Source organism: Onychostoma macrolepis, chromosome 06 (assembly GCF_012432095.1).
Source record: "Onychostoma macrolepis isolate SWU-2019 chromosome 06, ASM1243209v1, whole genome shotgun sequence".
Lineage (NCBI taxonomy): Eukaryota > Metazoa > Chordata > Actinopteri > Cypriniformes > Cyprinidae > Onychostoma > Onychostoma macrolepis.
Genome location: NC_081160.1, coordinates 9829303 through 9973481, shown reverse-complemented (window position 1 = coordinate 9973481; position 144179 = coordinate 9829303). Strand labels below are relative to the sequence as shown.

Below are 144179 nucleotides of genomic sequence, written 5' to 3'. Positions count from 1 at the left end.
TGCTACACATGCTGCTACTGCAAAGCAAGTATCTCTTGCGACAGCCAAGACAAAGACAGACACGCAGTTGGGGGTAATATCCATGCGAGTCTAAAATTTAGTGGTCTAATGTTACTACATTAACACGTAAATTTAATGGCAAGGATGATTATGAAGATATAATTATATGTAACGTGTAATTAGATGTAATCACTAATTCTCAAATAAGAATGTGTTTGTTATTAGAAACCCAAACTATTAACTGACAGATTTACTGACAGCTTGTACCCTAACAACTTGTAATTTTTAGCTTGCACGACTAAAGACATGTAAGGAAAATGAATCATAAGGTGACTTAACGTCCCAAAAAAGTATGTCTTAACCCATTTTGTGGCTGTGTTGTTAGTAGATTGCCCGCACCTGATTATCTTCAACCCTATGCTAATTTGCACTGCTCTTGGTTGTGTCGATCATTATGGATTTGGTCTGGTTTCTTAATTCATGTTGTCAGTAGATCACCTGCAGAACTTTCCACTTCCATCTGTGCTTTTATGGGATTGCACTCTTACTCTAATTTGTTTAGTAAATCTGGCCACAGATTCAAATTCAAGAATGATCCCTTAAAACACTTTTTATTAAACTCCTTACATCACAGAGATGTTGTTTATTCTGAAAGAGCCCATGCAATTAATTCACAACCTGGTACATAAATGCCATGAGACCAGGTAGTTAATTCACAGCTTTGAGAGAAAGCGTACATCAGCAAGCTTGCTTTTTAACAAAACACAAAGAAAACAAAAGAGCATGAGAGTTCAGTTTAGTTTTAGCCTTTTTAAAAAAATATTTTTATAATCTTGTTTAGAGCTAATGTGTAACAGCTGCTTTAGAAAACCCACCACTTACATCTGACACATTTTTCTCCAATAAAAAAACATATTTTTCTGAGCCTAGATTTTTCAGGTAATTTAAGGATTTTATTCCTTTATATACCTTAACAAATCCCTTCATATGAACTTTTAAAATAGGCAGTTAAGCAATAACTCAGTGTGTGGTTGGGTACAAACGGCACATATGAATTTTTTTAGGAAAAGTGGAAAAGTGTGAGGGCATAAATATGTTGGCTAATTCAATTGCTTGGGGGATGCAGCTGGGTGCCGCCCCAGAATGCTACACTCAGTTGGACTGAGGAAACACACGGTCCCTCCTGGTGCTTCAAACCAGCAGATAAGCCAAAAGTTCTCGAAGCTCCCGTGCACTCTGCCCTCTGCAACTTCTGGGAACATGATTTCCCAAAAGAAATATTCAGAACACTCTGCTCATGCTTTGTGATGTGCAAGTGGGGAAATGATTTGTTGGTACGCAGATATTGTGTGATGCGCTTGAAGAGTTACTCTCTAAGTGCTTTTCCAGCAGCCCTTTCCAGGAGATTTTCAGAAAGAGGAAGCCATAACTTTCCATGACAGTTCACCGTTTACACACTATGTAAACCACGTTTAAAAAATTACACATTAAAACTGTTATAAGCAGTCTGTTGTTGGGGGAAATTTCTCCACAAGAAAGTTCTGTCTTCCCTTATAATACGAAAAGGAGTCAATATAACTGAACATCAATAAATACTGAAATACAGTGCCACATAGATTAAACCATTCTTATAAAACACTAAAGGTAACAGTAGCCCCTATAATGGCACATAATGGAGGACAGAGGTGTGAGGTGATGGCATGGGGGATGGAAATTGTGTGGCTGCTTGCTGAGTCTAAGAGATGTTATACAACATAGTGATCCATACAGCTGATCCCCCGCTTCCACAGCCACCAGTGTTGCTCCTGCCCCCACGCTAACACTGTCGGGGCCGTCCAACTGCAGGGAGTAGGATGAGCTTTAATTGAGCTTGGCGTCATCTTGAACCTCTTATTTTTCTGCAAAACACTGCCAAGCTGCATCCAGCTTGGAGAAGATATTTACGGTTTCTCACTCTCATTTTGACAGGGTGACTTTGACAAGTCTCATTGTGATCATCTGATAGGAATCTACATTGACAATTATAATGGGGTCACTTTGCTAAATTCATACATTCCATGAGAGAGATGTGGCTGATGATGAATTTTTAGCACAGCTGTAATGGACATGTGCATCATATGGTGTTATTTAGCCTGAAGTGAAAGTAGCTCTCCCATATGTGCAATGTCTCCTGAGGGCTGAGGCAAATATTGGTTTGGTAATAAATATTAGTGTGAATTTTAATCATTTACAAGCTTCTGTGATTCCAGTGTGTCCATCCAATACTTGCATGAAATGCATCAAAAAGCCGAACTGCAAAAGCACACTTTTGTGAGAGTAAGTGTTGCTTAATATTAATAGACTTTCTGTATGACTTTCTCCATTCAGACGAATCCAATCAGAGTTGTCCTGGCTCTTCCAAGCTTCATAATGGCAGTGCTATTTTTCAGTAGTCCAATAGAAGTCAAATAAAGTGCATCAATCCATCATAAAAAGTGTCCCACACAGCTCTGGAGGGTGAATAAAGCCCCCTGAAGCGAATTTATGCATTTTTGTAAGAAAAATATTCTAATATATAACTAATATTTAGCTTTAACTAATATAGAGTTCACAACAGAACTCCGTTCCGGGCGGATGACGTACTGTACTGTACATATTGCTTTTGCATGTTGTAATGCTGTTATATACCTAGCACACAGCATAGATCTTGATAGAAATCTGAGGAATTGCCGGTTAACAAATGTGCCATTTATGAACTAGTCATTTGGAATTACAGAACCCATTTTTGGGGGGGACTGCAGTACAGGATGTTCAGTTCACAATGTTTTTTTTGTTTGTTTGTTTTTTGTTCATTTTCACTATTCCCATTCATTTTCAAGGACATAAACATGCTGCACCTTTTTCATAAAAATAGTTTTATGTGAAAAATGCATTTTACATTTGCCAGATCGAGTTCATTAACAAAAAAAAGTTAATGAATTAAAATGTCTGTTGAATAACTGTTGAAGACATGTTTTAGGACAAATTGATTAGTTCATTCAGTAGCTTGTACCAGTGGCAAGGTCAGAAAGTTCTGAGTGGGTGGATTTTTGTACTTGGTGAAACTCGGTGGACTTCTATTGATTGTCTATTGATTGTTGTACCTTGTCAAGCTACAAGATCATAATTTAAAGTATTTAAATTACGGTCAAGCTGCTATTTTGAAAAAAGTAGTTAGCTACACTGCTGTTAGGATATGAGCCAGACCGACACAGAGATTAGAGAACACAGACATGTATTTATTGAACAGAGTGACAATGTTTCCTTTACCAGGGATATTCAGTGATCCAGGAAGATGACGGAGAGAAGCACACACAACTACAGTTTTTTTCAACTGCTTACACACATTTTTGTTTACTTGTCACACAATTTCTGAAACCTGACACTCAAACACCAGAACCACCCACCAAATCTGCAAAACCATAAACTAATTCCCAGCCTTTGACTCAAATTTTGTTTTCAATTTCATAAAACACTTTCTGCAAAACACAACACACAATTCTCTATGTAACACATAGAGAACTCCTTTTTCAAACACAACCAATCAAAGTGCCACACTAACTCCTCACGTGTGCAAACACTCATTGCTTTACTTAACACCAACCAATCATGGCTTTAGAATAGACCTATGAATACACATATACACAACTCCACATGGTTGACGCATTTATTTTCTTTCATAATGTGTAATACTGTATTCACAGCCACAAATGCTTACGGCAAAAGTTTGGTTTCAATCTTGCTTTCATGTTTACTGTGATTACTTTCAATCTTGTACAGAAATGTAGGAGCTCATGAAAGAATAGATTTAGGTTTTGAAAAACTGTGTGTACTTGATATATCCAAAAATATAATATTATGGCAAAGGTGTTTGCAACGTAAGACAAAAATTTGCTTTTGAGTTGGGTTTGTGATATTTTGAATGCAGTGCTTCATTTTGCAAGAAATGTGAGGCATTTTGCAATTTGTTTGTGCAATTCTTGGATTTGTGCTTTAGGATAAAATTATTTAACACTATAATCATCACAAAAACTATCTGTGCTATTACGCATATTCCATTTAAGATTACGACAACAAAAACCTCTTGATATTAATGATGTTTATTGATTTGCTGCACAGAATAATTGTAAATGGGTTGTGGGCTTTTGTAGAAATGGTTACAGCCCTTGAAGAATTCATGGGCTGTACCACTCACAGCCAGAAGCTCTGAGGTACTTTAGGGAGACATTTGTTGTTTTATATATCTAAGGTTTTATACCATCAGATCAAAGAATCAGCATTAGGATAATGGCAACATCAAGACAAAGTAGATGATGGGTTTTCAATATATTCCAGTCGCTCTCTGTAAAGTCTGCACTACAGATATTAGCAAATTTAGAAAAACTATTTTTTTCAGGGTCATAGTAAAGCAGCTTTCAAAAGAAGCTATTTGAAAGCAAACTTGTCACAGTCTATTATATATTTTAATGTGCAATTTTCTTTTGTCCAAAAATGAAAGAAGTTGCACATTACTGACATCTCAAACATGCTGTTATTGAAAAAACAAACAAAAAAAAAACACATAGTGTATTCTTATTTAAAGGCATGATGTGTCAAAAAAAAAAGAAGAAGAAAAAGAAAATTATAGTGTGTCATTTTATACTCACTGATGTAGCCTTCAGTCAGCATGTGTATAGTTACAATAAATCATTTTCTGTTTTCCTGATATAAAAGATTGACCTGACTCCTAAGACATGACGCAAATACATGTTCTGAATCAGTTAGTTACTTTGATCAAACAACAACTAAGTGCTGTATTTCAAACGGATTACAAAACAGTATGCTAGCAAATAAAGTTTCTGTCTCAGTTTGAGATTTCAAAAGTTAAACTGAATACAAGCACACCATAGCATCCAGTTTATTTCATCTCTAACCTATCTAGTTATATTAATTTCTCTAATGTCAACAGATGAAATCAACCATAAGCAAACACCACCATTTCACTGTAGAAACAACAACCAGAAGCTGCCAAAATGGAGCCAATTTCTCAATAACACTTCATATTTGCATTCTGAGGATTCAGCACTCTTTTTAGTGTCCATCATAGTCTGGATAATTGTAATAAATAAACAGCCACCCTGTTGTACACCTGAATTGTACATCTTAGTAGTGGTTCACTTAAATATTTGCAAATCTATGGCACCAACCATTAATCAAACCTGACAACCACTCAAACAATTCAAATGCATATTAATAATGTATGCACCCTGTAGGCACATGATTGCACATGTAATTATATGATGCATTCTATACACTAGATAACAATCCATTGCAATAAAGATTTCCTGCATCTGTTATTTGTGATTTTGTAGTTATGCCTAATGGTTCCAATACAATAACCATTATTACCTGCTCATGAATTTTAATGTATGAATGATAATAAATGGTCACACTGTGAACAACTATCCCACACAGCTTGCATCTGAGTAATCTGTTTGTAAATATATTTTAGACATATAGCTTTCTTCATCACCAAAGCTCTCAACATAGTGACAATTTCAATCCTTTTAGTCCTCAAATAATACCACTAATCTGTATTCCCCAGTGAAGACTGTCTAGTTGAGTGTATCTAGGTTTTCCTAAAATGAGAGTCAGGATAGCTCTGAATCTAGATGAAAGGGGAACTTGTGTTGCATTTCTGGCCTGGTTGGGAAAATGAGAAACTCTGTTTTTGTTAGATAGAGTTGGACATGGTGGTTAGAGGTCTGGACTCTATCTTTTTTCATCCTCTGAGGTTCTTTTGATCCTTTTACTCATTGCTCTTGCCAAAGAGTGAGAAAATAAACCCCATCACCATCGATTTTTTGTTCATCAAAATAATAAGCCCTTGTCAAAATAGCATTCTTAGTGTCAGTAAGAAAGCTACTTTACACAAATATTTCACGTGCCACGTGGGTACATAAACAGTAATGACTATAGACTGAGGTAAGAAAAAGGAGGGAAACAAAAGGCAAAGAAATGGGGAGCAAACGATAAGTGCACCAATCAATGGCAGTTATTTCAGATGTTCGTATGGTGCATATAACATCACAATGTGTGCAGCAATTCACATACTCAGACCCATCCATTGTAAATGTACAATGCAAACCAAAAATGCACATCATTTTGTGTCTACACATTCTGTAATGTAATTCTGTAAAGCACAAATACATGTCACACAAATGTGGGCCAGCTTGTTTATTTGTATTATAATTTACTTTGTATTTGTAAAGAAAGGCCTTTTTCTAATCAGATAAACATGTGAATTGCATATATGCTATCTGCTGATCATAACAGTCCCCTGAATGTGAAACTAAAGCAGTTTTTGTAATGTACTCTGAACATGAATGTCTGCTAAGTGGCTTATATGTCAATATAAATGTGCTTTGAAAAATATACAGAAATTTGCCTTTATATTTGAGGATAATTTGAGGATAATCACATCTTATATCATAATATAAAAAAATGTTTCAATATATATATATATATATATATGTGTGTGTGTGTGTGTGTGTGTAATCCATAGGAAAAAAGGCTCAGATAGCCTATATGTTTTGTTGTTTTAAAGCAGTTCTTTCATTTTTTTTTTTTTTTTTTCTCATTATCATAATGACCTTCTGACATTTCCAACATTGTCAATACGAAACACAGTGATAAATTTCAGATAACTGCTTACTCCATCAACATACTCTTATGGGAAAACCTTTAGAATAAATTGGAATGCCAGCCAACATCATTGCCTGATATTATGGATGCTCTTGTCTCTGAATGGGAGCAAATCCCCAAAGCTATGCTCCAACATCTAGTAGAAATACATCCCAGAAAAGTTGAAACACCAGTATCAGTATTACTTACCCTTTTAATGCTTGTTGATTTGCAACTAAAACCTTCAACAAGTTCATACATTATGGGTGCAGTCTTTTCTAAACTACACAGAAAATACTAATAATAATACTTATTATTATTTTCATGTCAGATTCATTCAATTGATTCTACAGTTGTAACTATGCTTTGACAGAAAACAATAAAAGAAAGAAAAATACTTTTCTCAATTCATGGAGATATATATTTGTTTGTTTGCTTTTAGTAAACAAAATAATTTTATTAAGGACATGGGAAGCACTTGATTCACACTGTCACTGACATTATCAGAGCATGAGATGTGAAAGTCGGAAGGAGTTTACAACATGTTCACCTGCGACAAGCTCCCTGAGGGACATGCCAGTGTGTTTCTATCAACTATTACCTTTCCATGAATCTCTCCCGTCTAAAGGCCAGAAATGATGGCATGCTGGCATGTCTAGCGTCAGTGGGGGATCTAGAACAAGGCTTGTGCATTACCGAGAGGAGCTGCTATTCTTCACACTAGAATTTGGGGGAAGTTTGATGTCAGTGTTTCCTGGGGTACTGCATTCACAAAATAAAAATGTCAGTTGAACTTGATTAAACTTTTTTGAATTTGATTAAACCATGAATTTGCATTTAAAAAGTCTCAGACTAATTTAAATTAATTTAGTTTTGCCTACTAGATGCAATGAAACATCACACAACCTCTAATATCAGAAGCACTGACTTTGCTTATTTTATTAAATCAATAATTCAACACAGTGTTAAAATGTTTCATCTTAAATCAGTATCTTTTATTGCCATTATTATTTATGTCTTGAAATGTTGTGTAATAATTGCTATGACTGCACCGTATCCCTTAAATGTCCATCTAGTTTGAACTTGCCACTTGCTAGCAACTTCTTCACAGAAGCTTTGTGTTCAAATATTTCAACTCAGACCAATGCTTCGTGTCTAATTATTTACTTTTGTTGCAAGCAGCCATGTAATAATAAGCGGGATAATGTACATCCAGCCAGTTGTTATCGGCTGCTGATAAACCTGTCAGGCTTTATTCTGCGATAACTGACTGGATGTATATTATCTCTTACATAATGTATAGTATAATGCATTTCTTTGCCAATGTCATGCAGAACTTTGCCGGGCTCCAGAGACACCTCTCAGCCTGGGTGTCAGACATTCCTCTGATCTCAGCATGTGGGAAGAGGCAAGGAGTGCTCTAAAATTGAACCAGACCACAGGATCTCTCACTTTGCTCTATAGGATGTGCAGAGAATAACTTTAGGGTGATTCAGTTCAGTCAGCTGCAGGAGATCAAAAGCTGTAGGAAGATAACATGATGTAAAAGAAAAAAAAAGACAATCTTATCACAGGGTGGTAAACATATTTACATATGGTTCATATGTGAAATTTCTTTAAATTGTACAAGTTTAATTGGAGTTTTTTTTTTTCTCTCTTTTTTCATTTCTTCAGAAACCACCAAATCAACCAACTGCCTATAGTTTACCAATTTTTCTGCTTAGGCCTACCTCTTTTTTCCTTTGCTTGCAAATATTGTTAAAGATTCCAACATTACAATTTGCAGTTTTTTGCACCAATATTTTTTGTCCAATGTTTGTAAAAACAATCCGATTCAAACTCGGTTGCATCAAAAGCTAAATCTGTCTAAATCATAACTCTTCACATCATTTATCTTGTTATTAGATGGATTTCTTTTTATTTAGTTTGGCTCAACCAGACAATGTGGGTGGAGTTAGTTTAAAATAGACAAGACTGGCTATTTGCCTTTAGTGTGAACAGACAGTCTAAATGATTTCTGTTTTTAAAACCACTCTTAAGCAACATGGAAAAAATGTTAACTGAAGTCAACTTGATGGAAGACACACCTCAATTGGTACTATTAATACAATCTGCTCAGGTTCATTAATGCCTACACTTTGAGTAGATCAAGCATTCTGTAGATGTGAGTTGACAGTAATTGATTCCAGCACTATGCAGAGAACAGCTAGCAATGCCTTTGGGCTGTTATCAATTCTCTGCAATCATCATTTCTCTGTTGAATGTTAGAATAGCCTACGTTATGCTAAAGACCTTAATTCCACCACTTTAATAATGACCACACTAAATTATTGTGCACATTATCACTTTTAAGATCATGAAACAGGAGATATGTCAAAGGCCAAGACTACAGACGAGGCTTCTTCCTGCTCATCAGACTAATGGGTGCTGTCAGAAGAATTAAAGGGTGAATTTCTCAGCCACAAAACCATGATGCCATGGTATAGTGCATTTTTACATGCAAAACACATTAGATGCATTTTGTAGCATAAAATCTTGACACCTCAAAGAGAAATCGATAAAGCCGTGCTTAAAGTCAGAGTCAACTGTTTGTGGAGGGATGGAGTGAGGACTCAAATGTGGTAAAGAGAAGGATAAATAGAGAATGAAAGATAATACCAAATGAAATGAAGACATACAATAAAGATGAATGTTAAACATGGTCAAAAGTAAAGTACAGAACAGAGTACATCTGGATATAATGATAGTGCCTGAGCAGTATTATTGTTTGAAATATCATCAAGAATAGCATTAGAATAGGTTTCCACAGGTGTGTTTGATCTTCAAATGCACTGGTATTTGTAGCAGTGTTATATAACAAATCTCTCAGCTCTAAAGACAGAAGCCTACAGTATTAGTTTAGAGAGCTGGATATAAATGAAGGATTGTGAAGCAATAACATCAAGATGACAACTAAACCAGGGCTCTGATCCACTGTAGTCTTGTACTTCAATGCTGAAGTTTACACACACTGACATCTGCACGCTCACACATACACTTTCAAGCATAAAATGATCTACCACACAAACACAGTTTCCTGTGCATATGTTCTTCTGAAGCACACATGATAAAGGACTGAAATACCTAATTACTAGGATAATTAGTGTAATAACCGATGTGACGGATAACAGATGGTTTTTTACATAAAAAGTGAGAACATTCAGCTGTATGATACAAATTTATTTTGTCTGCTGTTTTTCAATGGTCGTATCAGCTCTTTGCTGATTGCATAATAAGGATAATAAGTGTGGAACGTCAATACAGTCACCGTCTGCAACATGGAAAATGTAAATAAAACATTCTCTCGTTTAAAACATCTGTAATATATTTCCACTGTTTAATCTTCTCTATTGTGATAAGTGGTAAAAAAAAAAAAGAGAGAAAAAAGCCCTGATTCAGACTTGTTTCATTGTCTATTCCCTGACAGAATATGGGCCTTGATTTTTACCCTTAAGTAACATACCAACCAGACTTCAACAAATCCGAACAAAAGTAACTTTCAAAGCCCCCTAAGCTTGTCGTCTGGCCTACAAAATTAATATGGTCTGTTCTTGGTTATTCTTCTTGATCATAAAACATTAGAGGTCTTTATATTATATTTTGATCAGCGTGCCAGGTGAGTTTACATATGAATTGTGAAGAATTAAAGAAATGTAGATAATGTAAACCTACTGGATGTTTGGAACATCATATGACAAAAGTGTCATATTTTGGTTAGTTTACACTACAGTTTGTGTATTATTTTTTAAAAATAGTTTTTTACACATGCAAGAGTCTCTTATATTCACCAAAGCTGCACTTTTGATCAAAAATGCAATTTAAAATAAATATTTTCTATTTTTTTTTTTAATTGTAAAATGTAATTTATTCCTGTGATGGCAAAGTAGAATTTTCAGCATCATTACTCCAGTCTTCAGTGTCACATGATCCTTCAGAAATATTTCTAATATGCTGATTTGGTGCTCAAGAAACATTTATTATTATTATAAAAATATATAAAAGTGTAAAATCAGCTTTATTGCTTAATATTATTCTGGCAAACATGATACATTTTTCAAGTGTTCTTCGAAAAATAAATCTTTCGTAACATTATTAATGTTCTTACTCTTATTTTTGATCAATTTAATGCATTCTTACGGACTGAAAGTAAGTTCAGATAACACTGACCCCAAACTTTTGAACAAAAGTGTATGTCTTAGTGGTTTGTTTGTTATAGTAGCTACATACTACATACTGTTATAATACGGTTGGGTATTATTCAGTGACACTGTCTGCAGGTTACACAGATAAGCTAGCAGGTGGCCAAAAGTAACTGTCATTGTATTGTAAGTGAGTCACTGAATCATTTACTCAACCAATTTGTTGACACTGACCATTCAGGATGGAAACCTGATTACTGTGTGTTGCTCAATTGTTTATTCTGCTTTGACATTGTTTGAAAACTGTCAGAGTAAAAACAAAGAACGGGGTAATATTGTGTGTAAAATATCAACTATATGATCGTATAAAGCATGACCATGAATATTTGTAACACTACACTTTAAAAAAAAATCCGTAAAATTTACGGTAAAAAACCAGCAGCTGTGGTTGCCGGAATTCTACCGTAAAAAATATGGTAACAACATTTTAGGATTTATGGGTAACTTAAATTATAACTTAAATTTACAGCTAAATACCGTAATTTCATTAACTGATATAATGTTAATATACCAACCTATTGAAGTACTGAAATCTGTTTTGTACCTTTGAAATACACTGATAACCACCAAAATGCAGGTGGTGATGAGAAAGTCACATGATGAACCAAAGCCCATCACAAGCAGCTTTTAAATAATAACATATATAGAAGGTGCACAGTGTCATTCACACAAACACTAAACACCATCATGGTGGGACTCATTAAACTGAAATATGCAATAAACATTAATTTAACAACATTAGATGTAACATACAACCCTAATAAACATAACTGATAAGAAAAAAACAAAGAAGAAACATAGTTATTTCAAAGAAAAAACATCAAATTTAAACAAAATTTGAAACGCAACGCAAGGAATTCTGGGAATGTCAGTTTATGGTTTTTCCCTGTAAATTTTACAGGAACTTACCGTTAACCATTTAACAGGTTTTTACTGTAGCATTTTCAGTTTTTTTACCGTTAAAATCACGGTCATTTTTTACAGAGTACTCTGATATTGCAAATGGACAGTTTTTTGGATAGTTATATATTTGAGCAAGTTGAAATCCAATGCTTATTTAAAAGTGCAATGCAGCATTTTCACTCAAAACAACCCTCCTGTCATCACCACCTCAAAATAAATCTTGAGATAGTCTTCCCAAGTAATGTGTTTTGAGGCTGAATTTGAAGGAGCCTTTGAATTAGGACAGCCTTCATTGTGCCGCTGCATTCGGTCTTGGACTGCAACCTTCAAAGGATGCAGCCCCAAAATTGGGACATAACTATTGTCTAGTTCTGATTAACTGGATTCTGGAGAACAAAATGTTTTGCCTACTGTCCTCTATTCGTTAGTACTTTGCAAATGAGGTTTGTATTGCCCTCAGCCTCAGATGTTGTGGTCTTCGTATGAATTGAGTCATGAAATCACTACATCTGCTAATCTGAGCCCATTCATTGTGTGGTTAAATGAGTCATGTTTATCAATATTCATATCCTTTTTGTATATGCTTACACAAGTCTGTGCAAGTGTGTCAGAGTCACAATACGTTACATCCACTTCATGTTACAGCCACTTCAAACTACCATTATATTTACAATACATTCAGGATGTAATACAATCAATACAAACAGGAAAAAAAGCACTCTTATTTTTATTCAATGTGCATTCATTCCTCTCTCTATTTTGATTTGCTTCCCCTAAATAAATTGCATAATCATACTCGCATAGTAAAAAAATAAATGACACATCATCTACGGGAGATACTATAGGTCAGTGGTTTTCAAACCTGTCCTGGAGGACCCACTGCCCTGCACATTTTGTATGTCTCCCTAATCAGACACACCCAGTTTAGTTCTTGCAGTCTCTACTAATGAGCTGATGAGTGGAATCAGGTGTGTTAAGTAAGAGAGACATGTAAAATGTGCAGAGCAGGGGGCCCCCAGGACTGGAAGTGAGAACCACTGCCTTAGAGAAATAGAGTGATTTAAAAGTCAGGCAATTGTCTCCAGGTTTCACAGCATATGTTTGGCTCTAGGGGTTTTAATAGTAATCATAATTGACATTAGCCCCGTGTCTGTAGGAACTGGGGTCCTGTTGGCTCATAGGGGCATTCTCATCATGATGATGCTGCCGGCCCTGGTCATTTGATCTGGCCTGGTCCATCCAATAGGAGAGATCAGTCTCCAGTCTCTGGAAATACATAATGGTGAAATGAGACAACGGATTATGTCAGGAGTTCAGATTCAGTCTCAGGGGGAAAAATTGACAGGTTTTGATAAAAGAAATTGTAAATAAATAAATAACCAAAATGACAGTGTTAAAGAGAATTCATTTTTCATTCTTTCATTATTTACTCATCAAACCCAAATGAAGAAATTTAAGTAGGCCTACTGGTAATGACTGTACTATATACTATGTAATATAATGTATGTAATGTTACTGATCATTTATTTTACCATTCATTTGCAAAGACTATGGACTGAAGCTTCAAATAGAACACAAAAGCACCATAAAGGTACCATCAAAGTAGTCCACAAGACTTAATTCCAGGTCTTATGAATTAATATGATAGTTTTTGTGAGGAATAATTGTAATTATATTATATATATTTAAAAAAGTATGTTTAAAAAAACAAAAAAAACAGGAATGTTCAGTGCATAAAGTCGTTTTTCGCATGGATTTGCCTGTTCAGATCAATGTCTAAAAATGGCAGACATTCTGAGAGTAGGTAGAGTGCATAGAAAACTCCAGTTATCCCATTCTGTTATGGAGAAGAAGGAGTAAAAGTAATTACATGTTTTCAAACAAGAATTCGGGGGTGTTTACTAAAATTAAAACATCTTTGAGAGCACGGGGGCCCCTTGGTGTTTCAGGGGCCCTACGCAGCTTGCGTATTCTGCATATAGGGAGGATTGGCTCTGAGTAATTGCTATGGTGTTCATCAAACAACAACAAATACAAGAGTACAGAGAAACAGAGAAAAAGAGATTTAGGGTGTACTCACACTAGGCACGGTTTATCCCCCCTCCCCACTCCCCCACTGGCCTGCACTTGCACAAAACTTTCCGAGCTGGAGCACGCTTAGCCTATGTCATGTGCGAGATAACGGAGAAACCCACTTTCGCTTATATTCTGCCAAATAATTAATAATATTTAATTTATCATTCATGCCGAGCATTGATTTTCACTTTGTTTCAGAGAATTATTACGGAGGCAGCTGAAGTTAATGAAATGATTTGCAGCTTTACTCGCAAACTACATTTCCATCAATAAGGTGAGAACCAGAGCCATTATAAACATAAATATATTTGATTGAATTAAATTAATTGAAAAGTGTAATGTAGTAGTAGTAACAGAATTTGTTTGCGGTCGTAGTTTTCAAATCTTCTCCTCATTATAACTATATTATATAGGTTCAGATTCATTTGATTTTGCTGAAAACCAGTTGACCTCCAATGGTTATATCAAAATGTAATTCATTCATGCACTTAAAAATAAAAAGATGAGGAAGACTGCAGGATAACCCAGTCAGTGTGAGTGCAAATGCACTTTTTGGATGTGTTATGACGATTTCACATACAGTAATTGACAGAGCTGGGTAGTAACGAGTTACATTTACTTGAGTAAATTTTTTGGGTAACTAATACTTTTAGAGTAGCCTATATTTCAAAATGGGTATTTTTACTCTTACTCAAGTATATTTTTAGTGAAAAAAAACGGTACTTTTACAGGTAACCTGTGACATTTTGTTCAGGATTCTTTGATGAATAAAAAGCTAAAAATAACAGCATTGATAATAAATCAACATATTATGATTTCGGAAGGATTATGTGACACTGGCGACTGGCGTAAAGGCTGATAAAAATTATGATTTGCATCACTGAAATAAATTACATTAAAAAACATTACAAATCTTTTGAACGGCAGTGTGTGTACACACAAATTACCTAAATTTTATCTATAGATCTAAACATAAATAGACTAAACAGTATATGATCCAAAGTAACTAACTAACTACTTGAGTAGGTTTTTTTATCCGATACTTTTTTACTCTTACTCAAGTAACTATTCCGACTATTACTTTTACTTTTACTTGAGTAAATATTTCTATAAATACTTTTACTTTTACTTGAGTACAGTTAATTAATGCAAATTGTGTGATCACTGTTTTACTCACTGCTTCATCGTAGCCCATGTACATGAACTGCTGGATCCACTGCTGGACATCAGGACGGCTCCGGTCCCATACGTTTCTCTTAGGCCTGTGGAAAACTGACAGAAACTCTTTAGCCTTGGGCTGTGACACTGCGATTTGTACTTTAGGCCTGGCTTCCAGCTCCTTTGCTGTGGAAAGAGAACAGGAAAAAATTCAAGGCCATAGTCAGAGATTGTAGATGCTTCCTATGTAATTCAAAACTATTTTTACTATTTCATCAGACCAGAAGAGCAGGCCCCAGATCAATGTAAAAGAAAAACATGTTTTAAGCACAGAGGATGATAACAGCCTGAAGGGACAGAACCGCTGCCCAATTATCTCGCTCTGACGATGACACACAGAGACTGTGACCTGATCTATAGCCCAAAGCTTCCACACCTCCGTGATATAAATATCAGTGATGTATTTTGTTTATAATCATCCATGTTATTTTCCCTTGGAACATTTCAGCCATCAATCTCTGTCAGCTTTGGAGGTCAGAAGCTGATGAGGAATTCTGGACAAGTGTGAAGAATTTATGGAGGAAAAGATGGAGGGCATCAGGCTATAATTAAAAGATTGTAGTACAGTGACTAAACTATTGGCATGATGGTTTCTTAGGTGGAATATTGACCATACATCACTAAAATCTTTCATAACAATTATATTGAGGCTGACATCATCTCACCATCTCGTTTCATGAGGATCCTCTGTAGTCTACTCCCAGATGAACCACCTAAACATGCAAACAGATAAAGTTCTCTGTAATATCCATTTCATTTATGGAAATTATAGTTGATTGACGCTTACTGAATCTTTCCCAGATTTTCTTCATTATTATGTACATTATTCTGACAAAGAAACTTTGTGGGATGGTCCCAAATGCTCACACATACACACACACACACACATCCCACAAATATTGAGCATTAAAATTTTGAAATGTTGCATTTGAATGAACATAACTGAAACAATCTCAAATCAGAAACAAACCAAATTTGCTAAATTTGTAATGCAAGCGGTGCCATATCTACATCAAAGAAATTCAAAAATGTTGCCAGCTAAACAACTGCGTGTACAGTATTTACAGCATCTGTTTTTTCTTTTCTTTTTATTATTTAATTTGATTTTATTATTTATTCATTTTTTGAATAATTTTTTTTTTCCATTTTTGGTTTTTCACACATGCTTTAAACCTAATAATTGCAGCTTGTCGCTGTGTTAATGTTTCTGGACGTGTAGATTGGATTTCAAATTAGTAGATTAGATGACGTTGCAGTTCAAAAAGAATATTTTTTACATTTTGAAAATTTTCTATTTTAAAAGAAAACACATTTTCTAAATAAAACACTGTGAAACAATGAGATGTTGCAATAGCAAATTTGTTTTAAAATAAAATATGTTCTGTATAAAATGCAATGCAATTCAACCACAAGTTACCGTTACACATGCATTGAAAGTCTTTAAAGCTGAGTTAAAAGTCTCACATTTTACAGAGTTTCAGGCCTTTACGTTTTAGGTCACACTTCATAAAATCCTGTTTACATGGCTTGTAAGTTCCCCTCATTAACTAAAGAAGCCACTTTGAAAAGTGGTGTCTGAAAGCCCAAAAGTGGTAGAGAAATCTTTAATTGACATACCTGAGGGTGAGCAGAGAGACAGGATGCTTATGAGAAGGACGGCTTGAACACAGAGGCTGTGGAGTGACATGCTGTTGTTCTATCAGCTGTGGCTGCACTGAGTGCTGAGAAAGGATTTGGTCAGGGGTGAGATGAACGACGAGGCGCCATCCTGGACGATCAGGCAAACATTCCTACAGGTGACCTGTTAGCGCTTGTGGAGGAATGTGTACAGGAGGCCAACAGAAACCCCCCTACCCCTACAAATACCACAGTGTGTGTGATGTTTGATGTGTAAACCCAACTTTGTGATCATAAAGTTAGTCTATCAACACCTTCTTGCTGTAAGGATGATTATCATAATAAGCAGTAAACAGCATTATTTATTAATATCAGGAATATTCAGCAATCACTGGCTGGTTTATAAATTGGCATTGCCCAGTCACAGCAAACAGACCGTTGAATATTTAACTTATGCTGCAAATTTAGTAATCGTATTTTATGCTCACTTTTCTTTCCTGTTTTTCTAGAGGGTATAGTTGAAGGCAGAAGCAGCAAAACAACTTGAGAGGGAGACAGATGTTTTTCCAGATGTAATAAATATCTTTCTTTTTCTTTCTAACTCAATTTCCTGCCACAGCTTTGAAGTGCATGCATGCTGTAGGACATCAGCTAAGGCTTATGGCTATTTCACAGGGACCCAAACATACAGTAACTGTAAGCGATATGATTGTATATTTATGCATGTGAATCTACTATACAGAACTTTATTTAATTATTTTTTTTTTTCACAGTTTTCATGGCATCTCTTGCATACGAAACCAAAGTTCTCAGGTCACACAATGCACCAGATGTTAGTCATTTAATAAAGTTAGTGGAACTGAGCAGATTTCCATTCTTTATCAAATTATGAAGTCTAAGCGAGTTAATGAATTATATTTTTCTGATCTTCCTTGTTGTAAAATATATGAATGAGAGTTTAAAAAGTCCTTTACTTTGAAGCATCTTTTTTTTTTTTTTTTTTACAATTTAAAATAATGTTTATAAGCATTAATATCTGTATATACTACTACATGCATTTTTAACATTTCAATTCGTATGAATTGACATGATTTAATGAACAAAAGTAAATTTGCAAATTATCAATGTTTAAATTAACATTATCTTAATATGTGCTTTTAAATGCTGTAAAACATTTGCCTAATGCATTAAATAAATAGTTCACCAAAAATAGTTCCAAGATGTACATAAGTTTGCTTCTTCATCAGAAAGATTTGGAGAAATGCATCACTTGTTCACCAATGGATCTTCTGCAGTGAATGGGTGCCGTCAGAGTGAAAATCCAGACAGGTGATAAATACATCACAATAAAGCACAAGTAATCCACACGACTCCAGACCATCAATTAACATCTTGTGAAGTGAAAAGTTGCATGTTTATAAGAAACAAATCCATAATTAAGCCATGTTAACTTTACACATTCGCTTCTAGCCAAAATATCAGCTAATAATCTATAATAACGCTTCCTCCAGGGAAAAAGTCCACCACCTGTTGTTCCCTCACATCAAAATCCACAGATATATGGATGGATTTGTTTATTACAAACACACAGCTTTTCACTTCACAAGACGTTAACTGATAGATTGTTAATTGATAAATTTTCAGCCTTTTTTAAATATTGTAAATGGATTGAACCTTATTGTAAAATGTTACCAACAAAATAAAATAATATCCAAACAAACCAAATAAAGTTAAAATGAAATCACTGAAACATTTGTTTTTATGGTATGTGTTTATATTTCTTTGTATTTTCTAAAAGCTTACATATAGTATACTGGAGTGATTTTGTTACAGTCAAAACGTGTTCCTGCATGTACTGTACTTGTCCTGAGGGGGATGACCCTCATTCAGAGGTCATCTCTGTGCACCTGGACTGCATTCCCACTGATAACAGCACACCTGCGTGCTCAGTTGTGCTGCTCAACAATAGTTATGGCCTTCTACCATACCTGTGTGTAACATATTGTTATATTTGATTTATTTTGTAGCAAGTACAAATCCACAGTGTGCATTTATTTTAAAGAATAATCAGGAGCAAGTATTTTGTCTATAAAAGAGTTTGTGAGCAAGACACTTTTACTGGATTTTGGATCCCATTACATAAGGGGTTTTACGTAACTTTTAACCAAAAAAATAAAACGAACCTTTCTCAGGGTATCTTGCCCTGGTTCAAATCAAGTTACGCTAAATAATAAAGACTGTTTGTTTCCTTGTCATAATGAAAGGGGCAAATGGTCTCCACAACACAGACTCCAACTCAGATGACATTATTCTTCTGGAGCGGGAGGGTCGTAACCGAGGCGGCTGGCGGAAGGGAAGTGAGCCCAGAAGGTTCTGGCCAATTCCTCAATCTTGTCATAGCCAGCGTGAGAACGCAGCTCTTCAATCCAGCCGAAAAAGTCTGAAGATGTCAGCGCCCAGTTAGGCACACTCCGTTTTTCCCTCGATTCAGCTGTAAGCCAAGAAGAAAGGCAAAAAAGAGGTCGACACGAGAGATCTGAGAACAGATCCTTATACAGGACATCAATGTTCAGTTCTAAATCATACTGTTTAGTATTGGGTACAATGGGAAAAAATATCTTCCAAATTTCAAACAAACAAACAAAAAAATTAGAATAGTCACTTCTTTTTTTTTTTTTTTCTTGAAAGAAATAACTTTTAGATTTTTTTGTTTTGTTTAATATGATTAAATCCATAGACTTTCAGTAACTATGGAATAAATATTATATAACTATTCATTTTTAATATACTTTTCTCCCCCAACGATCATATTTTAGGACATTGTAGAACCCCATTGCACTTTACAGGATACATGTGAAATCATTAATAAAGAGAATTTAAAACTCACCTTGGTTTTCCACTGCCTCTGTAAGGAAAATAAATAGAAGGACATTTAATATATAATTAATTGAATAAATATACAAAATATATTTGTAAAACAGCATAGATGTAACTCTTTTAAGGCTAGAAATCAATAAATGCGAATGAGATGTAATTACTAAGTAATGTGTAAAGCTTGAATAGAATGTGGCACATCTGGTAGGAAAGTGGACTTTCTAAATTACTGCACTAATCATTTCATTCATGCACCGCTTCTGAAGAAAAAGCAGTTGAATATTTAAACTGAATATTTTTTAAACTGAATATTTAAACTAAATGATAGCTGCATAGAGGGTAGCAGTTCATGTACAGTATATATATATATATATATATATATATATATATATATATATACAGTTCTCAGAGTGATCCTTAAGGTCTTGATTTAATTCCAAGGATATCATATCATTCATAAGCTTCCATTCATCTGTTATCCTTGTAAGTTACAGATTCTGTATTCACAGCGGCTGACTGTTAAAAAATGTGCACATGCACACACACAGGTTTAAAAAAAAGCAGAGCTGTCTGTTTCTGTAAGCAGTCCTGTGTTTGAGAGGAACAGCCGAGCTATTGTCTGTTCTCAATGTTCTGCCAGTTTTCTTTCAGAAATTTCAGCATGTTTGACAAAGCCAGAATATTTCAGCTAAAACGTGCCTCAAATCTGGTAGCCTTTAGCTGTTTTTACATTATTTCTGCCATCTTTTCAATTCTTATCTAGTTCACAAGAGCTATCACAGAAAACTCTTGAACTGAATGTAACAGCTCTTGAGAGTGAAAACAAAATTTCAGTAACACTTTCTGTGAAGCCTGTTTATAATGCATTATAAGAGTATTTTAATGCATGCATAATGCCTTACAAAAACCTATATGTGACCCTGGACCACAAAACCAGTCTTAAGTCACTGAGGTATATTTGTAGCAAAAGCCAAAAATACATTTTATGGGTCAAAATTATAAATTGTTCTTTTATGCCAAAAATCATTAGGATATTTAGTAAAGATCATGTTCCATTAAGATATTTTGTAAATTTCTTACCGTAAATGTATAAAAAGCGTTGTAATATTCATTGCTAAGAACTTCATTTGGACAACTTTAAAGGCGATTTTCTCAATATTTAGATTTTTTTGCACCCTCAGATTCCAGATTTTCAAATAGTCGTATCTCGGCCATATATTGTCCGATTCTAACAAACCATACATCAGTGGAAAGCTTATTTATTCAGCTGATTTCAGATGATGTATAAATCTCAATTTCGAAAAAATTTACACTTAAGTCTGGTTTTGTGGTCGAGGGTCACATAATGTATCATCTCATGATAAATTGTAGCAACACTTACCAGTATCCCACCTCAACAGCAGCAAAAGTTTCAACACAAACAAAATAAGTACCTAACAATTCATTATTATTATTTTTACACAAATACATAGACACCATAGCTACTTATTATAAAGTGTGACTGAATTATTTTATTGTAATATCAAAACCACATTGCATTGTTTAGACGCAAAAGGGTTATCAGTAATCTTAAACTAGCTCAAACTGAAATTAATATTAGCCTTATAGAAAACACTCAAATATGAACAACCACTCCTGACCACTATAAAGATAGTAATATATTGTGCAGATCTTAAACAAGATGAAATTACGAGAAAACATCAAGATATGAGAATTACATTATAATGTCTTAAGAATACCCATAAAATACATTATAAATGCAGGCTTCATAGAAATTATTACCAAAATATGAGTAATGGTATTCACCAAGGTGAGCAATGGTGAAGATGTGAAGATGTATAAAAAAAAAAAAAAATTCCATACACTATTCGAAAGTTTGTGGTCCATAAGAATTAAGAAAATAAATATAGACTTTTATTCAGCAAGAATGCATTAAATTGATCAAAAATGACAGTAAAGACTTTTACATTGCTAGAAAAATTTCTATTTAAAATAAATGTTATTTTGAACTTTCTATTTATGAGCGAATCCTGAAAAATTAGCGTCATACTTTCCTCAAAAATATTAAGCAGTTTTAAAAATATAAACTATTTCAACACTGATAATAGTAAGAAATGTTTCTTGAACACCAAATCAGCCTATTAAAATGATTTCTGAAGGACCACGTGACACTGAAGACTGGAGTAATGATTTTAAATTGTAACATTTCACAGTATTGCTGTTTTTACTGTAATTTTGATCAAATAAATGCAGCCTTGGTGAACATAAGATAATAATATATACATAAAAAAACACACACTGACCCCAAACTTTGAAAGGTGATGTATATACATCCCAAAATTGTCAGCTTTTCTTACCTGAGAGACAGAGCAGTCCAAGCCAAACCAAACACAGGAAGAGTGAGAAACACAGACGAAACATGGTCACCCACTGAAAGTAATACAGCAACAGACTCAATATAAGGCTCTACAGTCATTTTTCTATCCATTGTCAAACTTCAAAGAGATTCAAACATAAAACATTTTGAAAAAAAGAAAAAAAAGAAAATGTATTAAAGTAACCATGGAAATGAATCTTGCATCATTTGTCGGCCTAAGATTACCTGCGGCAGATGTTCCTGGAGACTGTGGTGTGTCTTGGTGCCCAGTCCTTTAAGTAGAACACCAAGTCAGGGCTGGAACGGTGTTGTTTACCTTTCACATGGACCTTTCATATGTCATACCCTTCATTTCTTTGCTCGTTTACTCTATACCTTTTTGTTTGCAGGGGATTCTCACACTTCTCTCCACAGCTGAAAGAATCCCTTGTTAAAGTAGAGACCTTACTGTCCAAAAATTCACAGACTGAAGAGATCTCAGAGAAACCTTTCTCAGGGTTTCCACCTTTTTTAGAACATAATGTTGTCTGTATGTGTGTCAGTTTCAAAGATACATTTCATGTGGAAATTTATCCAAACTAACACATTGTAACACATTCCAGGACAGATGTATACAGCTGCAGTCAAAATTATTCAACCCCCTTGACCTGCAAGACGTTTTGCTGCAGAGAATCAAAATTTTATGAAAACAACTCAACAAAGGTATTAGTACACTAGAGAAAGTTTATTAATACACATTTGAGTAATTCTAAGAAAGTAAAGTTAATGAATAATTTAAAAAAAAGAAATTCAAAATTATTCAACTCCCAAAAGTCAAAATCGGTGCAGAATCTTTTAGTGTTTAAAACCTTGGTCCATTCCTCCATTCACTGATAATCTTTGGTTTTCACGTTGCCACTGCTTTCTTTAAATTCAACAAATTATTTTCATTGAGAATTAAATCTGGAGACTTAACAGGTCACTCAAGAACATTCTACGACTGATCCCTGAACCAAGCATAGGCAGATTTGGATGTATACTTTGGGATGACTGTCCTGCAGGAAAGTCCATTTTTCATTATCTTTAGTCTTTGCATCAAAGGCATCACATTTCTTGAGATTCCCGAGATCGCGGACCGCAAGGGCACTTTAACATTGGACCTCAATGGCGCAGGGGCTCGTTTTCTGGTACAACGCATTTTAAGCTAAGGAATAAGGCTACCAGCTATATGGATCTAGGAATGTTTAATGAATTATTTAATGAAATCTTCATGTAGCCTTAGATTTTCTAAAGTAATAAAGTTATTTCCACATTAAAGCTTCTCTATAGCTTTTGTGTTAACTTGTCATATTTGCTACTCAACTTCAGCACATGCAAGGAAGGGCTAATTGTATGTATGTGTAACAGCTCAAGCTAATTCTGTTTTCTAATAGAGTTTCTAAAGGTTTAATTGGGTTTTAAGATCATTTTGTTCCTCACCATACAAATAAATGACTGAAAAACCAGTAATGTTGAATAGAGGTTGAATAATTATGACATAGCTGTATTGTTAAAAAATCTTATAACTCAAAAATATTACATTTTATAACACAGTAAAGTGTTATAGATGCAGTTTTTATAAAGTCCTGGATCTTCAGCAAAGCTTGAATTTGTAAAGTACTGCAGTCTCTGGGGGGGTTGAATAATTTTGATTGCAACTGTACATATCTGTTGTAAATTAATTTCTATGTTGCACATAAAAAGTCTACTGAAAAGTTGATTTTAAATGTATGAAAAGTAATTATCTTAAAATAATATGTCCCTTTAGGTCACCAAAGCACTTACAGGAGAAAAAAAAAACCGCAGATATTTTGATCAAGAAATTTTTACTATACTGTAGCTGTGTGTGTATTTTGTAATATTCTCATTTTATTATTTTCTGTGAGGTTAGTAGTCAAACATTTGTCCACTGAAATTGTTTATGCATCTCCCTAAGAGTGAGAGAAACAGAGAAAGTACATGGCTGTGTGTGCTATGACTAACAGCCACTGCTTAAAAAAAAAAAAAAAAAAAGATAATAATAATAATAATAATAAAACGTTCCACATGCTTCAAAATATTTCTAAATTTGGCTATTTTTCAGGCAGGCAACACAATAAATGCAGGACATAGCAAATTATAATAACTAAATTATAATCTAATAATGCTTGTTAATATTATTAATGAAATGTCTGCTAGCCTTTTCATATTAGAGGTCCCTGGTTTGGCTGAGAGTGTGAGTGGGCGTCTCTGGGTTCCAAAATGTTGCCAACCTTTGATAAACCGTTAATAGCATATAGTTTAATACGGCAAAATACTTCAGCGCCCTCTAGTGAGCAGTACATGCAAACACAAATACTTTTTTGGAGGCTACACTCATATGCCACTAGTAGTAATAGTGCACTAGGGCACAATTGTACTGTGCACAAATAATTTTCAGTATATATAGACGTGTGTGTGTGTATATATGTCCTAACACATTTGGAAAAATGTACAGGATAAGAAACACTATTTCTTATCATTAAGTACCAAATCAGCACATTAGAATTATTTCTAAAGGATCATATGACACTGAAGACTGGATGACAGAATGGCTGCTGAAAATGTAGCTTTTAGAAGAATTATTTTAAATTGTGACAATATTTTACATTACTACATTTTTTTACTGTATTTTTTGATCAAATAAATGCAGCCTTAGTGAGCATAAAGAGATTTCAAAAACATTTAAAACAATTACTGACCCCAAACGTTTGAACTATAAATCACCAAGAGACAATAAGACAACCTTGCCAATCCTCTTGCAAAATGTTTAATTAAACAAAAGTATTTCAACTTTTTACACAGCTATCATAGATGTGGAGCGCACTACATTGTCCTTCTCCGCAGCTTTTTTTTTCTCACGTTAAATAAACATGGTTTTAAATAACAATGCTCAGTAACATTCAGCTGTACCATACTTTTATAAAAGCTCAGAAACTAAAAGCTGAATGGACTCATTTGTAAAGAGACCAAACCATTCTTTTCGAATGGTGCCCTTTAGAAAAGTAACTCTTAACAGTGTTTTGCTGTAATATGGAGGTCTATGCCAACACTTTAATGCTGATACAGATGTGTGAATCTGAATGAGGTGGATATAGTTCTTTTATGTATATATATATATATATATATATATATATTAGATGAGCAGTGCTTGAATGTGAAGGTGGCACATTTGGTTAAGCATCTACAAAACATTCATCTTATAAGACCCTCCTGTTGGCATTTCTCCGTTCATCCAGCAGGGGGAGACGAGTACCTGTCACCAACTCTCTCTTTGGCAACTCCTATGCAATTCCACTGCATCTGTATCTGTGCGCTTGCCCTGTGCCGACTGTCCAAGTCTAAGTCTGTATCAGATGAAGGCCGCATCTGTTGGCTTTCTTCTATCTGGATGTCGGCTAAGTGTGAACAGAAAATGAGCTGTCGGTCAAGGCCATGGGCAAGTGCTTCAATTATCACTAGGAAAAGGCAATATTCGTTTAGGTGAACCACTCCTGGTGAAAAGAAGAGCTAAAGCAACATGGAGACACAGGAACAGAAAGGAAACAACATCATAATGTTAAATCCTGCGATTTTCCTGTGGGTTGGTATTCAGTATGTCCCCTGTTTGCTGGTGAGAAATGAGCGGTAAGTAGGAGTTGCAGATCACTTGGCTCAGTGTGAGGTCAGATCTGGTCTGGTCCAGTTGGGTCTGGTTGTAAGGCTCATTCGTGTGTGGAAGGTCACTGGAGGGGTTTGATAAGGTAAAGCTTCTCTCCATGTTCACTAGTGAAAATAGGAGCTTTTTTGTAGTGCTCTAACAGTTCATCCATAGTATTGAAGCGGCGTTGTCCGATACAGTAAACTCCATTCGACAGCTGCACTTTGAAGTGTTTGTTCTTCCCGACTGCTTTCAGAGACACTGAGAAATCACTCGGCTGGAGAGAAGGAGAGAGAAAGAAACAGAATTTCGTTTAGTGAACTTCAGCCTACAGGTGGCGCCATAAGCCCTAGATTGCTGGCAGCTCCCCAGCATTGCACATTTTTGATGTCTTCCTTATTTAACAGCTGAATTAACTCATCAGCTGATTGACCTGAGCTGGGTGAATGCAATACAGAAAATATACTAAAATATACTAAATATGCAGTAACAGTTTTAAAACAACTGCTCTAGACTGAAAAGCACATTTATTTCAATGACATATGTCCACGATAAAGAAATGTACCTCTAAATTTATCAAGCTTTTAAAAATGTACTGCTTGTTTTATATGGTTTAAAAAAAAAAATCAATGGCTCTAAAATGTCATGTAAAAAGTAAGACATCAAGTATACATTAAATATACAGGAATGTACACATCACTATCATTTACTTGCAAATGTTTACGTTTTTTGGTCACACCACAAGACATTTTAAAACCTAAACTAACCAAAGTACCTTATATTTTAAGAAAAAGTTGTCCACAAAAAGGTGTAATGTTATCTAATGTCTAATAAATAATATATAATTAGAACAATTCAAATAAATGACTGAAAGCCAGGTGATTTTGTCTTTAAAACTCTATTAACTATGAAGCGACCTTTAATTTGGAACAAAAGAAACCAGGGGAATGATTTTATTGCAGTAGAGATGTCACACTGCTTACAAATGATTGGTCTAATTTCAGTGTGAGAGCTCCAACCCAGAGCATAAACTGTCCCTGAGCAGGTTTAGTCATTTCTGGCGATAAACACTGGTAAAAGCCGAGCCACTTTCATGCGCCTAAATCCCAGGGAAGGCAAACTAAACTATAACTTATAAACCTAATGTGTTTAGCTGGCCATTGGCTGTAGTCTTTTTGGCGTGTTCAAGCGCAATGTTTTGGCTCAGATGTAGGTGCTAGTTCATTGTTGTCAGCTTGTTGTCACAGCCTTTATATTTATATTTTTAGCTTATTTCATTTAACAAAAATGTTTTAATAGATTTAGATACCAATAATAGTCCTGCAAATGACACCAGGGACACAGCTCTGGACAGCACTCAAGTGACTATTCACAGCTATTGAAAGCAGTTATTTGGTCACTGCATCTCGATTAGATCCAGATAAATACTTGACTCACAGAGGACTCGCTGTCTCGCACAAGGAAGTCTCCCTCCACCCCCCTCTCGTTCAGCGCACACTCAGCCTGGTGCCGTGTCACGTTGCCATAGTACCAGTCTTTTCCAGCGAATTCACCCGTGTGGGAGGGTCCCGTGTGGCTGTTCTGCTGGGAATGGGAGCCCGAGGCTAATGGACCATCATTGAGCACAACCACATAGTTCTTTGGCACCAGACCCACCTGCCCACGGCAGTTCTTACACCTCCACCATTCTGGGTCATTCTCTGGCTTCTCCAGCACCTCCATCATCTCGCCCTTCTCAAAGTTCAGCTCCTCATCCGTGACAGAACTGAAGGGGTAGAGCGTCTGAACAGTGTGAAGGACTCTGGGGCCCTGACCGTTACTCAGGCCCGGCCTTGAGGAGAAGACAGCGGGAAGATCGGCTGACGTGTCCTCCAGCTCTTCCTCCTGGACGTAGTTGGAAGGGAACCAGCCCACCTGACCGTTATAGCTGCCCCTCCACCAGCCGTCACTGCATTTCTCCATCACCATCAGCTGGGTTCCCTTCACCAGGCTGAGCTCATCCTCCCGCTCAGCATTGTAGGTAAACTTCACCACCGCTGGAGTGTTCAGGTCATATATTCGTTCTGCTCCACCCCCGTTAGACGAGTACTCATCTGTGCTGGGTGTTGGAGAGGCTTCCCGTGTGCTCGTTTTGCGTTTCGTTTTTCCCAGGCCTGAGAAAAAGAAAGAGAGGTATTAGACATCAGACACAGTCATTATGTAAAACTCAAGCCTCTGAGCTCTGCTAATTAGAAGTTGAAGAGAAAGGGCAGGGATATTGATTAACGCCGTAAATTCATCAATACTAATCATTTCCTGCTGAAAGAAGACATGTGATATCATTACTGCGGCGCACCACATTTCCTCTTGTGTCCTCTATTTGTCCTTTCTATTTCTCCTCACATTTTTCAACCTCATCTATCACATCTCCTGTTGCTGCCAACCATCCATCTATCTATGTATGTATGTATGTATGTATGTATGTATGTATCTATCTATCTATCTATCTATCTATCTATCTATAATGTAATCTGTTACATTACACATTTTAGGTAATACAATCAGATTACTTTTGGATTACTTTTAGATTACTTTTGACTTAACTTGTTTATCACATTGATTTAAATAGGATTATCCTGTACCATAATGATGTAAAAAATGCAAAGAGTAAGAAAATGTGTTCCATACATTGTAATTTACAATATGAAGTGCATTAAACATTATATTACATCAAGGTTTCCCAAACTAGGGTTCGTAAAGGAACTGCAAGGGGGCTTGTGAGTTTAATGAAAAGCTAACAATTAATTAAATCATACAATTTTTTAATTTAAATAAATCATTTTAAAACAAAGTCCCTTTCAAGGAAAGTCTCTTCACTCGGCGGCCATATTTGCAATGCCTCCGGGCAGCTCATACAAGACCAAGTCCTATCTCAATGAATCCTGAAATCTCAAAAACTGCTTGCTGAATTCGCAATTAAATTACAAAAAATCTGAAATTAATTGCCCCATGAATGTTGTTTCTTAAAAAGCTTATTTTTCATGCTAGACCAGCCAATGCGCGTGCACAGTCATAATGCGCTTGCTATGCATCGGCTAGTCTTGCCTCAGGTTTCTATGGGAACCGGAGATTCTAACGGGCGCTACAGTGACACAATGATTTTTCCAATCAGCGATTGACTCTTTCATTTAGAAGGTGGGACTATTCAGTTTCTCCCATTCATAAGTATAGGAGTGAACAGTCTTTGTATTTCTATAGACATTCCCTGCGTCCCAATGTGCATACTATCCACCCTATCTGCCCTAAATAGTATTGAAAATAACTACTATCACATAGAATTTAGGATGGATAGTATGCACATTGGGACGCAGGCACTGTTTTAAAATAGCAATTAAAATAAAACACTTACTAAAAAAATTGCCATGTAACCGTTAATCAACATCAAAGAAACCGTGAACATGCAAATGTGATACTTAATTATTGAAATATTTATTTAAACATTTTAGGGGTACTTAAAGTATATTTGGCGAATAAAGTTTAGATGACAAAATGCTTTGGAATCCCTGCATTACATGTAAATAAGAAATAATGTGAAGTGAAAGTGACGTGACATGTGGCCAAGTATGGTAACCCATACTTGAAATTAGTGTTCTGCATTTATCCCATCCTAAGTGCACACACAGCAGTGAACACACACACCCGGAGAAGTGGGCAGCCATTTTTTTGCTGCAGCGCCTAGGGAGCAGTTGGGGCTTCTGTTCTTGCTCAAGGGCACCTCAGTCATGGTATTGAGGGTGGAGAGAGCACTGCACATTCACTCCACCCACCTACAATCCCTGCTGGTACCGAGACTCGAACCCGCGACCTTTGGGTTACGAGTCCGACTCTAACCATTAGGCCATGACTTCCCCACACGACTTGTATGCAATTTAATGAATTTGTATGCATTTTAAGAATATATGTATTTTAATGAATTTGAAAGACAAAAGCCTTCCAAAGACATAATATAAACCTGAAATGATTTTTGTAAATCCAGTGGTCAAATGCTGTATCGCACAATTTTAATAATATTTTAGTTAAGGTCAAAAATGACATTCAAAGATGGAAGAATCTTAAAGTATCTCTTCAAGGAAGAATCTCCACTGTTAAGATGAATTTGTTACCTCGATTTAATTTTTTTTTTCTCTATGCTACCACTTTCTCCCCCTCCAGGTTACTTTAAGGAGATCAACTCCATAATTTCTAAATTTATCTGGAATGATAAATGCCCCAGAATTAAGCTTACCACATTACAACATCCTAATAGCGCAGGAGGACTGGCTGTACCAAATTTTGAACTGTATTATTGGTCGTTCCAGCTTAAGGCTCTTCATAATTGGGTTGATCCTCAATCTACAGTTTCTTGGAGAGTGATTGAAGCTGACAAGGTTAAACCAAATAGACTCCAAGATATGTTATTTACTGGCACAGGAAAAAAAGGGGATAATTATAAATTTGGTCCGGTTGTGGCCAACTCTATTAAAATCTGGAAAACGGTGGAACGTCGGATAGGAGGAACCTTCAAATTTTGTAACAGTACACATTTATGGCTCAATTTTAATTTTGTATGCGGAAATCGTCCATTTGTCCAACCCTCTTGGTCCTCTTTGGGTGTAAACACATGCGGTGATATATATGATAACCAGGGCCTATGTTCATTTCAGACATTAAGAACCAAATTTTGTCTACCAGAATCCGCATATTTTGTCTTTCTTCAATTACGTTCTGCTCTCAAAGCGTATGGAGTTCCTTGGGCATCCCCCATCTCCTCTCATCCTATGCAAGATTGGATTGCACCATCTGTTGGTCGGCCGTCTGTTTCTTTAATATATAATAAGACTATTGATTGCATTACAAAACCTCTTTCTATTAAAACTATTTGGAATAGGGAATTATCTGACCTTAATTTGTCTGTCGACTGGGAGAGAGTGTGGTCTAATCTCAGTTTAACATCTAAAAATCTGGCTCATCGTCTTATTCACTTCAAAGTCATTCATAGAGCATACATAACTCCTTACAAAAGATTTAAAATGAAACTACAACCGAATCTCAACTGCCATATATGTAATACTACATCATCAGGTACTTTTCTTCATATGTTTTGGGAATGTCCTGTCGTCATCAGTCTATGGACACATGTAAACCTGGTTCTATCATTCTTACTGCAAATGGATTGGTCTGTTAATCCAAGTTTGTGTCTTCTTAATGATGATTCTGGTCTCTGTATAACTTCAATGCAAAAGAGAATGTTGTTTGCTGGTTTTACAGCTGCGAAGAAGACAATAATACAAAACTGGTTTACACCGCACATGTGTGGAAAAACATATTGGACCCGTAGCCTCCTGCAAATAGTGACTTGTGAATGTACAACAGCACGAATCAATGGGGCCAAGCCTTCTACCATTGATGCTTGGCAGTGCTTTCTCTTTGATATACGTGACTGTATAAAGGAGTGACTTTTGTGTTTTTCTTGTCCTTCCCTCTCTCCCTCCCTTTGACTGGACTTTGAGATATTGAGTATGTGTCTGTTGTTGTTGTTGTTTTTATTATTATTTTGTATTTTTTATTTTTATTTATTTTTTTTTTTTTTTTTGGATGTTATGTATGAAAAATAAAAAATGTTGTATCGCCACCTGACTAATGACTGTGCGAATGTCCACAAAACTGGACTTTCTGAATGTATATAATCGGTAGGCTATTTAGAAAGGAAAAATGGAAAATCAATGAATTATGAATAATTTATTGCTATTGTGTGAATATGTAATCATGTAATCCATAAAAAAGTAACTGTAGTCTGTATTACGAGTATTTTAAAATGTAACTTACTCTAATTACAAGTACTTAATTTTTGGAATCTGATTACGTAATCCAGATTACATGTAATCAGTTACTACCCAGCTCTGTATATGTATGCATGTATGTATATATATATATATATATATATATACACACACATACGCACATACTATAAGCCTGAATATATAAATGTGAATTGTGAATATACACTGGGTGCAGAATTATTAGGCAAGTTGATATTCTGGTCATATTTTTTTACCAAGAACATTTTACCAATTCCAAACCACATCAATCTTAGTAACTACTATCAATTTTGTATTTAATCATTTATAAGTGATATATAATTGCCCATGAAGGCTGAAAGTTAAAAACTCCTTATTTCAGGTGTGCAGAATTATTAGGCAGGTTTTCTTTTACAGATAAAATGAGCCAAAAAAGAGATTGAACTCAAGAATAAAAGTAAAACAATTATTAAATGCCCATGAGAAGGATGCAATACTAATGCAATAATAGAATTAGCAAAGTTAAGGCATGACCACTGGGCAGCAAAATGCTCATTGGGTCAGTACGGTCAGAAAAAACAGGTGGAGAAGAAAAGACACCTTAACTGCAAAAGAATTAGGAATTAATGTCAAGAATTAGGTGAGAAACCATCAGGAACCATAAAGCCAAAAAAAAACAGGAATTCTAACTATATATTCAGATTCACTTCTGTATATTCAGACTTATAGCTATATATTCAGATTCACTTCTATATATTCACAATTTACATTTATATATTCAAATTTATATCTATATATTCACAATTTACATTTATATATTCAGAATTATAACTATATATTCAGATTTATTTCTATATATTCAGACTTCCAGCTATATATTCAGATTTACATTTATATATTCGGAATTATAACTTCAGTATATATTCAGACTTATAAGTATTCAGACATAATATATTCAGACTTATAACTATACATTCACAATTTACATTTATATATTCAGATTTTTATATAATTATTTCCTGTTTGGCACCTCATACTATGTGTGTGTATATACACACACGCACACACATTTAAAAAGGCCCATTTCACACATCACACATCTTTTAATTAAAATTGTTCTCGAGAATCTAATTTAAATGAGAAGGTGAACATTTACATCTAAACAATGAATTATTTACACAGAAAGGAAGCAAAATCCCAAACAGTAGCTTTAAACTGCTTAAATCACCTGGATTCAGTCAGGCATGAATGTTTGTGTGCCTATCACTGCATGTAAAACTTGCACAATACATGTGTTTTTTTCAAACAATAGGTGAGTAGTCCAGTATTTTATGTTGCTGCATAAAAGCCTACATCAAAAAATTTTGAGTTGATAAATAAGTTTACAGTGCTTGCCCCAATGCTACACAGAATCAATTGCTTATCTGGGCATTTTGAATACTGCAACCTGTTCACACACATTAACACATACTTTAATCACACACAACTGTACCCAGCAGTTTCCTTCCTGCAGCAGAAGATCCACACACCTGACTGCACACACTCATCTCACCACTGCCTTTCTCACTCAGTAAACAACACACACACACACACAAACACACACACTCTCTCTCTCTCTCTCTCTCTACGTCCACCCCTAAGCCCCCCCAATCTCAATACACACCTGCAGAGCACACTAAATGACAATAACTTCCTCACTATACTAAAAAATAAAAAGAGAGTGCAGGTGTTCACGTATCTGCTCAACTGAGGAGAGAGAGTAGAGGTGGCCTAGTTTTAGGAGCGAAAAGCAGCATGATATACTATGTGTGCATTTTAAGTGTGTGTTGCGAGACAGGGATGCCGAGGATGATTGTGTACATTCACACATGGTGTTTCCATTCAAATGAGGAGGAAATGTGTCTGGTGTTGTGCATTTCTAATGACTAGAATGGTTTAATTTAATAGCTAAATTAAAAAATAATAATAATTTAAAAAAATAAAAACTGTTTTCCCCCCTCAAAATTTTTTCTAAAAATGCATTTTAATAATTAAAACCTGCCAGCTTTAAACTTAAAACTTTAGTACTTTACAGATCCACAAAAAATGACGATGTGCACTCTTCTTCCTGTTTTATACATAGATAAGTCTGCTTATCTATGTATAAATATAATAAACAAGAACTCACACAGACAGACATCATGTCAGTGGCACTGTGTGTGAAAATGGACATGTGACGTGAGAGCATGAGAACTGTCATTTGCAGGAGTCTAACGCTCAATGCATGAGAGTTATTAGCAGCCCTGTAAATAGGAAAGGGAATTAAATATTCAAAAGACATATGGGTCAATGACATGAGGCTCATGTCTGAATCTATTACTTGATACATTAAACGTATCCGGTATGTTTTTAATTTCTGAATTCAAATACATGTTGATATTTTTAGGGAGTATTCAAAGTTCTCATATGTTGACAATACTTTGCTACTCAAAGTTAAAGCATGAGCGTCTGTGTTATTAGTAATGACACTATATAAATCACACTATGTGAATTATCTCTCATCTCAACAATGCACATGAATGTAGAGTCGGTCTGGTCAACACTGTCACCAGACATGTCTGCTATCGCAGATAAGGGCCTCCATTATTGTGCATGCGCACAAACACAAAATAGTAAATACATTTGTTGTACCAGCAATATCTCCAAGTTTTTTATTTTTTCACTGTCAAAATTTCAAACGCGACTAACAGACATACTGGAACACCTGTACATATGTGCACAAAAACGTTTCTTTTTTTCTTTTCTCTAGTTTAAAAGTGTTTGTAGGGGTTTTAGAAAACTTGCTTAAGCTAACTCTGTTATTCAAATAATTGTTAAATAGCAGTGGACTTTATAACAGTGTAACTTTACCCAGCACTGCCCAAAATCCTAAAAGTCTAGGATTTCTAGATCTATATCCTTAAAAGTCTATATAGTCCAAATCCGCTTTCTAGGTTGCACTCATTGCAAAACGAACAGGTCTATAAAGAAAGAAAGAAAGAAAAAAAAAAATCTTGGTTCAGTGAACTGATGACTGTATCTATTCTGATTCTTGAATGAATTGTTTGGAGGTTTTAACCGACTTGACAGAAGCCGTTGATAATTACTGGGACTCAGATGCTCCATGTTTTACTGAGGTATTAATGCTGCAGTCGATTAATTAAAGAAACTGTGCGTCGAATAAACTTTTGTGTTGTCAAATCATGTGATAAGACTTTGCAGTTTTGGATGTTGCTGTCTTTGATATTTACTGTCGCTATGGTTACAGGTCACAGTCACAAATAGAATTCATACATTCTGCCACTTTTATGATGTCATGGACTTGAACAGCAGCAGTGTTGTAGTCACTTTAGATTGTGTGTTTGACTAGGACAAACAAGATACGTAAATTCATTAAGGTAAAACTATAAAAATACATTAATACAGCAAAAATGATTGACTCAATTCCATAAAAGGATTTTTCTGAAAAGATCATGTTCTTTGTTTCTTTCTTTTTGAGTCACTGCTATCAATGGTAAGAGTGGCAAGAAAGACAGCAATAAAATGGTAAAAAATGTAAATAAAAAAATATTTGAATACATTAAAAACCGTATTAGTGTTAAAGCATGAATCTTCTATGCAAAAAAAAAAAAAAAAAGTCACTATTTCTGAACATGTTCTTCATTTCATTCATTACATGGCTCTTTCTGCGTGTCATAGTTTGAGCCGTCATAATGGGAAATGTGGTGAAAAATGTCATATGTCAGCAATAAAAGTTAACCCAAATTCTCAATGTTTTATATGAATACATTAAAAAAATGTTATTAACTGATGTTAAATTTCCAGCATGAACTTTTAATTCTGTAAAATCACTATATTTCTGAGCATAATCTTCTCGGTTTCTCTCTTTGAATGACCCTTTCCAATGATATGCCATGGGTTGAGCCGTGACAACGATAAGACAGACGTTACTGCAATAAAAGGCAAGTCCAATCTTAATGTTTTGCATATGAAAAATAAATAAATAAATAACTTAACTATCAACCTTGTGTTTTGGAAAATTGCTGTATTCCTGAACATGTTCTTTTTTTCCTTTCTTTGCATTATTCTTTCTTTCAACACTGCCATGGTTTGATGTGCAACAATGGTAAATATGGTAAGAAAGATCACTGGACAACATGAAAAAACCTGTATTAAATTTTGTTAAACCATAATATATATATATTTTTTTTAAATTCTGGAACAATTACTCTTTCTGAACACGTTCTTCTGTTTCTTTCTTTGCATGAGATTTTCCAACTAAATGACTTGGTTTGAGCCGTCACAATGGCAAAAATGGTAAAAAATGTCATGTGACATCAAAAAAACTATTAACCCGTTTCTGAATGTTCTTCTGTTTCTTTTATTTGCATGACTCTTTCCAACTACGTCACGGTTTGATCTGCCATACCCATAAAATAAATCATCTGACAGCAATATGAGGCAAGTCCAGTCTGAATGTTTTGTATATGAATACATCAGAAAACTGTATTGTTTTAAGGTGCAATTCACTGCATTTCTGAACATTTTTTGCATGACTCTTTCCAACTACATGCCACGGTTTGAGCCATCACAATGTCAAACATGGTAATACATCAAAACACTATTTATTTGTGTTAAAGTGTAGCTTGTTTTTTTTTTCCGGAAAAATTACTGTATATCTGAATGTGGTATTCTCCGTTTCATTCTTTGCATAATTCCTTCCATCTGAGCCGTCACAATGGCAGACTTCGTAAAAAAATAAAAAATTCATATGACAGCAAATAAAAGTCAAATCTCAAAAGTTTCATATGAATACAAAAAAAAATAAAAATAACTATTATATTCTGGAAAATCATTATATTTCTGAGTATATTCTTGGTGTATTTCTTTGCAAGACTCTTTCCACCTACATGTGAGTCATCACAATGGCAAACATAAGAAAGATGTTACAGCAACAAAAGGCAAGTCCAATCTGATTGTTTTTTACATGAATACAAAAAAAAAAAGTTAACAACTATCAATCTTATATTCTGGAAAATTGCTGTATTTCTGAACATTTTATTTTATTTTCCTTACTTTGCATTACTCTTTCTATCTACATGCCATGGTTGGAGATGCCACAATAGTGAATATGGTAGGAAAGATCCCTGTAAAAAACCCTGTATTGACTTGTGTTGACACAGTAACAGCACTTCTATATTTTAATCTTTAGCGTACCTTAACTTTATCTTGCGCACTGCAACTTTTTACATGTTGCCGATACTTTGCTACTTAGAGATAAAGCATGAGTGTCTCAGTGATTAGTAATGACACTATATAAATCACACTACCCAGGAGAGGGCACTATGTGAATTATCTCTTATCTCGACAATGCACATGAAAGCAAGTAGAGTCAGTCTGGTCTTCCCTATTGCCAGACCATCTCTGCTATCTCTGATGAGGAATTCCATACTTACATTACACACAAAAAAACAATAGGCCTATCAAATCAATCGTTTGGCAAATGGTTCCTTTAGTAAATCAATTTATGTTGTACCAGCAATGAAAACCATAAAGTCACATTAAAATGGGAGCAAAATATCTTAATGTGACGCAAATCCAAGTGAAACGGACTATCAAAAAAGAAAAAAAAACGTAGGGTGGAGACTTGATTCTATCAATCAGTTGTTGACTGGATGGAGACAGATCAGCTGAATGTCAGCTTGCGATCATTTTGTAAGAAAAGGTGACTCATTTGATTGGAGACATCTGGCATACATCAGAGAAGTCTGTCATTTCACTGGAAGATCAAGTTATGACATAATTATTAAAATAGAAAGGTATTTTGCAAAATAGGGTACATTTTCATTTCTTGAAATAGTTTTTCATTGTTATTTCTTAAAAAAAAAAAAAAGGTCATGTGGTGTGGCGTAACCAACATGCAATATGCTACTAAAAAAAACCAAAAACAAGACATTATGTCATAGAGAGGATCCCTGCAGACCGTCATATCATAACTGTGTGACTAGATCAATGAGTCATTTAAATATTAGATCATTTCCCCCTTTTATAACAAGGCAAGATTAGTTCCGGCTTTCTTTATTAGCACCAATAACAAACAGGGAGTTTTTCAACTCAGGTATGATGATCCCAATGCTTCATTAAAATAGTGATGTTCTCTATTAGCATATTATGACATGAGAAAGTACGGGCCCAAAAAAACCCCCCAAAAAACAAAAAGTAAGTGGGAATCCTCTAAAGACAGCAGCTTTGAGGTTTTAAGGTCAAAGTTTTCCACAGAAACGGTTTCTCAGGACAGCAGGATGCGACTCTTAACAGCTGGATGGTGGGGTTGCACTAAAACCAGTGTGAACATCTGTGATTTATGCGAACCCATACTCTCAAATACATACTCTGTGTCAAGCTAAAAATTAGGAAAGGCGTTTCAGTTAAACGAAGCGTCATGTATCATCATGACACTACTGGTAACAAACATTACTCTGTTTAGGGTTGGTTGGGGAGACTGAGTCATTCTACTGGTGTTTACAGGCAAAACAATGATCAAGCCTTTCATTTATATGCCCGTCTGTGATTTCATTGGCTACTACACATTCAAACTTGAAAAAAACAGCATGTCTTGTTTTCTCAACTCAACATTATTTGGTAGGCTTTTCCAAAAAGGTGAATTATTCACAATTATGCCACACAAGAAAAAATTAACACTTGTCACACAAGATGGTTTTGATCAGCACAACTTTCTAGAATTTTTTACAAATATTAGTGCCAAGTGTTAAGGTACTGTGTCATGCATAATGTTATAATGTTTTGGGGGAAGAGAGGCAAGCCACCAATCACGCATGTCCAAACAGGAGTGTAGACAAGAACAAACCCCTCTTGCAACAGAAGAGAACATGGGTGGGAAAATTAACCTTCACCTCAGGCTGTTTTCACAATACTTGTAACTGTGATGTTATTTATGACAAGTGCACCATATTTCATCAAGAACGGGAAAGAAAACTGAGCTTTTTCAAACATACTAAAATTTAACCAAAACCAGATTTTGACCCCAAGGCCACACACTAGCCACTTTTCCACCGTCGGGCCAATGCGAGCCAGTGCTTTAAACGGGCCGGGCCGGGCGGGGCTAATAGCCTCAGACCTGTAGCACCGAGCCCAAAATCACGATGCGTTTCCACCGTCGGGCCAGAAGCTCCGCAGCGCTTCACTAAAACCCGCCCTTTACATGCCTCTCTGGAGCAATGTCACGCGACCCCATCATTTCATCAACAAAGAGAAATTATCAGAAAACTAATCAGAAATAAGTCACTGGAACTAGCGCGATCACAAAACGAACATGATAAAAGCGGCTGTTTGTTCGCATGTTTTGTTAGATTTAAATCCAAAAGCATCGATGTTTTACAATAGCCTATTAAGTGATACATTGATCATAATTAATTAATTTATCAGGACTGAAAATTAGTCACACAGAAATAAAGCAATGTGAACCACTATTTCACAAAAGAAAGAGGACAAATAGGCCTACCCTACTTATTCAGAGTCTGTTTCTGTTTATTTGTAGTCACAGTATACATCACGTTAAGTAAGAATGATAATTTCTATAATTTTCCATCAAAAATACGACCTGAGTAGCAGAGGGAGCTCCCGAACAAAAACCATTATATATTTTTATGACACACATGGAGCTAAAGTCTCGAGACGAGACTTATGACAGATAAACTATGTTACTAAATAAATACATGATTGTTATAGAGAATGAGAAGCTGACGTCTGATTTCTTCAAGCGGTCATATTTACCATGTTTAGTATAGTAATGTTAATGGCTAGCGTGCATAGTCTTTTGCATCGCTTATAAATATTTCTGCCTTGTATGGTGATCATAATCCACATCGGATCAAGTTATTTCAAACACTCGCTGTTGTCTGAAAGTGAGTTTTGAGCTAAAATTATTTTAAAAGTCTTTAATGCTGGTGTTATAGCTGTTAACTTTATGAAATGATCTGCAGCGCTGACGCTCTCAAGACGCGGAGAAACTCCGCCTTTGTACATAACCACTCCTCTAGCCTCAGTTGGCCCGCTTTGGCCCAAGGTTTTCGTCGGGCCAGAAAACCCCGGCTGTTGGCCCCAAGGAAGCACCGACGAGGCATGATCAAGCCCCGGAAGTGACAGTGGAAACGCGACTGGCACGCACTAGCACGCCCGATTTTGGGCTGACAGTGGAAACACGGCTATTGTCTCCAACAATGTAGGCTAATAAGAGTAGTCTCCTCTGGTTCACATGCTGTAATGTAAAGTTTTCAATATAACTTTTTTTAAAGAAATTAACGTTCTTCAGTGTTCCCTCTCTTTTTACTCAATGGATCTGACCTTTTCACTTGTTCATGATTTACTGGACAAGCATAAATATTTTTAGTCACAGTTCCTACTCCAAATTTTAGAGCTTCACAAAAAAAAATATAGATTTACTATAAAAATGTGCATGGCATTTATATATTTCCAGGTCTATCACACTCAAGCTCCCATAAAAAAATCCAGATTTTTCAAGACAGGGAGAAACCTGGTTCGTAAAAAGATTTAAAAAAAATAAATACATAATAATAATAATAATAATAAAATAATTATTCGAAATCGTTGAATCGTTTGAAATAATCATTCAAATATGGCACGTTGCTCCATGGTTTGACATCAATGAAATCAAATGTCATTGGTTGTATGTGTATTGTGACAATTCATCACTGATGTCAAATCTCCTGCAACACTTCTTGACATATCATATTTGAATATACATAAATACGACATATGAATAATGATTTCAGTGAACACCTTCACAGACAGTTTCTCTCTGTTCCTTGCATGAAACTATCATACAGCCTTAGAATACATTACATGAGTCAAATGGACTACATTTACTGTATTATTGTAGTGAAAGTGATGTTTTTTCTTTTTTCTTTTTTGGAAGCTGACATTAGCCGTCCCCTTTCACTATGCTGCACAATCATTCTTCAGATTTTCTTTATTCGTGCTACATTGGAGAAAGTAAGTCATACAGGTTGGTGGTGAATAGTGATGACAGAAGTCTTTCATTTCCAATCTCTACAGAACTTGCAAAGTTTTCTCATTCAGAGAACTGATAAGAAAAAAAAAGACTGAGGAAAAGAGCAAAAAATAGAGAGAGCGAGACAGATGAAGGCTGCCAGAGAAAGGGTAACCTTGTCACAATGGATGAGCAGAGGAGAGGTAACCTTGACAACTGCAAATTGGGTGCAGGGATGAAGGCAGGAGCTGTATGCATGAGCGGCATTGACTGAATGACCTCAAACACGAGCAGAGATGAGATTATGAGGCCAGCAGGTGAAAAACACCAATACACCAGCACATCCGTGTGTGTGTGTGTATTTTTATATGTGTGTGTGAGAGAGAATGAGCAATAGAGAAACGAGCACACACACCTCATTTATGTAGCCCATAAACACACCTGAGTCTCACTTCATAGATGGCAGATGAGCACATTTATCAAAGCACACTGAAAGAACAAAGAGCCTGTGAGAGAGCTGTCCTCACTCTGTCCACCCAGGATCGATAGGCCAATAGACTGGGGAAGAGGATGTGCTTTTAAAACATGACACCCGAGGCCAAGCATTGAGGCTGCCTGTATGGTCATGACAGCTTTTGACTCCCTTTCAGTGCCAAGTAAAAGAGACATTAGAGGAGGCAGAGTGCACAGTGTATTTTTGTTGAAGGGATAGAGACAGAATAAAAAAAAAAAAAAAAAAAAGTCATTATTTACTCATCTTCCTGCCAATTTAAACCCCTATGGTTTTATTTATTTAATTACTCAGGCACCACTATTTGAAAGAGACGCAACAAAAAGCAAAAAAAAAAAAAAAAAACTGATGAACGATAAAAACATTCACAGTCAATCAGAATCTATTTGCCTTTTAAAAAAAAAAACTTGTGCATTTAAAGCTGCAGATGACATAACTAATAATCCATTGGTGTGGATGCAAATACAGTTATCGCTATCGTTATCATTCTTTGAGAACAAGCAATAATCTGGGATTACGTATCTTGCTCAATATTGTATGAGGCTCGAACCCATAACCTTAATTACTAGCCCAGACCTTCAACCACTACACCACACCATCTCTACCATGCTACAGCTTCATGAACATCTCTAAACAATATAAAAAATATGAACTGTATACAATGAAGTCCTGAGTGGTATTTTCTTAAGATGGACAGGCTCTACTCCAAAAGTAATTTAAAACTTTTCATGTTCTCGTTCAGAGAAGGTCTGCAAATACCAAATAAACCAAAAGCCAACCAAGAGCCATCAAAACAGCTATTTAACAATGATCTTAGATGTACAAGAAACAGTAACACAGCCTGCAGAGGTTCTCACCCTCCTTCCTCCCATTTCCTGTCTTCGACTCTATGCAGGGATTCATGTGTCAGTAATTAAGCGTAGCATGAAACGTGCTCCATAAGGAAAGTGAAGGAGGGGAGAAAAGGATGTTCTAGAGAGGTTTAGGTCAAGGGGGCAGAGAGCTGAGGCCCATTTAGCCTTACAGGGAAGGTGTGGTGCAGATATGTTTGTGTGTGTGTGTGTGTGTGTGTGTGTGTGTGTGTGTGTGTGTCCGTTTGTGTGCAGACATCTTGTAAATAGCTGTCAGCAGGAAAGCAAAATGGAGTGGAGGATGCTCCTAATTGCTCTTTCTGTCTCAGAAAGCGATGATTTTGCACTCGACAAACATCTCTGCCTTTGTGAAGATGTCTTGATGGCTGCCAAATGCCTCACCTCTCTGAATTCTACCTGCGTATGCAAGCCATACGCTACTGATCAAAAGTTTGGAATCATTAAGATTTTTTTATGTTTTTAAAGGGGTGGTTGATTGCAATTTCACTTTTTTAATGTTAGTTAGTGTGTAATGTTGCTGTTTGAGCATAAACAATATCTGCAAAGTTGCAGCGCTGAAAGTTCAATGCAAACAGAGATATCATCTTTTAAAATTCTGGAAGTTTAATGCCTACAAAAACGGCTCGTAAGGGACTACAACAAACTACTTCCCGGGTCTGATACGTCACGGACCCAGATAAACCCCGCCTTAGGGAACATGTAAGGAAGGGGGCGAGGCCATGCTGTGCTGCTTTAGAGAAGAGGAAGAGAAAACTAGGGGTGCACGTAAAAATCTATTCATATATGAATCGCGATTCTGTCTTCTAGCGATTCTAATGGATTCACAAGTTTCAAAATCAATGTTCTAAAGTAGCAGTTCTTAATACTGTTCCTCGCGTCGCCCTGCTCTGCATCTCTCTCTCTCTCTCTCATTCAGATCGTCAGATCAGCTCCAACAAACTGTTCCAAGTATACATTTTCACATAGCAATGAGAAACGTTATACATGGACACGTGTGCGGTTGCCGTACTGTATTAAAGCTTTAATCAGAATAAAACCATATATTAAAAGCTAACATAGCATAATAACAGCGCATCTAAAAGTATGAGACAACAAACAAACAAACATACCATTAAGAGCCGTGCTTGCACAGGTTCTGCGCGATCCTCTTCACTAATATCCTCTGCGTCTCAATCGGGCTCAAATTGATAAGCAATATAGACGACGCCATTGTTTACAATACAACCGGAACACATGCCGCTGAGCTGAGGGGCGGGACATTTAGACGAACGCTCTGTGGTTTAGTGAATCACAACACACTGAGCCAGCTAACCAATTCAGAGCCCATCACGTATTTCTGAGGGAGGGGCTTCATAAAAACAGGAAATAATCGAGGCGTTTGTCAGAGAAGGGACAGAGCAGTGTAGAATAAAGGTAAATTATATGAAAAATAATGCGTTTTTTAAAAAGCGAAGCATGAACACATGTTAGACTGCACCCCATAAACACAATCAAGCCTAGAAAAAAAACAGTAAACCACCCCTTTAAAAGAAGTCTTTAAAATGCTGCATATACTGTAAAAAAAAAAAACTGAAAAATTACTACAATTTAAAATAATATATTTTAAAATGTCATTTATTCTTGTGTTGGCAAAGCTGAATTTTCAGCAGCCATTACTTCAGTCCTCAGTGTCATATGATCCTTAAAATCATTCTAATATGCTGATTTGGTGCTCAAGACAACATTTTGTATTATTTTCAATTTTTGAAAACAGGTTGGCTGATTAATATTTTTGTTGAATCCAAAAAAAGAACATATTTAGCACAAATGTATTAAACTGATGACAAGTGGCAGTGAATATATTTATTACGTTCGAAAGATTTCTATTTTAAATAAACTTTCTTAAATAATCCAAAAAAATAATAAGAAATGTTTCTTGAGCACCAAATTAAGCATCAAATTAAAATGATTACAGAAGGATCATATAACAATGAAGACAATGAACAGCAATAAATCATGTTTTAAATTATATTAAAATAGAAATCAGTTCTTTTAATTTGTAATATTTCTAATTATTACAGTTTTTACTGTATTTTAGATTTTAAAAACCTAATACGTAAAATATTAAAAAATCTTAATGATTCCAAACACCTGACCAGTAGTTTACATGAGCCTTAAAACAAATTAAATCAATAGTCTCTCCATTTCGATTTAATTTACCCATGAAATGTGCTTGCTTAAACCACCATGTAGTTGATAGGAAGATTAAACAGGACATAGAGAAAAAGACGCAACTGCCATTAGCACGGCTCATTTCCTACCATCTGTATATCAACTGCCTTTAGCTTGTTCATCCCAGGTGGTTAAACCTTAAGTGTGACCCAGAAGAATCTCCACCACAATAACAACAATAACCAACCATGCAACTATAAAAACAAAACCACTGTGTGGAACAAAGCAAAGGTATCACGAGTGAGGTTGACACCTCTTGGATATCAACATGATTCTGCAAATAACCACAGACTCATTAAACACAAAGGTCAAAAAGTCATAATTGTATGATTGGCACTGAAAATTCTGGGACACATTAGTCTCACTTCAGCCAGGAGAGCTGAGGCTGACTCCTCTGAACATACACTTTCACGAAAGACACGTCTTTCGGATGAGACGTTAAACCGAGGTCTTGACTCTCTGTGGTCATTAAAAATCCCATGACACTCATCGTAAAGAGTAGGGGTGTAACCCTGGTGTTCTGGCCAAATTCCCTCCACTGGCCCTTGTCTATCATGGCTTCCCAATAATCCCCATCCACTTGATTGGCTCTATCACTCTCTCTCCTCTCCACCTGTAGCTGGTGTGTGGTGAGCGCACTGGTGCCGTTGTCCTGTGGCTGCCGTCGCATCATCCAAGTGGATGCTGCACACTGGTGGTGGTTGAGAAGAGACCCCCCACATGATTGTAAAGCGCTTTGGGTGTATTGCAATACACATTAAAGCGCTATATAAATGCCTCATTCATTCATTTATACACACATTCAATATGCCCCAAGATACAGCTGATCGATCGGTTCACCTCTCTCCCCTGTGTGATTAACGGCTGGGAAACTAATTAGGTTTTACAACGAAAGCCTTTAAATTAGTGCTTCCTGCTTACACACTCTTGATGATGAAGGTTTTTTTTTTTTGCTTTTATGAAGGCTTTGAATTTCTCACATGAAAACAGGGAACAAGTCAGAAATATCAGAGGAACAGAACTATCCTGAATAGATAAAAATAGATCTTTTTTTTTAAAAAGCAGTTTGGAATTTTCTTTTTTTATTATTTCCGAGAAAAAAAAAAACTCAGTGCTTATTAGTATTTGAAAATGTCATGTGGTGGAACCAATATACAGAAACAAACAAAAAAGGAAATGATATCGTCATCCAAACCCCTGCACATGACTGGGTGTCAAGGTCAATAAAGCTCTTAAAATATTAACCTTTTCATGTCGACAGAAAGCATGGGAAATACACTACCATTTAAAAGTTTGTGGTCAGTATGATCTTTTAAAGTTTTTGGAAGAAGTGTTCACCAAAGCTGCATTTATTTGATCAAAAATACCATAAAAACACAATAGAGTAAAATATTTCAAATAAATGTTTTCTATAGATAATTTTAATATGCTGATTTGGTGCTAAGATATTTTTTATTTTAAACAATATTGATGGGTTCAATGTTGTCCTGCTTAACTTTTTTTTTGAACAGTTTATTTAAACTAGAAATCTTTTGCACGTTATAAATGTTTACTGTCACTTTTGATCAATTCGATGTATCCTTACAGAATAAAAATATTAATTTCATACTTGAATAGCAGTGCATATTTTGGAATATAATGATTAAGATGTGTACACACATTTACTTAAGCTATAATAAAAATTATATTATTACAAAATTTTACACATCCATAACCCTGACATTACTGGATAACTTTGGATTACACTTTATTAAAATAAATCTAAATATACAAGTCTCTTACCAAGTGTATCTTTGAGATTCTTCACCAGAGAGCCTTTCTTTAGACTGTTCTTGCGTTCGACGTAATTTGAAGGAACGTAGCCCATTCTGTTGGATGCATTTCGTACTCGCCACCACGTTTTTGAATCGTCCAGGAGCCACAAGCGCTCATTTTTCCTAATGTCAAGTTCCTGGTCTTGCTGTGCCGTATAGTCCCACTTGGCAATAACAATCGCCTCCTCTGACATCTTTCATGGAGTCCTTCTGCAATATAAATAAAAGAAGAATTTAGAATCCTCGTCTATCCCAAAACACAAAGTACAAACAAAAAGTGTGTACATGCCATAAAAACAGCAGACTGTCAGGAGTCAAGCTGAATAACTTTTTAAAAGGCTAAAAGGAGATCCTGGACTCCTGAAAAGAAAACCCATGTAGATAGCCTGCTGCTCTGCTCTGGACAGGCATCTCTAGACGCTGAGCAGCAACCGCAGGAGAAACAGAACGGATCAGGAGCCCAGCTAGCCTGGAGGTAAGGCTGGTTTCTGAACAAACAGCTCTAAATGTGGGAGTCTCTCTCTCTCTCTCTCTCTCTCACACACACACACAACACAAGGGCTAGATTTACACACAACACAAGGGCTAGATTTACACACACCCCACCAACAACCGCCTTGGCCCTCAAACAAGCCTCCCCTTTTCACCTCCCCATCTTAAACACAGTAAATTATTCAGCAGATACACTGAAGTAGAAAAAAAAGAGACATATTGAAAGAAAGGAAGAAAGTGAATAATTGTGTGTCAGAATAATAATGAATTAATCAATTAAACAAATCCATGTGAACTTACTGAGCAAACCACATAATAAGCAGGCTGAACAAAGAAAATAAAATAAAAAAATATCCCACAACATGGCTACATGTGAAAGAGAGAGAAAACAAGAGACAAGGAAATACAGCTTTAAAGCATTAGTTCACCCAAAAATCTAAATCATGTCATTTACTCACTCTTATGTAATTTCAAAGACTTTTGTTCTTCTTTGGAAAACAAATTCTCATTTTTGAGAACACATGATCAACATATTCAAGCTTCAAAAAGCACATAAAAAGACATCATAAAAGTTATCCATATGCGAATGAAGCTCAAGCATGCATATATAAGGTAAATGATTGACAAGTTTGAGAGTAAGTAAATGACAATTTTCCTTTTTAGGTGAATTATCCATTTAAAAAAAAAAATCAATTATATCAAAATTATATCGACATTTTTGTGGCCTAGTCTGTATTTGTGGCTGTTAGCCGCAAGGACTTAATTTATTGCACAATAGATTTCAAAAGTGTTACATAACCTAAATGTGTTACTTCTTTTGTAAATTTATCTTGATTTAAGGATTCTTTTATTGCAAAAAATGAATGTTCACATGGCAGTTTACATTAAACTATCTTCTGCTGTTAAGAGCATAAAAACACTTTTTCTGATCCTAGATTGATTCTTCGCACAGAATGAGAAAATTTTTTAATTATTTGTATTTTTCTATATGCTGCTGTATGCTAAAGCGTTTTTCAAACATTCGTATTCTTAAATCACCAGAGACTGCATTTTAATAACATATCATATATTCACTTAGACGGGCATTAATTGGAGCATTTGGACCAATTGTTATAGGAACAGTCATCACGTTTCAGCTCAAAATGTTTTTAAATGTCGTTTGTTGAAGCTGCATAAATGGAAGCACTGCATAATTACAGTTTCTAGGTTATTAATTTTGCAACGATCAGAATGCTATCTTCAATAAGCAAGCTCTTCTCTCTGCTGATTATTAAGTAGAAAATCATGCTACAAGAAGCAAATCATGCTAAGTCATGGTCCATGACTTCACTATAAGCCTACAAACTTCCTCTTTCAATGAAACACATAAACACAAGACAGAAATCTGTGCTTGTTTAGCTACTTCATGCGGTCTCTAAAGCAAGCGCTCATGAAACCTCCCTGTGTGTGTGTGAGTGTTAGTAAGAGTGTGAGGGAGTGTGTCAGTGAAGGAGGCTGTATTGGACTATGATGGTGCTGTGACAGTGCTGTTTCCTGCTCCAGGGACACTCAGTATGTTGCCGTCCAATCACTCTGACAGCTGCCACACACAAACGCAAATGCAGGCTGAGTGCAAGTCAGCAGGGGACAGCGAACACTTCATGATACTGTACACAAACACTAGCCACTTCATCGTTAAACAGCCCCCTGCACACTTTATCAGTGACAGCAGGCAACATTATTCATACTGCAAGCACAAATAGACGAAAAGCAAGTGTGTTTAAATGGTAAACATATCCGTATCGCCACAAATCACACGTCTTTTTAACTACTCTTAGATTCAGATACAAAATGACAGCTTACAAAAAGCAGCAAGCCTCAGGTATGGCTATAAACTGATACTTTAGAAGTTAAGGAGCAAACAAACACAGCGGTCCAGTCATCATCCAAAACTGCTGCCAGATCTCCACGTTCCACTCTCTCTTGTCCCCAGTGGAGTAGGGAAACTTGTCAACTCACAGATAAAGCTGTCACATGTGTCAACACTGGCTGAGACAATTACAGTGGCTGCCTAACAGCCAGCATTTTAAACAGCTAGGGCTAAACCCTCCTCTTTAATAAACATGCAGGTCTCCTCCTAGATCTTTCCATTCCTTGTGTGGTGTTGAAAGAAACACGCCGTGAGCGCAGAGGAAAACATTTTTTGTTCGCTCTGACACTCACCTCTCAAACTAGAGTCAGTCATAAAACATCCTTCCTAACACACAGGGTCTGGGTAAAGAGAAGACATTTAGTGCTTACAATGCAATATTATATCCCTGTTACTTAACCATGGTGCTAAGCTCATACAGCCACATTGTGTAAATTCATAATCCAGTTATGCAACATGATTATGGATCCAAAATCAAATTTTAAAAGCATTCATTTTGAGGTGTAGTGGTTAAAAATCAATCTCCATTACCACTAAATATAGCACTAATGACTGACTAGGAAGGGCAGGTCTAAGCACATGATTTCAAATTATATTATTACACAAGTACCATGACTATGACCATCAGTTAACACACATGCTTCAGACACAGTGAATCATGACTGAAACTATTGAATAATCCGTGTCAATATTAGGAAATGCATTTGTGGTTAGATGTATGCGTTGTCTTTTCTTTAAGTACTTAAAGAAATAAATTATTTTCATAAAATCAATTAGAGATGTTTTTTTATTAAATTAGAATTTAATGAAATTGGGGCAATTTGGATCCATGGGGGCAGTCGTGGCCTAATGGATAGAGAGTCGGACTTGTAACCCGAAGGTCACAGGTTCGAGTCTCAGGTCCGGCAGGGATTGTAGGTGGGGGGAGTGAATGTCCAGCGCTCTCTCCACCCTCAATACCATGACTGAGGTGAGACCCTTGAGCAAGGCACCAAACCCCCAACTGGTTAAATGTAGAGTACAAACTCCGAGTATGGGTCACCATGTCACGTCCTTTCCTTTCCATAATGAAATGGAATCAAGAAAATTAATGGTGAAAATAAATTTGGCATTTTTTAGGGCCTTAAAAATCTTTTAAGTTGCTGTTAAATTGTGTAAGTCTCATTATTTCAATTAATTATACATGCTTTTTGATTAATATTTAATTTAACCATTAAAACAGAATTCAGAAAAATAAAATATAATTAAATGTAGTGCATATATTTAGCAAAATGCTAGAGTTATTTTCTTTAACAAACTATGGAAATTAGCTGTGTCCCATTTCGGGGGCAGCATCCTTAGAAGGATGTGGACTTTTAAGGCTGAAGGCAACAAAGTTTGAATCATTGTTAACCTAACGTTTGTTAACAATGTTTGTACCAAAACTATTGTGGCTAAAATTATTAAACAGCAAATTATTGCTGTTCCAGTCACATATTTTTGGTTGCTGACATATCTGTGCACCACTGTTGCATCACGCTAGTATCTTCCTAATTTATCCAGTAGCAGATCAAGAGATGCTATGGGAGCTTTGGTTTCACTCCCGTTTTCAGCAGATGTCCCTTAAAGTGGCAGCTGGAAGATGAAATCAACTGAGCTGAATAACTCAAGAACACTTGAATTTCCTCTAACAAAAGGGAGTGCCAGTCCCAGAGCTTCAGAAATCAAAGAAGCTCTTCAACAAAGGACCTTGGGCATCTCATTCTCCTCTAAACACCTGTTCTCGTATCAATGGCTTTATAGTGCACAACTGCTGAACACACAATAAATCACTTCACCTTGAACTGCATGTGAAATATATAATGGAAAAACAAATTAAAAGATGGAAGTATTTACCTAAACCTACAGCTCAATCAAAAACATAAATCAAAACAACTTCTGTAAAAAATGAAATAATATAGGTTACTGCAATTAAAAAAAATCATTTAGAAGGATTTTTTTTTTTTTTTTACAGAAAATAAAAAATGCAGTCATTAAACCTGCAGCTCAACAAGGTTTTTGGAGATATGCTCACTTTCTACACATTCATCTTTCTGTCCAAGTTATGAGCGGTGAGGTACAAAGATGTGTGCACATACACATAAGGAGAGAGCGCGAGCGTGTCTCTCTCTCACACACACACACACGGTCTCTCTAGTCTGTATAATACTCAAACAGTGGCAAAGACAACTGAGCCAGCGGTTTGTTTCTTTTTTAAATGACGTGATTTTGAATAGATGTAAACAATGGCAGGAGGCTTAAAATTATAGACGTGATACCAGCTACATTTATTGTACTAAATCGCAGAAACGTAGTACTTTAGTCTGCTATTCCCTGCTCTGTGAGGTAACGTGAGGGAGGAAACTAGCTGAAGTTAGCTAGTTAATTAGGTATGTTATCTGCCTCGGTAGCAAGCCAAATAGTATTTATTTCAACACTAAAACAACCGGCGAATGGGTCTCTGTCTTGATTGAGGGTGAAAGAGGGAGAAATGAAGACGACACAGATATATCGTTTGTGTCCGACCTGGAAGTATTTATTTAGCGATCGGCGCCAAAACGGCATCTGTATGGAACATCATTGTGTACGGAACATGATTAGTCTACGTTACCCGATAAATTCCCATACGGCAGACTTCGCCTTTTTCGACGGGGGAAAAAGTTCCAGGGATTCACCTCAATCGGCCATCATCCTACACACAGGTATATATATATACGACCTGGAAGTATTTATTATAATAATAATTATTATTATTATTATTATAATAATAATAATTATTATTATTACACACATATATTATTTATATGTATATGTGTGTGTGTGTGTGTGTGTGTGTATATATATACATGTGTATGTGTATACACACACACACACACATATATACATATAAATAATATATGTGTGTAATAATAATAACCATATTCCTACACCTAAACCTAATCTTACCCATGAGTAATCCCTAAAATCAGAGGAACTGATAGATGAATTACACTGATGTACAGGCACCAAACACAGATTGTAATCCTAAACTTCACAAAAATTATAAACTGGTTCTTGAAATCTGATTGGTTAATCACCATGTTGTTCCAGGGTCAACAAAGATGTTGACCCAGGAACACGTTGCACTTGGCAATATCAGGTTGTGCATATATATATCTACACAGGTGCTGGTCATATAATTAGAATATCATCAAAAAGTTGATTTCACTAATTCCGTTCAAAAAGTGAAACTTGTATATTATATTCATTCATTACACACAGACTGGTATATTTCAAATGTTTATTTCTTTTCATTTTGATGATTATAACTGACAACTAAGAAAAGTCCCAAATTCAGTATCTCAGAAAATTTTAATATTACTTAAGACCAATACAAAGAAAGGATTTTTAGAAATCTTGGCCAGCTGAAAAGTATGAACATGAAAAGTATGAGCATGTACAGCACTCAATACTTAGTTGGGGCTCCTTTTGCCTGAATTACTGCAGCAATGTGGCGTGGCATGGAGTCGATCAGTCTGTGGCACTGCTCAGGTGTTATGAGAGCCCAGTGGACCAACACCAGCAGATGACATGGCACCCCAAACCATCACTGACTGTGGAAACTTTACACTGGACCTCAAGCAACGTGGATTGTGTGCCTCTCCTCTCTTCCTCCAGACTCTGGGACCCTGATTTCCAAAGGAAATGCTAAATTTACTTTCATCAGAGAACATAACTTTGGACCACTCAGCAGCAGTCCAGTCCTTTTTGTCTTTAGCCCAGGCGAGACGCTTCTGACGCTGTCTGTTGTTCAAGAGTGGCTTGACACAAGGAATGCGACAGCTGAAACCCATGTCTTGCATACGTCTGTGCGTAGTGGTTCTTGAAGCACTGACTCCAGCTGCAGTCCACTCTTTGTGAATCTCCCCCACATTTTTGAATGGGTTTTGTTTCATCATCCTCTCCAGCGTGCGGTAATCCCTATTGCTTGTACACTTTTTTCTACCACATCTTTTCCTTCCCTTCGCCTCTCTATTACTGTGCTTGGACGCAGAGCTCTGTGAACAGCCAGCCTCTTTTGCAATGACCTTTTGTGTCTTGCCCTCCTTGTGCAACGTGTCAATGGTCGTCTTTTGGACAACTGTCAAGTCAGCAGTCTTTCCCATGATTGTGTAGCCTACAGAACTAGACTGAGAGACCATTTAAAGGCCTTTGCAGGTGTTTTGAGTTAATTAGCTGATTAGAGTGTGGCACTAGGTGTCTTCAATATTGAACCTTTTCACAATATTCTAATTTTCTGAGATACTGAATTTGGGATTTTCCTTAGTTGCCAGTTATAATCATCAAAATTAAAAGAAATAAACATTTGAAATATATCAGTCTGTGTGTAATGAATGAATATAATATACAAGTTTCACTTTTTGAATGGAATTAGTGAAATAAATCAACTTTTTGATGATATTCTAATTATATGACCAGCACCTATATTATATATATATATATATATATATATATATATATATATATATATATAGCCACCCTTGCAATTCTGGCAGAAAATGCAACACTTCTCTCAGAAAATTGGTCCAATTGCAAATGTTTTGGTATTCGCGTGCTTATTGTTTTTGTTTGCACTGCAACAACACAAAAAAAAAAAAAAATGGAAGAAAAGTCAAACTTGATAACATTTCACACAGAACTCAAAAATCGACTGGACAAAATTATTGGCACCTTGTCAAAATTGTAAGAAATAATTGCTTTTCAAGCATGTGATGCTCCTGTAATTTGTATTTAGACACACCTGTGGCAAGTAACAGGTGTGGGCAATACACCCAGAACACACACTGCTCCGGGTGTGTGTTCACTCCTGTGTGTATGCACTTTGGATGGGTTAAGTGCAGAGCACAAATTGGCCACAATTAACGACACCCTTTTATTCAATACTTTTTGAAACCTCCATTTGCCAGTTTAACAGCTCAAAATTTTCTCCTATGCCTGATAAGGTTAGAGGACACCTGACAAGAAATCAGAGATCATTCCTTCATCCAGAATCACTCCAGACCCTTTAGATTCCCAGCTCCATGTTGGTGCTTCTTCTCTTCAGTTCACCCCACTCATTTTCTATAGGGTTCAGGTCAGAGGACTGGAATGGCCATAGCAGAAGCTTGGTTTTGTGCTCAGTGACCCATTTTTGTGTTGTTTTTGAGGTTTGTGTTTGGATTATTGTACGGTTGGAAGATCCAAACATGGCCCGTTATAAGATTTCTAACAGAGTCAGTCACTTATTGATTTTTTTATCTGTTGGTATTTGATAGAATCCATGATGCCATGTGTCTAAACAAGATGTCCAGGACCTCCAGCAGAAATATAGGTCCACAACATCAAAAATACAGCAGTACATTTCATTGTACACATGGGGTACTTTTTATCCCTGTGTTCACCAAACCCATCTTGAGTGTTTGCTGCTAAAAAGTTCATTTTTTAAGTTTCATCTGACCATAGAAGCCAGTCCCATTTAAAGTTCCAGTCGTGTCTGATAACTGAATATGCTGGAGTTTGTTTCTGGATGAGCGAGGAGAATTTTTCTTGAAACCCTCCCAAACAACATGTGGTGATGTAGGTGCTGTTTGACAAATTCTTTTTAAGGTTTTCTGACCCCGAGACTCAACTATTTTCTGCAATTCTCCAGCTGTGGTCCTTGGAGAGTCTTTAGCCACTCAAACTCTCCTTCTCACCGTGCATTAGGACGATATAGACACACGTCCTCTTCCAAGCAGTTTCGTAACATTTTATGTTGATTGGAAATTCTTAATTATTGCCCTGATGGTGGAAATGGGAATTTTCACTGCTCTAGCTCTTTTCTTAAAGCCACTTCACTAATTTGTGAAGCTCAATTATCTTTTGCTGCACATCAGAAATATATTATTTGGTTTTTCTCATTGTGATGGATGATTAAGGGAATTTGGGCTTTGTTTTCCCTCCTATTTATATTTCTGTGAAACAGGAAGCCATGGCTGGATAATTTCATGTTCATAATCACCCTGGAGTGCTCAAAATTGTGATGTGGTCTATTTAACACACACAGACAGGTGTGCTGTATTTGTGCGTGCTAAGGGCATGTACAGTATCGCACATGACATGTTGGTAGGTGACGAAAATAATTAGCATAAATGTTGCATTGTGGGTTGTGTAGGAGCTGAAGGATAGTGACTAGGCTAGTGCGAAAGAAATAAATAGGAAGAGAAGGGGGCCTGTTGCATATTTTTGGCAGTAGTGCCTAATTCTCACTGCAGCCAGTTAACTGTGTGTGTTTATGTGTGTTTGACCCCTTTATTCATGTGTGCATTTGTGTCTGTTAATGACTGTAACTTGTGTATCTGGATTTTTTTTTTCCAGGGCTCAGGCGGTCAAGTTGGACCATGTGACTGTGCACTCTTGTAACCCAGTTTCTGGGAAAACCTTGACCCTGAAGGGAAGAAGGGATCAAGAGAGAGGAAAACAGAGAAAGGAGGGGAAGAGTGAGGCCACATGGGCCAGCTGTGACACACAGGAAGTCAGAAAAGTAACCTTAAAGTTATAGTTCACCCAAGAATGAAAATGCGGTCACGCTTTACTCACCCTTATATTGTTGACAACCCGTATGACTTACTTTTTTTCCATGAAACATGAAAGATGATGTTCTAGATAAAGATGCTCAGGTTACTTACTCTTAATGAGAGTGAATGAGTACTTAGGGCTGTCAAGCTCTTAAAAAAAAGCTAGATAAAATATTATAAAAGTAGTTTATAAGACTTGTGCGATACATTTTAAAACCAGTACTTTTGTTTAAAAAAAAAAAAAAAATTTGAACTTTTAAAAAATAATAATTAAATGAAATGCTTCCCCTCTGCTGTACCTCTTAAAATCTCATTTTGGCATTTGTGAAGATTTTCAGCAAACAGTGACTTACATTTTGTATGGAATATAGTGCACATGTTGTATGGTGCGCTTTTACACTTTTTTAGTATTTTATTTTATTTGATCAAAATGTGTACTAAGAAATACATTTACAATTTAAAATAACTGTGTATAGAAACATTTTATGCAACATTTCTTATTTTTTTCCATCAAATTGCTGCTTAATATTTTTTTGGAAATGGAGATACTTTTTTCAGGGTTCTATGATAAACGTTCAAAATAACGGCATACATTTGAAATAGAAATCTTTTGTAGCATTAAAAACATCTAATGTTACATTAGATTAATGCCTCCTTGCCGAGTAAAAGTATCAATTTACTAAAAAAATTTTTTAAAAAGGCAACATTTTTCTTTCTTTTTTTTTACCTTACCCTTTGGTCATGGTGTTGGCTGTGCTGTATATAAAAGTGCAGCATGAACATTCTTTAAAACATCTACTTTCTTGTCCAATGGAATAAAATAATCATATAAAAAATAATGACGACAATCTTCATTGTTGGGTGAACCATCCTAGCAAAATGGGGTAGAGAAAGAGAGAGATCAGCCAGCATATTTGGCTCAGCACTTGACTCTACATCATGTAGAATGAATGGAAAAGAATGATAGCAAGAAACATTTTCCTTGCTCTCCAATTTTCACTGTCAACACTATCATTTCAGCTACCAAGTGCAGCCTGTTCACACAAACACAACAGATAAAAGAGAAATAAATAAATAAATACCACTGGCAAGATCCGTATCTTTGACAAAAACAAGTTGGAGGGCTCTGGTTTCCCCTGACACATTATCACAGCTGAGGGTGAAGATAGACGAGGCTTAATATCACATTTAAAGAACCAAAACGGTACATTTTGGAGTAAAAGTGTCCAATGAGCTGTAAACTTCATATTCTATTTCAAGCCTAATATGACAACTCCATCACAGTCTGAGGTTTCCACTCTGAGTCTATTTCTTGCCTTGGTTTGGGGTTTCATACGTCACAGCCACAGACCATCCGCACCACACTCGCTAACCATCTGATGCGCATGGCACAACAAACTGGAAATACTTTTTTGAAGCAGAAATTCTAAATCTGATTGCCTCGCGTGCACAGGATTTCACCAAAAAAAGCATGTTTACAAGTTCCAGGACTACAGCAATGAGCACTTCAGAGGTGCAACTAAATGTTGTATTTGAAAAAGTGAAGTTTCTTGGCTGTGAACTTTAAAAACATTTAAAAGCTCTGAGGGAATTTGTTGAATTTAAAATTGCTGTAAAATAAAGGGTATTTTCCAATCTGTTTCAGTCCGTTTTATTCTGTTTCAACAGAAACTGACATTTGTTTTAGTTGAGAAATCACTGGTCTCTATCTCACCCTGTCTTTTCCTTCTCATCTCTGTCTCACTGCATTTTCTCTCTCTGCTACTGTTCTCTTTCCAAATTCCCATGGATTTAATGCACAAGGGATGTAAAATCTGTTTCCCCAGTTTAATACTTGACTGCCAATCTGGTAGTTCAAACCACAGATCCCATAAGGTCCAGCTGCAGCGTCTTGGCGCCAGTGTCGTTCCCATCCTGATCTATCACGCAGGTGCAGACAACAGCCTCATGGCACTGTTGCGCTAACAGGTAACTAAAAAGCTAGCAAATTTGATTGACACCCCAATACCATCCAGAACGCTGAGAGGGGGAAGGAAGAGAGCACTTCAAATCTGTCACAATCTCAGCAACTGCACCAGAGGGAAAGAGCCGATGTGGAACCAAGACCATGCTGTACTTGTCATTCAGGTCACAAACAGCTGTCGAGAATCAATTTTCTGTTTGTCTGCAGCCTCTAATGCTTCGCTGCATTCATAGGATATGGGATATTGCTAATTAATATGAAGGCATTTCCACTGCTTGAAGCTTAGATGACACATAAGGAAACAAAATTGCCGATTATTTTTATTTATTCCAAATAAAGAAAAAGCTTTTTGAGAAAAATTGAAAAATTTAATTTTTAGGGCCCGATGGAGGGGGGAGGGGGTATTTCTTCCTGGATTCTGTGTGTTCCGTTTTAATTTTTCTGAATTCACAGATACAATGACAAAAACTTATCTCGGCACATTAAACTCCACAAACTATCCCGTTTGTTTTTGCATCAACGATGAGTTGAAAAACAGGTTTGTCATTCACTATAAAAAGCTCTGTTGGAAACACTACATACAAAAGTATAAAGCCTGGACTCAATTTACATGATAGTGGCACAATATTTATTTACTTTGTACTTGATTTGCATCTTTTGCTTCCAGTAAAACAGTAATTGTGATGTTATTATTTGTTAATCACACAGGAGGTCACTGGTATCTTGTTAGTGGAAGAACAGAAAAATGAAACGTTTTGTGAAGAAACTCTACAACAACACTGTTTACGTGGTGAGAAGTGAACATTCAGAGTTCTTTTCTTATTTCCTATCGGCTCCTTTGAGGATGTACAGCATTAATCACAGCTCTGAATTTGAGAGAAGTTGTTGATAGTGTGGGAGGAACCAGAAGGTACAGCAGGGACATACAAGAAAGTGGAAAAAAAACATAACGGTAAAGTAAAAAAGACAGTGAAGACGTTGAGTGTTCTTGGCATCAGGGCCTGGTTTATACCTCTCTTTCTATTCCAGTCACAAGCTTACACAGCTTTGAAGTTAAGTTCCTCGGGAGTGTCTTGTTAAAATACACACTCCCTTCATGTTCAACAATTCAGACTAACCAGTGCCTTCTCTCTTGCTCACTCTCTCTCTCTGATCACTACAGCGGAAAAGTCCCACCAAATGGAGTTCGTAACACTTCATTTGTATCTGCCACTGAATGCTTTTAATCCACAACTTCTAAATCCAAGGACATTCCAATGAATCAAACTGGGGTGACATGCCTCACTTGAGGGCAAAACAAAGTAAATCTACATTTCCTGCAAACATTTGTCAAAGAATATTTTAAGGGAATGAATCATTCAATTCAGTCAATTATTTTCTGCAAAAAACCTCGCCATTTTGAAAACATGTGACTGCTTTTCTGCGTTTATAGTGGCAACAGCATGAGATATAGTTATTTTTGACCGAACGTACTATCAGAATGTTTGTTCGGTTCGGCATGTGAATCTGTGTCCTTCACAGCAAAGAGAAAAATGCTTTTGAAGAATTACAAATGTGACCCTGGACCACAAAACCAGTCTTAAGTCGCTGGGGTATATTTGTAGTAATAGCCAAAAATACATTGTATGGGTCAAAATTATCCATTTTTATTTTATGCCAAAAATCACTAGTATATTAAGTAAAGATCATGTTCCATGAAGATATTTTGTAAATTTCCAACCATAAATGTATCAAAACTTAATTTTTGATTAGTAACATGCATTGCTAAGAACTTCATTTGGACAAATTTAAAGGCGATTTTCTCAGTATTTAGATTTTTTTGCACCCTCAGATTCCAGATTTTCAAATAGTTGTATCTTGGCCAAATATTGTCCGATCCTAACAAACCATACATTAATGGAAAGCTTATTTATTCAGCTTTCACATGATGTATAAATCTCAATTTATTAAAAACATCGGTTTTGTCGTCCAGGGTCACAAATGTGAAAAAAATATCAAAATGATGCAATTAAAAAACTTAGTAGTTGGATTAAATTCATGATCCACAGGTCACAAAGTGGAAAAACTAGAAATGATAATTCTAATGCTTAAACACTTTTTTTTTTTAAGTGCTTCAGCAGTTTTTTTTTTTTTTAAAGCACACTGTCTACGATTTTAGGCACTTGCTCTTTGTTTATGTCAGCTTTGTCAACAGAATGTGTTCACGAATTGGAACTGAATGTCTTGCGCCTACACGGCAAATGGTGGCTTCCTCTAGGCAACAGTTTGTAGAGGAGTAAATTTGCTCATTTGAACAAATACGACCAATTTCGGTGTATCTTCAGGAGGGAATCAATATGCAATTTCCCTTACATTTGCATAAAAGACAAGTTAAAGTGAACATTACAACAACTACACTTTGAAAGAGAGCAATCATGTCTTTGTTCAAATGTTTATCTCACGTTTGACATTTTGAAGGTTCAAAACTGTCTGCTGCCATTTGCTTTTTTTGAAGAACATCCATTCCCACCTCAAATAAGATGTTTGGTGATTAAGGTGGCAAAATGATATGGGGATTTTAGTCAATTTTAGAATCACTTTCTTTTTCCTCAGGAACCAACAGACAATCCACATGCTGCACACAACCTCCTCTCTCCTGTCTCCTCTCAAAAAGCACCAAATGTTTAACTGACTCAAGATCATATGACTGCAGCCTAGAGTGGGACAAAAGTAGACCAACAGCCCCAGGGCAGAACATGTTGCCTTCTAACTCTAGTTAAAAGCAATGGTTTCTGAACACAAACAGATTGACCGTGAATGTGTACGTAAGAATATAGAGTATCTGAATGAGTAAAGATTCAGTGTGTGTGACTCAGAGACGTCGTGACTGTCGTCACAGCTCTCAGAAGGATGACTAAGAATAATACGTTTTAGGGTCTGTCAGAGGGCGCATGCAACACACGGCCATCCTTTTCAGCTAATGCCACCTTCCTACGGATTTTTACCATAAACACTGAAAGATATTCAAACAAACTGTGGGCTGACATTTAGAGCAGTACCTAATTTTTAATTTATCAAACTTTACCCAACCAGTCCATACAGGCCAGCAAGGAGATGATGTTTAAATCAGTAAATCATTAAAATATTGAGGCAGGTGCAGATGATTGTGGTCCTATCTTGGAGTGATATGTTCAATAATTGTTTTGCACTTTTCTTGAGCTGAGAGCTTGTACCGTTACATGAGAGTGGAAACTAGTGGTTGTGCTAATGCACTTTATTTGCATCCAAAAAGCAAGTTCAAGCCCTGGAGCTTTTAAATAATCCAAACAGATACTGAAAGTGGTGGGGTGGGCAACAAACATCCAAAAATCACATCCTTTTTATGTTGTTTAATAAATATTTCTAAATCAGCCTGACGTACAGTACCAAGCATACAGACCCCAAAACAAGCTAAATTTAAACCAAATGCCTTTTTTTTTTTTAGGCATTACAGGCAAAATCTAAAATGTTTTTTTTTTTTTGTGTGTGTGTGTGCCCGTGTGATGAGAACTAATGGAAATGTTAAACTTTTAACATAACAGTGACATTTAATGAAAAGTACCTAGTTTCAAATGTATAAATGTAAATTAATGTCCCTACCCTGCAAAAATATGTAATAACTTATAGTAAAAAATTTAAAATGACCAAAAACACAATATTTTGCCTTTTCCCACATTTGTGCAGTTCTATTACTGCATGATAACCCTGTCACCCAGTCGGTGTAAGAAAAATCACCACAAATTATTATTATTTTTTTAATTTATGATATTTATCAATTTTTTTACTAATGATATTTATAAATACTTTCAATATATCAGTATTTTTAAGTAACTTGGCACTAATTTAGCTAGCCTGATTAATTTACGCTAAATACACATTCTGGGGAAATTCTGCTTCATTGAAGTTTCACAGAAGCATGCAGTCTCTGTTACCCTTAATGGAAGAAGTTTGAAACAACTGATGGAGAAGGGCTTTGGTTAGTGTGGTGACCAATAACCTGATGGTCACTCTAGTTGAGCTCCATGATCATATATGCAGACGGGAGTAACCTACAGAAGGACAAACATCACTGCAACACTCTACCGATCTCGGCTTTATGGCTTAATCCTCTCTTCAGTTAAGACACATGAAAACACACTTGGAATTTACAAAAAAGCAACTAAAGGACCCTCAGACTCTAAGAAACAAGATTCTCTGGTTCGATGAACCTCAATTCTAAGCATCATGTTTGAAGGAAACCAACTCTGCTCATCACTTGCAGAGTACCATCCCAAAAGTCAAGTGTGCTGGTAGCAGCCTCATGCTGTGGGGCCGTTTTTCAGCGGCAGGGACTGAGGGACCCGTCGGAATGGATTAAAAGCTCAATGCACCAAAATATTGAGATAGCCTTAATGAAAACCCAGTCAAGAGCATTCAGAACCTCAGACTGCGCAGAAGGTTCACCTTCCAACAGAACAATGACCCTAAGCACAGCGAGAGTGGCTTATAGACAACTCTGTGAATGTCCTTGAGTGGCCCAGCACAGCCTGGGCATGAACCTAATCAAATATTTCTGGAAAAACCTGAAATGTGCGTCTGCCCCCATCCAACCTGACAGATCTTGAGAGGTGAAGAGGTGAGGAGAAGAATGGCAGATAATTGCCAAATGATGATGTGCAAAGCTTGTCGCATCAAACAAAAAAGACTTGAGACTGTAAAGGTGCTTCAGTTAAATATTTAGTTCAGGGTATGAATACTTATGCAATGTACTTATTAAAAGAAAAATTACAAAGTTGTGACAATTCTGTTTTTGCTTTGTCAGTATGGTGTATGGAGTGCAGATTGATGTGGGAAAAAAGTAATTTAAAACAATTTAACATAAAGCAGCAACATAACAAAATGTGAAAAAAATGAATACTTTTGAAAGGCACTATATATATATATTCATGAAAAGTGCCACCAAATGACATTAAACATATTGATTGTCTGCTCAATGTCCTTATGGATCCCACTCACATAATTTTAGTGAAGTGCTTAAGTGCCACACACACACAAACACAAGTGTTTGTGGCACACACATTCAGATGACAAAACATGGTTTGCAGGCTTCCTCCCACTCCTCTGTTTCCTGTGTGATCAGAAAAGACACGCAGTTTCATTATTAAGAAAGCTAATAACTGAACAATGGAAAAGAACAAGTCATGCCTGAACTCAGAGGAACTGAGCACAGGTTTAAGCATGTTCGTTCTCCAGCTGAAATGGGTCTTTTTACTCAGATTGGCACATACAACAGGTTATTACATTATATTCTTAACGGTGATGAGATACTAGCCAAGAAACCCACTGGAAAATAAACCATTTAGAACAGGGAAAAAATAAACAACTGGCCTGAGATCACACAGCAAAGACTTAATGTGCAGCATACACATGTAAACGTTTAAAAAACCATACAGCATGAGTCATGCAATGATAAGTGACCCATGAACAAAATGGAACAAATGGATGAAAAGATGTATTATGTGCAAAAAGACTGCTAATTTACATCTAGTGAATTCTTAATGTGAACTAATGAAGACATCAGCTGCCTAAAATAAGATACAGAGAGGAAGAGAAGAATGATTCAAGACTGGGTAAGAATTCTTCTCACTCTAGTCTGGTCTAACACTTCACAAGTAGGTAAAAAGAGCGCGATGCCGCCTGTGGGGGGAAATAGAGAAAAAAAAAAAAAAAGACTGTAGGGCCATCGAGAAGCTTCCACTGAACTTCTGGAACTCTTCTAGTCACTGTGATCAGAACATCACTCATCCATCAAGGTTCCTGCCCCTCACTGCCTGCTTCATTTAAACATCTTCATTCTCTCCACTTTAAGGAATCAAGACTCCAGCAAGTGTTTAGGCGTTTGAGATAAAAACCACATAGGTTTCTATTACTACAGATCATATCAGTGATTGCAAACTTGTTCAGAAGTCTTGGTTTTGGAAGCATTTTTCTCATTCATTTTTCTTCCGAGAAAAAGACATAAGGTACAGGACCATACTCAGCATCTTTTATGAGGAAACTTTCCACAAACCTGAAGTGGGAAATATGTACAAATCATTATTACCATTAAAACAAGAACTGCAGCAAAAGAACCCAGCAGTGAACTACCACTACCAAATCACAAATTAAATTAAAACGGTCATAAAGTTTTTTGATTAGAACTGCTATGTTTAATAATGAAGCTTTTGCACCCCTTTTTAATTATTATGTTTTTAATTATGCTGTTATTTTAGACAGTTATGGTTGCAAACCTGCTGCAGTTAAATGTTATATCTAGTGTTAAACAGATCAAATTTAAGTCTTGTCCTAGTTTAAATGACCATTTATGAAAAGCGGAGACATTTCACTGGGGGAACTTGATTCCTATGAAAAGAGGCCATGTTGAGCCAGAATAGAAAAAGATGAATAGAAATCATTTATCAAAAAAGAAAACATTTCCCCTTTTAAAGAACAAAAACAAAGAGAAGATGATGACCATAGACAAACTGGGACAAAGTGTTAAGTGAAACTCATGAAATATTGGTGAACTGATGCTTGTAGACTCACAATTTATTTCACACATTCCTCAAAAACACAGATCAGGCCTCTACATTATCAAACTTTACCAAGAGAGGATAAGATATAAATTTGCACCTGGAAATTAGGTCCTTGCCTATTTCACTGAAAGCAGCGAAGGTTATCTTACTTAATTAAGCCATTTAAAGAGTTAGCAGCCTGCCAACACTTTACACCCAAGAGGGAGTGAGAAACGAGTGAGAGAGAGGCAGTCAAGACAAGCTGTAATTTTGTTTGACAAGCTGTTTTATGGTCAGACAGGAGCTCTTTTTCAACCCCTTTGCTCATATATCTTTATCTTGCCCTCCTCATATCCAAAAGTTAAGTCATATTCTGAGCCACCTCTGGTTGAGTGGTCACACAAACACATTTCTAGATTGCCAACATCCAGCTTGGTGCAAAAAAAGGGTAAAAACAGGTTAACCAAGCTGACATCTCTAAAATATGACAGCATAAAAATGTGTGTCTGCAAGTTGAGATAACTCTTGATGTAACCAAAACACTATACGTCTAAATTTGCACAAATGTAGTCAACATGAAAAAAATGTGCAAATCTGTAGCAATTCAACATTGCATGCACTAATGCAGAATAATTCATTTATATTTCGCATCACTGAAGCCCAAAAAACTGATGAAAAACATTAAGCTAAAAAATGAGATGTCATGTAAAAAAAGGAGGATTGATGAACCTTTCAGTTTAATTTATTACAGCACACAAACATTTAGACCAATGAGCGTACAATTTGTTCACGTGACTTCTATTACACTTGTCATTGTCGTCATGTCCTAAATAATTAATTTTTATTACATTGTATCTAATTTGGTCCATTAAAAAAATGCCTCAACTGTGAAAGCAAACAGAACTGACTAACTAAAATAAATCTACATTGTAAATTTCCTGAACATACAGTAATAAGAAATAAATGAGAAGGTAACCAATAATGCAATGGAAAACAGCTCTCTCTGTAATTGTTCTGACCTCAAACATCTCTCTGCAGTAGTCTGTCTTCCTTCTACAACAGCTTATTATGAAATATGAGAAACGGTAAATGTAAGATGAAATGAAACCACAGGAGAATGTCTTGTCTATTAAACTAGACAGATCATCTTAGTTGCTATTACAAGGAAAACTGACAGCTATGACAACAGTAGCCATATTTCACTCACAAACAAAGTTCTACTAATGTCTATACTTATTAATCAATTTATTCAGCTCACACTGCACGCTGACGTGCTGGATAGACTGCTGTTCCTGTAAACAGATGCACCACACACCATTTGAACCCAAATGACAAAAAAGACAACTTCTGTTTAACAATCAGAATAGTACAGCTGCAGCATATAAACTGCCATTTAGTTAATGAAGACACCATAATGTGACAGGCTTGCTCTTAGAAACAGGACTTCAAGAGTTGGTTCAAGAGTCAATGACAAATAAGAGTGTCAATGACGAAGAGAAAGGAAAAATCTACCTGTTCTTAGAAAATGTTCTTTTTGTAGTCATGATGGCGTGGTCAAACATGGGAAATCGCTGCATCTGCACTTGCCTCTTAACAGAGAAGATAAGAGCCTATCTACAGCTATACACAATGGATAAATCTCTATAGCTCTCTCTATTCTAATTCCATTCTTTAAAAAAAAACTAACACTAGCTTTTCTAATCTTTTTGTATTCTATTTGTTTTCTTTTTATTTATTATACAATTAACAAAAGCAAAAAAAGGCCTCTAACACCATCTTGCTCTATTCTTTTTCTATTCTGTCTGTTTTCTTTTTATTTATTATATAATAAAAACAAAAACAAACAAACCTTGCTACGTGTACTGCGTTAAGCGAACTGAGACTTGTTATAGCACTTGCATATCATTGCTCTTTTGTTGATTTTGATTGCTTCCATTGTCCTCATTTGTAAGTTGCTTTGGATAAAAGCATCTGCTAAATGACTAAATGTAAATCAAGCATTCTGGCCATGATTCTGGCAACTACATGTATGTCTCTAGCTGAGATTTAAAATCTCACATAAATCCTATAATTTGTAGAGAATATCACCACTTCCTCACATTAAAGACATGTGGTGGTTTGGTTAACCAACAGCAAGTTATTTAAGCAGCAGCTTACAGTACAAAAACAGTTTTTAGAATGCTAAAATTTAAGTATCAAATTATGATACATCAGGAGAAACATTTATTTTTACATCTCTCAATCATTGTACTGCATTGCTATATGTTTTGCCCCTCACAATAAAAATTAAGCATTTAAATATCATCTTACTCACTAGACATTTAGAGAGATATCATGTCAAAACTTATATTAAAAAAAGAAAAATTGATGAATGATGATTTTGTGTAAGTAGTCTCCTATACAGTTATAAAGATCTCATTGACTTCAGAATTACAAAGATAAAAATGTAAAATCTTACAAATATCATCATTATAAATATGCACCAAATTGTATATTTTTGCTCAGGTTGGGCCTTGTTAATTTGTGATGTTTTTCCCCTCTCCTTGAATATGAGCTTCTCATATATCATACTATATGAGCCATAGCCTGTATCAAATATGATTTAAAAAAATATGACTATTTTTTCATATGCTTTGCAGAGTTAAACAACTTTACACCTAAAACGATACACTAGTTTTAATAGAAGAATTGATGTAAGTGGTAAATTAATAAGCTTCCAAAAATGGCGTGCCATAAGTTCCTCCATTTTTTTCCCCAAATAAACAGAGAGTTGAGTCAAAATCAACATGCAACAAATGCTGTCGATTGAGCTTAACTTTTGTTAAACCCAGAAAATTCCTTTAAGCCCCTGTCATTAGATATATTTGCTACAGAGCAGGATTAATCACATGGGCAATTGGGTGCATATTCAGGGGCACAACGTCCACACCATGCAGGGTTGTATAAATATTTTCAAATTGTGGGAGATGTGGCACAGTGGCCAAAGACCTTGACTATCTGTTTAATAACATAAATTGCACTGTCAGTCATGTTGGAACATAGGAGAATCATACACATTACATGAAGTCAAAACACACAGACATTGTATAACCTGCCACATTAAGCAGTCCTCGATTTTGCATGACCTGAGATGACTATTCGAAATCAGAAAAAGAACATCAACAATCCTTTCCTTCTTTGTTTCTTTAATGCTGTCTTTCTATTCCAATTATTTTGAGCTGCACAAAAAGTGTCCAAAGTAAAAAAAAAAAAAAAAAAAAGTGTCCAAAGTTAGGTACCTTTCTCAAGGTCTTTACCGAGATCACTGCTCAGCAGGGGCTTATTCTGGAGATCCAGAGTTTTAATAATGCCCTGTCAGAAACACGGAGTCGCAACTCATGTAATTTGTCCTCCTCACGGTAACTTTTAACAGAGCCTATTTTTGGAGGGCTTCATACTTTTTCCTGGCACCGATGACAAGCTGTGCACTGATGAAATATTGAGATGCTACATTTTCCCTGACTGTTAATAAAATATGCATCATCCATGCTGAGCTGCAAATTGCTCTGTTCCTGCTCTGCATGGGGGAAAGGATAAGACTGTAAAGAAAAATTCCTTAATGACGACAAAATTTACAATTTACAATGTACACTAAACGCTTCAAATCATTCATTTTCTACCACACTGTGTCATTTAATTCCAGGTCAAAAATTTTCAGGGATCGAACCATCTATGGTGTGTGGACCAATTTATTGCTATAATCTGAGATCAATAGCAAAGGCTGTGAAATGCTGTTTCATGATCAGCAATTAAACTATTATGGGGCAAGATTCCAGAGTTCAACCCTGGAGAGAGGATGTTATTTTTGGCAGAGCTGACCCCAACAGAGACCAGAAACAGTTATAAGCACATCAGGAGAGCATAATCATTTTCACACACTCCTTTGACCAAAGAGGATCCTGACAGTGAAAACTTCAGTATTTACATTGGTGGATATGGATCTGAGAACCAGTTCAGTTAAATCAAATAAAGCCTATATACTCAAACTTGTAAAGCCTCTAAATTATCGACATGATCAAAAGTTTGCTGAAGAACTTGTTGCACACAATCTACTACATGCATTCTGTCATATGATAGATTAAACTTTTTTAGGAAGTAAAAGACCTTTTAGTATAATTCTAAAAACATTAGGATATTTTAAAGGCAGATATAGAGTGATAACTAATATTTTTATGCATTTTATGTAAGTAGTCTGTTATACTGTTATAAAGATCTCCTTGATTTAAATTAGATTTTTGGCCATTTATCAGCAACTGCATATTTTTGCCCACTTTGGGCCTCTGAATAAAATGAGTATGAGCTTCATACGATAGGAGCAATAAAAGCCTTTTTCCTAAAGGTTCAATAAACTGTTCCATGTAAGAAAAAAATAATAATCTGATTATTATGTCACATTTCAGGTAAATTCATAATTGTAATAGATTCTCTTAAGAGCCATAGATAATTCATTTGCTGTTGCTTGCTGAGGGGATCCAAAAAAAAAAAAACCAAAATCTCTCTAATGCATGAGTGGCACTTTAAACTATCTCTCTGGCTGGCAGTATCCTAAATGGCATCTGATGCAGTGTGAGAGAGAGTAAATCAGATCCACTAAAAAGACATAGCTGACCAATTTAGCACACTCATACTGTAATATTGACATAATGCATGTATAACCAACCGGATTTCCACTATCGACTGCAGCCAACGAGTGAAAATACCAAGGGAAATAGTGCCAGTTCATTATGCTTGACCTGTTCTTAGGAAATGAGAGAATTACGGGATTCAGAGAAACGGTCCAATTCTGTTATCTCTGGCATGCACACTGCCTAGAATCCTGCAGAGAGAGACAAGGATGCTCCCTTTCCACAGAAATATCACAGGAGGGTAGAGACTGAGTAACAGACACTGAAGAGAGAGGCAGACAGAGATTATGGACCGATACTGTAATCCAATATTCAAACTTTTCTACCTTAACTGTAAGGCCCACAGACCAGTTCCTTTTGGTTGGTCCATAAACACCAACAACACCAGGCAACAGCATTAACACAACAGTACGATCAATGCATACAGGACTGAAATGACGGTGTGAATGACTACAGAATGTTTATTTTGGGGTGAACTGACTTTTAAAATTATTTTTATGATGAAAAGCTTGATGCTGACAACTAAATAACAAATCGTCTGGTAAGACTCAATACATAATTTAATTAGAAATAGTTTAGACTGTGCTGAAAATGTATGCAACCAAACAGGTTAAGCCATAAAATTATTTAAATAGTTATAATAATGTACATATAATAATATGTTTTATTGTTGTACCATAATAATTAGGCCTGGTTGTCATATATATCTATATATATCTATATCTATATCTATATATATATATATATATATATATATATATATGCTTTTTGCGGGGAAAAAATATTTTCAACTCTGCCATGTGGTGTTGCACAATGTCTCAGAAAAACAAAACAAAAAAAACAATAACAATGTCGCAAAAAAAGTCAGCTGGTTGCGGTACCATAACAACAGCTCTGCGCTCTGAATCGCAAAGAAAGATTCGAAGACTCGATTCTTACTGACCTCGCTGCTATTGTACTGGTGTGGGCACACAAAAGCTTCATTCAGTATTTAACCAGCGGCAAATTCACAAGACAAAATCACTGTATGACTTTAAGAGTCTTAAGCGATTTTAAAAAAGCTTTCGCTTCTCGGCTAGACTTTCTCTCGAAACGTCTATCACAGCGAACCACGAAACACCGAATACACCTCCCGTAAAGCTGCCACACACGCTCACGCACCAAGTTTACGCGCTCGCCGTTCCTTACCTTTACAGGTTGCCTCTGGACAGTTCGGGGGAAACGAAGGGATGCGGATGGAAACGACCTTTATCCCAATTAGCCTCGGTGTGTGTGCATTCAGAAGAGGGCGATGGAAAATCCCGTTCAGCGTGCTTGTCGTTGTCCTCTAGTGCTTCGTTCGCAGGCCCTATAGGAACTCCGCCGCAGCGCTCTCGCGCTCTCTGCTGCTCAGCCCAGCGCTCGATGACGTCACCGCTGCCAGGGCTGGACTGCCCTGGGCGAACACTGTTCGTGACTCAAAAGCAAAAGGCAATATACAAGATCGCCGTGTATTGCCAACTTAATTGTTTGTTTCTGTTTCATAAAAAACCAGTGCGAGCCCACCCAGACTCTCAACCAACCCATGTGACCCCCAGTACATATACAGTGGCGGCCAAAATTATTAGAACACTAGCATTTTCACCAGCTAAAAAATGGTTATAAGTCAGTTATCTCTATATTTTGCTGTAGTGTGTCAGTTGGAAATATCAGTTTACATTTCCAAACTAATTTTGCCTTTAATTGTAATAATCCAGTGAGATTTCTGTTTGCACAAAGAGTCTGACAGCAGCCAGTGCTCCACACAGAGATCTGATCTGATCATCATCCAGTCTGTCTGGAATAACATGAAGAAACAGAACAAATTTGAGACAGACTAAATCCAGAAGAACTGTGACAACGTCTCCAAGATGCTTCAAGAAACCTACCTGCAAAGCTACAGTAGCCTACTGTTAAAACTTTTAGGCACTTGTGTAAAAATACTGTAAAATGAGGATGCTGTCAAAAATAATGTCATAAAAAGATTTTCTTCATCAATTAACTTCTATTAACTAAATTAAATCAACATTTGTGTGACCCTCCTTTGCGTTTAAAGCAGAGTTTGCACTATAGGTGCACTTGCACATAGTTTTTCAAGTAGCTTTGCAGGTAGGTCTCTTGAAGCATCTTGCAGACGTTGTCACAGTTCTTCTGGATTTAGTCTGTCTCAGTTTGTTGTGTTTCTTCATGTGATTCCAGACAGACTGGATGATGATCAGATCAGATCTCTGTGTGGAGCACTGGCTGCTGTCAGACTCCTTGTGCAAACAGAAATCTCACTGGATTATTACAGTTAATGGAAAAATGAATGTTTGGAAATGTAAACTGATATTTCCTACTGACGGATACAGCAAAAGATAGAAATAACTGACTTAAAATCATTTTTAGCTGGTGAAAACACTAGTGTTCTAATCATTTTGGACACTGCTGTATATATATATATATATATATATATTAAAAAAATGTGAGAAATATGTATGTGAGAATGTTACCTTGGCATTCATACTGAATCACATATCAATAAGTTTGCAATTCTTAATGCTGTTTCAAAATAAATGCCATGTTACTGTTTTTTCCTCTTTCTGTATTCTAGGCCTATTTGATCATTTTTAAGCAATTTGTCATTCAGTTCAGTTTACATTCAGGAATATTTTCATTCATAATGTATCATTTTGAGATTCTTAATGTTGTTTCAGAATAAATGCCATGTGACAGTATAGAATCTGTTTTTTCCCTCTCTTTCTGCATGCCATTTGGTCATTTTTAAACATTTTTTAAAATTCAGTTCAGTTACAGTAGTACATTCAGGAATGTTTTTGATGATGTGTTTGTTAATTTACATTTTTAAGGCTTCATTTTCCTAAAACAATATTGTAAACACAAAACCAAAACTGTGTTCAGGAATTGTTTAAAATTGTATTAATCTTTTTACCTGAATATTTCTGCAATCAATGTATAGTACAGAAGTATTATGTTATGAAGTTCACAATTCGTTGTTCTAAAAATCCGATTCAACTAAAAGGCAATGATCTATCGTTTTTAGTCTGCAATGCATTTGATAGCAAAGTTGGAAGGACTATACAGTTTTAAAAATAAAGTTTTTGTCAAAAAAGATTGAGTTGTGTTTATAGTTTAAAGCAATTAATGTGTGAGAAAACTGTAAATATGTCACAGCAAATGTTAGTGAGAAAGAGGCCACATGATTAATGAAAATAGTGTTTGCTTTTACATGACCATCTGCTTTATGTCATATTGTTGGCGTCTGTGTGAACATGATCATCCTTGACCTTGACTCTTTTTATTCAGGGATTCTCTCTGTACTGACAGGAGTGTGTGTGTGTGTGTGTGTGGTTGGCAGCCCATATCCTTTCCCTGATCAGCTCAGTGAGAGAGTGAGTTAAAATGCTATTGACTGAGTGCAGTATTCCTGCTGCTGGCTCATGAGGGATGCCACAGTCATCAGAGAGATGGGCCTTTCAATATCATCTGAAGGACAGACAACTGCTGTCTCTCTCTCTCTCTCTCTCTCTCTCACTCACACACACACACACACACACACAAACGCACACACCAAAGCTGGCTGCTGACAAGCCAAATGGCAAAATTTAGACGACAGGAAATCAATGAAAGCCAAATTATGATTTGTGAATATACCGGATGGAAACACTAAAAGGATTCATTCAGGGCACTAGTCCAGGTTTGGCTCAACCATGCAAAAGACAGTTTAGAAGTTGCTTTTGAGAGGACCCAGAAGGGGGTATAATTTATGGTATAAAAACTATAAACCATTTGCACTATTGAGTTTTTGATTTAGGCTATAGGTTTGCAGTCATTTGTATTTACATTTGGGCCATAATAGGACATTCACATTTTGTTCTTGAGGCACGTCAATGTTTAATTAGAAACAAATTCACATTAATTCTGTATTTGGTGTCATAACTAATACAGTTTGAGAATTTTTCTGTACGTTTTATCTTTTTGTTGAAAAATAGCGACCCCTGGTGTCCATAAGTAATGCCAAGAAGTACACATTGAAGAATTTGCTTGAACTTTTTATCGACTGGTAGAGTTGTTTTGTTTGTTCCTTGAATTTTGTGTCTTCTATTTCATATTTTTCAAGGCTTGGAAAATAATTTTAAACATTGTATGCTATCCTGAAAAATTTAGTATCCTGCAGTGAGGGAAAGGGGGCAATGGGGAGAATCTTGTGGGGAATTTTCTGAATTTTATTCTAAGACATTCTTAGTTAAAAAATAAAAAATAAAAAGGACAGACTTGGAAAAAAGTAAAAAATAAATAAATCGGGACTAGCACCAAAATTACACAGAACCAAAAACCACCCTATTGACAATGAAGAGGTCCAGTCTTTCAGTATTATATACAAGTCTTTATACAACGTAATCAAACTCCAGATGTTCTCAATTCCTGAAAATGTATTTTCAAGCAAGAACAGGGCATATTTTTTAAAGTTAAAAAAAATTAAAATAAATAATAACTTTAACAGAATAGTAACTTGTGTGCAAAATATTGGTGCTAAATGTATCAAGTCCATGTGGTCAGTATCCTCACAAAAGATCTCCATATGTAGTGAGTAACTGTAAAATGACAGATGTGCATATTAAGTCCATTATCAGCGCAAAGGATCAGGTCAAGAGTCATGTTGATGTCTATCTCTCAACTCTGGGCCAGCTCCAGTTTGTTTTCTGATGTTTTTGGTGCTTCAATTACTTCTCCACACATGAACTGCTCCTACAACAACAAAAAATTAAACAAAATATTCCAAGTTTTTTCAGATACATTAGACATTCCTATTGAACCAGATCCTATATTAATTATATTTGGAGTTTCCGAATAATTTTTGAGACTTACACGGGTACAACAACAATTTGTTTCATATGGGTTGATCTCTGCCAAAAAAAACTTATCCTTCTGTTTTGGAAGAAAAAATAAGTTCCAACTCTTAAATTACGGCTGACAGAGTTGATGGAATCTGGAAAGAATTAGGTATAACCTAAAACAGCGTTTCCAAATCCTAGTCCTCGCGCCCCCCGCTCGCCATATTCCACATGTATCTCTTATCACGTAGCGTTTGTTCTATTCGACCATAAGTGCCCTGCGAAGTGGACATCACCGGCACGAGGACTGGGATTGGGAACCGCTACCTTAATAGACAAGATTTTGTTATTTGAAAAAAATTTGGTCCCCTTTTATTTTCTTTCTAGAAACTTGTGATTAATATATGTTTATTATGCATTCAGTACCTACTTTTACCACTGGATAGCATAGCACTTATGGGTCAAGTTTTTGGGTGGGGGGAAATGTATTTAAATTTTTTGTTCAATTATTATTTTCATGACTATTGTTTGTTTTTCATTTTCATTTTCATTTATTTGTTAAAATGTAAGTTTTACACGTTTGGATTTAAAAAACGTGACTGTCTGCTAACATTTCTAATAAAAATATTTAAACTAAACAAATATTGTATATTTTAGACTTAATAAACTAACATGATTCTGAACACAATTCTCATAATTTAGCCAACCTTTAAAACAGATCAAATGTTATCAGAGATCATTAAGTAATCACAGTAACGGAATACTGTAAGAATGTATTTTTGAGGCCTTTCTACAGAAATTAAATCTCAGTGTATTGTAAATAGCTGTTTCCCCACAATCATTAATAAATATTTATTAGCTATAATCCTTACATTTTCAAATTAACTTAAGTGAATGTTTAATTTAATTTTCATCATTATACAAGAATACATACAATAAACATTATTTCTACAATAAATCAAGAACATTAATAATTATATGGTTACAAAATAGTTACCAGACATAGCTATGTAACTTGTTTTTTTTTTTAATTATTATTATAATTTTTAATTTATTTACAGACAAGGCAATCAAACAAGATGACTCTAATGTGAGTGTTTTTAAATGATTCTTAATTTTTTGCAATCTGAAACAAAAATAGCCAAGCCAAGTTGTCTATACACAAATACCAGAACATACTAAACGTCCTACCTTATCATAGATTACTTTTACTATAAGTGAGCAACTCGGACAGGTGGCCACTTCTTCACCATCCTCAAGATCCTCCTGAAAAACAGATATAGTTTCCCTTTAACAAAATACTATTTAGTTCACCTAAAAAATATTTGGCACTTAGTTATACACTGACACCTCCTGAGTAAATGCACACATGTATATTATTAAATCACTAAAGTGGCAGTTTCTTTTTTCTGGGTTATTATCTTGTAGTTCCGCAGTAGTTCTTTAGACTATTCCAAAAATACATCCATTAAAAGTAACACTGATTAAACAAATTCAAATAAAACTCTTCATATAAATGACATATAAATAAATACACATGTTTATAAATGTAAGAAAGCGATAATGTCAAGTTATGACTGTTTACATTCTGATGCTCCAATAGAAAAACACTTGCCTTCGTTATCGCGAATCTGTCGCCACATGGACAAGGAAAATAATATGTTTCTGTTTCTTCATCATACTCAAAATCCTCTATTTCAACCTCGTCGTGAAACACCGTCATTTTAGATCAGTTACTAGTTAAACGGCCTCGCCGGTGCTGATTCAACATGCGCCCGCTGTGCCATAAGTGGCGCACAATTTTGACGTTGTCAAACAGCGACTTACAACAAAACGCTGTTCACAATTTAGCCACCAGGAGGAGACAAATTTCTATCCACCTTACCCCTCACAAGAAGTCTCAAGTAATTACATTAGTTTTCTGGATGTAACATTAGAATTGACCTCGACTGGGGTTTTCAGTACACGATGAAATGGAATATTCACACTGCAGTCATTAGTTATTCAGTCATATACAGGTATGATGACCTACTTAACTTTCCCAATGCAGGTTGATTCTATTTGCTTTCATTTGAGTCACTAGGTTATATTGGAATAGCATGCTAGTATTATTATACTTAATATTTCTGCAGTGTATGAATACTGTGCAAAGAATGCAAATCAATATGCAAGAAGCACCCAGAAGATATACTATTTTTGCTAAAAGTATACTATTCCAATGCAATGCATACTATGGAGTAGGCCTATACTATTCCACTGCAATGCATGGTAATGTATTATGCATTCAGTCTTGTATTTGAGGTATTACAGATAACTGAGGAATATCAGCCACAATCTTTTAACATTTTTTCATTCATTATACTGCTATATAAAAATGTAAACAGTAAACTGGATTACACATATCCAGTAATTATGCTAGTATTTAATTTCAAATATATCCTTTCTTACTTGAATCACATGTACCCTACACAAGACGTAAGAACCTAGACCACATTTTTTGGCATCAAACACTTAAATACTTGGGAACATGATTTCACTCCTCCTCCGTGAGGAAAGAAAATCATCCCAAATTCTTTGAAAATCCAATGTTGTAATTGGAAAGAACTTAGTGTAGTATTGAATTAGATTTTACAATTTCAAGCTTTCACTTACATTTGAGTGAGTCTCCATGATGTAACTGGCATAAAGGCTCAGAGACAAGCATTCATTCTTGCAATGCAAATAGGATTAATTGGTCAAGTAGATTTGGGCTATTGAGGAGATAAAAGAGGAGAACAAGATTTTCACAAGACCTGGTTTTATGAGGCCATGGAAAGTATTTGATATTACATTTTAAATGCAAGATATTGACTAATAACTAGTTGCAACAAAAAGCAATATTCCACAAAAGGACGTTTTTATTTTATTTTTTCCAGCATTTTTATGTTTTGTTTTCTTCTTTCAGTACAGATATTAACAGTGGCCCATATCAGCTTTGTGAGCAAGTAAATGCCCTCGTAAAGCTAAACTAGTGTTGCACAGCAGCAATAACTATAACTAAACATTACCTGTCATTTGAAATGAGCTTTGCATATTTTTCCAAATTATTTTTTGGCCTATTCATCTTTGATAGACTGCCTGTGATTATGATGAGATATAGATTAAGCTAAGTCTATAAACTGCTATATATTTCTGCTACCTCATTTCTAAATGGAAAACTTTTATCAGGCCACTGAGGGCTGTACAGCCATATAGTCGTAGCACAAAACATGTTACCATCTCTGAAATCGAACACAAGTAGTCCAGTTCATCACTTAAACAGGCACGTGACTGACAAAGGACATTAATGTTCCATACAGGGCACACAAAATCGAAAACTTAACAAGAAATGTATGCAGACAAACGTGTTCTTTATTTGGCAAAAATGGCCAAAAATGCAAAAGAATATTCAGTTATTATTATAAAAAATCTGACTCATTTCTTAATTTTTTTCAGTAAATTTTATGCATCCACTGAGAGAAAAACTACCCTCCTCTACACTGGGGAAAAACTGGACTTGCATGACAGAAGTATTTTTCCAGGTTTTACCCAAAATAGGGTGTTGTGAGCATTAGTGAGTACAAACATAATGTAAAGTATTTTTCATTTATTCTCATAGGGCGCCCTAGTGCAGAAAGTCCACAGGTGAGACTCACAGAAGTCATAAAACTTATGACGTTCCAGGAAATCCCTTATATGGACAAAGATAGCCTGCTATCCTATACTTGAATAAAACAGATAGAGGCGTTTTGACTGAGGAAACTTGAAGACAATAAACATACAATATATACAGGTTTCAGTGCATTCTGTACATTTTTTGGTTTAATTTATTCATATTCTGATTTGACTTGCTGTCATGTGATCTATCAAATCTTACCATATTCACCATTGTGATGGCTCAAACAGTGGCATGTAGTTGGAAAGAGTCACGCAAAGAAAGAAACAGAAGGCCATGTTAAGTAATACATTGATTTTCAGAATAAAAGATTTATGTTGCACTTTAACACAAGTTAATACAGCTTTTTGACATTGTCACATGACATTTCATGTAGAGTGGAACGCTTGCATGGAAAGAGAGAAACAGAGAAGAACATGTTCAAAAATCCAGTGATTTTCCAGAATATAATACTGCTAGTTAATAAAAAACATTCAAATTGGATTTGCCTTTTATTGCTGTCACATGATGATGTTTACCATTATGGCAGATCAAATGGAGGCCAGAAGATGTAGAGGTATTACCATGTTTGCCATTGTGATGGCTCAAACCATGGCATTGTTGAAAAGAGTCATGCAAAGAAAGAAACAGAAGAATATGTTCAGAAATATTGTGATTTTCCAGAATTAAAGATTCATGCTGCACTTTAACACAAGTTAATACAGTTTTTAATGTATTCATATGCTACACATTCAGATTTTTTGTAAATTAAGAATTAGCTAACCACATTAGCTTGCCACTCTTACCATTCATGGCAAAAAAATAACCAAAGAACATGTTTAAGAGATTCTTTTCAGAGAGAGAAAAAAAAATGTTGAACAAGTTGATAATTTTCGCTGCATAAATGTATTTCTAAAGAGATTTACCTTCATAAATAGACATATATTGTTCATCCTAGTCAAACACACAAGCAACCACTACTGCTGTTCAAGACCATGACATCACAAAAGTAGCAGAATGTTCAAGTTTGAATTTACAACTGAAGTATTCTATTTGTGACTAGGACCTGTAACCATAGCAACAGTGACTAAAGTAAATATCAAAGATGGCAACATCCAAAATGTCTTATCACATTTGACACGACAAAAAGCGTGATTTTCTTTAAGTCCCCCTGTAGTCTGTAGATAATTTAATCCATTAAAACTCATCTTTTATAATAAGAAGTGAAACATTTAAACTTTTTTTTCCCCCCCATGGAAAATAATTTCTTTGTCTTAAATGGCTTGATAACTCGAGTATATGCGGATCTATGCATATGCAAATTAGTCCCTGCCTCCACTGAGTAGCGTTAACATGGACCTGCTCCACTGTCACTCAGTTAACGCTGTAGTAAATGCTACACTATGGCACTGGCGATCTTGGATTAATGGTTATCGCTATGTCATTCATTGATGTTTTGAGAATGAATCCCTGAGTGAATGTATTCATATTCTTAATGGATTATAGCGTAGAAAGCATACAAACCTCATTCCAAACTCATTTTATTATAATCATAATGATTATATTGATTCCTCACTCCAAATAACCTCATTCCATCAATGAAGCTGTCACGGTGCACACAGCAGGGAGGAACGAGGAACACGCAGACGAGGATAAACTTCAAAATAACAGTCTTACCAGTGACGGCACAGCGAGTGCATTTCCTGTTTGGGGAAATCCCATGCAGATGCCGCGCTCGCTGGCTCTGATTGTTCTCACTGCGAGAACATCAGTCTCGCCTCTCTGTGCTCACGGATAGCTTTCTTTTCAGAAAGCGACTCCGCCCCTCATGCCCTCTCGTTTTCTTCCTCGCAGGGACCTGTGACAGTGTTCCTGCAGCACTCGCTGGATGCTCCTACGCTTCGGCTGGACAGGCAGCTTCGGCGCTCCACTCTATGGCGATCCTCCAGGTCTTTCAGGTCAAACTCCTCTCTTCCATGGACGAGTCTGAGCCTGATCCTGCGACTCTCAGGGAGCTGAAAAGTGCTACAGACCTGGCACTGCGCGCCACCAAGACCACCGCACAGGCGATCGGGAGGTCCATGGCCAGCCTAGTGGTGCTCGAGCGCCACCTGTGGCTCATGCTGACAGAGATCATGGACACAGACAAGGTTCCCTTCCTCGATGCCCCGATTTATCACCCCATTCAGCACCGGGTGCGGAGAGAGATGTGTTTGTTGCATACAAGCAACCGCCCGCTGTTATAGTGGGAAAAATGAAACACAAACATTCTCAAAACAGAGCAAACTTCCTCTTCCATGTCTCACGAGTGTCCCGCCCCTGTGCAGCCGGTCACTCGAGTTTATCCAACCCCTCGCCACGCGGGCCGAGGGCTGCCAGGCCATCCCCGGAGTGTCAGAGTGGGCTATGGGGATAATAAAATGAGGTTATTCACTCCAATTCACTCGAAGACCCCCGCGCTTCAGCAGCGTGGTCTCCACCTCAGTGGTCTCGCGACCTCCTTCGAGATCAGTGCCACTCGCCCTTTCAAGACGTTTCAAAGGATGCTGGGCCTCATGACTGAAACCACAAGTTCCATCACATATCAGGGTGAGCCAGGCCTGTGTAACAGCCCTAGCCCCCTGGAAAGACCCTCATTGGATGGAAAAAGGTGTGGCCATGGGAATGGTTTTCAAGAGAAAGGTTGTCACGACAGATGCCTCCAACACAGGTTGGGGGGGCAGACCGACTTTCGGCCATTGGTCGAAAGTGGAGAAAAGGCTTCACATCAACTGCTTGGAAATGCTAGCAGTATGTCGAGCCTGCCAGTTCTTCCTGCCAGACCTGAAGGGACTCCACGTGCTAATCCGCTCGGACAGCAGTGTGGTGTACTACATAAATCACCAAGGAGGCCTCTCCTCGAAGCGCCTTTGCCTACTGGCAGAACGCCTTCTGGAATGGGCTCACCCACATCTGCGCTGGCTGAGAGCAGCGCACATACCGGGCAAATTGAACCAGGGAGCGGACATGTTATCTCGGAGCAATGTTCCTTCAGAGGAGTGGATGCTTCATCCTCAGACGGTTCAGAGAATTTAGGAGTACTTTGGCAAAGCCGAGGTAGACCTCTTTGCCTCAGGAGGCAACTCTCACTGCCTGACTTATTATTCGAAGGTTGAGGATGCGTTGGCCCACGAATGGCCCAACCTCCTCCTTTACGCTTTCCCCCCGATTGCCCTGATTCCGCAGGTTATCAGGCGAATCAAGGATCGGGGACACAATGTCCTCTTGGTGGCCCCCCTGTGGAAACTGCTCATAGCAGCTCCGTGGCCCATTCCTCTGAGACGGGACCTCCTGTCTCAAGCGAACGGGACAATTTGACACCCTCGGCCCGATCTGTGGGCCCTGCACCTTTGGCCGCTCGACGGGAGCCCGCGAGCTTCTCAGAGAGTGTGCTGAATACCATTTCTAGAGCTAGAGCACCGTCTACGAGACGCCTCTATGCCGTTAAATGGTCTGTGTTCTCCACGTGGTGCCTAGACCGTGGTGAAAACCCGTCTACCTCTGACTTATCGGTGGTTCTGTCCTTCCTGCAAGAATTGCTGGATAAGGGACGTTCCCCGTCCACACTCAAGGTCTACGTAGCAGCTATAGCTGCCTCACATGCCCCTATAGCAGGCCAATCATTGGGCAGGAACACTTCGGTTGTCCGCTTCTTGAGGGGTGCCAAGAGGCTGAATCCGCCTCGGCCCCTCACAGTCCCTACATGGGACTTGGCCACGGTGTTCCCTTTGAGCCGCTACAGTCCACTACCCTTCTGTCTACCGGTCACTGTCATTAAAGACTGCTCTGCTCTTAGCACTAGCGTTGGTCAAGAGAGTAGGAGACCTGCAGGCGCTCTCCATTAGCCCTGCCTGCCTGGAATTCGGGCCTAATGACTCCAAGGTCATCCTGAAACCAAGGCAGGGTTATGTGCCCAAAGTGCTTTCCACTCCATTCAGAGCTCAGGTCATCACGCTCTCCACGTTTCCTCCCTCTGATGAGGACCGAGAGTTATCCTTGCTCTGCTGTGTCAGAGCCTTGAGAATCTACTTTGAACGTTCCGCCCCCTTTAGGTGGTCGGAACAACTCTTTGTTATCTTCGGTAACCACGCCAGGGGGCGTCCAGTTATGAAGCAGAGGCTCTCCAGATGGATAGTGGATGCTGTTACGTCCTGTATTGTTCTGGGAGGGGTGTTTTCTCCTTTGTCTTTCTCTCTTTTCCCTCTTACCTCGTAGGACCTGTGATTGGACCATGCGTCCGTCAGTCATCAATTCTACGTCACTTTTTGAGGACCAATGAGACGTCAGTGGGCGCTTATAAAGACCCGGATGTGACGCGAGTTCGAGAGGGGCGTTTGCTTTTCATTTGGTTGCTCTCCTGCGATTACTTTTGTGTTTGCTCCCTGTTTTGTTGTTGTTTTTCTGAAATTGAGTTATTGTGTGTTTGAGTTTTCTCCTGTGGAACATTACTGTTCATCGGTTATTTAACTGCGTTTACGCTGTGACTCGACTCTCTGTGTTTCCCGAGTTTATTTAAGTCCTGTTTCGACACATAGTGATGGGACCAGTTCAGCATGTCACGTGACTTACATCTTATTACACGCAGGGTAAAGTTGTCTAAACACACTAGTTTATAAGCGGATGCCAAATTTTGTATTTATGTTTGTCAGTCAGCGTAGTTAGTGGTGTTCTACGCTGAAGATGTTATTTTCTTTAATTCTTATGGTTTAGCTTAGTTTTGATCGGTGTTAGTTAGAGTGATTATGTTTTGTTGTTTTCTTTTCTTTAGCATCGCTCTTGTCCCTCACTTTGGTTGTCTTTAATTCATTATTTGTACATAATTTGTAAATAGATATTTGTTCGTTTTGGAAGGTATGTTGGGTTATTAGTTTATATTGTAATATTGAATGGATTTTTCTACTAAAATGCAGAACTTTAATTCCGGGTTGCCTCTGTCTGTTTTTTTTAAATGCACACTCCGCACTTCCATAGCAGGGAAAAGTGTTTTAGCTTAATATATTTTATGTATTAATGGTCTTGTGTTACCTCCTAAAATCCCTAGACGCCAAATAATTAGGGAGACGTAACAGATGCCGTTACGCTAGCGTACTTGTCCTTGGGCCTACAATGCCCCATCGGAGTACAAGCCCATTCCACAAGAGGCATCGCCTCATCGTGGGCGTGGTCTAGTGGTGTGTCTATTACAGAGATCTGTGCAGCGGCCGGCTGGGCCTCGCCGTCCACATTTGCTAGGTTTTATAACCTGGATGTACCAGCCTTACAGGCCAGGGTCCTCTCTGCTTAATGGCACATTTTATGCATGGGAATCTTTCTGACGGAGAACCCTTGACTGCATGGCGCTCAAGCTCTCTGAATGGTTACTTGTATGTTTCGGCCCAGGGTGTTGAAATGCAAGAAGTTCTGGAACGATTATCCAGGCTGGGCATGACCTCTTTGAGCTTAGCCCACTTTAGCCTTGGAGTCATAGTTATGCTTCCCTTGAGCATTGAATGCTTGAGGAGGTATAAGATTGAGTCGTTCCTCTACCAGCACGGCGTGATGGTACTGTGTTCCCATAGCGTCTTTAACAAGACGCAGTACGAGTGGAGTATTGACAGGGAACGTACTCGGTTACTATCGTAACCTTGGTTCCCTGAGATACGGAATGAGTACTGCGTACTTGCCATGCTGGATAGCTGCACGACTCAGTCGTCGCTCCAGTCGAAGAAACCTGAGTTCCTATGGAACATCAACAACCTGATCTTCCTTCCTGGAATTGTAGTACTTTTACTAACTGTACTATAAAGTTTTCTCACCGGTGAATGACACATGATGTATTGTAGTAATGTTGTCTCTGAGCATCTGGTCTGTTCACATTCATGCGTTCAGGGGGCGTGGCTTTGGACACCGATTGAAGGGAGGGTAGGACGTTCGCTTTCAGTGCTATCAGGTTAAAGTTAGCATTTTCCAAGATCTCCTACTGCATCTTTAACATGTACTAACAATAGAAAATACTTCTAAAGCATTTATTAATCTTAATCAACCTAATGTTGATTCCATCATTTACTAATATATTATTAAAATCAAAAGTTGTATCTATTAATACTATTTAATGAACTTGAGCTAACAATGAACAGCTGTATTTTTATTAACTAACATTAACAAAGAATTATAAATACAAAATATAGTTAAAAATTGAATCTTTTTGTAAATTGTTACCCAAGAGAGACACCAATAAAAGGTTAGCTAATACTGAATGTTAATCTGCTGGGTAACAGTCTTAGATATATCCAAACTCATCAGTGCATAATGAAGATAACTGGAAGAAACAGATGAGGGAAAAACTCTATAAAGATAGTTTAATTTTTTATTCACAGTATCGTAATTTGTTCCAATTTGTTCAGCAAGTTCCTCCAGATCCTCAAAAGGCTTTCTTTTTTTAACGCATGTGCTGTACGCTTATTTTCTTCACCTGGGATGGAATGTTTTGCTGAATAAGTGCTAGAGCTTCTGTGTACAGAGTATAGAAACACAGAGCAGTATTGTTTAAGGTGAAAAGCATAAGACATTCTGAAATAAATGCATTAACTGGTGTCAGCAGGAATTATTTTGTGAATTAAGACCTGGGAAAGCTTCAAATGCTTGATTAAAGACTTATTTAACGAAATGCTATTAACTACAAAAGCAATGCTTGAGAAAATTAAATTGACATTTTTTTTCTATTTAAGAACACTTAAAGGTAATATGCACAAGTAGCAAACACAAGTTTGTCTTTGTGCATCAACCATTAAGCCACTCTTAAGAGATCTAGGAATTCACGAACACAAAAGTAGAGGATCATTTATGGTCACTTTTATTTTACTTTTCTGAATTTACTTGAACAAATTTGTTAATACTACTCTAGTAAAACCTCTGATGTCATTTTACACAATGAGTTTTAATGCAAATGAAAGTATCGTCACTGACCTTGCATTAATTATTAGAAAACCTTCTTAAATCTTTCAATGAGTGTAACATTTTTTCAAATGCTACATGTAGTTTTGACTTTTGAGTTTTGTCATGTGCCCTGGTTAACAATTAAGCATCAGAGAATGCTGTGCAAGAATTAGTTTTCAACAAATAATTCTGAAAAGATTCAAATATTTATGGACATATAGCCATTCACTCATGTTGATTAAATCTATTTCAGAGACTCACAAGTGTCTTCTTATAGGGGGGTGTTGCTGTTATTTACAAACGTTCTGATGCCAAAGACCAACAAACATGATGATCCCTGTGTGAGACAGATATATATTGTGTATATAAAAGACCCATTTATACTTCATGCCAAATACATACTACATACTATATACTAACCAATTATTTATCACTTGTAATGAGCAGGTTCTTGGGGTGATATTTATTGGTTTACATACAGTCATATTAAATACTTTTCTCAGTATTAATGTAAGATGTAAAACCCAAAAAAATAAATATTTTTTTTTTCTTGCTGGTAAAGACTAAGGTTTTAATATGTGTAATATGTCTCTCAAATTGTCTGCAGTCCCCCAAGCACCCTCTTCCATAGGCATGTAATTTTAAAACTCTTCATGTAGATAATATTTACATGACTAAGACATAAATGAAGTATATTCAGTGAACACATTATTTTGTAAGAGCACATCTGCCAGGAAAATAAATGCGAATGTGAGATTGGGCAGATTGAAAACAGAGAAAAACAGGGTTTGTATGGAAAAACACAGTTCCTTTGACCTTTTTAGTTCACTTTTAATGAGTAACCAGATGTTCTTGTGGTGATATTAATTTAGTTTGTTCCAAAAGAAATCTTATATCTTATCGAAATCACTATAATGAAATTACACGCATGGTAAATTATCTAGGCCGATAGCAGGTCATTGCTATTTTAAGTTTAAGAAACAGCAGTTACAACGTAATAAAAAACAGCAGTGAACATGGAAAAGAAATATGCATAAGCCAAAATGTGCTTCTTTCGAAAGTCTCATGACACTATAAAGTTTCAGAAAAAAAGGAGTGTCATGAGTATCTAAACCTCTCCTAACTTAATTTGCATTGACTCCAGACAGTGTTTATGGTACTCTGCAGGACCCAGAGGTCAATGGGGAAAACTACAACTCTAATGATGTTATCCTGTGAACGTAAAATGTACCAAAATCTAAGCTAATTGCAGCTTGCTGTGTTAAGTCGTAAGCTGTGGAATTTTGTACAGCCACTGAGAGATTTGGATATTATTGCTGGACTCCAGTGGTATCTTACCAGAGCCTCTACAGGGGGTCCGTTTCATGCGTCAGAGACCTCTTGTATGTGCTGCCTCTGATGAGTAGCAACATTATGTTCCAAAATAAAAGATAATACGGTTGCTGCAAACCTCAGTTGCCCCAACAGCAGATCACAGATGGTGATTCAGAACACATATTGCATAACATCAGTTATCATGAATTAAGTCATAAAAAGTGAATTTTCACAAAAATAGACAGCAAAATCTGATGAAAAGGTTTTCATGCCATGTATAAATCATTCAAATGGAAATAGACAAAGTTTGCACTGTTTATATGCATGGTTGGACTTCTGAATTGATTACTTTCAGGTGGTTTTAGATGCTGCATAGTAAGCATTAAAAATATTTAAAAGGAACTTCCTGTAATACATGGGACATTTCTTAGCATTAAAGAGTGTAACATAGAAAAGTAGCTACATAAATAGACAAAATCATGTGTGTGGTCCTTTTCCCTTTTTCCTCCTTTACTTTATGTTGTGTCCTTATTACGGTGTAATTAAACAAATAATTACTGAGTAGCATTAATTAACAGATTTAAGGTTAAGTTTGGTTTGGTGTTAGTCGTTAGTATTTATTTATTATTTACTGTTATTACTATAGTAAATACATGTAACAAGAACCATACACTCTTAAAAATAAAGATTCCAAAATGTTGTATCTTCTATTGCATTTCTACGTATTTTTTTAGAGTGAAGAATATTTTAAAGGGATAGTTCACCCAAAAATTAAAATTCTATCATTAATTACTCATCCTCATGTCATTCCAAACCTGTAAGACCGTTAAAATAATCCAATTTAAGAACTTTCACTGAAAGGTACTTTAAGGAACCCAAAAACATTTTTTAAAATAAAAAAATTATGTAACCAAAAATACCAGCCTGGTACGTTTTCTTTAAGTAGACAAAAAAAAAAGTAAATATCACGTTTGTCTACGACAAAAATGAAACTAGACCAAACTGCAACTTAGTGCGTCGGTTTTCACAACGTTGTATTTTGGTTGTAATTAGGTAATGTTGTATCCATGTGACATCAGTGGTTCAACCACTGCGTAAAATAAAGCATAAACAACGTATCCACGTACATACGTTGCATATGATGTTTACGTATGTGATACTCTCCAAAAAGGGACCAAGGTGACGCGGAGGAGACGAATTTTTGAATAAAGTCATTATTTTTGTTTTGTTTTTTGCACACAAAAAGTAATCTCGTAGCTTCGTAAAATTATGGTTGAACCCCTGATGTCATTATTTTAACGATGTCCTTACTACGTTTCTGGACCTTGATCGTGTTAAGATCCTTGCTGTCTATGGGAGGGTCAGAGAGCTCTCTTAATTTGTAAAATATCTTAATTTGTGTTCCGAAGATGAACGAAGGTCTTACAGGTTTGAAACGACATGAGGGTGAGTAATTAATGACAGAATTAATGTTCTCAAAAGAGCTCATCTTGTATTGGGAACCAGGGTTAAACAATGCTCATATAAAGACTGGATTGATCCAAAGCCAGGTGCATTGTATGGAGATGTCTTATAGCCCAAATAACACTGTACTATAAAAGGACATCATATCATGACATTAACACATCTTTTTTAGCTATGTACACTGTTGTTTGACTGGTCAGATCTGGCAATGCTGGTTGATTTACAGCCAGTGTGATGGCCCAGGAGGATCACTGCAGACCTTATTGAGCTTGAGCTGTACCTCTCATACTGTAATCTAGACAGTTGCTGGATTTATCCAAGGCCTTATCACTGGGCAGAGAGGCTGGCACGGCAGCATCGAGGTGTGTGGCACTGCCAGCCCTGTGTACGTGTGATAATCAGCCTGGCCTGTGCACTTATGGTGGCATCCATGGTTCTGTCTTCACATTCTCGTGTTGTATTGATGGTATGAACTATCAACACCTTGAAGCCCAAGAAGATGGGTTTCCCTCTGGTCCACAATTGGGACAATCAGCTAGAAATGCTTAAACGTTAGTGTATCACTGAAATTATTATCCCTCTGATTTCTTTAAATCGGTTTAAATCAGATTGAAATATGCATCGACATTGTAATGCACTTTGGATGACTTTAATTTTCCACTGCAAAACTGCTTCCACTGCTTCTGTATTTGAATTGTTTTGCAAAGGTATTTGCGCTGTCAAAATAGCTGTCAGCTGCTTGTTTTGTCAGTGGTGCCTTTTATTAGATAGAGATGGCACAATATCATTTAGACTGTCAGTTCTGTTGCACATAAAGTGTACATGAAGGAAATACACCACACACACACATACACACACACACACAAAATCATTAGCAATATAGAATGGTCAAGGCTTTTGTGTAGCCTAATTATAAACTGCATCCCCTGGAAATAATAGTCACAGCCAGGGATAAATGACGCCTCCATTTGCAATCTGATCATGGGAATTCAAATGTTAACTGACGACTGGCATAACATTTCGGTTCTTTAGCCATAAGGAAATCTTAGTACCCATGGGAGTGACAGATGAGAATGGGCAAAGTTTTGAGCAAACAGGTGTTGGGACTCACCATCTCATTGTAAACCATCAGCCACAGTGACGAAAGCCTTCCAGAGTTTCCTTCTATTCCTTCACTCTGTCACTAAGCAACAGTACAGTATCACACACAGGCCTCTGCTCATACTGTGGCCAGAGGGATGGGGAAGAGCCAGGGTGGGGCAGGGAAAGCCAAATCCCACAAAAGGTACTGTTTTCTTTGGAAATACTCAGGTAAAAGTTAAATATAGCCTTCTGTGGGTCTGTAAGTATTCTATAAGAAAAAAAATGCATTCTTGTAGCACCAAGAATAAAGCATGGCACCAACAATGATTCAGTTTCTAGGATATGAATGAAGTGAATGGTTAAAACTTCTTCTGAAGTGTTTCTCATACTTTTAAGACTACCTAGTCACCATCTTACAAAAGCCATAGTAAGTCCAATGATGGCATGACCTTGAGACATATCGACACATAGCGCAAGAACTTGGTTCAATACAGCCAGTGTTTGGAAAGAGAGAGAGAGAGAGAGAAACCCCCTTCTAACCCAAATTCAAACAGTACAGAAATCAAAATAGCATTATTTATTTTATTTATGTGCAAATTTAATATCTTTCATGTGAAATGAAAGGCATAGCATGGACGATTTTCAGGGCATGAATGATTGAAATAATCGTCAGAAATTCAACACAGTGGGTTTAATATTAGGTGGGAAAAAATCAGAACATGCAGATTTCCTGGTTGACCACTTTGAACTTTGTAGCATATACAGTAATGAATAGATCAGCAATGCTGATCATTAGTTGTGTTTTGGATTGGATGCTAGTGTTTTGGCATCACGACCGGCTTTAGAACTAGAAGAATATTTTGGGTGGAACAAAATGTGTTGACAAAAGAAGTCTTGCTGGTTAACTTTCTGGTGTAAGATGGTATTCACAGTTTAAAAGACAACTTTAGGAAGATAATGTGAGTGCCCTGTATGATGTAATGATTAGATTCACATCAATTCGAGAAAATACATGCATGGCTCCACTATGGATTGAATGGAGATATATATTTACGGTGTGCACAGTGAAGTACTGGCTTAGTAGTGCCTATGTATTTATAGTTCCTGATAAACTGTCCAACCCATTTCAATCACCCCATTGCCCCTTCCAAAGGGGGAGTAATCCAATAAAGAGGAGCACAGGAGTCGCTCCTCCATCTCTTTTTCAAGAACCAAAGACACAGCACATCACATCACAGGACAGGCAAGTCAGGCTTCTCTTCTCTTCTTCTCTTCTCTTCTCTTCTCTTCTCTTCTCTTCTCTTCTCTTCTCTTCTCTTCTCTTCTCTTCTCTTCTCTTCTCTTCTCTTCTCTTCTTCTCTTCAGATTTGACCTATCATCTTTTTTCCCCCTCACTAATTCCAGCTGCTTTAGCCTGTTGCTTTATATTAGCATCCAGAAAGCTGCACTGAAGCTGAAATCTGCAACTGATTTTTTTTTCAAAAAACCATCTGCTCATAATATCATCCATCTATATATTGTATATATTCATGAATTGAATTGAATCTTTATTGTCTTTATTGTTTTATTCTTTCAAAGAATCTATTCTAATCTGCTCTGAAGAATTCTATTCTATTCTATTTTGTCTGTTCAGAAGAATTTGAAATTACAGCATGTTCTGACCGTCCATGCACAGATAATTTACTTTCAGGCATGATAATTCCAATGCTTGTGAGTCAAATACTTTTCTCGGCACCATATTTTAATAGCTTTAGCAGTAATTTATTACATTGCAACACATTAGATATAGAATAAGTCCATCAGACTAAGGATTTGTTGTTGAAAGTATTTTAAAACTGGCATCATTACAAAATGATTACTGAGGTATATATGAGCATTTTGTTTGTATTTTAAATAAATGTGGTCTCGGTCCACTAGGTTTGAGATTTATACTTCAAGCAGTGTTTTAGTGCTGGTATGAAAAGTTTAGTTGTCTTTTTTTTTTTGGTTACTAGTTGGTATGGGGATAAATAAATGTGTCAGGCATCTTCACAGCCACCTGTCATTCCTTTATCCAGTTATAGCTGAAAGGTTCCACACACAGAGGCCTTCTTGTTGTCTTTAATTAGCTGCGCATTTCACTTTATCACTCTTGGTTTAATTGGAAATTAATGGGTTGGATTGGATTGGTGCTTCATTGAGGGTCAAAAGTAATTCACATGACTCAGAAGATTCTCCAGCTAAGCTCCTGCTTGTGTCAGTCTTATTTAATCCCTTTGTGTATATCTGTCTGTTTGTGACTAAGGAGAATGAGGGAGATATGTCTCTTTACTGATAGTAAGGGACACACTGGGGACAGCTGGAACCACTGAGACTGGTCTTGATCTGGTGCCCAGTGTTGATGCCAGCCAGCCAGGCAGACACATCAAAGACACAACAGTGTGATCTGACAAATGTTCACAGTGCAGATTTAGCTGACTCTATTACTTTTCTGTGGGAGACATGCAGTACATAAAAGAGTCTATCAAGTTATTATGAAGGTCACAATGACCTCAAAACAGTTTTACCATAGTGCATGATTTGGAAAATAACATCACATAACTAGCTGTATATGGACTACATTTCTGACATTGTAAACTTGCTCTGTAGCTCACCTGGTAGGCCTACAGTTTTGCACTTGCAGTGGGAAACACAAATCATGACACTTGATGAAAGAGCTCAAAGACTTGTAGAAGCAAGCTAAAGTGGTATGGTTGCTTCAGCAAATGTGTTTTTATGCTTGTTTGATTTTGTTAACATCATTGGTTAGGTTTAGGGTAGACTTTAGTATAGGTGGTACTCTTAGCCATTCATCTGGAAATTTCATTTCCAAACTGCCACGATTTGTACAATAAACAGCGTAATAAAACGTTTATACCAAATATGTACTTGGGAAACTAAGGGTTTTTCAAACTTTTTAAAAAATATAAGTAAAAGTAATAGCGGTTGAATACTGAAGAGTTATGAAACCTGTCATGCACTTTACCAAGTTTACTGAAGTGACTCAGCAAGACAAGATTTATAGAGACTTTTTGTGTTTGACTGAGACTCGCTGAGAAAATAAATTTGGTGTGGAGCTCAGAGTGGGTAAGCATTGTGTGCAGTGCACAAAAGTCTGGACACAGTTCTGAGGGATAACGCAGGAATATTAGCAGGGCTTTACTGAGGGAGACACAACAGCTGGGACTAATACATTGGCACGCCTTCCGCTCTTTCTTTAGAAAGTTTGCGTCATGTAGTTAGCCTTTATCTAGCAGATTTTAAGCTCTGGTATTATAGGCCTACAAGTTAAGTTTCATGCTTAACGACACCATTTTCAATGACCTCCTCAACCTGTCCACACCATTTAAAACACGTTTATCTTTTAGGAATTGTTTGAATCCAAGATGGCAGAACGCTATGACTGCCACTACTGCAAGGAGTCTTTGTTTGGGAAGAAGTATGTTCTGCGTGATGAAAATCCATACTGTGTGAAGTGCTATGAGAGCCTCTACTCCAACACCTGTGAGGAGTGCAAGAAACCCATTGGCTGCAACAGCAGAGTATGTTCATCTTCACATTTTCTACGTTCACATACAGTACAAAATGTTTCAAATACAAAACAGCTGGAACTGCCCTTGTGAAAAAGTACATTTTATAGTACTTTTAGTATTTAAAGATAAAGTTATAATTTGGAACAATTTAAATAAATTAACTTTAAATGTAATATTGAATAACACACTATAGTTAAAATTATAAACGAGTGCTTTAAATGTGCATTAGTATATTAGTTAACATCAAAATAATTGTACTTTAATACATAACAAAGGATTATTAAAACAGTTATTTAAAATGCACTTTAAATAAAACTTTTGAAAGTGCACTTTTTAAAAGTATACTTAAGTCTGCCGAAACTGTGATGACAGTCTACTCTCTTTAAATCAAGTAGCCTTTTATTTCATTAATATTATATTATAAGCAAGTACTGTTTTTCTTAAATATACTTTTAAGATTTCAAATACACTACAAATGCACATTCAATATAATTAAATGCACTTCTTTTTCAAGAGTGCTCCAACTTAAATAGCAGAAATTATTCCTAAATATTTTCCATTAAAATGATAGTTCTAGCATACTGTGCACCATATTTCTCAGAATTCAGTACCCAGAGCGAGAGGTCTGAGCGCAGAATATTTGACCATTTTTATTTAGTAACACAATGATTTGGAGCTTTGTGTGACTGAGCTCTGAATGCTGAGAGATCACCAGAAGAGTGGTGGGGAGTCGTGGAGAATGAATGCCAGCTCATGCACTCTGGACTGAAGCCAGCAGGAAGTCAGTGTTGGAGAGTGAGTCCAGAACCAAATAAAGAGACCAGATTCACATCGGTGATGGAAACAGAGACATTCATTGCCATTTCAAAGGCAAATTTAAACTTTTTATCAGCTTTATAAATATTACCATTTCAGATAAAATCATTTCAAAATACAACTTGAATTCCTGAAATGTTGGGACGTTTTTTTAAATTGGAATAAAGTCAGACTTTCAAATCACATGAGCCAATATTATATTCACAATAGAACATAGAGAACATAACAAATGTTTAAATGGAGAAATTTTACACTTTTATCCACTAAATGAGCTCATTTCAAATTTGATGCCTGCTACAGGTCTCAAAAAAGCTGGCACGGAGGCAACAAAGGACTAAAAAAGCAAGAAATTTTGAAAAGATTAAGCTGGGAGAACATCTAGCAACTAATTAAGTTAATTGACATCAGGTCTGTAACGTGATTAGCTATAGAAGGGATGTCTTAGAGAGGAAGAGTCTCTCAGAAGTAAAGATGGGCAGAGTCTTCGGGCCCTCAGACGACACTGCATCACTCATCGGCATGATTCTGTAATTGACATTACTAAATGGGCCCAGGAATACTTCCAGAAACCATTGTCGGTAAACACAATCCGCCGTGCCTTCTGCAGATGCCAACTAAAGCTCTATCATGCAAAAAGGAAGCCATATGTGAACATGGTCCAGAAGCGCCGTCATATCCTGTGGGCCAAAGCTCATTTAAAATGGACTGTTTCAAAGTGGAAAAGTGTTCTATGGTCAGACGAGTCCAAATTTGACATTCTTGTTGGAAATCACGGACGCCGTGTCCTCCGAGCTAAAGTAGAGGGAAGACCTTCCAGCGTGTTATCAGCGGTCAGTTCAAAAGCCAGCATCTCTGATGGTATGGGGGTGCATAAGTGCATACAGTATGGGCAGCTTGCATGTTTTAGAAGGCACTATGAATGCTGAAAGGTATATAAAGGTTTTAGAGCAACATATGCTCCCCTCCAGACGACCTATTATTTCAGGGAAGGCCTTGTGTATTTCAGCAGGACAATGCAAAACCACATACTGCAGCTATTACAACAGCATGGCTTTGTAGTAGAAGAGTCCGGGTGCTGAATTGGCCTGCCTGCCAAGTCAAATTCCAACACCAAAACTCCAGAAACTCATAACCTCGATGCCCAGACATCTTCAAACTGTTTTGAAAAGAAGAGGAGATGCTACACCATGGTAAACATGCCCCCGTCCCAACTATTTTGAGACCTGTAGCAGGCATCAAATTTGAAATGAGCTCATTTTGTGCATAAAAGTTTTAAGAATTTCTCAGTTTAAACATTTATTACATTATCTATGTCCTACTGTGTATAAAATGGCTCATGTGATTTGAAAGTCTTTTAGTTTTTATTTTCTTCAAATTTAAAAAACGTCCCAACATTTCCGGAATTCGGGTTGTAATTTTTCAATAAGATTTAGCTGTTATAGCTGTTCTATTTTAAAGGCAAGGTATTGTAAAGGCAAGCATCACTATTACTACTGAACTATGTGTTAGGGATAGGAACAAACTCTGAAATCTAATATGTTAAAGAGATAGATAATCTAAACATGAAAATTCTGACGTTTACTCATCCTTCTCCATTCCAAACCATTAAATACTCTTGTCTCTGGGAACACAAATTAAGATATTTTTAAATGTCATTTTGAAATCACACTGAAAGTCCATTCAACCAAAATTGTCACGCTGTAAAAGGTACAAAAATACATATGTGTATTTAATAATTATATGTAAATAAAAGCCTGAATTAAAGTTAATTAACTGCTTGATTCATACACTATCAGATAAAAAGGTACAAAAATTGTCTCTGGTGTGGTACCCTTTGAAAAGGTGCTAATATGTACCATTTAGGTACAAATGTGCACCTTTAGAGGTAAATAAGGTACAAAGGTGTACTTTTAAAAAGGTACCACCCCAGTGACAGCTTTTGTACCTTTTTTTCTGAGGGTGTTAAAAATGTCTTTTGTACTTTTTGAAGTGTTAACATTTTGGTTGCTTAGACTTTCAATGGATGAACACAAATTATAAGTGTGTGTGGAAGTCTATGGGTTTGGAGCAACAGGAAACTCATGAAGGTGAGGAAATAATGGCAAAATTGTCATTTTGGAAAACTATCCCTTTAAACTCTATGCTATGGACCTGTGCTATAGAGATGAATCATGCCACAGGTTGTGCAGCTTATTGAGAAGAAGAATTTCCGATTTTTTTTTTCATTGCAGATGATAAAACAGGTGAGAAACCCCACTCACTTGCATTAAATGAAGGGGATCAAAATAAGAGACACGCCAGCAACAGCATAGCACAGTGATAAAAGCCACTCAAAACACTTCAGCCACAGAATAGCAATGCCCTAAAGAAAAAAAAAAAACATAAATTAGTGTATTATAGTAAATGTTACAGATGATATATAAGGACCATAATGGTATACTTTAGAAGTACATTCCCATCCCTTATATTGCTATAGACGTGTGGTGCTCTTCTCTCTACAGGCTTCTGTGACTTTCTGTCATTAGTGTCACATTACATGGTCATTAGTCCTGATGAGGAGGCTGTCACCGGTCTAGAGGACAGGCCTGGGGTGGAGCCACATCTGTGTGGCCCGTCCTTGGCCCAGTTAGCTGCTGCTCCCCCCTCTAGTCGCAGGCAATCAGAATGACCTCATAGCACCTTGGGCCAGCGATTTAACAAGCACACACTCTCTCACTCCAAATTGGTGGATAATTAAAGCACTGGTGTCATACACTCATCCTGAGGCGGTGTGTGTTCACAGCCCAGGACAGACTCTCTCTAACGTACTCCGATTGGCAGATCACACTGCGATTGGTCGCAGACACCAGCACCTGCGGCTCTCATTGGCGAGTGACCTGCTGTGAAGCTGACATTGAGGAACACTTTACTCTCCAGCTCTCCCTAATTAGCTGTTCAAAGGCTGAAAAAGAGCACTGAGGCCAAGCACAGTCACCCTTAAACCCAAGTTTAATGCATGTGAGACAATGCAGGTCCAATTTGTCCTTACCTGTATGCGTTTGTCCTCAGGATCTGTCTTATAAGGACCGTCACTGGCATGATGACTGCTTCCAATGCTTAAAATGTCACCGTTCTTTGGTGGACAAGCCGTTCTCCACCAAGGACGAGCAGCTACTGTGTACTGAGTGTTACTCCAATGAGTATTCCTCTAAATGTTTTGAGTGCAAGAAGACAATCATGCCAGGTAAGTGAAACATTTGCTTGATCTGTTCTTTACCCCTGAATGATACTTTAAGTTTCATCGCAATGAGACAGTGTTGGACAGCTAATGACATAATATCAATAATTAACTTTACTATGGGAGTGATGAGAAATTTAATGAATCAATTTCAAGGGATAGTTCACCGAAAAAAGGGAAGCCATTTACTCAGTTATGTCATCAATTGTTCAAACTTGTGTCATTCCCAACCTATAAGACTTTTATTCATCTTTTACCAAAGTTCCACCAAAACTCTTGACACTTCAAAAATTCATATAGACAGTGTAAAAGTAATCCATATGAACTGAATAGTTTAATCCAAATATTCTGAAGAGATTTCACTTTGTATGATGAACAGATTTAATATTGGCTTTTATTCACATGTAAACATTAATCAACATACATACATCAAAAACATCAAATATGGCCAGTGGCAGCTCAACTGCTGTGCTTAACGCATAAGAACAAACCTTATTGGTTCTTGGAGAGGCTCAAGCATGCTTGCATGATGTGAAAACTCAAAAATTCATTGGATTTCTTTCATAATGTCTTTATCAACTTTTTTATGTTTTAAAGTTTGGTTACACTTTATTTTGATAGTCCACTTTGGACATTCTACTAACTGTAAGTAACTTTGTAACTACATGTCAACTACATGTCTACTAACTCTCAGAGTAGACTGTTAGGGTAGGTTTAGGGTTAGTAGAATAAGTTGACATAGACTCGCAAAATTTCTCATAGTCAGTAAGTTGTATGTTGTGGACCCATCAAAATAAAGTGTTAGAAGATATTAAGCAGACAGTCTACTAAGGCTGTGACGGTGGCAGATTTATACCACCGCGGTGGTAATGGACCAACTACCGGTGGTGACGCGGTGTTTATATATATATATATATATATATATATATATATATATATATATAATTTTGAAACAAAAATATATATAAATGTGGGCGCGGCTCAAACTATTAACAAACGTACGTGTTTATTTTAGCACTTCTGTCAGCGAACACTGCAACACGCAGCCTGCAAAACACTAGGCTATCAAACAAATAATACAGTTAAATAAGAAAGTAGCCTAAAGAAGTAGCCTAAATAATTCATAACAACTTCAGTCACATGCTGGAAAATCTGCGTTGGCCTGATCACAATTAGAACATAAACACTAATGCTTAAGCCTGTCTTGACTCTTATATAGGGTGGATTAGGGTAATGTGGGACACTTTTTGAAAATTTGACTTTTGCATCATATTTTCATATGAAGCCAAAACAATATATCAAAATATTATATCATTATGAAATCCCCAAGATGTTCCCTATCTAAATCAGAAGACATTTTTCAGATATTGTAATTAAAGGGGAAATGGCACATATATGTGCTCCTTGTGCCAAATCGTTTAAAAATGTGTGGATTTTCTAATGTGGGACAGCTCATGCTCTAATCTGGGACGCTATGTTTTGGGTTATAAATAGTCAAATTTTTACAAAGTAAACTTTACACTCCTGGTTAAATGTGCATAGCCATGTTTGCTTAATTAATTTAGTAGGCCTACAGTGTGTTTGCTGTCTTCATAAGTCTAAAAAACTAGTAACCTATATGTTCATTTATGGAATGTTAAATACGATTATATAACACAGAAATCTTATATTATTTAAAATAATTTGTTTTTGAAATGTCAGATTTCTGGCAGCAACAATAATAATAACCATGTAATAAAGTCAAAATGTAAAATTGAACTTAATAAAGATAGCAAAATAATTTCATAATTTTTTTAAATATTAAAAATTTGGAACATGGAATACCTTTAAAACTGTTATTAAACTTCTATAAACTTTTTTCAAATGCTTGTGTTAAGCAAATTGTAATGGTAAAAACACTTCATAACAGAAATAAGCAGTCCTGGCCAGTCATGGACTCATCACGGTCCAGGATCCCATTGTCCTCTAGTCTCTAAATTTTGAATCTAGATCTTAAAACAAATAAAATTGCTGCATTATAAGCTCAAAAATGAACAAAAATACATGTATGATATTTAACTTTCTTAATGCACATTTTATCAATTGAATAACATAGTATATTAGTTAAAACATGCTGTCCCACTTTTGAAAACATCCTTTTCTAAAGTGGGACGACAAAGATTGCTTCAAATAGAAAATATTCTTAACACATTTTAACAATATTATTGCAAATTTTGATGTACAAATACATCACAAATATAATTTGATAACAATTTAGAACATTGATTTATATATAACAGATTTTTACCCTTAACATTAATTTTGCCTAAATCCTATGTCACTGTCATTTCAGTGAAGGTTACAAGAGGTATTTCCTGTTTGATGATTTTCAGAGCCACATTTCTGACATAATTTCCAGAAAGTCAAGTGATTTCAATAACTTGACACCACTGCTTGAATTCAACACCAAGCATGCTCAATTTAATGTTGTAAATGAAGAGATAAATGCACTGAAGCTTAGGTGTCCCAAATTACACTAATCCACCCTAATGTTTAAAATTCTTTGACAGAAAAACAAACATGTTGATATCGTCCGGTTTAAGGGAGGACCGCATTGATGTTATGATGTTTCCAGCCGCACTGAACACGCGTTCAGATGTTGTGCTTGTTGCGCAAATGCATTTTAAGCAACCGTGGCCAGGTATCTTGCCTCATTATTCCCCCACCAAGCAAGCGGGTCTTTGCTGGCCTCCTCTCGCAAATAGCAACTGGAAACGGCTCTTGAGATATGAAGTGCTCGCCCATTTAACACTTAACGCTCTGCACCGCAACAGCTAAAGTCTGTCTACACTGGACGCGACAAAGCGACTGTTAAAATCATTTGAACTTTATGTCAGCACATCATAAATAAAACGAGGCATCCGTTTACTGTCGGGGATTTGTCGTGCCGCACCGCGCCGCATCCAGTGTAGACAGCATCACTGATTATTATATTGTATTGTGTTCTATTGACTATTGTATTTTGTCGTGCCGTGCAACGCCTCTCACGTCCGATGTAGACACAGTGTAAATGAAATGCCATGGCGAATTTGTGAATTAACAGTCTAAATAAAACAGTTTACAGCTAAATGGTATATGCTATAAATACCGAATTCTATTGCAACTGTTACTATTATTGCACTTGTATACACAACTTTGTATTTTATGCTTGTTATAGAGTGTGTGACGTCACACGCATTACCACCAGTGGCAATGTTATGGCAACCGTCACAACCCTACAGTCTACTAATACTCTAATGACTGCTAGTTGACATGTAGTTGCAAATTTACTTACTGTTAGTAGAATGTCTAAAGTGGACTATCAAAATAAAGTGTTACCTAAAGATTTGGTGGAATGGACTTTAAATGGAGGCACACTTTGGGGCGCATTAGTAAGAAACCATGTCAGACACAATAGATGCCGTTTCTGATTTAATAATAAATTTGTTAAAATTATTGATTTTTTTTTCATTTACAAGTTGCTTGTACAAAATAGCATAGAATTGTACAATTAATATAAAATACATAATGACTGAATTTACAGCACATTCATAAATCGAACCAAAACAACAACAGCAAAAACACACATTGCACATTCTCTATTCATCATTTTGTAGATGTAGAGTTAAAAACCGTGTTGAATTTTATGCATAAATGGTAAATACGAACTTCCCCAGTACGTGACTGCACCATAACTAAATGAGTTTTTGGGTAAACTAACCCTTTAATACATAGGTTATAATTAGTGCTGTCAAACGATTAATCGCGATTAATTGCATCCATAATAAAAGTTTTTGTTTACATTATATATGTGTGTATACTGTGTATATTTATTATGTATATATAAATGCAAACACATGCATGTATATATTTAAGAAAAATATGTTATATTTATATATTAAATATATTTATAGATAATATAATATATAAGAATATGAACATATAAATGTATAAACACGTCAACATTTTCAAAATATTTACTGTATGTGTGTGTATTTATATATACATAATAAATATACACAGTACACATACATATATAATGTAAACAAAAACTTTTATTTTGGATGCGATTAATCGCGATTAATCATTTGCCAGCACTAGTTATAATCCATCCAGCCAAGTTATGTAATACTTGCTTGTTTGTCTGCATTTTTTCTCTATTTTTCCAGGCTCCAGAAAGATGGAGCATAAGGGGAACAGCTGGCACGAGACCTGCTTTTCCTGCCAGCGCTGTCAGCAGCCTATTGGAACCAAGAGCTTCATTCCTAAGGACAACAATAACTACTGCGTGCCCTGCTACGAGAAACAATTTGCACTGCAGTGTGTGCACTGCAAGAAGGTAAGAATCAGAATGCAACATTTTACATTGAATAAAAAGTATTATATATGACATCACACCTTTATCACTTCCTCTCAGCCAATCACCACTGGGGGTGTGACCTACCATGACCAGCCATGGCATAAGGACTGCTTCTTGTGTACTGGCTGTAAGCAGCAGCTCTCTGGACAGCGCTTCACCTCTCGTGAAGACTTTCCCTATTGCCTCAACTGCTTCTGCAATCTGTATGCCAAGAAGTGCGCTGCCTGCACCACCCCTATTAGTGGTACGAGACATAAAAGAAATGAGTATGAAATGAGTGGTATGAGACATATATAAGACAAATTTATATCTCCTTATCTTTGGAAGGTGCTTATCAGGACCAAATGGAACCTAAACACAATTAACATATTTGTATGTAAAGTTGTGATGAAACAGAATAGTGACAGATATTTTCCTTCTGTATTGTGACGTACTGTATATCTGAGTGACACAGATGATCAAAAAAGATAAGAATGTAGGGCAGGGATTTGTTTCTATCTGTCAGTTGGTGATTAAATTCAAGATTTTATTTATTACAAAAAACATGTTTTGTTTTTTTGTTTTTAAACTTGGCCACATTTTCAGTGAAAGTAAATTAGGATTGGGGCTATAAAACTCAAAACTGACAGAAAAGCACCATGAGGACATTATAAAAAGTAGACTTAAAATGTATGCTATAGCACATGTATAAAAATGTGTGCTATATTTCTGGTGTTCTGAAGCCAATACAATTGTGATTATGTAAGAAACAGAACAAAATTGTATATCACTTCTATAACTTTTATATTTCTATTGTGTCATTTTGGAGCATTTGACAGCCTCATTCTAATTCTAATTCTAATGTTTATTCTATTTAAAAAAATAAATCCAAGATATTTTTTCTTAATATTCACCTTTTGTGTTTCATGGGAAGAAAAAAAAAAAAAAAGTCCTACAAGGTTTGGAATGACATAAGGTTGAGTAAATAATGAAATCATCTCACAGCAATCTTCTTGTCCACACTTTAGCAAACAATAGTCATATTTCTCATGATATTATTACTTTTAGAGGCTTTGTTATTTGTTACTGTCATATCCTTTGCAGGTCTGGGAGGCAGCAAATACATCTCCTTTGAAGAGAGACAGTGGCACAATGACTGCTTCAACTGCAAGAAGTGTTTGGTGTCCCTAGTGGGCCGCGGCTTCCTGACGGAGAGAGATGACATCCTGTGTCCTGACTGTGGCAAAGACATCTGATCAGACAGCACAGCACTGCAATTCCTAACATTTTATCATTTTATTAGCTTATATTCTTAGAGTTCAATAGCAAAGCTTTTATCAAAGCTAATATATTTGTCTAATAAAAGATCTCTTTAGATAATTAACTTTAAAGGGGCCTGTGCATGCCAAGGCCTATTAATATAATATTGTGTCATGTTTTTGTAGTCAGAGTTTAAAATATAGCCAAACCAAAAGAAACATATGCAGTGTGAAAATTACTTTTATTTTAGATATAGAGACATTAAGCACAATGAATGTTACATTTTATAGTATAATTGCCTATTTTACCTTTTTTTTGTGACTAACATTTGCTTTTGACTCGTCAATCAATATATATTATAGTCTGTGTGAAGAATTTGCTGGAGCTCATAATAAACTTCTTGAAAAAATACATTCATTTAAGGCTCAGTACTGCTTACAGGAGATCGCTATAATAAAAAATGACTCACATTCAATGCATTTAGTCTAAACATGCCTCAGCTGTTCATTCTTATCTTTCATTGAAACCCAAAACAGAACCCAAAGATCTGATTCATCATGCATATGTCTCTGTAGTTTATTAAAAGCAATGTAGGTATTATACTTGATTCTCACTGGGGGTTGAATTTGGAAATATGGAAAATATTTCCTAAATGGCAGTTATTAGCAATATTATTATAATGTATGTTTGTTTCACAGACCCTGGTAATACTTAGTATTGATGCTTATTCTGGCCTATTCTATAATGAGATTACTCTGGCAGGCTACAACAAGATAATATAGTGAAATTATTAAGATATGTTTCCAACCTTACCAAGGAATATTATTATTATTATTTATTATTATTATTTTACCATTGTTGTCTGATGGTAAAAGAAATGAGTATGAAATGAGTGGTATGAGACATATATAAGACACATAGACACTAGATTACTGATTACATATATAAAACACATAGACACTAGATTACTGGAGAAGAAATTAGCTTATGGCTCCCTCTTGTGGTAAAAATGTAAATGAAATTCTCATTTGTTATATGCAGAAGTATGTCCGATTCCTCAATCACATAAACTCATATCTTTGTAGCAGTTGTAGTCCGTATTTAGCGACTTTATTTCCTTTTTTTTTTTTTACCGAAAACAAAACAAAACGAAAACAAAAACAATGACTTCAGATTTCACGTTTGAGGTTCTACTGTATATTATGTTGTAAAATAAAATGTGAATCGAAACCGTAAATTAATAATACTAATAATAATCATAATAGGACATCCCGAAGGAGCCCATAACTTGAAAGTGCGGATGTTCCCTTAAAGGACTACAAACATAATATCCATAAATTAAGATTAATTTACAGAATTTTTAAATAACTTGTTTTCTGTTTTAAAGATATTAATGCTAAAACTAAATTTATTATGTAACCCTTTTCGGTTTCAGATTTAATTATCATAAACGCTTTTAAATAATAATAATAATAAAAAAAAACAGAGCCCACCCTCATCACGTGGCCGGATGTATTTCGGCGGAGAAACAGGAAGCGTTACCGCAGGGAGAGCGAGCGAGGGAGGTGGAGTGGGGCGCTTGAATGAAACAGGCAGGCCGTGAAAACGCTGCCATCTCTCAAATCAGGACAGCACTGGCCACGGCTGGGGTACGATATGCGCTCGGCTTTCTTTAACAAAACCTGTCGCATCACCTGCGCTCTCTGCATGCCGCTACACACAGACATACACACGACCAGACGCGTAGGCTGTGTGTTAAACCTAGCGAACTGTCTACCAGCACAGCTTTAATGGCACAATAGGCGTATATTCGGAAAAAACTCCAAAAAATATTTGTAGATGGGCATCTCACTAGGCTTTGCAACACAGCCATAGCCTCCCATTATCACCCGTGATCAAACCACCACTACTGTCTGTCGTTCATATAAATGCTCATACTGGGCTGGTGTGGATGTGAAGCTGGTGCTGGTGCTGGTGCTTAAAAGAGGAATTAAGTGTTGATTCTTCTTGGTATGGTTTTGCTAGCGTAGTCTTTGGCTGGTTTGACAGAAATGTATCTCGCATACAACTTTGTATTACTAAAAATAAATACATTTTGCGGTTTGAAGAGGAACGGGACAGGTCTGTAATGAACCTATGTGTAATACAAACCACAGGTTGATAGACACCTGTTCTTATGCTTGAATGTCAGAGCTGTGATTTATTGCTTTAGAATATGCTAAATTATACCTGTAAGTGACACTAATTAGCCATTTTGCGTTTCTGTTTACAGTATTGTTCATATTTGTTGTCAGTGCATGTCTGACCTGAAGGTTTTTTTGTTTGTTTGTTTTCTCTCTCTTGCGCATTTTGACAAAAGAGAAGAACAGAAACAAAATCCTTTAGTTTCGACTTGCACTGACAACAAACGTGAACTATATTATAAAGCATATTATAAAGACATAACAAAAGCTGAAATAATAATAGCAAAATGTTTAGTTTAGACTTGTACAGCAAGACCGAAAAGGACATGTTCATTATATTGTTTGCATTCTTTATAATGTCTATATTATTATTATTATTTTGATCATAATGTCTGTATAATGTGCTTTGTAGCACAGATTTGCACACATTTGTTGTCAGTGTGTCTAAACTGAAGGGTTTGTTTCTGTTTTCTCTGTCTTGCCACATCTACAACAAGAGAGAGAAAATGGAAACAAAACCTTTAGTTTAGCTTGCACTGACCACAAAATATAAGCAATTTTAGAAAGCACTTATTACTGTTATTTAAATTTATTATTATAAACCTTTAATTTAGACTTGTACAGCAAAACAGAGAAACTCTTTACTTTTAGCATCTTTTGTCTTTTTAACATGTGTTTTTTTATTATTACTATTATTAGAATTAATGATAAAATTTCTTTATAATATTCTTTGTAATATTGCTCATACTAGTCTAAGTTTAGACTTGCACTGACATTGCCATTGCCGATCTAAACTTGGACTTTGTTTCTGTTTTCTTTCTCTCTGTAGATGTGGGTGGCATCATGAGCGTGAAAGCTTTTGAGCTGGTTCCCGCCGTGGAGCGGGAGCAAGTGATGGGAGAGAAGGTGCGAATAAACATCGAATGCATAGAGTGCTGCGGCAAACACCTGTACCTTGGCACCAATGACTGCTTCATCCATCACTTCCTACTAGAGGAGCACACTACAGCCAAAGGTAAGCTGGCCTATAATGCCCAGAAGCTCCTCCACAAATACCTGGGCCTGAAGAAGCCAGTGGCGGAGCTGAAGGCTGCATCTGCTTTGGAACGTCTAATTGTCCTCTGTGACTCAACCATCATTGTTGTGGACATGGTTACTCTGGAGCCTGTGCCCACCGGAGGAACAAAGCTCAAAGGTGTGACTGCGTTTTGCATCAACGAGAATCCAGTGACGGGGGACGCGTTCTGTGTGGAAATGGCAGTGGTTTTGGCACGCAGACGGGCCGTCCAGATCTGTACGGTCCATGAGGACAGAGTGCAGATGTTAAAGGAAGTGACCACACAAGAGCAGCCCTGTGCCCTGAGCCTGGACGGGTACAATATCTGTCTAGCCCTGTCCACGCAGTATATGATTCTCAACTATAGCACAGGAGCCTCTCAGGACCTGTTTCCTTACGACTGTGAAGAAAGGAAACCCATTGTGAAGAGGATTGGCCGGGAAGAGTTTCTCCTGGCTGCTCCAGGCGGGCTTGGTGAGTTAAATGACCAAAAATGGCATTGATCAGTACGTATACATCGACCTATTCACGTTTTAATATAAGCTTGCGCCAGCATGAGGCTTTTGTTTTCCTTATTGAAACATTTCAGTCATCACCAGTGATATTTAGAGGATCTTCACTGGAAGTGAGAAGTCAAAACTAACTTTTATGGTTTAGGAGATATTAACATAAATTAAAATATGTGCATGAATAAATATAACATTTCATTCTGAAATATGTTTATAGTAAAAAATAGATTCTGCTATCAGTGGAGTGCAGCAGTGATGACTTTTGCTGTAGGAAATTAAGTTTATGATTCTTAACATCATGATAGTCTTTACAAATAAACACAACTTTTATTTTTAAACCTAAAAATAATCACCTGAAGTAAAAAGCTACATGTAAGCTATAAACAAACTACACCATGGTCACATGACTAACATCACTACCATTAAGCTTCCGACAACTCCTTCAGTCTCTATTAAAAAAAAAAAATTCAAAATCCCAGACGGTTTGAGTTAGAATTGTTTGCAAGAGTGTGATTAGTGAGTAGATGAGTTTACCTGTTTTACATGATGTCCTTCACTTAGCCACTTGTTAGCAACCGGCTTTTGCAAGACAAGTACTGATTTAGTTAATGTTGAAGAATAAAACATGAAAAGATCTTGTGCTTATGTTAACCACAGACCTTATTTCAGGCTTTCAACCAAAAACCCATTTAAAACCCCAGTGACTTCAGAATAATGGAACCATATATGTGAAGTGGTTGTGGCCTACAAAAATGTCACCCCTGCAAGAGATGCAAGCCAATTACTTTTTTCTCCCCCTTTTGGACTTTGGAAGATAGTGTTCGTGGTGTAAATTCTCAGTGAGAATCCCTTTATATTCGCACTAGTGCATTTAAGAAGGAAATGCCTGAGGACTCTGTATCATGAATTGTTTTCTATGGCGAATACATCTGTTATTTGTTTGTCTGTCGTTTTTATTCTAACTTTAGCCGCACCCCACCTAAGATATGAATCTGTCTTCTCGGCTATGACTGTCGTCATGGCAATCATTCATGATGAGTCATGCATCTCTGTATCTTTATCTCTTAGGGATGTTTGCTAACGCGGAGGGCATATCTCAGCGTGCTCCGGTGAGCTGGTCAGAGAGCGTGATTGCGGCGGCTGTGTGTTTCCCGTATGTGGTCGCTCTGGATGAAGGCTTTGTGACAGTTCACAGCATGTTGGACCAGCAGCTCAAACAGACGCTGTCGTTCAGAGATGGACACCTTTTACAGGATTTTGAAGGTAAGAGTGCTGTCCCATACATTTAGCATTTATTTCATCCTTAAACTGTATTAATTGTTGGTACTGGTGACATTTAGGCGCAGTGTACCTATTTGGCATGTAGTCCGTCATGAAAATATGTCTTTCCGGCATTCCAGAGTCAGAAAAGATTTATTCACAATTAGATTGGACCTACATTAGAAACATAAGGCAGGACAGGATATTGATAGAATGTGTTTTCAATTACATCAAGTTAAATGTGGGGGTCTGCTCTATTTATTGCATTATTCACATTCACAGTCAAGCAAGTCACGCTCTCTGCATTCTTTGAGGTGAAAACTATAACTTCTCTCTGATGATGTATACAGAACGTCTCCAATTATTTCTTTAGTTGGGCTTCGACTCAGATTTTACCTGTACCTGTAGTTACAAGTGATCATTATTCATTATCTTAAAAGTTTAAAACCAATATCTGACATTCAACATAACTATGGCTAGATATCTTGCTTGTCGAGCAAGAAAAAGGCCTTTATGTTTTTAAATCCTTTGTTGTCGCCATCTTCAGAAAGCAGTCCATTATATTGAGACAAATTGTATTACGGGCTCTGTGACTTTCTTTTTTTGCTGTTAACTCTTCTCTGAATGAGGTTTCTTTGTTTTAACAATGGACGGTTCCTCAGATGGTTGCCTTTTTGAAAGGTCCATTGTGTGAATAATGTTGCTCATTAGTTATGGCACAAGCTGTCAGAACTAATAAATTGGCAACCTCACGGCATACGCACTGTATTAAAAACAAACTATCATACTGCATCTTTAAGTGTATTCCACAAAACAAAATAACAGTTCACACAAATGTACTGTTCCAAAAAATGTCATTTAGCGTCAATGGGGAAAAAAACACAACAAACAATGTTTATGAACATTGTATTAAAAAAAAAAAATGCAGTGGACATGTGAACAGAACAGAACTATATATCTACCTTTTCTTTTTCTAAATACACATTCACCTAATACATTCACAGATTATTGTAAAACTACCAAATGTCGAATCATACTGTTTTTATTGCATCGGTCTAAATTATTTGCAAAATAGACTGTTATTCTCAATCCCAGGTGTCATTGCACTGATTCAGTCAGACAACTAATTTCCAAACTGAATCAGCTCATATGATCAACTCACTTGGTGAATCACGGGTTATGAACAAAAATGTATTCCTGAAGATTTACTAAGATAGCACTGAAGATAGTCCAGCAAGGACTGAAACATTTTTTTGTGTGTGCACTTTAGTTTTTGTTGTCACCCTCATGTAAATCTTGTGCATGTGCATCTTGAACTTTGCATTTTGTTTGGTGTGCGGATTTTTTGCCTATGATTTAAAGATTCAAATTTGGAAGGCTAGTATAATCTAAATCATTGTGACTGATTGTTTATATAATATGTAGTTAACTTATCCACAACTGAGTTTCAGAAGAAAATGATCAAAAACCTGTAGGAAACAGTGTAGAAACAGCGTAAATGGCACTGATTTAAACATTTCTATATATATATTAAGATCTCAGGTGTCTTAGTTGGTATTCCTTCAGATTGCTAGTGCTGCAGTCTAGTGTTTTACAAGTATTGATTTCTCTGAAGTGCTGAGGTAAATTTCCCTACAAAGCAGCAAGGAAATTTTCTCCTGTCAAGTCTTGCTAAAGCTCGATAGGGCTTGAATCAGGATGAAGAAAACCAGACTCATTCACATTTAATAAAGCAAGCAGTGCATAGAATGTAGTGAAGGCAATTTACTCTGGAGCTCCTGATGTAATGTGTTATGACAAGCTCAGATCAGGTCAGTTGCCATACGTCTTGCGTCAAAAACTCATTATTGTGCCAATCACAAGCTTGATTATTTTTCAGTTGATAAATAATGTACGACCACCGGCACTCACACATCCTCATGTCTTATCAATGTGCTGTACTTTATGCTAGAGCATTTGTTTTCATAAATGTGGCTTGTAGTGAAATTGGTGTTTTATGTAAACACCTGTCGTCTCTTTCATATCACTCAAATGGTCCTCAATGCTTTGAACTTTAGGTACATCAACTACAGCATTCAAGTAATGCAGGGCTCAAAGTTCGGATGATAATCAGCTAATGAATGTCTTTTTGTGTCCACTTTATAAAGAACCTTTAAATTCTTTATTTCTGACGCCCTCTCTCAGGTAAGGTGGTGTTGGCCTCTTCAAAAGCGGTGTTTATACTGGTTCCTCTCCCTCTGGAGCGTCAGATCCAAGACCTGTTGGCAAGCCATCGAGTCGAAGAAGCCCTGACCCTCACCGAGGCGGCACAGAGAAACATTCCCAAAGAAAAATATCAGGTACACCAAACTGATCTGGCAAACCGTTGAAGAAACAAGAGTGTTTTTCTCAATTGGGGAAATGATTTTAATTGACGATTTTCTCTTTTTATGTTGTAGATATTGCACAAAAGAATTCTCCAACAAGCAGGATTCATCCAATTTGGCCAGCTTCAGTTTTTAGAAGCAAAAGAGCATTTTAGGTGAAGTGTATCATTTTCTCATGTAATTAATACTGTTAATTGCCGCTTAGACCCAGATGTTTCAGAGGATGACTGAATGGAGTTAATTAACTTCTTGGCTAATTGCTTCTTATCCCTCTGTTCACCTGACCCTAATCGCCATATGCTAATGGTTGGAGAACAGTAACTTGTCTAACAGCTGAATAAATGGCCGACATAAATATCAGTGGATCAACCATGTTGAATTCTGCATGTATTTTAAGCTTCTACATCTATCATACAGCAATAACTAGTAATTGATTTAAATCACTGATTGCTTATACTACTGTAATATTCCACTTAGATGGCATGGAGAAGGTGCATCTAGAATGATTTACTGTATAAGAACATGGCCTTCATTAAAACTTGGAATAGAATTGGGCAAATGGTCAGTTTCCACCCATGTTATTATAGTATTATTAATTGGTATTTACTCATTTAAAATTTTTTTTAATTTTTAGTATTTTTTGTGCTTTTGTCAGTTTTGTTTATTTATTTTGTTGTAATAATCATTTCAGTACTACTTGCAGTACTACAATTTCATTTCTTCTAAATTAAGTATTTCAGTTAATATTTGTTTTATTTCAGCTTTGTTTCAACTAATGGAAATTATTACTAGTTGTTTTAGTTTTAATTAACATTAACAACAGTTTTCTTTTAAATTAAATTATTTATATTTTATTATTTAAATTTAATTTGACCGTTTTTTTTACATTTTTAATGAAAAAATGCTAAAGATAAACGGTTAATTTTAATATTTAAATAATAAAATAGCAAAATAAATCTAAAAAAAATAATAACTTATAATAATAATAATAATAATAATACACCAATTTATATCAGACCCTTTAAAAATGTTTTTATTTATTTATTTTTTTAATTTAAATTAAATCTTTTTCTGATGCCCATTTTAGGAAAGGACAGCTGGATGTACGGGAGCTGATCTCTCTTTATCCGCTGCTCCTTCCCGCCTCTTCCTCTTTCACACGTTGCCATCCACCACTTCATGAATTTGCTGACTTGAACCACCTGACACAAGGAGACCAGGAGAAGGTACAGCGCTTCAAACGTTTCCTCATTAGCTACCTGCACGAGGTGCGAAGCAGCGACAGCGCTAATGGTTTTCGTGAAGATGTAGATACTGCATTGCTGAAGCTCTACGCAGAGACCGGTCACGAGAGTCTTCTGGACTTGCTGGCCTCCGATAATGCCTGTGTCCTGGCAGACAGCGCACCCTGGCTGGAGAAGCATCACAAGTGGGTACTCGCTTTTATTTTTCCTTTGAGTAGCTATTGATCAGAAGAATCCGTCCAGTATTGACAGTTTATATTTGCAAGAAAACTAAAGACGATGTCTTTAGCCTTTGCTAGGTATCACGTGCTGTAGTATTTTGGTTGGTGTCTCATAAACCATCATGATGCATTAATCATCCATGCCCTGTGTCCTTTTATTCACTGCAGTTACCATGGCAGCACATGAATTAAAGCTTTAATAAATGTCAGTGTTTGATGATGGTTAAATAACTTTTGCTTGCATTAACAAATCTGACTGTTAATGTTTTCTCTCTCTGTTCAGGTATTTTGCTCTTGGGCTTCTGTATCACTACAATGGTCAGGATTCTGCTGCTTTACAGGTGAGATCTGATTGCTGATGTGCTGTGATTGTGGTGACAGATTAGTCTAAGTTTACTGCCAGTGTTAAAGGGATAGTTTACCCAAAAAATAAAATTTTGTCATTAATAATTACTCACTCTCATGTCGATCCAAACCTGTTAGACCTTCGTTCATCTTCAGAACAAATCATCAGAGCAGAGATATTTTTGATGAAATCCGAGAGCTTTCTGACCCTGCATAGACAGCAACGCAACTACCACGTTCAAGGCCCAGTTAGTAAGGGCATCGTTAAAATAGTTTGTGACATCAGTGGTTCAACCGTAGTTTTGTGAAGTTACAAGAATACTTTTTGTGTGCAAAGAAAAAATGTCTTTATTCAACAATTTCTTCTCTTCCATGTCAGCAGCTGGCATTGTGACGTAGAACCAGAGGCATCATGCCCATTCAAAGTGATTTTTGAGCCAAGTGGATTTTGAATGCAGCTTCCAAAAGACAAAAAATAGCCGAATAATATTTTCTATATTTGATACAATCACACCAGCTTGATTAAATCGTTCAGCGCGTCATATCATCAGCTGCGAAATTGAAATCTGCGTTCGCTGAGCCAGAGACAGGCACGTTTTTACAGCACTGCGCATTATAACCAATCACACACGATGCTGTTGAGCTTATGAATGCCATGGCCAACTCTAGACTGTCAGTGAAAATGTTCTTTGCTCTCTTTCTGTACAATGAAAGTGTTATAAGTAGCCTAATTTACAATGTTTTTATTCATATTAACTTTCAATGTTAAATTCACATTAAATATAAAGTCGGTCGTCAAAACTCTTATGGCATGACGCCCATATCTGTTACTTAAGTAGGTTTTTATGCATAGTTAATAGATTACATTTTATTAGGTTACTTTGACCATTGCCCACCTTAGATCAACTAACATAATCCATAAAGGTGAGAATCACGATATTTCGTGATATAGTTAATGCGTTTGGGAATGTTTTGAATAAAAAGGAAAAAATAAAATAAAACATAAGAACATAAGTGCTATTGTGGCTGCTGTGTGTCACATGACGGTCTTAGGGGTTTGGAATGACATGAGGGTGAGTAATCAATGACAGAATTTTCATTTTCATCTCTTTAAATACTATTTAATGTCATCATATATGACCTGACATCATACGTGGCATGCTGTTGATTACTATGGAATTTTTTTTAAATTTTTTTTTTTATAGTTCCTTAGTGTCACATGATCCAGCATTCTAATATGCTTATTTGATCTAAACTCAAAACTTTTTTTATAGTTATCAATTTTGAAACCATTTGTGCTGCTTGTTTATATTTTTTGTGGAAACCATGATGCAACAGCATTTATTTGGAATAAAAATCTTTTGTAACATTATAAATGTTTTTACTGTCACTTTTGATAAATTGAACGCATCTTCACTGAATAACAGCATTCATTTCTTTAAAAAATACAATAACATTTTCACTTTTTAAAATCACTTTTGCTTTGTTCACTTAAATTCACACACTTAAAATGCAGAAATTGTGCACTGTTCATTTGATTTTTTTCTGTAAATTTTGTAACTCGGTGTAGTAACCACTTCTGTAATCAGCAAATCTGATATCTCATTTTAAGCAAGATGCCGTTTTATTTTAATAACTTCACAGTTGGATACACTCTCAGTTAATGGATGTCTAAGAGCATTTTTTGGTCCTGTCCTGTTATAGATGTGGGTAAAGATTGTCAATGGCGATCTTCAGGACTCAACACGACCAGATCTGTTTGAATATGTTGTGGATTTTCTTAGTTTTTGCTCCAACCTTGATCTTGTGTGGCGGCATGCAGACTGGGCACTACAAAAGGATCAAAAGGTTTGGACTTTATATTATCGTTTACCCACAGAATAGTCATTGGGATGTAATTGAATAGCTCACTTTATCTTTTAAATACAGATTGGTGTGCAGATCTTCACCAAACGGTTTACCTCAGAGGAGAAGACGGGCCAGTTAAACCCAGATGACGTGATCACGTATTTGCAGAAGCACAGTCAAGCCCTTCTGCTCTACCTGGAACACCTTGTTCTAGAGAAGAGACTGCAGGTAAATCATCACTGTACCAAAACATTTTTAATTCTTTAGTCCAGCGCTGTACCTATGCTAAAAGTTTCCCTACACTTTGTGTGTTGTGTCTCTGTTGTTCCAGAAAGAGAAGTATCACACACATCTAGCTGTGCTGTATGCAGGCAGAGTGCTGGGGCTGATCTCACGACCGTCAGCCACTGATGACCAGCTGTCTGCTGCCCGCCAGAAACTGCAACGGTTACTGAAAGAGTCTAATCTGTGCAGGGTCCAGTTGCTACTTGGTAAGTACTACTACTTACTCCTTGTGTCAGTAAGTAGTACAGACAAGTGTGCCTGTGTCTGTTCTCCAATAGACATTAGGTTTTTATTTTAATGTCAGACACACTGACCATTTGGTTGCAGTTACTTAATTGTCTCCTTAGGAAAAGAACATCAACAGCAGAGTTGAACAGATCGCTAGTGGTCTTCTCATTGCAGAGTGCTTTGGTTTACAGTATTATATGTATTTTGGGAACACAGTGTCTACTAGATTCACACTAGACGGTTTCCCCATTTGTAAAAATCGCATTCTGGAGGGCACCAAATAAAGGGACAGGGGCTCGAGCCTCTTTAAAGCAGAGGTTTACAACATTATGCTAGATTTCACTAGAATTTTCCATCAAAATAACACATGAAAGTTAAGACAAATATTTTAATATTGTAATATTGCATTTTAAAAATGCTCCGTTATTTTTCATTTGTTGTTTCTTTTTTACAGTACAATAGTGATACTCAGGCAGAAATTAATTGGTTATTAGTCTTGACAGAAATTAATGAAAACTATCATTTTAATAAAAAATAAGAAAAATATATAAGAATTTTTTATTTTTATTTTTTTGTCCAAGTTGTAGCCATAAGAGATTTTTTTTATGACATAACGGTAACACTTTAGTATAGGGACCAATTCTCACTATTAACTATTTGCTTATTAGCATGACCATATATATTCCCCATCCCTTACCCAATACCTAAACTTAACAACTACCTTACTATTAATAAGCAGCAAAATTAGGAGTTTGAGGCAAAAGTCTTAATTAATGCTTTATTCATAGCGAGAATTGGACCTTTAAAAAAAAGTGTGACCTAAATAACATTATTCATCATAATTCATATTCAAATTCCAATCGCAATGTACACTCACCGGCCACTTCATTAGGTACACCTGTTCAACTACTACTGCTGAAATTCAAATTGAGCATCAGAATGGTGAAGAAGGGTCATTTAAGTGACTTTAAAAGTGACATGGACAGGCTGATCTGAGTATTTCAAAAACTACTAATCTGCTAGGCTTTTCAGACGCAACCGTCTCAAGGGTTTAAAGAGAATCTGAATTCAAAAGGTCGTCCAATCTGGTACTAGCAAGGTGTACCTGATAAAGTGGCCAGAGGTGTAAAGAGCTGTAATATGGTTTCAGTGTCATCTGCTTGTATGCTTGTAGGTAAAATTCAGGACTCTGAGCTGCTGCTGCTTGAGCGAGCTACACTACATGGGAAGTTAGAGGAACATGACAAGGCCTTGCACATTCTAGTGCACCAGCTCAAAGACTCTGCTGCAGCTGAGGAATACTGCTCTTGGGCCTCTGCGTCTCATGACCAGTCCTACCGTCAGAACCTTTTCCACCAACTCTTGAGTGTTTACTTGGACCCGGATGTACCGGGAGGGGCACAAACAGTAGCTGCTGTTGACTTGCTTAACCGGAACGCTGAGGTGTTTGATGCAGTGCGTGTGTTAAAGCTCCTCCCAGAGGAGTGGTCTCTACCGTTACTCCGTCCTTTTCTGTGCGGGGCCCTGAGGGCCAGTGTGCATGCACGGTGCACCTCCCAGGTTGCAGTGGGGCTGGCCAGAGCACAAAATCTCCAGCTTCAGCATGACAGGGTGAGTTCTCATGATTTATGTTTTTATTTTCAATGTCAGCACAGAGTCAAGTCACATGGTGCTCAGTCTATTCATTTAATCAAGATCAGAAATCAGAATCGAAATTTATTTTAATGTCTTAAGGGGGATAAAACTGTCCAGATATCATAATGAAAGCACAGGTTCTTGAAAGGGAAACTGAATTGAGTAGTTTTTTTCTTGTATTACTATTTCTTAGAAAAACACACAAACAAAACTGCTTGACTATTCATTAATATTTGGAAAAACTTTTGTATGAAAAAGTCATATGGGTGTAGAAGTTGATAATAAAAATTCAGATATCTTGACTTTTAATGACAAGGCATGGTTAGTTTAGATAGTAAAAAAGAAAAAAAAGTCATGCAGTGCAGCTCCCCCAAAATTATTAAAAAATTAATAATTCATGATATTTGAAAAAAAAAGTACCATATTTAAATATTTTTAAAACTGAGAATGACTGTGATGTGTAGTGTAGCATGTAAACTTTTTTTTAGCATTAACTAACCTTCAAAAGTAAAAAAATATATATATTTTAATGCTTGTTTAAAAACAAATGAAAGTCTATTATGCTTATAAAGACTGAATTTATTTGATCAAGAATGAAAACTTTTTGTAAAATATATATTTACAATTTAAAATGATTTTTTTTTTGTTTTTAATACTTTAAAATTTAATTTTATTCTGTGACACAAAACTGAATTTTCAGCAGTCATTTCTCCAGTCTTTAGTGTCAAATTTGCTGATTTTGTGCTCATAAAAACATTTTTTACTAATTAGCAATGATGAAAACAGTTATGTTGCCTAATATTTTTGTGGAAACGGATATTTTTTCAATATTTTATTTTTGATGAATAGGAAGTTCAAAAGAACAGCATTTATTAGAAATAGAAAAACATTTGACTATTTAAAAAAAAAAAAAAAAAGATTTTCAAACCAAAATCTCTATAATATAGTTTTTTAAAAGTGTTCCTTTCCTTTTATAATTGAACATACTTGCAGTAAATGTGATTGACCCACTAACCACTGCGTTCTGTGTTGCGTAGCTGAAGTATCGAGGCGGCCCGATATTAGTGTCTGAAAAGAAAGGATGCCAGCTGTGCCACAATACCTTTAGCGAGCCAGACTGCGCCTGCTTGCCCGGCGGAAGGCCTGTCCACATTCACTGTGTCGCCAAGAAAGCCCTGAACTTACCAGTAGAGCGGCAACACGAAAACACCCATCGCAGCAACCACACATGAAGCTGATGAGTACCATGGGGCAGTCGACACATGCTGGCGTTGCACCTGTACTGCACACACGGGGAGAAGGCTGAGTGCATAGGGCAGCCGTTCAGAGCCCACGCCAGAGCACTTGGTGCGACCAGGACCTGCAAATGAGTGTGTGGATGTCTGAAATACTATTTATTCCATAAGCCCTCTGTGTGCACACACAACACTGACAATGAATATGAGAATATTTTAATGAACATCAAACAAAAACTCTAAAGAAATCCTGACATTGTCTTTTGGTTGATCTTTTTAGCATCGCCTTATGATGACTGGTCCAGTGGCTATCTTTGCTTTTAAATGGATAGTGTCCATAATAACTATTGTTTGCAAACTGTTTGGGGTCTGAATACTAGTGTCTTGACTGTTCTCTGTGAGCAGAATTATCAAAAATGAGTGTATGTGATTAAGCTTGTCAATAGTTTTCATTAAACAAACAAAACACCAAAGTTACTTGCTCTGTTCTCAGAGAGTGACAAGTTATAGCCTTAAGTGATTACGTCATGATTAATTTAATATAAGGGTGCAATGCTCAAAAAAGAAATTATTTTCATAATTTCATTGAGTATGGTTTGTGGTCATCATAGCTATTTTAAACCATTTAATAGAGATAAAAATAACAGATTTTCCATGTTCATTTATAGTCTTATCTGGAAAACCTTCAAAGTTACATCATAGTGTTATGTATGATTCTTCAATGAAAGTCTGATATTCTTGTCTCTCTCCCTCCTTTCCACGTCAGAAGGTTAATTTGGCTTGATATTTCCATCTGAAGTCAAGTTTCAGTGATATTTAGTCAAATTGTAGCCATATCAAACAAACCAATGGACTCAGGCTGTGCTGTGTTTGTGAACGTTATAACTAAATGCTTTACGTTATAAGTAAACGTTATAACTAAAGTGCATATATTACATCCAACTGTTTGTTTCTCATATGCATGTGTGGTGATATGGACATGAGTTCTCATGTCTTAAGAATGCTATGCTGTGATTTTAATGATCAAAAAATATCTTAAAATGCTAAATTACATGTGATGTTTAGGGACGCACGGTAGCAAACAGCTGCGGGAGGTTTTGCCTGAGAATGATCTATAACCTCATATCTGAATAAGTATTTGAAAAGTGTTTTGTCTGAAAGTGGAGTAAGTTAAGAGTGAAAGATGGGGGAAAAGCACAGAATAAACACTGCCTACTTAATAAATGCTTAAAATGACATCGGCTATGACAAGGGAAAGGAGTTGCCTTGAGATATTTTTACAGAAACGGTTTAACACGTAATACTGGTAACTGGCTACAAGGAAGATGGTAAATTCTATTAAAAATGTAAAACTACTTTGGGTATCGTACACAATGCCTGTGTAGTAAAGTGTATGTGCGCTACTGGGTCTTTGCTTTGATTTGCTGATGCATTTTTCCTGGAAAAAAGATCCATTCGTCATGTGTGCAACCAAACGTTCCTCCCCCTTTACTGTCTAAAGAAGAGAGACTTTTCAGCTTGAGCAGTTATAAATGGAAGTCATCTATGTTGCTACATCTCTTTATATCCACTTAAAAAAGTATTTTATACATAGATACTGGAGTGTACATACTGTATTATTAACTGTTTGTTGCTTTGTAAATCGATGCCAGTGTGGGTGGAATGTACAGAATGTAAAGACGTCCATTTTAATAAACAAAACTATGCCTACATGAATGGAACACACGGTTTGGAATGTACTTCATTCTAATAGAAAAGAGCCGAGAGGGTCATTTAAAAGCCATTAGATGGAGGAAGACGATGAGGATAGTGGTGAAGGCAGGGGTCTTCAAGGTCATAGCAAGAAGCAGAGCAAGTCGTTTCGCCTGTATAAAGCTTTAGTTTCAGACAGGCCGCAAGCAGTCATGGCAATCACTAAAGCGCCAGTGATTCACAAACAATATAACGGAGGACAAAACACAATACAGTTTTTAATTATGTGCCCCAGATTTTTGAAATTGAGGTAAGCGCTTCTGCAAATTTTCTCTCAAAAGGTGAGTGTTTTTAAATGTGTAGGTAAACAATTAAATAAAACTAGCTCTGAAAATACTGAACTGTGCAGCTACTTATGAAATCAAATATAGTTTCCAAAAAGTCATAGTAAACGAAGTATAAAAAGGCCAATGTTACATTTTTAACATTCATGCTGCATAATTAACAGTGGTATGTACTAAAAATAACAGTAAATGTGTTCTATAATGCAAATAATTATATTTTACAAAAAAATATCTTTACAAAATATTTTATATTATAGCGTCCCCATTGTGCACTACGTAAATTTCTGAGGTGTGACATGTATAAACTGCCAGCAGAGTTACAATATTATTAAAATAAAAATCTAAAACCAGATAAATTAATAATTTTAACAACGCAAATTGAAAGTGAATTAATTTCAAAAACAGAGTATTGTCGCCCTCTTGTGGTAGAGCATTACACTCTAACCAATCTCACTATATTCTGGCTATCGAAAAAAATAAACTAGAAATATTCACATATGAAAACAATGTTTATTGAAAGATGTTTATATTAACATTTTAAACGCAGCTTTAATATACACAAGAGTTAAATCTCAGAAAAAGAAAGATCTCCTTTCAGTGTACAGATGTCCAATGCCATTTACCAGTCTATATTTAGTGAATTTTAACTGATGCAGTTGAATGTGATGCAGTAGGGCTGGTTTATGTTTGTGATCAGCAAGGTATGGTTGTCTACAGAATAACGCAATAATCCAGTGAGATAGATGAGTTGTGTCCTCTCTCAGGGTTCCTGTGCTGTATTGATCCTTTCCTGTTCAGCGCTTTTTCCAAGTGAATTTCTTCCGCGCTCCCTCCTGCCCTGGTTTCTTCCTCTCCCTGATCCTTGGGTCAGCGGTCAGCAGGCCAGCTGTTTGGGAAATCAGAGAAAACAGATGATGACAGATGAAAAGCATCTGCGACATGTTCTGCCACAGAAAAACCATATAAATGGAAAAAAAATAAAAATAACTTGACACTGTTACATCGGAAACATGTCAGAATATTAGATCTCTGGAATGCAGTACAGTCTAACATGCCTGACAATGTTGTTAATATGACTTAAAACTCACATATTACCAAGAAAAATTGGGAGGGGGAGGCAACATTAATTTGAAAAAGCAATTTGGGTAAATTGGTGTAAACTCAAACAGCTTATTTCTGAATAAATAATTGCAAAAAGTAATTACTAGTTACTAAAATTACAACTAATTTGTAAAACAATAACATACATCCTGCCCATTTGACTGGAACAATATATTTTTATATAATAAATAAAAAGAAAACCAGTAGATAGAATAGAAAAAAAAAAAATAGAGAACGCTAGTGTTATAGGGTTATTTTTTTTTTTTATATAAATAAAAAGAAAAGTTGAAGGAATAGAAAAAGAATACAGAACAGTACTGTTAGAGATTCATTTCTTATAATAAATAAAAAGAAAACAGGCAGATGGAACAGAAAAGAAGAGAGAATGCTAGTATTAAAGGGTCCTTTTTAAAATAAAAAGAAATCAAGTAATAGAATAGAAATAGAGTAAGGAGTCCAAGTATTAGAGTGCAATTTTTAATAAATAAAAAATAAGAAATAAGAAAACAAGTAGGTAAAATAGAAATAGAATTTTTCTTTTTTCAAGATTCTATTATGGATACAAAGTTATATTAATAGTCTTAAAGCAATAATCTTTGCCATTTTTGAGGAATCTAACGCCTAACTGATGAAACTAGTAGTTTTTATGTATTTAAATTTGTTAAAAGAAAACAATGTGCATATTATTTGACACAAAAAACAAATGTTTTCTTTGCATTTTCACAAACTTTGGACGAAATTATTTTCTGCGGTATTCAACATGAACTAAACAAAATGACCCAGATTAACTACTTTATAAAGAAATTGCAAGTAAAGAAACTGCAGATGAGAGTCTATATAAATATGCATAGACATATCAGTATAATGCTTTAGGCTTCTTGTCACACACCTTGCCTCATCTTTTCAACTTCTCCCTCAGACACAAAGCTGAGCAGTGCCTGTGAGATGGCCAATCGCAGAGCTCCAGCCTGAGCAGAGTGACCACTGCCCTCCACACTGCCCTCAACATCAAACCGGCCCAGCATGCCCACAAAGTGCAGAGGAAACATCAGCTGCTCCCTGAGAAACAGAGAGAAAGAGTGAAAGGTATATATATAGGAGAATGTGTGAGGAGAATGAAGAATATGTTTTTCTCCGCAGGACTACTCAGGCTTTCAACATCTGTATGAATGACACTCCTGCAAATCCCCCTGTGAGCACTGTCTCATCATATTTAGACAAAGTGATAATCCCGCCACCGTAAGAACTATTGAGAGGACGTGATGCAAGCGTGTGTGCTTCAGTATGTGTGCGCTCGCTGGCTCGCTCGCGGGGATGGCCCACAGTGCTGACACAGAGCAACACTCCCCTTCTGCTCCAATTAGGCCTGTGTGAAGCGGACGGAGTGATAAGGGCGGGCAGCCGGCCGCACACTGACAGCGCCAAGTCTCCGGCTCACTCATCTGTGTAATTAACTTTTCAACCACATTAGAAAAACCCAACACACTCACCATGCACGCTGGCCCACAAATGCTGGATTTGAACACTTTTGGTGTGGCTCTCATTTATGGCATACTAACTAGAGTAAAAACAAATATCCAAGCTCTTGATATGCTAAAAGGATCTTTCCACAACGATGCGATGCATGAGGCACCCTCATACACACCTGTCTTGTAGTAATGGGAAGTAGTGGAGGTAGTTCCTGCCGTTGATTGTGATGTTCCCAGAGCCACTGTCTCTGAGGGTGATGCTGGCTTTGGCGGTCTTCCTTCTGCCTGTGGGAAGGGGGGCGAAGTTAGAGTGATGTGGGAATTAAGGGAGTGTGTACAGAAGAAAAACAGTTTTAGGCAAGAAGAGGAAGACAAGATGGAAAGCTTATTATTAAATATTATATTATTACTTTCTCTCATGTTGTGAGGAACAGATTAGAAGGTTTGAAAATCTTTTGTCGGCTGTAGCTGTCAAATCTTATTTGTTATTATATTATATTAAAAGTGCAGGGATATTATAGTATTTATTTAGTTCAATTTAGTTTAACCCGAGGTACTGAAATTTAATTAACTACTAAAAATTACAAAAACTACAAAATTAAATTATTAAAATAAAAAAAATACAAACTAAATACAAAAACTAGTAACACTAGCATCTCAATGATACTAATAAAACAATATATTCATACAGAATGATTATAAATGATTTTGGTAATTTGAAAAGCTGAAATAAAATAAAATATAAATATTAATAGATGTAGAAACTAGAAATGAAAACTGAAAAAGCACTAAAATTACTAAAACTAAAATACAAGTATTAAAAACCCTATATGACAAAAGCACATAACTAAAACAAAAAATAAAAGCTCATTGATAATATTAATAAGTACTGTAATATACTAAAAGAAAATTAAACAAAACAACACTGATGATTGAGAAAAATGAGGCTGAAAGACAAGAATAATTTTAAAACTAAAATATTACACTTCATCCCACTTTCAGTTCACAATGGTTTTTGGCACTAAGCCCAAAAGAATATTACATTAATTGAATCATGTTTGTCTAGTCAATAATTAATGAATTTACAACAGCAATATATTTTCACCCTAAACATTCACGTTTTTCTCGTGTCTCAATTTTGGGCACTCATGCAATGCCCTACTGGAACAGAGACATAAAAATGGCTTTTCTATTTTCTCATAAATTCCCTCATTTGGATGGCAATCATTGGAATTTAAAGTGCACAATAAATGCAGTTATTGCAAATAATCAAATCAGGTTCAGAATGATCAGGCCTATAGACTACATACAGTATGAAAAAGTTAAGGTTGGACTACAGAACATATCTGCAGACTTTGGAAAAATGTGCATTGATTACATTCATGATGTTTATTGGTAAACTAGGAGTGTTCGTGCCGATAACATATTTGATAACGTATTTAATCAGCCTATTTATTTCTTTACCATCTGCAACGCTGAAAGCGACTCCCTGTGGGTCGTACTGCAGGGCAGGAATCTCGTGTTTACTGGACTGAACCTCCAGCTGCTTGCGGAACTTCAGTATGAACTCCTCCTCCAGAGAGCAGTAGGGCATAGACAACAACTTCTCCATCAGCTGGATCAACCGTATGTACTACACAAAACAAGAGAACTCGCTTAGTTTGCCCACAGCACCCTCTAGCGTTTCCATCCTGAATTACACTCTACACTGGATTCTTACATCCTTATCTGAAACGCTCTCCACCAGATACTCCTCAATTTCCTCTTTTAACAGCCACCTGCTCCCAGTCAGCAATCTGTAATGAAACAAACACAGTCAAGCCATCAAAATAATCACTTTCAGTGAAAATCAGCACTTTGTTCTTTAGTAGATTGATTCCTAATTTAAAATTCTAATATACCTAGCACTATATATTACAAATACATTTGGCTCTGCGACAAAGTACTTTTGCTATTTTGTAAGTTTTGAAGCGCTCACATTTGTTTGGTATCTGACGTGAAGAGGCCTTTATTTCTCATTTTGTCCTGGTGTCTTTCTATCGCCAGAGTCTTCTCATAGACATCCTAGAATAACAGAAGAGAGAAATGGAAAGTGGTCATTTTCAATACCAAACGCAGAATTAATGCTAAAAAAGAAAGAAAGAATCCTCTGAGCATGGTCTCTGTTGACTAATAAGTCAATGAATACACAGAATGAAGGACGAGGTATTCTTCATAGATATTCAGGAATCCCTCAAAAGAAAAGATGCAGTGAAGCAAAAGCAGGGATTTGAAAATCCCCCCGACACACACGCTCACACACACAGTCTCCATTATGAAGGCAGATCTCATCTCTCTCTCTCCAGTTCTGGCTGAATTTAATTGTGTGTATGTGTGTGTGTGTGGAGGGAAAATTGAATTGGGGAGCACTTGGGCCGTAACCCCCGCACTTTCGTTCTGTTTTCTAACACACACACACTCGCATGTCCTCCTGACAGGAGAATCTGCCATGCGGAGCAGGATGGCATCCTCGGGCACACTTGTCTAAATTGGCATCACGCCCGTGAGCCTGGAGTGCCCGTCAGGCGTGATGGTGCTGGAGCGATGCGGAGCAAGGGTCTAACGGGGGGCCCCGGCGCTGGCATGCAGCTCACGTCGGCACCTTCCTCACGCCTGTGCGAGAATTCATTTCCCCCTCAATTATCCCACAGCTGTTTGTTTAATTCGGTCCTGATAGAGTGCGTATAATCCACCGCTACTCGCCAAAAAAGCAAACATCGGGCAAAAACCAATTTTCAGCACAAAAAAGGAGGAGTAATAGAAAAGAAAGGGGGGAGGGAGAAAAAAAGCGGGGGAATGCACGTTACACGTTCGTGATCACAGCGCCATAACGAATCCAGAGAAATTCAAATGCCTTTAGGAGGGGAGAGAGGCTCCTTGTCGGAGCTTTTAATATGAACTTTCAATGTAGCCTTTTGGTTGGCCAGGGCTCCTTGTATTCAACAAATCATGGGTAAATTGTACAGACTCGCTCCTCCCAAAGCGCGCACGGGATTTTTGTCGAAGGTTAAGTCGAAAATACAGTATAATCAACACAAGTTAAGATCAGAGTTGAAGGGCCTGCAGTTAAAAGTAGGAAATACTCATGAGCCAGTGCTTTTATGACTTTTTTAAAGTAAATAATTGATGGTCCAAGTATAAATGTGTCGGCCCATTCTGTGGCCATTGTGGTAACGCACATGGGCAGCTAATGGGGAAAGAGAAATTTGTAAATCTGTTTGTCAAAGTTAAGTTTAAATAATATATTTTGAGTCAGGTAATACATCTGACAACAACAGTGTCATAAAGTATGCTTCTTTAGCTCAAATTATGCAATGAAATAAAATATTTATTAGGCTAGTCCAGCAATGGTACAGGCACATTCAAAAACAAATAAACAGCAATATCAATGCAAAAGCAACTGGCCAGTTCTAATAAATCTGTTGGTCTTTTTCTGATACTTTTATGCCTTGCAAACAAACTCTTAGAGATGTATTGAATGCTGTTGTAAATTCCGTCAAATTCAATTCACCAATTATCTAGCTGACTGAAAAGTTTTTTTCTTTAAGTTCTGATCTGGGTTTGAGAAAGGGATGAAAATTATAAAACAAACAATCAGTAAAATTATGCACCATAATTTTTTATAAATGTGCATTCAAAATGACCATTCAAAAATGTGTACTCGCTAAGATTTTTTACTGTTTAATGACTTTTGCTAAATGCATTTCTTTTAAATACAAATACTGTAAACAGAAAGACGGTTCAACTGTTCTTCAGTGTCACGTAACCCCTCAGAAATCATTCTAAGATGCAGATTTGGTGCAGATTTAGATTTTTTATTTGATTAATTCTTATTCATTTAAAAGTAACATTTCTTATTCATTTCTCACAGCTGAAAGCGCTTATGTTGTTTAATAAGATTGTTGAAACTGATATATTTTTCAAAATACTTCTATACATAAAATGTTATAAAGAACAGTCTGTTTACGGTCACTTTTGATCAATTTAATGCATCCTTGCTGAATAAAATTATTATTTATTTAAAATAAAATCAACAACTGCAAAAATTTGTTTTCCAGTTACATAATATTGAGCAAACAACACCCCAACCTTTTACTAGACTGCAATGTATCACCCAAATCCATCAAAAAATGAGGCCCGATTCTGGCATATACAGTTGATACAGAACTTTGGTGGGACATGTGCATTTTTAGTTTGAGAGAATGAAAAGGGTCACACAATTAATATTTAAACAATTGATTATTGCTGTACTTAGTTACTTGAGTGTACAAGTGGGTTACTTTGATAGCTATGTAACACTCTGATAGATGAAGTATGACTATAAGGTAAATGTCCATATTCACCGCCTGTGTATCTTAGTGATTTTGCTCGTGTTTGTGTTTTGCTTTGCTTCCTTTTGCCCATGCTAGAAAAATATTCCTCTCTGCAGGAAGGAGAGTTGAACATTATTTTCTGCACACTGCAGGTTTTCTGAACGCGAAGCACCTCCATGCGATTCGAAGCTGGATGAGAGAGCCGGTGCACGCCGGCAGATTTGACATACCTATTTAAATTAGCAGCAGGGGTCCCAGCCACTGCAGGGCAAAGGGGAGGATGAGGGGCTTGGGCGCACCGAGGACAATGGCGCATTAGTCAACTCGCGCACACACACAAACTCCTTACTGCTACTGAGAGACGTCTTAGCCCAAGGTCGAGTCCATAGATGAATGGTAGAGAAGGGGAAAAATAAGCTAAAACAAACAAACTTTGAAAAGGAATTAGCCGTGGTGACAAAGAGGCGGTTAACGCAGGAGGCTCTCTGGGGCTCTTCCCATCGCAGTAAAACCCCTGAGGCCGATGTGCACACACACCTACACACAATAAAACAGCACATGCACACGCATACACACTCACACGCACACCTAATATCACAAAGCCCCGGCGTGCCTACTGAAGTGTGTGATGCTCCCTGTTGTAAATGGGATTTAAGGAGGAGAAAGAGCTCAGTCACACTCATCTTCCTAACTCTCATTCCTCTTCTTTTCACAAATCCAAACCTGCCATTTGCATTTTCCTTAATCATTCCAATCTCATGTTTCTACTGGTTTGTTTTAACATCAACCGTTCTATTTCATTTGATTTAGCATACTAAGGGTAAAATGTCAAACAAAGCCTGTCTCTGAGCAGAGGGGCTGTTCCCCCATCACCCCATCCAGGCCCTGTTAAGATCAGAGACCCGAGTCGCAGCTTCCCTTCCCAGCGCTCTGTCTGCACCCCTCCTCTATCCCAGCTCTCTGTGATGTGCCCCCACCTACCCTCTGTCTGTGCCACTCCCTTCCTTCGATCACCAGACAAAGCAGGATCTCTCCCCAAACCAGTTCAACTAAATTAAAATTATGGCTGATACAGATACATTTAGCGATGCACCAAAATGTTTTTTTTTTTTTTTTATTTAGTCAAAAACTGAAATTGAAAATAAAGTTGAATAATTAATTAATTACATTTAGTTTTAAAAACATTCTGCATATCTATATATAAACAATTAAACTGCACAAAGCAGATTTTATGTCAACGTTTTGATAATATAATTGTTTCTACTCCAATTTAAGTAATAAAACAAATATTAATGACAGATTTATTCAAACAAATTAAATGAAGAGATTAAATAAAAATATAATGAATAGGTAATATAGTGTATAATGTATATTCAGCTAAATGCCGCTCTCTATAATTTTTTTTTTTTTTTTTCTTCAAGACTTTTTTGACATCTTTCCATGGCTGGAACACTAATTACATTATACATGTTTCTAATGTAATGGTTCTGTCAACATACATTCTGATGTTTATTCATTTTTATTTTGTGCTATAACTAGTAGTAAAGAGTAGGCTTGCTTGCAGACAGTGTTGGTGGTGATACCATTGTTAAGCCACAACAACGGTTGAGTCACTTGCCCACCGCGGCACCGCACGCCACCGACGTTTTTATTTTTTATAGTAATACAAGTTATTTCAGTTAGAGAAGACACTACAATTAAAAACTAAATATGGCTGCTCAATGCAGCGTGCTGAACGTCTGTCGGATCTCAGATCAGATTTCATTTATCACGTTAGGAGAGTGAGTCGAGCTGACTGACAAGAAGAATGAGGTGAGACTTTTGCCATTTATCTAAGGTGATTTTAGAAGTTTTTTTAAACATTCGTTTCTTATTTAATTGGTTTCACAATGTTTTCAGATTTTTACTTTATTTAAACTTTGTGCAATTTATTTTATTTGACATCAAGGTGTATGCCATGTCTTCAAGCTTTCTTGTTTTGCTAATAAACATTCTACGTTTCTTATTTATTTGGTTCCACAGTGTTTGCTGATTTTTAGTTTTGTATAACTATTTAAATTTTGTGCAAGTTATTTGCTTTTTTATATTAGGCATAGCCTATAGCATGGTGTATTTTTATTCGTTTTGTTAAAAGTTCTATGATTTATATATAGGCTAAGTGAGTTTGACGTTGTATTTTTTGTTGTTGCTTGAATTACCGCTAGTTCGAAAGTGAAAGTAAAATGCGCACAGTGCTTTTAAGCTATTTAAAAGCAAAAGAAAGCGAGGGAAAGAGGGAAAAATTCAAACAAACTACACCGCGTGTCCACCAAAGCGTTTTTGCCAGCTGAAAATGCTAGGCACTCTGCTGAAAATGCTCCGCTGTGATTGCAGCGTTTTTTTCCGTTTAGACGCTGCGGTTGCTATGATACGGAATATCCGCTGAAGTAATCGTGAATAAAAAGTGGAAAAAAGATCTGCACACTGTTATTGCCTTTATTTAATTTAAAAAAAAAGACGCATCGTGAATGAAATGTTTCTCCAAACATTATATTCCATAATATTATGGTAGTCCGGCAATTCGATCTAGTAAAGAAATAAATACCCTGAGACAAGCAATTATTATTATATTAACTTCTCCATTGTTGTTCAGTCGTAGTACAGTCGGTAGTCCCGCCCCTCCTCCACTCTAATTGGTTGGCTAACTAGAAAGTGACAGTGACGAGCGCAGTGTTTTATCCAAAGTTGAAGAGATTCTCTCGGCGCCGAGACAAAGCACACGAACGCTCAGCGCGAAAAAGACGCTCAGCACTCGGCGCGCTCCTGGTGTTTTAAAAAACACGGCGCTCCCATTTAGAACAATTGAAAAAATACGCCAGCCTCGGGGAAAAAAACACTTTGGTGGACATGCGGCATTAAAAACTAACAATTGCTTTACGCCGAATTGCCGCTAATTTGAAAGTGAAGGTAAAATGCGCACCCCGCTTCATCATTGGCCGCCATAACTTTGGAATATCAGTTAAACTATTTACAGTATAAACTATTTTAAAACAATGATTAGTGGCCAATAAATGATTGATATTAAAATTCTACACTATTTTTGCCTAAATAAATTAGAAAAAACACAAAGCTAAAATCAGTCATCTTAAAGAAAATTAAGCTATCACAATATTATGCACATGATGAAAAACATAAATTTTCAGATTTGCTAGGCTACATTTAACAGTGTTTCTAATTAAATTATCAGTGTTTTTAAAGTGTGACTAGAACGATTACATTAAATGTAGAAAATTGGGGAAACGAGCATGGATCTAAATTAAGTATTAAATATCAAGCAATACTAACAAATAAATAGATTATCCCACAATCTATATGGTACCTATGTACTGTATATAAACACCTATTATTTAAATATCATCTAGAACACTCTAGTTTTGCCTGTTATATGTAAGCATTTAACATGAGCATGAACTTACATGCAAGAGGGAATAGTAGGACTGTTTCCCTGTGTAGAACAGAAAGTGAAAAGGGCGTCCTTCTGCATTCCACTGGATAGCTAAAAGAGAACAGGGCACAAGTAGTTCATTACCATATATCAGTAAGCTTATATTTGGTGTCAAAAAGCAAAGAGAGAGTTAAAAGGCACATACCTGTCTGTTTTGGGAATATTTCCTCCGGGTGCTAAAACAAAATGAAAGGAACATAATGAACATATTGACAGTTTATCAAAAAATAAATATAAAAATTTGGATGAAATCTCACCTTCATAAGAGGTCTTGCTCGTTTCTCAAAAAGTCCAGAGGGGAAGAGATATGCAATACTCCTCTAAACAAACAAACAAAGAAACAAACAAGTGAATCAGAACGCACATTCTTTTTAATTTCTCCATGAAATGGCAAACAGTTTTGTCACTTACTAAAAATTACACTAACAAATTTTAATTATGCATTTTTATGATGATTATGAAGTGTCATTTTTATTAACATTTTATCAGGAAATAATCTTAGTGAGATTGATGGGCTTGAAGGCTTACATTACCTTTAAAAACATTTTATAAACTTTTTTTAATGAGCATTCATGCAGTCAGGGCTCGACCTTACAACTCAAGTAGGCTATGGTAGGCAAACAAAAAGTCAGCTTATTCCAGTTCTTAAATTACATGCAACAGTGTGTCAATAAAATATATTATTTTTATTGAGCACCTCACAGGTCTTTCTATAAACCCCAGGTGTGTGTTTTACTACAGTGGGAAACACTGATCTCTTCTACTTCAAATACTCTCATAAAGAACCAAATTATTCCAGTGACAGCATTCAGCAGGGCACAAAAACTTTCATTTGCATAACATGAGACATTCAGAATGGCAACCTTTGGGTCTTTGACCCTGTTTTCAGGATAAAGAGACAGAAAACATAAAAGAAAAAAGTGAGGTGATGGCAGATGCACTCTAAGAGAACAGACATCCATGTATTCGGCCATCAAAACCAGAGGGTGAAGAAAACAGAGTGAAATAAAGCAACACAAAGAGAAGAACAGACAGAACGGTGCAGGATGCAGTGACAGATGAAGGCAGCACCTGTTCAAACCTTGAAAAGCAAGATGGCCCAACTCCCTCAGGGAGGTTTAGCCTCGTCATAGTGTTCTAGAAACCTCTGCTGCCTAAACTTTACACAAGCCCAATCTGGGAAAACAAACTTGCTACTCGCACTCCCTTAAAAAGTTTTTTTTTTTTTTTTTTGAGACATCTGACCACGCTGTGCCATCAAAAATAAAGCACTGAAAATCTAAAAATTTCTGACCTTCACAGGTGATAAGGACATGCATGTTTTAACCCATACAAACCTTGCCATCACATTACTTTTGAAGCACCTTTTTTTTTTTTTTTTAGTTAGTCAAGGTTTCTTGCACCAAGTCATAATTTAATTTTACATGACCATTTATACACTCTCGCTGACCCTTACATAGTGTATAATAAAAGGACTAGTTAACACACACACACAAAAAAAAATTATAAAATAATTTTTTTTTTTGTCCTGATCTATTATTTTTATTAAAAAAGTAGTTCAATTCGTTAAAAAAAAAAAAAAAAAAAAAAAACAACATTCAAAAGTTTGGGGCAAGGAATTTTTTTAATTTATTATTTTTATTCAGCAAGGACAAATTAACTTGATCAAATTTTACAATAACATGTATAATGCTACAAAAGATTTATATTTCAAGTAAATGAAAGTTCTTTTGAACTTTCTATTTAACAAACAATCCTGGGAAAAAAGTATCAGTTTCCACAAAAGCAGCACGACTGTTTTCAACACCGATAATACCGGTAATAATAATAAGAAGAAATGCTTCTGAAGCACCAAATCAGCATATTGATTTCTGGTTGACTGGAGCATATGGCGGCTGCATATTTACATTTTAAAACACATTAAAATAGAAAACTTATTTTAAATTGTAATAAATTCACAACATTTCTGTTTTTACTGTATTGGATTAAATAAATGCAGCCTTTGTGAGCATTAGAGACTTTACAATAAAAAAATTAAAATAAAGTTAAATAAATTAAGAATACAAATAAAATAAATAACTTACAGACCCCCAAAAATCAAACATGGATACACCATTTCAGAATAAAACTTTTACATTTCTGAATTAAAACACATTTTAAACAAAAGGTTTTCAAATATTAATAATAATAGTAAAGCAGTTTATATATAATATATATTTATAAATTTAATTTTTTCAAATTGTATGAATTTTTTAAACCACATGAGAGAGAAAAAAAAAAAGATTTCTAAAAATTTGGCACATTTTAACCATATTATTTAAAGATTTTCCTTTTCTTTATAGTGGACTCCTTTTTTGTTATTGACCCATATGTTAAAAGAATAGTTAGTTCACTTTGATATCAGTATTATTTTCTTTATATTTGTGGAACACAAAATGAGATATTTTGCACAGTATGCCCAAGCTGATATTATCAATAGAAATAAAATGTCACACTGCCAAGCTCCAATAATATGCAACATAAACGCAAATCATATAACTTGCACTATTTTCCAAAACATCTGAAACCTGTGCTTCAAGAGACTCTGCTTTAAAAGTTTGCTCAACTTAGAATTGTCAAAAACTCAGCAAATTTCTTCCCAATTTCAGTTGCATGGGCTCTGTGAACGTCAGAGCCCACCTGACGGGTGCAAACGCAATGTGTGTGCGAGTAGACGAAAGACAGCGGGAGAAGGCAGGTGAGGCTTGCAGTCTTTATTAATTACTTCCTCCTGGCAGCGCTTGCTGTGCAGCTGTTTCACACCTTCAGCGCATTCACAGGAACGTCATGTCGGCTGAAGCGCTTGGCAGACACGCCGGTGCCAGCTCAGGCACAGACACCCCATCCTGTACTTGATCTGTGCCCTGCAGTCGCAGCCATTTTCCACCCCTTACCCACCGATCAGCTGGCAGAGGGATGGTACGTGTCAGCTTCTTTTAGCCACACTTACTCTGAGGACTCAATTCATTAATGGTGACAGAGATTGGGGAATAATGCTAAGAATCGAGAAATTGGACCAAATTAGTGGGATAAATCAATTACGGCCATTCCTGTCTGGCACAGAATAAAATACTGGACATAAATACTGTTTGTAAATATATGCCAATTTTTAAGCGGGTCCCAGAAGTTCCGCTGTGACACCAGCTGATGACTTTACTTTTAGCTCAGAGGAATCACAATGATATTGATTGTATCAGTCTTTGTATTTCTAGTATTCTTATCTTCATTCCTTCTTTTGAGGCTTGTAAGGAAACCAAACGAGAGGCACCAAGCAGCCTAGAAGGGGCCTCAGATCGACTTAGTTAAAATAAGACAGAACAATTAAATTATCTAAACCAACTAAATACAATAAAGCTATTTATTTTATTCTTTTAAATTTACATCCCTTCAACATGAATAAGTTGAAGAAGCTCTCAGAGTCTAAGAAAAAGTGCGATTTCTATACCTGGAAAGGTCATGTATATTAGGAAAATCTTAAAACTTCAGGGGAATTTTATAAGGAATAAACATTATATATAGAAATTCTTATCCTATCCTTGTCCAGTAAATCCCAAATGACTAATAGTCGTGTAAATTCATTGGTTAAAAAGAGTGGGAAAAAGAATAACTTTTGGAATACTGAAATGTAATTATTTTATTTAAAATTATACTTTTTTCATTCACAAAAACTATGAGTTCCTGCAGATTATAATTAGTTTTGAAAAACAAAAATAGGACTAGCTGGCTTTTGAATATTGTTGTAGACAATGGGAGGGCTTGGAGTGAAAAAGGCTGAGAAACACTATTCTAGAATATCAACTTCTACATGTTACTATAGAAGATCAATATAATATCATAATATAATAAAATCTTAAGGCACAATAGTATTTAGAAATTACCCATACTGTAATTTTCTTATTAGTGTTGTCAAAAGTCGACACTTAAATTTTAAATACATAACATTACCAGCCTTTCTGCAGTACCATTGGCACTGAGTACTGAGTCAGTCCTCTCAGATTTCTTAGAGATTTATTCATAAAGGTCTTTAGTGACAACTGACAAGACAGCTCATCATTGTCTAAGCTGCTGTAAAATTACATAATTCTATCACCCGTCATAAATGTCAAATATATACACTGCTGCTTGAAAGTTTGTGAACCCCTTGCAAAATCTGTGAAAATGTGAGTAATTTTAACAAAATAAGAGCGATCACACAAAATGCATGTTGAGCACTGTTCTTCAGAAAAATCCTCCATGTCCTGCAGATTCTTCAGTTTTCCAGCATCTTTTGCATATTTGAACCCTTTCCAGCAGTGACTGCATGATTTTGAGATTTGTCTTTTCACACCGAGGTCAATTGAGGGACTCAAACACAACTATTAAAAAAAGGTTCAAACATTCACTGATGCTCCAGAAGGAAATACGATGCATTAAGAGCCGGGGGGTGAAAACTTTTGAACAGGATAAAGATGTCCAAATTTTTCTTATTATGTAGAAATATAATTTTTTTCCATTTAGTACTGCCCTTCGGATGCAACAGAAGATACTTGCATGTTTTCCGGAAGACAAATGGTACAATTTACCTTGATCTTCAAATTCAAAAAGATGTCACCCCCCAGCTCTTAATGCATCGTATTTCCATCTGGAGCATCAGTGAATGTTTGAACCTTTTTTAATAGATGTGTTTGAGCCCCTCAATTGTCCTCAGTGTGAAAAGATGGATCTCAAAAGCATACAGTCACTGCTGGAAAGGGTTCAAATATGCAAAAGATGCTGGAAAACTGAAGAATCTGCAGTACATAGAGGATTTTTCTGAAGAACAGCAGGCAGTTTAACTGTTCAGAACAAACAAGGGACTCACGAACAACCATCACAAAACAAAAAACAGGCGTGGATCATCCAGGTAACCACACACAGTATCAAGAACCAAGGGTTCCCAAACTTTTGAATGGAGTTATTTTAATAATTTCAGCAATTTTTTTTTTTTTGTCTTGTGGACTAAATGTAAACATCTTTTATGTAAAATATCTTACACATGCATTTTGTATGATCGCTCTTATTTTGTTAAAATTACTCACATTTTCACAGATTCTGCAAGGGGTTCACAAACTTTCAAGCAGCATTGTAATACCAACAAAGGAATAAAACCCTCTAAAGCCTATATCTTGCAAAATATATTTTTGACTATGAACAAATGACATCAGTTTAACTGCTGAAGTAGCTGTAATTTGTCCATTCTCATGTTTATGAAGACACAAATTTGTATAATGACATGAGTATGACATAGGTATTACAACGTGATTTATGAGGTCACTTTCAGTGTCGCCATAATTCAAAAGGCTTATAAATCAAACTGAATGAATTTTTTTTTTTTTTTTTGGAAAATATAAAAATGCAGAAAGTTTCCTGTAAGGGTTAGGTTTAAGTGTAGGGTTGGTGTAGGGCAATATAAAATACAGTTTTTACAGTATAAAAAACATTACGCCTATGGAGATTCCCCGTAAACCATAAAAACCAACATGTGTGTATAATAATAAGCCAGATTCAAATGTATAATAAGATTCAGATGTAGGCTACTGCTGTTGTTACATGTTTTATTTGTAAAATAAAATATGGCCATAAATATGCACATAAAATAATAGAATAAGACTGAACAAAGCACAGAACAGAATAGATCAGAATAGAATAGCATAGAAATGTAACTCACATCAATATCCTCTTGTGTGAATGTCTCTGGGTCTTCCCCCATCATGTTGGCCAAATGTCGCTTGCCAATTTCAAACTCCTCCACCTGTTTGTCTATAAACTCCTGTGTGAATTTCTGAGGGCCTGCTGCTGCCAGGTTCTTCTTCCATAAAGAGGATGACACACAAATTTGTCTGACTGGCAGCTGGAAGAAACAAGAACGGCAAATAAGAACCAAATTCAGTCAATCACTACAAAGAACAAGGTTATGAGTAGCCTTGGTGATCAAGCTCATGAAATAATAAAACATCAATAATAAGTAGGAAGAAATTATCTAAATAAAAAAGCTTTTATTTATTATAAATAATATTATTCTAAATAAAAATAAGTAAGTCTAAATGATTATAATATTGTTTTAATTTCTAAATGTATTGTCTAATTAGCTGGCTTGGGCAGAGGACATCATGTCAAGCCATTTTGTCTTGCATAAAATACAAAATATAAACCGTTCAAATAGTACAGGTTATTAACGCAACATGTATGCAATGAAACGGAAAGCCAGCACTCCATCCTGTCAATCTACACGTTCTATACAGACTCCAAAAGCACTGTACTGTTACAAGGACATGATACTGTCAGCAGCATCAGAACCAATCACGACTGCCTAGTCGCTAAAACAACTCTGTGCAAAAATAAGAACGCATTTCACCTGCGGAGCCGTCTTTGATCGGGACACACCGAAATTCTTCCCGCAGCTCCCATACTTCCATAAAATCGACCTCACGCCTCTGCAACCGGAGGCAGCCATGTTTGCTCGACGGCTCGCGCTTGTACAGGAAGTGAAGACTACATCACATCCTGGAAGCAGGCAAGCTCGTTCATCACTCACAAAAATACCTTCGGCGGGTACGCAAAATTCCACATTCAGATCCAAATATTCAAATCCCAGACCTCTCTTTTTTTCCCTAAAACAATTTGAGTTATAAACAAAAAAGCTGTGAAAACATTATCTGTTTGCAATTTTTCCCCCCTGTCTTTAATGACTTCTCAAAACTATTTTTAGTTTGAAATTAATTTAATACTTCCTTTTATTATTATTATTATTTGCATTTTTATAATTGTTTATCATTTATTATTATCTGTCATTGTCTGTATATTGTTTTGAGCATTATTTAAAAGAAAAAGAAAGAAAGAAAGAAAGAAAACATCATAGTAGTACCTTAAAATATTAAAATACAAAATTAAAATGAAAAAAATATTTCTCCAGGTGCACAGTAATCTATTCTCAGAGACCTAAAATAAAATAATTATTAATAATAATAATAATAATAATAATACAGTTGAAGTTTTAAAATTTTAGATTATATTTCTTTTGAATATTTAACATTTAAAAGAGTGTACTAAAACAAATCTCTAGTAAGATTTATTTATTGCTACTTTAGATGCATTTTTATGTATTTAGCAAACACTTTTATCCAAAATGACTTGCACTGCATTCAGTTATTCATTTTACATGTTACAGTTCACACACACTCCCCAGTGAATAGAACCCATGCCCTTGGTGTTTCTAGCAGTAATTATTTGTTTGTTTATATTTTTTTTTTAAATTAAATAAATTTTAATACAGTAAACACATTTAGTTGTATAATATAAATTAAATTAAAAAAAAGAGAAAAAAGAAAGAAAAAGTAAACAGGGAGACTAATTAGGCCTAGTTGAATACATAGGCCCAAAATTTGCTTGCTGTATATGGTGGTCTTTCCATTAAGTAGAATCTTATAAAGATATCTAGAATTCGTGGCAGATGCAATTAAACAAAATGTTTGATCACTTTGAATCTCTTTTGATGCCTGTTCCTGTTCTTGGCCTGATTATTCAACAATATGGACTACCTCTATGGCCTACAGCTGTCAGAATCAAGGCTGATGGGTGTTAATACCAACATCCTTGGTACAATTGTGATGAATAAAAGTATTAAAGTAAAGCATTAAAGTAGGCTACGTACTTCTAAACTGCTATAAAGTATTTTCTTCAAATATCATCCAACAGGTCGGATTTGTCATGTGACCTAAAATGTCAGCCGTATTACAGTTCTCTGCCATTGGCATATCCTCTCCCATGGCCTAGTGGGGTTAAAATGTTCATCAGAGGTGCATTTCAGATTCTTTACAGAACTAGCAGCTCATGAGGAATTTTCACATACTTTGTGAAAATTGCATTTTTATGCAAACTGCACATTTCATTAGACATTCTATTTTTTTGCATACTAAATAGTCTGGAAGTAGGTATATTTGGATGTGGGGTGAGAGCAACTTTAATTAATTAAAAAAATAAAATAAAATCCATCTCCCTCACACTATGTATGAACAAATCAGATGGAGGGTTCAGAGCCACAGGCCAACATTTATTCCAGGGGTTATATGTATGTGTGCACCGCTCCTAATAGATGCCAGGTCTTCACTCATGATAGAGTTGGGGTGAGTGTTTGTGAACATTAATCAAAGTGAAGGGGCACACGCTTCTGGTTTGTGCCAGTCAATGCTCTGGCAACCTAATGTGGCGCAATGATGAACAACGTTTGCGCTCAGATTTAGCCACAAGCGTTCACAAAGAAAAATAGACTCGACCCCTGGTCTCCAATTCACCATGGGGGTTAGTGAGCTTCACATTAATCACATGCTAGTTCTGGCCTAACTCAGCTAACTCCAGGCTAACACGCTTGCTGGAGGTGTTTCTGTGAGCCACCCTTGCAAATATGAAAAATGTCAAATGTCACAAAGCTGTACAGCATAAGGTTGAAGAATTCTATTAAATTTAATGTAGGTTTTTGAGACGTAAACACTTTTAACGTTCTCTGTATTTAGACTATTTTTACACTTCTAAATCACTTCTCATATCAGTTACATGAAATGTAAATAAAAGGAATAATCCACATTCAATTCAACTCAGATCAATCTACAGCACTCATGGCATAATGTTGATTGGCACAAAAAAGGAAAAATGGCTTACTAGCCTTTTCTGTTTAAAGTTACATTCGCTTGTTAACTGCCATGGCAACATAACAAACAATATAACAAATAGTATCCATGTTTTAACATAATAATTATTACAAGTACACCCCAGGTTAAACTTTCATAGGCTACAGTTGATTGATCACATTAAGAATTTAAAACATTTAAAACAAACAAGTTTTTCTGATGTTTAAATGTGCAAACTTAGTCTAGGCTAACTAAATATGCAATAATGTGCATACATTTCCAGAATAAAAATCTGAACATTTTGTTGACATGTTAGAGTCAAGGTAGAGAGGGGATTTTGTATTTTTCCTTTTATCACTCCAAAGATTAGAAGATTTTAAATAATAATAATAAAAAAAATTTTGGATATAGATTGGAATAAAACTGTAAAGTTTGATGTGTGTAAGTGCTGCTGAAGTGTAGATTTTTGGCTCAGTGCAGAAGAAAAGTGTAATTTAGATGTTTTCTTTCCACTAGTCTGAAGAAAATACTTTATGATAAGCCAAAAAGCCCGAAATCTCATAATTGAAAGATGCATGAAAAAACAGTGTTTTTGTCTGTAGTATCTTCAAAAAACTTAGCCCAATTTAATTCAGTTGAAAGTGCCTCACTATAATCTCAATTTTTTAAAATAAAAATAAGAAACAAGTTGAAATTCTTTTTGTTTTTGTGCAATTGTGCCACAAATGGTGTTGAATGAGCTTGGCTTCTATTGAACCTGGAACATGTAAAAAGTATTGCAAGACCAAAAAAAAAAGTGTGACTGCTTTATCATTCTTAACTGTAAAGCATGGCGTTGTGACTTCACCACTCTCTCGCGAAGATGGTTTTGTTGTCTTTTCAAAAGTTTAATAAATGTTCTCCTCCTTTCCTGGAATTTTGGAAAGTGGCTGTAGTCCAGAAAGTAAGTTCCTCGAAAGGCAAAAGAGCTGTGTGGTTTTAGAGAATGAGAAAGGAATAGCAAATTCCACAGGCTGAAATGTGGAAATGTGTCTTTTTGAGAAATACAGATTTACACTGCAGGGAAAAAAAAAAAAATGGGTTTAGAAGTGGCATGGCATGAGAGGGCAAGAAAAAGGAGGGAAAAACGGAGAGAGAGAGATGGGCCTGGATTCTTTAAGCTTTAGTGGTAAGATGCAAGCTTATTCCAGTCATAATTTCCATCATGCTTTTCCTAATATCCTTACTGGCTCGTGATGGGATAAGCACATCTCACAGCGTGTGTCGTTTTCACCTTAAAGCTTTCACACTGCTTACAGCGCCCATTGTGGCTGGCACAATCAGCCATAGGGGCAGTCTGCTTAAAACTGCTTTTCCTCTGGTATTTTGCACGCTGTATCTCTCATTCCATTCACGAGGGATTTATGTGAAAACATCTTAGTGGTTACAAACAGCACATGCTTTCTGTTAAGACTTGGTCTAATGATTTTGTTTACTCGGGGCCAGTGCCAAAGTAAATGGCAACTGTCCAGAGATTTTTGAAATAGGCTTTATTTCAAGAAAAGGAATTATTGTATATGCGACAAACACTACAAATGCGTTCTTATGAGTTTGCATAATGTGATGCAAAGTGGCTATTTCAATAGTAATGAATATAGCAAGGCTATTATTTAACCGTCTAGCATACAAGTTCACTCATACTCATAACTCGTTAGCTTATACCGGAGCATAAGCCACAATTTAGGAAGGCGCAACATAGGCCCATATTATAATAATGAATCAAATATGAATAGTTCGCCGATGCAGGGAGCACCATTGATCGATACTAAGACATAACAGCTGGAGGGGAGTGAGGATGGTGAAAGACCGAAAGAAAAACAACAGATTTCTGTTTTCCCCCTTGAACACACTCTTGCGAATGTGTGAGTGTCTGAGTGTGTGTGCATGTCTTTGTCATGGGTGCCAGTGCTCCTTTCATGCCCCAGGGCCATGGAACCCACCCTGTGCCCCTACCCTGCATGAACTAGCACCTGCACTGATTGGCTGCTTATCTGTAGGAAGAAAGAAGAGGTAGAGAGGCAGTGATTGGAAAAGGCAGCCGGAGGATACGAGTGGGGCCCAAATGGTGTCCTCTCCTCGGAGACAGACAGAATCCAAGAGAGCCGTAATCCACACAGAACACGCACGGCCCAGGGACGCAGACGGTGCGGCGTGATGTACACACATGTAGCGCACACACAATCAACTAAGCCTAAATAATAAGTATGCAGGAGAGAAAGCAAGACACGAAAGCATAACTCTGGCAGAGCCCACTCTTAGGAAATCACTGTTTTATTTACATTGTTTTTCCAGAACAAGCTTATTTAGGAAATAGACTTTTAATGAAACAGTCCTTCAAGCGAGGCCTTTCTAATGCCGAATCCTCCAGTATTGTTATAACGTAATGCTCCCGAGGCATCCGTGGAGAATGCTTATCCAGATTTCATATCTGCCCTCCGACAGCCACGGAAATCATCCGACTGATTATCAAAGAGCCGCGCATGGAGTGGCCTTTAATTGATAGCAAAAGCTCTGTAATAAATAGAGACGTTTTGCTGAGGAGCGGAGAGAAGCTGAACTGCCAGTGATTACCTGCTGGAATCAGGCCTCATCAATATCAGCCTAATTACAAAGCACTTCTGGCAGTGCGTGAAACAAATCGACCGCCGCGGCAGATTGGGCCATGGCCACGGACGTCCACAGATATTAGGGCTTTTAGCGATGGGCCTGTGGGGGGCTACCTGAGTATTGCTCCCCACACACTGCTGATAAGGAAGAATGGGGCGATTTAGATCAGTGAAGTGCTTTGCCTCTGCCAGCTCTGCTAATGCCTCCTTTGCAGGCTTATGTGGTCATGGAGCTACAGCCAGCACTTGCGCCGTTTTTCTCCGTGTATTTCTATCTCGTTCATCTCATGTTGTACACCTTGGTTCATCGACACAATATTTGTTACACGGGCAGTAATGATAGATCAGAACACGGATCTGTCAGCTTAGCGTTGTGTGTGTAGACTGTATCCCGTGTGAGTCTCTTTCCCTCTCAGATGGAACCACTTTGTAGGCCCATTCACTCCCCCCCCAAACACACACAAACCAGTGGAATGGCTGTATTGGGTTTCCAGCCTGAGACAAGTTGAAGGATTCCTTCCCTGCTTCTCATGGATGAAAAGACCAGTGTCTTCCCCCCCACCTCCTTCATCTTGCGTCTGTATTTTTTTCCCCAGGTAAGCGTCTGAGGTAGGGTCCCGGTGGCGACTACAGGAAGGAAGCCATTACTACACAGTGTGGAGAAAGAGACCGTGGGATGCAGCTGCCTGTCGCTTGGGAGGAAGAGGTTCAAGACCCCAGACAGGACGGGAGTAATCCGATCCTCCGGAGTAGCTGAGACTGACCTTAGAAAAACTTCCTACCGCTTCATCTCATGAACATTTCCTGCTAATGGACTTGCCCTGCAAGGGGCACCGCCTCGTCCTGCTACCTTTAGCTACATTCCCAGCATAATACCCCTCTTTGAAGCAATGTATTAATTTTGGGGATTTGTTCATACAGTCACGGGTAATGTTTGCACTCCGTCTTTTAATCACTTGTGCACAGCAGCATTTGTGCACACAATTATAAACACTTTAAACAGCAAAGTTGATTCCGGCGATGATATCGGTGAAAGTCTCGGTGCTACCAATCAGACATAAAGAGTTGCTCTAAATGAGACAGGGATAATAAGGACCGGGAGTCTTGAGACATCTCCCTCCACTGATGAGAGGACACCGGCTCTCCGGCTACCGCTGGGCTCCCCAACATCTGCACAGGCAATTTAAACCCACTGTAGACTGCAAAGGTTAAACCACTAAAATGTAATATTTGCCTGGAGGGGGTCATGGCACTGCAATTACTAGGTACAATCGGCAGAGCTAATCAGCTCGCCTGGCTTGCAGGGGGCCGGGGTGGGCGAACGGGCCCATGATCAGAGTCTCTGTCCTCTCGCTGTTCTGTTTACTTATTAAACTCCATCTTGTGTTCAAGGAGCCGCGTGGCTGCCCTCAGCCCTCTGCACAGGGGGCAAATTTAGCTCCCAACACTCTCCACACTTCACAAGAATTCGCGTTAATCAGTAGTTTTGTTCTTTGGTCTGTGAGAGAAAAGGGATAAATCTGGCAGTTATTAACATATATAATGCTCTTCACGTAAGACAATCCACTGGTGATGTAAACCTGACCAGAGAATGAGTTCCGAGATGTTTTTGTTCAAGCATTGTGAAGTAGTCGCTGTATATATTCTTTGATATAGTGATATCCTCTTTGCAAAACCAAATATAGGATTAGAGCATAATGCATTATGATTGTCTAGTCTACACCCCTTTTGAACGAGGCTCGGGGAACAATTACGGGTAATTAAATATGTGCCAGTACAGAAAAAAAGATAATTATGTCCTTTGTGTATTACACCAATTAATTACTATTATTTCTGGGAGTAAAGCCTTTAATGACTTGAGAATCTGCTCATACAACGCTTGCGAGTGCACTACAGATGTCTAACCAAGTTTTCCGCATTTCTTCTCTTTGTCTTCCTGCGTTTCTAGCAGGTCACCTTTGATGTTTAAGGTTAATCACTCTCATATCAAAACCTCGGTGAGTGAGTTTACGCCCAACGGTGAGCAGATTAGTTGAATCTCTGCCGCCCGGGGTTGGTGAATGAGTGACCAGGTGTTAACTCTCCCACACCTGAAGTTGTCTTAATGAGGGCTGCTGTAGAGCACCTTTGAGCCTTTCATCCTCATCTCCCCTTCTCAAAAGAGTTACAGAAGCCATTTAGGCTATGTACAGACAGCTTTCTTTCACAACAAGACTGTTTTGTCTTGAGATTGAAGCAGTCAATTATAGCATCTTCTGTTTTATTGTAGAAAACCCACGGAACCTGCTGCACATGCATGCAAACCAACTTTCACTCACTCTCTCACACTTACTTTTCTTATCTGGAAAAGATTTTCCAGTGTTGCATTGCTGATCTCTGTTTAAGCAAAAGAGCTGTGGCATCCATTCACAGTGATCTATTTATTGGCTTCAGGCAGTAATACCTAACCTTGGATATGTGGGTCCAATTATTAGTAATCTATTAAACCCTGAAACCTATAAATGGTTACTTTGCAACTCTCTGAGCTAAAGACGGCTCAGATGCTCTATGCTCTAAATCCCTACCTGGTTAATGAGACATTGAACCCAACAGCCCCTCTTCCAGCTCCGCTGTCCCCCTCCTGGGGCCTCTGAGGATACTGTAATTCCATTTTCCTTCTTGTCCAAGAGCCGCTGATACTTTGCTTAATCAGTGGATATATAGGAAAGCACGTGCCTATCCAAACCAAGGGGTGATCTCTGGATGGGATGGCGCTTGCATGCGTCTGTTTTGGGACAGTGGATGTCATGCAGGCTGCTGCCCCTCCTGGTCTAAGCACTATTGGCAAATCCATCAAGGAGGTGATGCATCAGCTCCCTACAAGCCCGCTCCAAGCAGCCAAAGCTCTGACATGCTGTCACCTTGGTAACTGCTGCTGAAGAGAATGGCCTGCTGGGATATCTGACCTCAGTTGGCGGAACGCCATGACGCAAAGGCAGGCGTGTGGCTGGAGATGTCACCAGACCCCTGAGGACCATCGATCCCCCCAACATCTCCACCACCATCCATCCTGATCCAGGCTAAATTTATTCCTCTCAAACAAGAGCGTGGCAACTTAACATTTGGGATCAGACGGCATGTGGAAGCCATGGATTTGAGTGATTAATGGAACTCCAATTATCCTCAGTCTAGAAGGGGGCTGCGAAGCACAGAGATCCTCAAAACCGGAGACTTGGGAACAAATACAAAGTTACATTGTGTAATTGAGAAGCACTTTAGCACTGAAAACTGCAGTCTAACAACATTTCCCGTAAGGCCTCATATTGTAAATATTAGTAAATTACTCTCTGTATTTACAGAACAAATCTCATGGATTGGATGAAGGTTTCTTGCAAAACTGGTTAAAAAAGCATGCATTTTTGTACATTTTGCAAGCAAATAATGTATACTAATAACTGGCCACAATTATACTGATTGATTGGAGAATGTTGTAAAAATGTTTTTAATCACAAATACAAAATTATGTTGTATAATGCTGATTCTGATTTGCTTGTTGAAATATGCTCAACCATTTCAAGGTGAATATTAGTTAAAGGTCAATATTAAACATTTATAGGTAGACAATCAAAATACATTATAAATAACCTTCCCAAAATCCACCAAAGATTTATCACCAAAATTTACATTATTATAATTTTACTATGTTTGTAGTAAAAACATAGTCTTTAAGAAATAATAGTTTAATATATCAACATTTTATAGGATACATATACAATAGGCTACAATTTAAATTCTTTCAATTTCATACGAATATACAGTTCTCTGAATCTCTGCATCCACCAAAAGCTTAAAATGGCAAGATTATGTTCTGTCAAGGTGATATAGTACACAGGTTCTTGATGGTGTTTCTTTAAAGGTTCTTTAAAACTTAAAAAGTATGCAAAAATACTAAACATGAACAATGCTTGTTATCTAGTTAAGAAGACCTTAAAAGTTAAGTGAATGTACATAATTATTTATGCAAGTCTACAAAATGTTGCATGAAATTAATATTATTATTAAGAAAATATTATTCCTCTGTTGCAATTAGTAAGTTGTTTTTCAAATAAGGCCTGTCTGAAGTTATAGCCTACCCATAATAATGTCACGGAGCATGCATGCTGCTAAAGGCGATTTTAGCACTTAGGCTACTCATTCGTTCATTCATTCATTCATTCATTCACTGTTATAATGTTCAGAGGCTTTGTAAAAAATACAAATGCATTAACATGAATGCACTATTTCTCTCCGATAAACTATGAAAGCAAGCGGGAAAAGCCATTAAAATTGCACGTAATGGACTTATGAGTGGCCCGGGGCTTTCGTTAATTTACGAACGCTTTTACTACAACCACTAAAATAACTGTAATTTTGGGAAACGCGCTTTACAGATTAAGGACAATTTAAGCTCTACTAACGTCCTGTTTCGGTAAACCTGCCATGATCAGTTGAATTTTCGACAGGTTACCAGATGATCGAATAAAATGTAGGCTACAGTCGAAAGTAGGTCTCTTGACTTTGGTTTAGACCGTAAAATTGTAGCAGCCTACTAATTGTTTTGTGGCAAGTTTATGTAAAGTGTCCCTCTCAAGAATTGAACTTGAAAAACTTTGGGGGTGGGGGGTGGGAAATGGCAACATATTAGACCTAATGATAATGTAGCCATTATATATATATATTATCTGCCTAATCAAATAAGTGCAATTTTGCTAACAGTAAGTAGTATATATATCCTTAATTTTGGCTACATGTAAAAAACAACTGGTTCATCTTAGTGAATAACAGTGATACAACGCCTCCGTGCGAAACGGCAGATGGCGCTGTTGGGCCATGGAAGTCTTTGGTCCAGTTGCGTAGTAGACTGTAGAGCTGTATATGAGTGTTGTTGAGTTTACAAGGATGAAGTGACTTGGAAAGGACGGGAATTCCTTCGTGTTAGTAGTCAACCCACAAAAATCTTTTCCCAACATCATAGATATTTTCTTGACTATTTTGGCTCAAATGTATTTAATATAAGCAGACCTAAATAACGGGACGGACAACAAAAACGCCTTGTGCTTTGTATAATCACTTAACATATTGTAATGGCGCATATTATTTTCTTATTGCTACTACTACAACTATAGCTACTACTACTAGCCTACTTTTACTACTTTTGAATACAAATATTTTACTTCAAAAATAAATAAATAAATAGGTAGCCTACAAATAATTGTAACCCACAATTATAGGTCATTGTAAGATTAATTTACTGTCGAGGAAACACATTCAGGCCAGTTGCTAATTAAATTAAATTAAATTAAATGTAAGTATATTAAATTTAGTTTGCA

The 144179-nt window shown here is 36.5% G+C and overlaps 7 protein-coding genes across 12 annotated transcripts; 2 read left to right on the top strand and 5 right to left on the bottom strand.

The window, feature by feature from the left end:
* Nucleotides 1-12938: 12938 nt before the first annotated feature.
* ecrg4b (ECRG4 augurin precursor b) lies at nucleotides 12939-16803 on the bottom strand. Its single transcript, XM_058779949.1, has 4 exons — nucleotides 16734-16803; nucleotides 15782-15829; nucleotides 15076-15242; nucleotides 12939-13088 (listed from the first exon to the last, which is right to left on the bottom strand). The coding sequence occupies exons 1-4, from the start codon at nucleotides 16801-16803 to the stop codon at nucleotides 12939-12941; spliced, it is 435 nt and encodes a 144-aa protein (XP_058635932.1).
* Nucleotides 16804-19039: 2236 nt separating this feature from the next.
* On the bottom strand, nucleotides 19040-22028 carry otos2 (otospiralin 2). Its single transcript, XM_058777952.1, has 3 exons — nucleotides 21965-22028; nucleotides 19621-19638; nucleotides 19040-19224 (listed from the first exon to the last, which is right to left on the bottom strand). Exons 1-3 carry the CDS (start codon nucleotides 22026-22028, stop codon nucleotides 19040-19042), a joined length of 267 nt encoding a protein of 88 aa, XP_058633935.1.
* Nucleotides 22029-24774: 2746 nt separating this feature from the next.
* On the bottom strand, nucleotides 24775-69546 carry nck2b (NCK adaptor protein 2b). Of its 3 annotated transcripts, none has more exons than XM_058779772.1 (4): nucleotides 69294-69546; nucleotides 45902-46143; nucleotides 27098-27813; nucleotides 24775-25937 (listed from the first exon to the last, which is right to left on the bottom strand). In XM_058779772.1, the coding sequence occupies exons 2-4, from the start codon at nucleotides 46125-46127 to the stop codon at nucleotides 25743-25745; spliced, it is 1137 nt and encodes a 378-aa protein (XP_058635755.1). In that variant the 5' UTR covers nucleotides 46128-46143; nucleotides 69294-69546; the 3' UTR covers nucleotides 24775-25742. The 3 variants fall into 3 exon arrangements, with proteins under 3 accessions (XP_058635755.1, XP_058635756.1, XP_058635757.1); XM_058779773.1 differs by lacking the exon at nucleotides 69294-69546 and adding an exon at nucleotides 50964-51056; XM_058779774.1 differs by lacking the exon at nucleotides 69294-69546 and adding an exon at nucleotides 46223-46415.
* Nucleotides 69547-72495: 2949 nt separating this feature from the next.
* Nucleotides 72496-74804, bottom strand: dph3 (diphthamide biosynthesis 3). 2 transcript variants are annotated; one of them, XM_058780305.1, is made up of 3 exons: nucleotides 74574-74804; nucleotides 74150-74224; nucleotides 72496-72866 (listed from the first exon to the last, which is right to left on the bottom strand). In XM_058780305.1, the coding sequence occupies exons 1-3, from the start codon at nucleotides 74679-74681 to the stop codon at nucleotides 72798-72800; spliced, it is 252 nt and encodes an 83-aa protein (XP_058636288.1). In that variant the 5' UTR covers nucleotides 74682-74804; the 3' UTR covers nucleotides 72496-72797. The 2 variants fall into 2 exon arrangements, with proteins under 2 accessions (XP_058636288.1, XP_058636287.1); XM_058780304.1 differs by having other exon boundaries at nucleotides 72496-72872; nucleotides 74574-74795.
* Nucleotides 74805-74838: 34 nt separating this feature from the next.
* fhl2b (four and a half LIM domains 2b) lies at nucleotides 74839-101026 on the top strand. Of its 3 annotated transcripts, none has more exons than XM_058780302.1 (6): nucleotides 74839-74976; nucleotides 90833-91006; nucleotides 94862-95036; nucleotides 99218-99387; nucleotides 99466-99652; nucleotides 100492-101026. In XM_058780302.1, exons 2-6 carry the CDS (start codon nucleotides 90851-90853, stop codon nucleotides 100641-100643), a joined length of 840 nt encoding a protein of 279 aa, XP_058636285.1. In that variant the 5' UTR covers nucleotides 74839-74976; nucleotides 90833-90850; the 3' UTR covers nucleotides 100644-101026. The 3 variants fall into 3 exon arrangements, with proteins under 3 accessions (XP_058636285.1, XP_058636286.1, XP_058636284.1); XM_058780303.1 differs by lacking the exon at nucleotides 74839-74976 and adding an exon at nucleotides 76455-76550; XM_058780301.1 differs by lacking the exon at nucleotides 74839-74976 and adding an exon at nucleotides 88591-88689.
* A 1132-nt stretch (nucleotides 101027-102158) lies between these two features.
* Nucleotides 102159-116799, top strand: tgfbrap1 (transforming growth factor, beta receptor associated protein 1). The gene is made up of 12 exons (XM_058778791.1): nucleotides 102159-102296; nucleotides 103660-104361; nucleotides 105465-105659; nucleotides 107841-107995; nucleotides 108095-108177; nucleotides 109110-109451; nucleotides 109771-109828; nucleotides 111537-111680; nucleotides 111762-111908; nucleotides 112012-112171; nucleotides 113368-113804; nucleotides 114866-116799. The coding sequence occupies exons 2-12, from the start codon at nucleotides 103674-103676 to the stop codon at nucleotides 115058-115060; spliced, it is 2604 nt and encodes an 867-aa protein (XP_058634774.1). The 5' UTR covers nucleotides 102159-102296; nucleotides 103660-103673; the 3' UTR covers nucleotides 115061-116799.
* A 796-nt stretch (nucleotides 116800-117595) lies between these two features.
* mrps9 (mitochondrial ribosomal protein S9) lies at nucleotides 117596-134077 on the bottom strand. The gene is made up of 11 exons (XM_058778793.1): nucleotides 133918-134077; nucleotides 133231-133413; nucleotides 127763-127825; nucleotides 127651-127681; nucleotides 127477-127556; nucleotides 121648-121733; nucleotides 121390-121465; nucleotides 121134-121302; nucleotides 119846-119954; nucleotides 119090-119259; nucleotides 117596-117985 (listed from the first exon to the last, which is right to left on the bottom strand). The coding sequence occupies exons 1-11, from the start codon at nucleotides 134014-134016 to the stop codon at nucleotides 117894-117896; spliced, it is 1158 nt and encodes a 385-aa protein (XP_058634776.1). The 5' UTR covers nucleotides 134017-134077; the 3' UTR covers nucleotides 117596-117893.
* Nucleotides 134078-144179: the final 10102 nt, after the last annotated feature.

What these genes read in the sequence shown, in the direction of transcription:
- ecrg4b (XM_058779949.1), bottom strand. Translation starts at nt 16,803, where the DNA reads ATGTCACTCCACAGCCTCTGTGTTCAAGCCGTCCTTCTCATAAGCATC. An exon ending in GATCCTCATGAAACGAGATG is followed by an intron (nt 15,243 to 15,781) that starts GTGAGATGATGT and finishes CTCTTTCCACAG; the next exon opens with CAAAGGAGCTGGAAGCCAGG. An exon ending in ACATGGGCTACGATGAAGCA is followed by an intron (nt 13,089 to 15,075) that starts GTGAGTAAAACA and finishes ATGTATTTCCAG; the next exon opens with AGACTGGAGACTGATCTCTC.
- dph3 (XM_058780304.1), bottom strand. Translation starts at nt 74,681, where the DNA reads ATGACGGTGTTTCACGACGAGGTTGAAATAGAGGATTTTGAGTATGAT. An exon ending in ACAGATTCGCGATAACGAAG is followed by an intron (nt 74,225 to 74,573) that starts GCAAGTGTTTTT and finishes TCTGTTTTTCAG; the next exon opens with GAGGATCTTGAGGATGGTGA. An exon ending in TAAAAGTAATCTATGATAAG is followed by an intron (nt 72,873 to 74,149) that starts GTAGGACGTTTA and finishes TTGTTGTTGTAG; the next exon opens with GAGCAGTTCATGTGTGGAGA.
- fhl2b (XM_058780302.1), top strand. Translation starts at nt 90,851, where the DNA reads ATGGCAGAACGCTATGACTGCCACTACTGCAAGGAGTCTTTGTTTGGG. An exon ending in CCATTGGCTGCAACAGCAGA is followed by an intron (nt 91,007 to 94,861) that starts GTATGTTCATCT and finishes GTTTGTCCTCAG; the next exon opens with GATCTGTCTTATAAGGACCG. An exon ending in AGTGTGTGCACTGCAAGAAG is followed by an intron (nt 99,388 to 99,465) that starts GTAAGAATCAGA and finishes ACTTCCTCTCAG; the next exon opens with CCAATCACCACTGGGGGTGT.
- nck2b (XM_058779772.1), bottom strand. Translation starts at nt 46,127, where the DNA reads ATGTCAGAGGAGGCGATTGTTATTGCCAAGTGGGACTATACGGCACAG. An exon ending in GAATCTCAAAGATACACTTG is followed by an intron (nt 27,814 to 45,901) that starts GTAAGAGACTTG and finishes TCTTTTTCTCAG; the next exon opens with GCCTGGGAAAAACGAAACGC. An exon ending in TGCGAGACAGCGAGTCCTCT is followed by an intron (nt 25,938 to 27,097) that starts GTGAGTCAAGTA and finishes CCTTCTCTCCAG; the next exon opens with CCGAGTGATTTCTCAGTGTC.
- tgfbrap1 (XM_058778791.1), top strand. Translation starts at nt 103,674, where the DNA reads ATGAGCGTGAAAGCTTTTGAGCTGGTTCCCGCCGTGGAGCGGGAGCAA. An exon ending in TTCCCAAAGAAAAATATCAG is followed by an intron (nt 107,996 to 108,094) that starts GTACACCAAACT and finishes TTTATGTTGTAG; the next exon opens with ATATTGCACAAAAGAATTCT. An exon ending in TTCTAGAGAAGAGACTGCAG is followed by an intron (nt 111,909 to 112,011) that starts GTAAATCATCAC and finishes CTGTTGTTCCAG; the next exon opens with AAAGAGAAGTATCACACACA.
- otos2 (XM_058777952.1), bottom strand. Translation starts at nt 22,028, where the DNA reads ATGTTTCGTCTGTGTTTCTCACTCTTCCTGTGTTTGGTTTGGCTTGGA.
- mrps9 (XM_058778793.1), bottom strand. Translation starts at nt 134,016, where the DNA reads ATGGCTGCCTCCGGTTGCAGAGGCGTGAGGTCGATTTTATGGAAGTAT. An exon ending in TCACACAAGAGGATATTGAT is followed by an intron (nt 127,826 to 133,230) that starts GTGAGTTACATT and finishes TTGTTTGTTTAG; the next exon opens with AGGAGTATTGCATATCTCTT. An exon ending in CGCTTTCAGCGTTGCAGATG is followed by an intron (nt 119,955 to 121,133) that starts GTAAAGAAATAA and finishes CCCTTCCCACAG; the next exon opens with GCAGAAGGAAGACCGCCAAA.